A 117,433-nucleotide genomic window follows, 5' to 3' on the forward strand; every position below is an offset into this window, starting at 1 on the left:
TGGAGGTGTAGTGTAGAGCTGTGTACAGTACAGGAATAGTAGAAACAGGACAGGATGGAGGTGTAGTGTAGAGCTGTGTACAGTACAGGAATAGTAGATACGGGACAGGATGGAGGTGTAGTGTAGAGCTGTGTGTACAGTACAGGAATAGTAGATACAGGACAGGATGCAGATGTAGTGTAGAGCTGTGTACAGTGCAGGAATAGTAGATACGGGACAGGATGGAGGTGTAGTGTAGAGCTGTGTACAGTACAGGAATAGTAGATACGGGACAGGATGGAGGTGTAGTGTAGAGCTGTGTACAGTACAGGAATAGTAGATACGGGACAGGATGGATGTGCAGTGTAGAGCTGAGTGTACAGTGCAGGAATAGTAGATACGGGACAGGATGGAGGTGTAATGTAGAGCTGTGTACAGTGCAGGAATAGTAGATACAGGACAGGATGGAGGTGTAGTGTAAAGCTGTGTACAGTACAGGAATAGTAGATACAGGACAGGATGGAGGTGTAGTGTAGAGCTGTGTGTAAAGTACAGGAATAGTAGATACAGGACAGGATGGAGGTGTAGTGTAGAGCTGTGTGTACAGTGCAGGAATAGTAGATACGGGACAGGATGGAGGTGTAGTGTAGAGCTGTGTGTACAGTACAGGAATAGTAGATACGGGACAGGATGGAGGTGTAGCGTAGAGCTGTGTGTACAGTACAGGAATAGTAGATACGGGACAGGATGGAGGTGTAGCGTAGAGCTGTGTGTACAGTACAGGAATAGTAGATACGGGACAGGATGGAGGTGTAGTGTAGAGCTGTGTGTACAGTACAGGAATAGTAGATAGAGGACAGGATGGAGGTGTGGCGTAGAGCTGTGTGTACAGTACAGGAATAGTAGATACGGGACAGGATGGAGGTGTAGTGTAGAGCTGTGTGTACATTACAGGAATAGTAGATACAGGACAGGATGGAGGTGTAGTGTAGAGCTGTGTGTACAGTACAGGAATAGTAGATAGAGGACAGGATGGAGGTGTAGCGTAGAGCTGTGTGTACAGTACAGGAATAGTAGATACGGGACAGGATGGAGGTGTAGTGTAGAGCTGTGTGTACAGTACAGGAATAGTAGATACGGGACAGGATGGAGGTGTAGTGTAGAGCTGTGTGTACAGTACAGGAATAGTAGATAGAGGACAGGATGGAGGTGTAGCGTAGAGCTGTGTGTACAGTACAGGAATAGTAGATACGGGACAGGATGGAGGTGTAGTGTAGAGCTGTGTGTACAGTACAGGAATAGTAGATACAGGACAGGATGGAGGTGTAGTGTAGAGCTGTGTGTACAGTACAGGAATAGTAGATACAGGACAGGATGGAGGTATAGTGTAGAGCTGTGTGTACAGTACAGGAATACTAGATACAGGACAGGATGGAGGTGTAGTGTAGAGCTGTGTGTACAGTACAGGAATAGTGGATACGGGACAGGATGGAGGTGTAGTGTAGAGCTGTTTCCAGGAATAGTAGATAGAGGACAGGATGGAGGTGTGGCGTAGAGCTGTGTGTACAGTACAGGAATAGTAGATACGGGACAGGATGGAGGTGTAGTGTAGAGCTGTGTGTACAGTACAGAAATAGTAGATACAGGACAGGATGGAGGTGTAGTGTAGAGCTGTGGGTACAGTACAGGAATAGTAGATAGAGGACAGGATGGAGGTGTAGCGTAGAGCTGTGTGTACAGTACAGGAATAGTAGATGCGGGACAGGATGGAGGTGTAGTGTAGAGCTGTGTGTACAGTACAGGAATAGTAGATACGGGACAGGATGGAGGTGTAGTGTAGAGCTGTGTGTACAGTACAGGAATAGTAGATAGAGGACAGGATGGAGGTGTAGCGTAGAGCTGTGTGTACAGTACAGGAATAGTAGATACGGGACAGGATGGAGGTGTAGTGTAGAGCTGTGTGTACAGTACAGGAATAGTAGATACAGGACAGGATGGAGGTGTAGTGTAGAGCTGTGTGTACAGTACAGGAATAGTAGATACAGGACAGGATGGAGGTGTAGTGTAGAGCTGTGTGTACAGTAAGGGAATACTAGATACAGGACAGGATGGAGGTGTAGTGTAGAGCTGTGTGTACAGTACAGGAATAGTGGATACGGGACAGGATGGAGGTGTAGTGTAGAGCTGTTTCCAGGAATAGTAGATACAGGACAGGATGGAGGTGTAGTGTAGAGCTGTGTGTACAGTGCAGGAATAGTAGATACGGGACAGGATGGAGGTGTAGTGTAGAGCTGTGTGTACAGTACAGGAATAGTAGATACGGGACAGGATGGAGGTGTAGCGTAGAGCTGTGTGTACAGTACAGGAATAGTAGATACGGGACAGGATGGAGGTGTAGCGTAGAGCTGTGTGTACAGTACAGGAATAGTAGATACGCGACAGGATGGAGGTGTAGCGTAGAGCTGTTTGTACTGTACAGGAATACTAGATACGGGACAGGATGGAGGTGTAGTGTAGTGTAGAGCTGTGTGTACAGTACAGGAATAGTAGATACAGGACAGGATGAAGGTGTAGCGTAGAGCTGTGTATACAGTACAGGAATAGTAGATACGGGACAGGGTGGAGGTGTAGTGTAGAGCTGTGTGTACAGTACAGGAAAAGTAGATACGAGACAGGATGGAGGTGTAGTGTAGAGCTGTGTGTACAGTACAGGAATAGTAGATACAGGACAGGATGGAGGTGTAGTGTAGAGCTGTGTACAGTACAGGAATAGTAGATACAGGACAGGATGGAGGTGTAGTGTAGAGCTGTGTGTACAGTACAGGAATAGTGGATACGGGACAGGATGGAGGTGTAGTTTAGAGCTGTGTGTACAGTACAGGAATACTAGATACAGGACAGGATGGAGGTGTAGTGTAGCGCTGTGTGTACAGTACAGGAATAGTAGATACGGGACAGGATGGAGGTGTAGTTTAGAGCTGTGTGTACAGTACAGGAATAGTAGATACGGGACAGGATAGAGGTGTAGTGTAGAGCTGTGTGTACAGTACAGGAATAGTAGATACGGGACAGGATGGAGGTGTAGTGTAGAGCTGTATACAGTACAGGAATAGTAGATACGGGACAGGATGGAGGTGTAGTGTAGAGCTGTGTGTACAGTACAGGAATAGTAGATACGGGACAGGATGGAGGTGTAGTGTAGAGCTGTGTGTACAGTACAGGAATACTAGATACAGGACAGGATGGAGGTGTAGTGTAGAGCTGTGTGTACAGTACAGGAATAGTGGATACGGGACAGGATGGAGGTGTAGTGTAGAGCTGTTTACAGTAATAGATACAGGACAGGATGGAGGTGTAGTGTAGAGCTGTGTGTACAGTGCAGGAATAGTAGACACGCGACAGGATGGAGGTGTAGTGTAGAGCTGTGTACAGTACAGGAATAGTAGATACGGGACAGGATGGAGGTGTAGTGTAGAGCTGTTTACAGGAATAGATACAGGACAGGATGGAGGTGTAGTCTAGAGCTGTGTGTACAGTACAGGAATAGTAGATACCGGACAGGATGGAGGTGTAGTGTAGAGCTGTGTGTACAGTGCAGGAATAGTAGATACGGGACAGGATGGAGGTGTAGTGTAGAGCTGTGTGTACAGTCCAGGAATAGTGGATACGGGACAGGATGGAGGTGTAGTGTAGAGCTGTGTGTACAGTACATGAATAGTAGATACAGGACAGGATGGAGTTGTAGTTTAGAGCTGTGTGTACAGTACAGGAATAGTGGATACGGGACAGGATGGAGGTGTAGTGTAGAGCTGTGTACAGTACAGGAATAGTAGATACGGGACAGGATGGAGGTGTAATGTAGAGCTGTGTGTACAGTACAGGAATAGTAGATACGGGACAGGATGGAGGTGTAGTGTAGAGCTGTGTGTACAGTACAGGAATAGTAGATACGGGACAGGATGGAGGTGTAGTGTAGAGCTGTGTGTACAGTACAGGAATAGTAGATATGGGACAGGATGGAGGTGTAGTGTAGAGCTGTGTACAGTACAGGAATAGTAGATACAGGACAGGATGGAGGTGTAGTGTAGAGCTGTGTACAGTACAGGAATAGTAGATACAGGACAGGATGGAGTTGTAGTGTAGAGCTGTGTGTACAGTACAGGAATAGTAGATACGGGACAGGATGGAGGTGTAGTGTAAAGCTGTATGCACAGTACAGGAATAGTAGATACAGGACAGGATGGAGGTGTAGTGTAGAGCTGTGTACAGTGCAGGAATAGTAGATACGGGACAGGATGGAGGTGTAGTGTAGAGCTGTGTACAGTACAGGAATAGTAGATACGGAACAGGATTGAGGTGTAGTGTAGAGCTGTGTGTACAGTGCAGGAATAGTAGATACGGGACAGGATGGAGGTGTAATGTAGAGCTGTGTACAGTGCAGGAATAGTAGATACAGGACAGGATGGAGGTGTAGTGTAAAGCTGTGTACAGTACAGGAATAGTAGATAGAGGACAGGATGGAGGTGTAGTGTAGAGCTGTGTGTAAAGTACAGGAATAGTAGATACAGGACAGGATGGAGGTGTAGTGTAGAGCTGTGTGTACAGTGCAGGAATAGTAGATACGGGACAGGATGGAGGTGTAGTGTAGAGCTGTGTGTACAGTACAGGAATAGTAGATACGGGACAGGATGGAGGTGTAGCGTAGAGCTGTGTGTACAGTACAGGAATATTAGATACGGGACAGGATGGAGGTGTAGCGTAGAGCTGTGTGTACAGTACAGGAATAGTAGATACGGGACAGGATGGAGGTGTAGTGTAGAGCTGTGTGTACAGTACAGGAATAGTAGATACAGGACAGGATGTAGGTGTAGTGTAGAGCTGTGTGTACAGTACAGGAATAGTAGATAGAGGACAGGATGGAGGTGTAGCGTAGAGCTGTGTGTAAAGTACAGGAATAGTAGATAGAGGACAGGATGGAGGTGTGGCGTAGAGCTGTGTGTACAGTACAGGAATAGTAGATACGGGACAGGATGGAGGTGTAGTGTAGAGCTGTGTGTACAGTACAGGAATAGTAGATACAGGACAGGATGTAGGTGTAGTGTAGAGCTGTGTGTACAGTACAGGAATAGTAGATAGAGGACAGGATGTAGGTGTAGTGTAGAGCTGTGTGTACAGTACAGGAATAGTAGATAGAGGACAGGATGGAGGTGTAGCGTAGAGCTGTGTGTACAGTACAGGAATAGTAGATACGGGACAGGATGGAGGTGTAGTGTAGAGCTGTGTGTACAGTACAGGAATAGTAGATATGGGACAGGATGGAGGTGTAGTGTAGAGCTGTGTACAGTACAGGAATAGTAGATACAGGACAGGATGGAGGTGTAGTGTAGAGCTGTGTGTGCAGTGCAGGAATAGTAGATACAGGACAGGATGGAGGTGTAGTGTAGAGCTGTGTACAGTACAGGAATAGTAGATACAGGACAGGATGGAGTTGTAGTGTAGAGCTGTGTGTACAGCACAGGAATAGTAGATACGGGACAGGATGGAGGTGTAGTGTAGAGCTGTATGCACAGTACAGGAATAGTAGATACAGGACAGGATGGAGGTGTAGTGTAGAGCTGTGTACAGTGCAGGAATAGTAGATACGGGACAGGATGGAGGTGTAGTGTAGAGCTGTGTACAGTACAGGAATAGTAGATACAGGACAGGATGGAGGTGTAGTGTAGAGCTGTGTACAGTACAGGAATAGTAGATACGGGACAGGATGGAGGTGTAGTGTAGAGCTGTGTGTACAGTACAGGAATAGTAGATACAGGACAGGATGGAGGTGTAGTGTAGAGCTGTGTACAGTACAGGAATAGTAGATACAGGACAGGATGGAGTTGTAGTGTAGAGCTGTGTGTACAGTACAGGAATAGTAGATACGGGACAGGATGGAGGTGTAGTGTAGAGCTGTATGCACAGTACAGGAATAGTAGATACAGGACAGGATGGAGGTGTAGTGTAGAGCTGTGTACAGTGCAGGAATAGTAGATACGGGACAGGATGGAGGTGTAGTGTAGAGCTGTGTACAGTACAGGAATAGTAGAAACAGGACAGGATGGAGGTGTAGTGTAGAGCTGTGTACAGTACAGGAATAGTAGATACGGGACAGGATGGAGGTGTAGTGTAGAGCTGTGTGTACAGTACAGGAATAGTAGATACAGGACAGGATGGAGGTGTAGTGTAGAGCTGTGTACAGTGCAGGAATACTAGATACGGGACAGGATGGAGGTGTAGTGTAGAGCTGTGTACAGTACAGGAATAGTAGATACAGGACAGGATGGAGGTGTAGTGTAGAGCTGTGTACAGTACAGGAATAGTAGATACGGGACAGGATGGAGGTGTAGTGTAGAGCTGTGTACAGTACAGGAATAGTAGATACGGGACAGGATGGAGGTGTAATGTAGAGCTGTGTGTACAGTACAGGAATAGTAGATACGGGACAGGATGGAGGTGTAGTGTAGAGCTGTGTGTACAGTACAGGAATAGTAGATACGGGACAGGATGGAGGTGTAGTGTAGAGCTGTGTGTACAGTACAGGAATAGTAGATACGGGACAGGATGGAGGTGTAGTGTAGAGCTGTGTGTACAGTACAGGAATAGTAGATACGGGACAGGATGGAGGTGTATTGTAGAGCTGTGTGTACAGTACATGAATAGTAGATACGGGACAGGATGGAGGTGTGGTGTAGAGCTGTGTGTACAGTACAGGAATAGTAGATACGGGACAGGATGGAGGTGTAGTGTAGAGCTGTGTGTACAGTACAGGAATAGTAGATACGGGACAGGATGGAGGTGTAGTGTAGAGCTGTGTGTACAGTACAGGAATAGTGGATACGGGACAGAATGGAGGTGTAGTGTAGAGCTGTGTGTACAGTACAGGAATAGTAGATACGGGACAGAATGGAGGTGTAGTGTAGAGCTGTGTGTACAGTACAGGAATAGTAGATACAGGACAGGATGAAGGTGTAGCGTAGAGCTGTGTATACAGTACAGGAATAGTAGATACGGGACAGGATGGAGGTGTAGTGTAGAGCTGTGTATACAGTACAGGAATAGTAGATACGGGACAGGATGGAGGTGTAGTGTAGAGCTGTGTGTATAGTACAGGAATAGTAGATACAGGACAGGATGGAGGTGTAGTGTAGAGCTGTGTGTACAGTACAGGAATAGTAGATACGGGACAGGATGGAGGTGTAGTGTAGAGCTGTGTGTACAGTACAAGAATAGTAGATACGGGACAGGATGGAGGTGTAGTGTGGAGCTGCGTGTACAGTACAGGAATAGTAGATACGGGACAGGATGGAGGTGTAGTGTAGAGCTGTGTACAGTACAGGAATAGTAGATACGGGACAGGATGGAGGTGTAGTGTAGAGCTGTGTGTACAGTGCAGGAATAGTAGATACGGGACAGGATGGAGGTGTAGTGTGGAGCTGTGTACAGTACAGGAATAGTAGATACGGGACAGGATGGATGTGTAGTGTACAGCTGTGTGTGCAGTGCAGGAATAGTAGATACGGGACAGGATGGAGGTGTAATGTAGAGCTGTGTACAGTGCAGGAATAGTAGATACAGGACAGGATGGAGGTGTAGTGTAAAGCTGTGTACAGTACAGGAATAGTAGATACAGGACAGGATGGAGGTGTAGTGTAGAGCTGTGTGTAAAGTACAGGAATAGTAGATACAGGACAGGATGGAGGTGTAGTGTAGAGCTGTGTGTACAGTGCAGGAATAGTAGATACGGGACAGGATGGAGGAGTAGTGTAGAGCTGTGTGTACAGTACAGGAATAGTAGATACGGGACAGGATGGAGGTGTAGCGTAGAGCTGTGTGTACAGTACAGGAATAGTAGATACGGGACAGGATGGAGGTGTAGCGTAGAGCTGTGTGTACAGTACAGGAATAGTAGATACGGTACAGGATGGAGGTGTAGTGTAGAGCTGTGTGTACAGTACAGGAATAGTAGATAGAGGACAGGATGGAGGTGTGGCGTAGAGCTGTGTGTACAGTACAGGAATAGTAGATACGGGACAGGATGGAGGTGTAGTGTAGAGCTGTGTGTACAGTACAGGAATAGTAGATACAGGACAGGATGTAGGTGTAGTGTAGAGCTGTGTGTACAGTACAGGAATAGTAGATACGGGACAGGATGGAGGTGTAGTGTAGAGCTGTGTGTACAGTACAGGAATAGTAGATAGAGGACAGGATGGAGGTGTAGCGTAGAGCTGTGTGTACAGTACAGGAATAGTAGATACGGGACAGGATGGAGGTGTAGTGTAGAGCTGTGTGTACAGTACAGGAATAGTAGATAGAGGACAGGATGGAGGTGTGGCGTAGAGCTGTGTGTACAGTACAGGAATAGTAGATACGGGACAGGATGGAGGTGTAGTGTAGAGCTGTGTGTACAGTACAGAAATAGTAGATACAGGACAGGATGGAGGTGTAGTGTAGAGCTGTGGGTACAGTACAGGAATAGTAGATAGAGGACAGGATGGAGGTGTAGCGTAGAGCTGTGTGTACAGTACAGGAATAGTAGATGCGGGACAGGATGGAGGTGTAGTGTAGAGCTGTGTGTACAGTACAGGAATAGTAGATACGGGACAGGATGGAGGTGTAGTGTAGAGCTGTGTGTACAGTACAGGAATAGTAGATAGAGGACAGGATGGAGGTGTAGCGTAGAGCTGTGTGTACAGTACAGGAATAGTAGATACTGGACAGGATGGAGGTGTAGTGTAGAGCTGTGTGTACAGTACAGGAATAGTAGATACAGGACAGGATGGAGGTGTAGTGTAGAGCTGTGTGTACAGTACAGGAATAGTAGATACAGGACAGGATGGAGGTGTAGTGTAGAGCTGTGTGTACAGTAAGGGAATACTAGATACAGGACAGGATGGAGGTGTAGTGTAGAGCTGTGTGTACAGTACAGGAATAGTGGATACGGGACAGGATGGAGGTGTAGTGTAGAGCTGTTTCCAGGAATAGTAGATACAGGACAGGATGGAGGTGTAGTGTAGAGCTGTGTGTACAGTGCAGGAATAGTAGATACGGGACAGGATGGAGGTGTAGTGTAGAGCTGTGTGTACAGTACAGGAATAGTAGATACGGGACAGGATGGAGGTGTAGCGTAGAGCTGTGTGTACAGTACAGGAATAGTAGATACGGGACAGGATGGAGGTGTAGCGTAGAGCTGTGTGTACAGTACAGGAATAGTAGATACGCGACAGGATGGAGGTGTAGCGTAGAGCTGTTTGTACTGTACAGGAATACTAGATACGGGACAGGATGGAGGTGTAGTGTAGTGTAGAGCTGTGTGTACAGTACAGGAATAGTAGATACAGGACAGGATGAAGGTGTAGCGTAGAGCTGTGTATACAGTACAGGAATAGTAGATACGGGACAGGGTGGAGGTGTAGTGTAGAGCTGTGTGTACAGTACAGGAAAAGTAGATACGAGACAGGATGGAGGTGTAGTGTAGAGCTGTGTGTACAGTACAGGAATAGTAGATACAGGACAGGATGGAGGTGTAGTGTAGAGCTGTGTACAGTACAGGAATAGTAGATACAGGACAGGATGGAGGTGTAGTGTAGCGCTGTGTGTACAGTACAGGAATAGTAGATACGGGACAGGATGGAGGTGTAGTTTAGAGCTGTGTGTACAGTACAGGAATAGTAGATACGGGACAGGATAGAGGTGTAGTGTAGAGCTGTGTGTACAGTACAGGAATAGTAGATACGGGACAGGATGGAGGTGTAGTGTAGAGCTGTGTACAGTACAGGAATAGTAGATACGGGACAGGATGGAGGTGTAGTGTAGAGCTGTGTGTACAGTACAGGAATAGTAGATACGGGACAGGATGGAGGTGTAGTGTAGAGCTGTGTGTACAGTACAGGAATACTAGATACAGGACAGGATGGAGGTGTAGTGTAGAGCTGTGTGTACAGTACAGGAATAGTGGATACGGGACAGGATGGAGGTGTAGTGTAGAGCTGTTTACAGTAATAGATACAGGACAGGATGGAGGTGTAGTGTAGAGCTGTGTGTACAGTGCAGGAATAGTAGACACGCGACAGGATGGAGGTGTAGTGTAGAGCTGTGTACAGTACAGGAATAGTAGATACGGGACAGGATGGAGGTGTAGTGTAGAGCTGTTTACAGGAATAGATACAGGACAGGATGGAGGTGTAGTCTAGAGCTGTGTGTACAGTACAGGAATAGTAGATACCGGACAGGATGGAGGTGTAGTGTAGAGCTGTGTGTACAGTGCAGGAATAGTAGATACGGGACAGGATGGAGGTGTAGTGTAGAGCTGTGTGTACAGTCCAGGAATAGTGGATACGGGACAGGATGGAGGTGTAGTGTAGAGCTGTGTGTACAGTACATGAATAGTAGATACAGGACAGGATGGAGTTGTAGTTTAGAGCTGTGTGTACAGTACAGGAATAGTGGATACGGGACAGGATGGAGGTGTAGTGTAGAGCTGTGTACAGTACAGGAATAGTAGATACGGGACAGGATGGAGGTGTAATGTAGAGCTGTGTGTACAGTACAGGAATAGTAGATACGGGACAGGATGGAGGTGTAGTGTAGAGCTGTGTGTACAGTACAGGAATAGTAGATACGGGACAGGATGGAGGTGTAGTGTAGAGCTGTGTGTACAGTACAGGAATAGTAGATACGGGACAGGATGGAGGTGTAGTGTAGAGCTGTGTGTACAGTACAGGAATAGTAGATACAGGACAGGATGGAGGTGTAGTGTAGAGCTGTGTGAACAGTACAGGAATAGTAGATACGGGACAGGATGGAGGTGTGGTGTAGAGCTGTGTGTACACTACAGGAATAGTAGATACGGGACAGGATGGAGGTGTAGTGTAGAGCTGTGTGTACAGTACAGGAATAGTAGATATGGGACAGGATGGAGGTGTAGTGTAGAGCTGTGTGTACAGTACAGGAATAGTGGATACGGGACAGGATGGAGGTGTAGTGTAGAGCTGTGTGTACAGTACAGGAATAGTAGATACGGGACAGAATGGAGGTGAGGTGTAGTGTAGAGCTGTGTGTACAGTACAGGAATAGTAGATACAGGACAGGATGAAGGTGTAGCGTAGAGCTGTGTATACAGTACAGGAATAGTAGATACGAGACAGGATGGAGGTGTAGTGTAGAGCTGTGTATACAGTACAGGAATAGTAGATACGGGACAGGATGGAGGTGTAGTGTAGAGCTGTGTGTACAGTACAGGAATAGTAGATACAGGACAGGATGGAGGTGTAGTGTAGAGCTGTGTGTACAGTACAGGAATAGTAGATACGGGACAGGATGGAGGTGTAGTGTAGAGCTGCGTGTACAGTACAGGAATAGTAGATACGGGACAGGATGGAGGTGTAGTGTAGAGCTGTGTACAGTACAGGAATAGTAGATACGGGACAGGATGGATGTGTAGTGTAGAGCTGTGTGTACAGTGCAGGAATAGTAGATACGGGACAGGATGGAGGTGTAGTGTGGAGCTGCGTGTACAGTGCAGGAATAGTAGATACAGGACAGGATGGAGGTGTAGTGTAGAGCTGTGTACAGTACAGGAATAGTAGATACGGGACAGGATGGATGTGTAGTGTAGAGCTGTGTGTACAGTGCAGGAATAGTAGATACGGGACAGGATGGAGGTGTAATGTAGAGCTGTGTACAGTGCAGGAATAGTAGATACAGGACAGGATGGAGGTGTAGTGTAAAGCTGTGTACAGTACAGGAATAGTAGATATAGGACAGGATGGAGGTGTAGTGTAGAGCTGTGTGTAAAGTACAGGAATAGTAGATACAGGACAGGATGGAGGTGTAGTGTAGAGCTGTGTGTACAGTGCAGGAATAGTAGATACGGGACAGGATGGAGGTGTAGTGTAGACCTGTGTGTACAGTACAGGAATAGTAGATATGGGACAGGATGGAGGTGTAGCGTAGAGCTGTGTGTACAGTACAGGAATAGTAGATACGGGACAGGATGGAGGTGTAGCGTAGAGCTGTGTGTACAGTACAGAAATAGTAGAACGGGACAGGATGGAGGTGTAGCGTAGAGCTGTGTGTACAGTACAGGAATAGTAGATAGAGGACAGGATGGAGGTGTGGCGTAGAGCTGTGTGTACAGTACAGGAATAGTAGATACGGGACAGGATGGAGGTGTAGTGTAGAGCTGTGTGTACAGTACAGGAATAGTAGATACAGGACAGGATGTAGGTGTAGTGTAGAGCTGTGTGTACAGTACAGGAATAGTAGATAGAGGACAGGATGGAGGTGTAGCGTAGAGCTGTGTGTACAGTACAGGAATAGTAGATACAGGACAGGATGGAGGTGTAGCGTAGAGCTGTGTGTACAGTACAGGAATAGTAGATACGGGACAGGATGGAGGTGTAGTGTAGAGCTGTGTACAGTACAGGAATAGTAGATACGGGACAGGATGGAGGTGTAGTGTAGAGCTGTGTATACAGTACAGGAATAGTAGATACGGGACAGGATGGAGGTGTAGTGTAGAGCTGTGTACAGTACAGGAATAGTAGATACGGGACAGGATGGAGGTGTAGTGTAGAGCTGTGTGTACAGTGCAGGAATAGTAGATACGGGACAGGATGGAGGTGTAATGTAGAGCTGTGTACAGTGCAGGAATAGTAGATACAGGACAGGATGGAGGTGTAGTGTAAAGCTGTGTACAGTACAGGAATAGTAGATACAGGACAGGATGGAGGTGTAGTGTAGAGCTGTGTGTAAAGTACAGGAATAGTAGATACAGGACAGGATGGAGGTGTAGTGTAGAGCTGTGTGTAGAGTGCAGGAATAGTAGATACGGGACAGGATGGAGGTGTAGTGTAGAGCTGTGTGTACAGTACAGGAATAGTAGATACGGGACAGGATGGAGGTGTAGCGTAGAGCTGTGTGTACAGTACAGGAATATTAGATACGGGACAGGATGGAGGTGTAGCGTAGAGCTGTGTGTACAGTACAGGAATAGTAGATACGGGACAGGATGGAGGTGTAGTGTAGAGCTGTGTGTACAGTACAGGAATAGTAGATACAGGACAGGATGTAGGTGTAGTGTAGAGCTGTGTGTACAGTACAGGAATAGTAGATAGAGGACAGGATGGAGGTGTGGCGTAGAGCTGTGTGTACAGTACAGGAATAGTAGATACGGGACAGGATGGAGGTGTAGTGTAGAGCTGTGTGTACAGTACAGGAATAGTAGATACAGGACAGGATGTAGGTGTAGTGTAGAGCTGTGTGTACAGTACAGGAATAGTAGATAGAGGACAGGATGTAGGTGTAGTGTAGAGCTGTGTGTACAGTACAGGAATAGTAGATAGAGGACAGGATGGAGGTGTAGGGTAGAGCTGTGTGTACAGTACAGGAATAGTAGATACGGGACAGGATGGAGGTGTAGTGTAGAGCTGTGTGTACAGTACAGGAATAGTAGATATGGGACAGGATGGAGGTGTAGTGTAGAGCTGTGTACAGTACAGGAATAGTAGATACAGGACAGGATGGAGGTGTAGTGTAGAGCTGTGTGTGCAGTGCAGGAATAGTAGATACAGGACAGGATGGAGGTGTAGTGTAGAGCTGTGTACAGTACAGGAATAGTAGATACAGGACAGGATGGAGTTGTAGTGTAGAGCTGTGTGTACAGCACAGGAATAGTAGATACGGGACAGGATGGAGGTGTAGTGTAGAGCTGTATGCACAGTACAGGAATAGTAGATACAGGACAGGATGGAGGTGTAGTGTAGAGCTGTGTACAGTGCAGGAATAGTAGATACGGGACAGGATGGAGGTGTAGTGTAGAGCTGTGTACAGTACAGGAATAGTAGATACAGGACAGGATGGAGGTGTAGTGTAGAGCTGTGTACAGTACAGGAATAGTAGATACGGGACAGGATGGAGGTGTAGTGTAGAGCTGTGTGTACAGTACAGGAATAGTAGATACGGGACAGGATGGAGGTGTAGTGTAGAGCTGTATGCACAGTACAGGAATAGTAGATACAGGACAGGATGGAGGTGTAGTGTAGAGCTGTGTACAGTACAGGAATAGTAGATACAGGACAGGATGGAGTTGTAGTGTAGAGCTGTGTGTACAGTACAGGAATAGTAGATACGGGACAGGATGGAGGTGTAGTGTAGAGCTGTATGCACAGTACAGGAATAGTAGATACAGGACAGGATGGAGGTGTAGTGTAGAGCTGTGTACAGTGCAGGAATAGTAGATACGGGACAGGATGGAGGTGTAGTGTAGAGCTGTGTACAGTACAGGAATAGTAGAAACAGGACAGGATGGAGGTGTAGTGTAGAGCTGTGTACAGTACAGGAATAGTAGATACGGGACAGGATGGAGGTGTAGTGTAGAGCTGTGTGTACAGTACAGGAATAGTAGATACAGGACAGGATGGAGGTGTAGTGTAGAGCTGTGTACAGTGCAGGAATAGTAGATACGGGACAGGATGGAGGTGTAGTGTAGAGCTGTGTACAGTACAGGAATAGTAGATACAGGACAGGATGGAGGTGTAGTGTAGAGCTGTGTACAGTACAGGAATAGTAGATACGGGACAGGATGGAGGTGTAGTGTAGAGCTGTGTACAGTACAGGAATAGTAGATACGGGACAGGATGGAGGTGTAATGTAGAGCTGTGTGTACAGTACAGGAATAGTAGATACGGGACAGGATGGAGGTGTAGTGTAGAGCTGTGTGTACAGTACAGGAATAGTAGATACGGGACAGGATGGAGGTGTAGTGTAGAGCTGTGTGTACAGTACAGGAATAGTAGATACGGGACAGGATGGAGGTGTAGTGTAGAGCTGTGTGTACAGTACAGGAATAGTAGATACGGGACAGGATGGAGGTGTAGTGTAGAGCTGTGTGTACAGTACATGAATAGTAGATACGGGACAGGATGGAGGTGTGGTGTAGAGCTGTGTGTACAGTACAGGAATAGTAGATACGGGACAGGATGGAGGTGTAGTGTAGAGCTGTGTGTACAGTACAGAAATAGTAGATACGGGACAGGATGGAGGTGTAGTGTAGAGCTGTGTGTACAGTACAGGAATAGTGGATACGGGACAGGATGGAGGTGTAGTGTAGAGCTGTGTGTACAGTACAGGAATAGTAGATACGGGACAGAATGGAGGTGTAGTGTAGAGCTGTGTGTACAGTACCGGAATAGTAGATACAGGACAGGATGAAGGTGTAGCGTAGAGCTGTGTATACAGTACAGGAATAGTAGATACGGGACAGGATGGAGGTGTAGTGTAGAGCTGTGTATACAGTACAGGAATAGTAGATACGGGACAGGATGGAGGTGTAGTGTAGAGCTGTGTGTATAGTACAGGAATAGTAGATACAGGACAGGATGGAGGTGTAGTGTAGAGCTGTGTGTACAGTACAGGAATAGTAGATACGGGACAGGATGGAGGTGTAGTGTAGAGCTGTGTGTACAGTACAAGAATAGTAGATACGGGACAGGATGGAGGTGTAGTGTGGAGCTGCGTGTACAGTATAGGAATAGTAGATACGGGACAGGATGGAGGTGTAGTGTAGAGCTGTGTACAGTACAGGAATAGTAGATACGGGACAGGATGGAGGTGTAGTGTAGAGCTGTGTGTACAGTGCAGGAATAGTAGATACGGGACAGGATGGAGGTGTAGTGTGGAGCTGTGTACAGTACAGGAATAGTAGATACGGGACAGGATGGATGTGTAGTGTAGAGCTTTGTGTGCAGTGCAGGAATAGTAGATACGGGACAGGATGGAGGTGTAATGTAGAGCTGTGTACAGTGCAGGAATAGTAGATACAGGACAGGATGGAGGTGTAGTGTAAAGCTGTGTACAGTACAGGAATAGTAGATACAGGACAGGATGGAGGTGTAGTGTAGAGCTGTGTGTAAAGTACAGGAATAGTAGATACAGGACAGGATGGAGGTGTAGTGTAGAGCTGTGTGTACAGTGCAGGAATAGTAGATACGGGACAGGATGGAGGTGTAGTGTAGAGCTGTGTGTACAGTACAGGAATAGTAGATACGGGACAGGATGGAGGTGTGGCGTAGAGCTGTGTGTACAGTACAGGAATAGTAGATACGGGACAGGATGGAGGTGTAGCGTAGAGCTGTGTGTACAGTACAGGAATAGTAGATACGGTACAGGATGGAGGTGTAGTGTAGAGCTGTGTGTAAAGTACAGGAATAGTAGATAGAGGACAGGATGGAGGTGTGGCGTAGAGCTGTGTGTACAGTACAGGAATAGTAGATACGGGACAGGATGGAGGTGTAGTGTAGAGCTGTGTGTACAGTACAGGAATAGTAGATACAGGACAGGATGTAGGTGTAGTGTAGAGCTGTGTGTACAGTACAGGAATAGTAGATAGAGGACAGGATGGAGGTGTAGCGTAGAGCTGTGTGTACAGTACAGGAATAGTAGATACGGGACAGGATGGAGGTGTAGTGTAGAGCTGTGTGTACAGTACAGGAATAGTAGATACGGGACAGGATGGAGGTGTAGTGTAGAGCTGTGTGTACAGTACAGGAATAGTAGATAGAGGACAGGATGGAGGTGTAGCGTAGAGCTGTGTGTACAGTACAGGAATAGTAGATACGGGACAGGATGGAGGTGTAGTGTAGAGCTGTGTGTACAGTACAGGAATAGTAGATAGAGGACAGGATGGAGGTGTGGCGTAGAGCTGTGTGTACAGTACAGGAATAGTAGATACGGGACAGGATGGAGGTGTAGTGTAGAGCTGTGTGTACAGTACAGGAATAGTAGATACAGGACAGGATGGAGGTGTAGTGTAGAGCTGTGGGTACAGTACAGGAATAGTAGATAGAGGACAGGATGGAGGTGTAGCGTAGAGCTGTGTGTACAGTACAGGAATAGTAGATACGGGACAGGATGGAGGTGTAGTGTAGAGCTGGGTGTACAGTACAGGAATAGTAGATACGGGACAGGATGGAGGTGTAGTGTAGAGCTGTGTGTACAGTACAGGAATAGTAGATAGAGGACAGGATGGAGGTGTAGCGTAGAGCTGTGTGTACAGTACAGGAATAGTAGATACGGGACAGGATGGAGGTGTAGTGTAGAGCTGTGTGTACAGTACAGGAATAGTAGATACAGGACAGGATGGAGGTGTAGTGTAGAGCTGTGTGTACAGTACAGGAATAGTAGATACAGGACAGGATGGAGGTGTAGTGTAGAGCTGTGTGTACAGTAAGGGAATACTAGATACAGGACAGGATGGAGGTGTAGTGTAGAGCTGTGTGTACAGTACAGGAATAGTGGATACGGGACAGGATGGAGGTGTAGTGTAGAGCTGTTTCCAGGAATAGTAGATACAGGACAGGATGGAGGTGTAGTGTAGAGCTGTGTGTACAGTGCAGGAATAGTAGATACGGGACAGGATGGAGGTGTAGTGTAGAGCTGTGTGTACAGTACAGGAATAGTTGATACGGGACAGGATGGAGGTGTAGCGTAGAGCTGTGTGTACAGTACAGGAATAGTAGATACGGGACAGGATGGAGGTGTAGCGTAGAGCTGTGTGTACAGTACAGGAATAGTAGATACGCGACAGGATGGAGGTGTAGCGTAGAGCTGTGTGTACTGTACAGGAATACTAGATACGGGACAGGATGGAGGTGTAGTGTAGTGTAGTGTAGAGCTGTGTGTACAGTACAGGAATAGTAGATACCGGACAGGATGGAGGTGTAGTGTAGAGCTGTGTGTACAGTGCAGGAATAGTAGATACGGGACAGGATGGAGGTGTAGTGTAGAGCTGTGTGTACAGTCCAGGAATAGTGGATACGGGACAGGATGGAGGTGTAGTGTAGAGCTGTGTGTACAGTACATGAATAGTAGATACAGGACAGGATGGAGTTGTAGTTTAGAGCTGTGTGTACAGTACAGGAATAGTGGATACGGGACAGGATGGAGGTGTAGTGTAGAGCTGTGTACAGTACAGGAATAGTAGATACGGGACAGGATGGAGGTGTAATGTAGAGCTGTGTGTACAGTACAGGAATAGTAGATACGGGACAGGATGGAGGTGTAGTGTAGAGCTGTGTGTACAGTACAGGAATAGTAGATACGGGACAGGATGGAGGTGTAGTGTAGAGCTGTGTGTACAGTACAGGAATAGTAGATACGGGACAGGATGGAGGTGTAGTGTAGAGCTGTGTGTACAGTACAGGAATAGTAGATACAGGACAGGATGGAGGTGTAGTGTAGAGCTGTGTGAACAGTACAGGAATAGTAGATATGGGACAGGATGGAGGTGTGGTGTAGAGCTGTGTGTACACTACAGGAATAGTAGATACGGGACAGGATGGAGGTGTAGTGTAGAGCTGTGTGTACAGTACAGGAATAGTAGATATGGGACAGGATGGAGGTGTAGTGTAGAGCTGTGTGTACAGTACAGGAATAGTGGATACGGGACAGGATGGAGGTGTAGTGTAGAGCTGTGTGTACAGTACAGGAATAGTAGATACGGGACAGAATGGAGGTGAGGTGTAGTGTAGAGCTGTGTGTACAGTACAGGAATAGTAGATACAGGACAGGATGAAGGTGTAGCGTAGAGCTGTGTATACAGTACAGGAATAGTAGATACGAGACAGGATGGAGGTGTAGTGTAGAGCTGTGTATACAGTACAGGAATAGTAGATACGGGACAGGATGGAGGTGTAGTGTAGAGCTGTGTGTACAGTACAGGAATAGTAGATACAGGACAGGATGGAGGTGTAGTGTAGAGCTGTGTGTACAGTACAGGAATAGTAGATACGGGACAGGATGGAGGTGTAGTGTAGAGCTGCGTGTACAGTACAGGAATAGTAGATACGGGACAGGATGGAGGTGTAGTGTAGAGCTGTGTACAGTACAGGAATAGTAGATACGGGACAGGATGGATGTGTAGTGTAGAGCTGTGTGTACAGTGCAGGAATAGTAGATACGGGATAGGATGGAGGTGTAGTGTGGAGCTGCGTGTACAGTGCAGGAATAGTAGATACAGGACAGGATGGAGGTGTAGTGTAGAGCTGTGTACAGTACAGGAATAGTAGATACGGGACAGGATGGATGTGTAGTGTAGAGCTGTGTGTACAGTGCAGGAATAGTAGATACGGGACAGGATGGAGGTGTAATGTAGAGCTGTGTACAGTGCAGGAATAGTAGATACAGGACAGGATGGAGGTGTAGTGTAAAGCTGTGTACAGTACAGGAATAGTAGATATAGGACAGGATGGAGGTGTAGTGTAGAGCTGTGTGTAAAGTACAGGAATAGTAGATACAGGACAGGATGGAGGTGTAGTGTAGAGCTGTGTGTACAGTGCAGGAATAGTAGATACGGGACAGGATGGAGGTGTAGTGTAGACCTGTGTGTACAGTACAGGAATAGTAGATATGGGACAGGATGGAGGTGTAGCGTAGAGCTGTGTGTACAGTACAGGAATAGTAGATACGGGACAGGATGGAGGTGTAGCGTAGAGCTGTGTGTACAGTACAGAAATAGTAGAACGGGACAGGATGGAGGTGTAGCGTAGAGCTGTGTGTACAGTACAGGAATAGTAGATAGAGGACAGGATGGAGGTGTGGCGTAGAGCTGTGTGTACAGTACAGGAATAGTAGATACGGGACAGGATGGAGGTGTAGTGTAGAGCTGTGTGTACAGTACAGGAATAGTAGATACAGGACAGGATGTAGGTGTAGTGTAGAGCTGTGTGTACAGTACAGGAATAGTAGATAGAGGACAGGATGGAGGTGTAGCGTAGAGCTGTGTGTACAGTACAGGAATAGTAGATACAGGACAGGATGGAGGTGTAGTGTAGAGCTGTGTGTACAGTACAGGAATAGTAGATACGGGACAGGATGGAGGTGTAGTGTAGAGCTGTGTACAGTACAGGAATAGTAGATACGGGACAGGATGGAGGTGTAGTGTAGAGCTGTGTATACAGTACAGGAATAGTAGATACGGGACAGGATGGAGGTGTAGTGTAGAGCTGTGTACAGTACAGGAATAGTAGATACGGGACAGGATGGAGGTGTAGTGTAGAGCTGTGTGTACAGTGCAGGAATAGTAGATACGGGACAGGATGGAGGTGTAATGTAGAGCTGTGTACAGTGCAGGAATAGTAGATACAGGACAGGATGGAGGTGTAGTGTAAAGCTGTGTACAGTACAGGAATAGTAGATACAGGACAGGATGGAGGTGTAGTGTAGAGCTGTGTGTAAAGTACAGGAATAGTAGATACAGGACAGGATGGAGGTGTAGTGTAGAGCTGTGTGTAGAGTGCAGGAATAGTAGATACGGGACAGGATGGAGGTGTAGTGTAGAGCTGTGTGTACAGTACAGGAATAGTAGATACGGGACAGGATGGAGGTGTAGCGTAGAGCTGTGTGTACAGTACAGGAATATTAGATACGGGACAGGATGGAGGTGTAGCGTAGAGCTGTGTGTACAGTACAGGAATAGTAGATACGGGACAGGATGGAGGTGTAGTGTAGAGCTGTGTGTACAGTACAGGAATAGTAGATACAGGACAGGATGTAGGTGTAGTGTAGAGCTGTGTGTACAGTACAGGAATAGTAGATAGAGGACAGGATGGAGGTGTGGCGTAGAGCTGTGTGTACAGTACAGGAATAGTAGATACGGGACAGGATGGAGGTGTAGTGTAGAGCTGTGTGTACAGTACAGGAATAGTAGATACAGGACAGGATGTAGGTGTAGTGTAGAGCTGTGTGTACAGTACAGGAATAGTAGATAGAGGACAGGATGTAGGTGTAGTGTAGAGCTGTGTGTACAGTACAGGAATAGTAGATAGAGGACAGGATGGAGGTGTAGGGTAGAGCTGTGTGTACAGTACAGGAATAGTAGATACGGGACAGGATGGAGGTGTAGTGTAGAGCTGTGTGTACAGTACAGGAATAGTAGATATGGGACAGGATGGAGGTGTAGTGTAGAGCTGTGTACAGTACAGGAATAGTAGATACAGGACAGAGCTGTGTGTGCAGTGCAGGAATAGTAGATACAGGACAGGATGGAGGTGTAGTGTAGAGCTGTGTACAGTACAGGAATAGTAGATACAGGACAGGATGGAGTTGTAGTGTAGAGCTGTGTGTACAGCACAGGAATAGTAGATACGGGACAGGATGGAGGTGTAGTGTAGAGCTGTATGCACAGTACAGGAATAGTAGATACAGGACAGGATGGAGGTGTAGTGTAGAGCTGTGTACAGTGCAGGAATAGTAGATACGGGACAGGATGGAGGTGTAGTGTAGAGCTGTGTACAGTACAGGAATAGTAGATACAGGACAGGATGGAGGTGTAGTGTAGAGCTGTGTACAGTACAGGAATAGTAGATACGGGACAGGATGGAGGTGTAGTGTAGAGCTGTGTGTACAGTACAGGAATAGTAGATACGGGACAGGATGGAGGTGTAGTGTAGAGCTGTATGCACAGTACAGGAATAGTAGATACAGGACAGGATGGAGGTGTAGTGTAGAGCTGTGTACAGTACAGGAATAGTAGATACAGGACAGGATGGAGTTGTAGTGTAGAGCTGTGTGTACAGTACAGGAATAGTAGATACGGGACAGGATGGAGGTGTAGTGTAGAGCTGTATGCACAGTACAGGAATAGTAGATACAGGACAGGATGGAGGTGTAGTGTAGAGCTGTGTACAGTGCAGGAATAGTAGATACGGGACAGGATGGAGGTGTAGTGTAGAGCTGTGTACAGTACAGGAATAGTAGAAACAGGACAGGATGGAGGTGTAGTGTAGAGCTGTGTACAGTACAGGAATAGTAGATACGGGACAGGATGGAGGTGTAGTGTAGAGCTGTGTGTACAGTACAGGAATAGTAGATACAGGACAGGATGGAGGTGTAGTGTAGAGCTGTGTACAGTGCAGGAATAGTAGATACGGGACAGGATGGAGGTGTAGTGTAGAGCTGTGTACAGTACAGGAATAGTAGATACAGGACAGGATGGAGGTGTAGTGTAGAGCTGTGTACAGTACAGGAATAGTAGATACGGGACAGGATGGAGGTGTAGTGTAGAGCTGTGTACAGTACAGGAATAGTAGATACGGGACAGGATGGAGGTGTAATGTAGAGCTGTGTGTACAGTACAGGAATAGTAGATACGGGACAGGATGGAGGTGTAGTGTAGAGCTGTGTGTACAGTACAGGAATAGTAGATACGGGACAGGATGGAGGTGTAGTGTAGAGCTGTGTGTACAGTACAGGAATAGTAGATACGGGACAGGATGGAGGTGTAGTGTAGAGCTGTGTGTACAGTACAGGAATAGTAGATACGGGACAGGATGGAGGTGTAGTGTAGAGCTGTGTGTACAGTACATGAATAGTAGATACGGGACAGGATGGAGGTGTGGTGTAGAGCTGTGTGTACAGTACAGGAATAGTAGATACGGGACAGGATGGAGGTGTAGTGTAGAGCTGTGTGTACAGTACAGAAATAGTAGATACGGGACAGGATGGAGGTGTAGTGTAGAGCTGTGTGTACAGTACAGGAATAGTGGATACGGGACAGGATGGAGGTGTAGTGTAGAGCTGTGTGTACAGTACAGGAATAGTAGATACGGGACAGAATGGAGGTGTAGTGTAGAGCTGTGTGTACAGTACCGGAATAGTAGATACAGGACAGGATGAAGGTGTAGCGTAGAGCTGTGTATACAGTACAGGAATAGTAGATACGGGACAGGATGGAGGTGTAGTGTAGAGCTGTGTATACAGTACAGGAATAGTAGATACGGGACAGGATGGAGGTGTAGTGTAGAGCTGTGTGTATAGTACAGGAATAGTAGATACAGGACAGGATGGAGGTGTAGTGTAGAGCTGTGTGTACAGTACAGGAATAGTAGATACGGGACAGGATGGAGGTGTAGTGTAGAGCTGTGTGTACAGTACAAGAATAGTAGATACGGGACAGGATGGAGGTGTAGTGTGGAGCTGCGTGTACAGTATAGGAATAGTAGATACGGGACAGGATGGAGGTGTAGTGTAGAGCTGTGTACAGTACAGGAATAGTAGATACGGGACAGGATGGAGGTGTAGTGTAGAGCTGTGTGCACAGTGCAGGAATAGTAGATACGGGACAGGATGGAGGTGTAGTGTGGAGCTGTGTACAGTACAGGAATAGTAGATACGGGACAGGATGGATGTGTAGTGTAGAGCTGTGTGTGCAGTGCAGGAATAGTAGATACGGGACAGGATGGAGGTGTAATGTAGAGCTGTGTACAGTGCAGGAATAGTAGATACAGGACAGGATGGAGGTGTAGTGTAAAGCTGTGTACAGTACAGGAATAGTAGATACAGGACAGGATGGAGGTGTAGTGTAGAGCTGTGTGTAAAGTACAGGAATAGTAGATACAGGACAGGATGGAGGTGTAGTGTAGAGCTGTGTGTACAGTGCAGGAATAGTAGATACGGGACAGGATGGAGGTGTAGTGTAGAGCTGTGTGTACAGTACAGGAATAGTAGATACGGGACAGGATGGAGGTGTGGCGTAGAGCTGTGTGTACAGTACAGGAATAGTAGATACGGGACAGGATGGAGGTGTAGCGTAGAGCTGTGTGTACAGTACAGGAATAGTAGATACGGTACAGGATGGAGGTGTAGTGTAGAGCTGTGTGTAAAGTACAGGAATAGTAGATAGAGGACAGGATGGAGGTGTGGCGTAGAGCTGTGTGTACAGTACAGGAATAGTAGATACGGGACAGGATGGAGGTGTAGTGTAGAGCTGTGTGTACAGTACAGGAATAGTAGATACAGGACAGGATGTAGGTGTAGTGTAGAGCTGTGTGTACAGTACAGGAATAGTAGATAGAGGACAGGATGGAGGTGTAGCGTAGAGCTGTGTGTACAGTACAGGAATAGTAGATACGGGACAGGATGGAGGTGTAGTGTAGAGCTGTGTGTACAGTACAGGAATAGTAGATACGGGACAGGATGGAGGTGTAGTGTAGAGCTGTGTGTACAGTACAGGAATAGTAGATAGAGGACAGGATGGAGGTGTAGCGTAGAGCTGTGTGTACAGTACAGGAATAGTAGATACGGGACAGGATGGAGGTGTAGTGTAGAGCTGTGTGTACAGTACAGGAATAGTAGATAGAGGACAGGATGGAGGTGTGGCGTAGAGCTGTGTGTACAGTACAGGAATAGTAGATACGGGACAGGATGGAGGTGTAGTGTAGAGCTGTGTGTACAGTACAGGAATAGTAGATACAGGACAGGATGGAGGTGTAGTGTAGAGCTGTGGGTACAGTACAGGAATAGTAGATAGAGGACAGGATGGAGGTGTAGCGTAGAGCTGTGTGTACAGTACAGGAATAGTAGATACGGGACAGGATGGAGGTGTAGTGTAGAGCTGGGTGTACAGTACAGGAATAGTAGATACGGGACAGGATGGAGGTGTAGTGTAGAGCTGTGTGTACAGTACAGGAATAGTAGATAGAGGACAGGATGGAGGTGTAGCGTAGAGCTGTGTGTACAGTACAGGAATAGTAGATACGGGACAGGATGGAGGTGTAGTGTAGAGCTGTGTGTACAGTACAGGAATAGTAGATACAGGACAGGATGGAGGTGTAGTGTAGAGCTGTGTGTACAGTACAGGAATAGTAGATACAGGACAGGATGGAGGTGTAGTGTAGAGCTGTGTGTACAGTAAGGGAATACTAGATACAGGACAGGATGGAGGTGTAGTGTAGAGCTGTGTGTACAGTACAGGAATAGTGGATACGGGACAGGATGGAGGTGTAGTGTAGAGCTGTTTCCAGGAATAGTAGATACAGGACAGGATGGAGGTGTAGTGTAGAGCTGTGTGTACAGTGCAGGAATAGTAGATACGGGACAGGATGGAGGTGTAGTGTAGAGCTGTGTGTACAGTACAGGAATAGTTGATACGGGACAGGATGGAGGTGTAGCGTAGAGCTGTGTGTACAGTACAGGAATAGTAGATACGGGACAGGATGGAGGTGTAGCGTAGAGCTGTGTGTACAGTACAGGAATAGTAGATACGCGACAGGATGGAGGTGTAGCGTAGAGCTGTGTGTACTGTACAGGAATACTAGATACGGGACAGGATGGAGGTGTAGTGTAGTGTAGTGTAGAGCTGTGTGTACAGTACAGGAATAGTAGATACAGGACAGGATGAAGGTGTAGCGTAGAGCTGTGTATACAGTACAGGAATAGTAGATACGGGACAGGATGGAGGTGTAGTGTAGAGCTGTGTGTACAGTACAGGAAAAGTAGATACGAGACAGGATGGAGGTGTAGTGTAGAGCTGTGTGTACAGTACAGGAATAGTAGATTCAGGACAGGATGGAGGTGTAGTGTAGAGCTGTGTACAGTACAGGAATAGTAGATACAGGACAGGATGGAGGTGTAGTGTAGAGCTGTGTGTACAGTACAGGAATAGTGGATACGGGACAGGATGGAGGTGTAGTTTAGAGCTGTGTGTACAGTACAGGAATACTAGATACAGGACAGGATGGAGGTGTAGTGTAGCGCTGTGTGTACAGTACAGGAATAGTAGATACGGGACAGGATGGAGGTGTAGTTTAGAGCTGTGTGTACAGTACAGGAATAGTAGATACGGGACAGGATAGAGGTGTAGTGTAGAGCTGTGTGTACAGTACAGGAATAGTAGATACGGGACAGGATGGAGGTGTAGTGTAGAGCTGTGTACAGTACAGGAATAGTAGATACGGGACAGGATGGAGGTGTAGTGTAGAGCTGTGTGTACAGTACAGGAATAGTAGATACGGGACAGGATGGAGGTGTAGTGTAGAGCTGTGTGTACAGTACAGGAATACTAGATACAGGACAGGATGGAGGTGTAGTGTAGAGCTGTGTGTACAGTACAGGAATAGTGGATACGGGACAGGATGGAGGTGTAGTGTAGAGCTGTTTACAGGAATAGATACAGGACAGGATGGAGGTGTAGTGTAGAGCTGTGTGTACAGTGCAGGAATAGTAGACACGGGACAGGATGGAGGTGTAGTGTAGAGCTGTGTACAGTACAGGAATAGTAGATACGGGACAGGATGGAGGTGTAATGTAGAGCTGTTTACAGGAATAGATACAGGACAGGATGGAGGTGTAGTCTAGAGCTGTGTGTACAGTACAGGAATAGTAGATACCGGACAGGATGGAGGTGTAGTGTAGAGCTGTGTGTACAGTGCAGGAATAGTAGATACGGGACAGGATGGAGGTGTAGTGTAGAGCTGTGTGTACAGTACAGGAATAGTGGATACGGGACAGGATGGAGGCGTAGTGTAGAGCTGTGTGTACAGTACATGAATAGTAGATACAGGACAGGATGGAGTTGTAGTTTAGAGCTGTGTGTACAGTACAGGAATAGTGGATACGGGACAGGATGGAGGTGTAGTGTAGAGCTGTGTACAGTACAGGAATAGTAGATACGGGACAGGATGGAGGTGTAATGTAGAGCTGTGTGTACAGTACAGGAATAGTAGATACGGGACAGGAAGGAGGTGTAGTGTAGAGCTGTGTGTACAGTACAGGAATAGTAGATACGGGACAGGATGGAGGTGTAGTGTAGAGCTGTGTGTACAGTACAGGAATAGTAGATACGGGACAGGATGGAGGTGTAGTGTAGAGCTGTGTGTACAGTACAGGAATAGTAGATACAGGACAGGATGGAGGTGTAGTGTAGAGCTGTGTGAACAGTACAGGAATAGTAGATACGGGACAGGATGGAGGTGTGGTGTAGAGCTGTGTGTACACTACAGGAATAGTAGATACGGGATAGGATGGAGGTGTAGTGTAGAGCTGTGTGTACAGTACAGGAATAGTAGATATGGGACAGGATGGAGGTGTAGTGTAGAGCTGTGTGTACAGTACAGGAATAGTGGATACGGGACAGGATGGAGGTGTAGTGTAGAGCTGTGTGTACAGTACAGGAATAGTAGATACGGGACAGAATGGAGGTGAGGTGTAGTGTAGAGCTGTGTGTACAGTACAGGAATAGTAGATACAGGACAGGATGAAGGTGTAGCGTAGAGCTGTGTATACAGTACAGGAATAGTAGATACGAGACAGGATGGAGGTGTAGTGTAGAGCTGTGTATACAGTACAGGAATAGTAGATACGGGACAGGATGGAGGTGTAGTGTAGAGCTGTGTGTACAGTACAGGAATAGTAGATACAGGACAGGATGGAGGTGTAGTGTAGAGCTGTGTGTACAGTACAGGAATAGTAGATACGGGACAGGATGGAGGTGTAGTGTAGAGCTGTGTGTACAGTACTGGAATAGTAGATACGGGAAAGGATGGAGGTGTAGTGTGGAGCTGCGTGTACAGTACAGGAATAGTAGATACGGGACAGGATGGAGGTGTAGTGTAGAGCTGTGTACAGTACAGGAATAGTAGATACGGGACAGGATGGATGTGTAGTGTAGAGCTGTGTGTACAGTGCAGGAATAGTAGATACGGGACAGGATGGAGGTGTAGTGTGGAGCTGTGTGTACAGTACAGGAATAGTAGATACGGGACAGGATGGAGGTGTAGTGTAGAGCTGTGTGTACAGTACAGGAATAGTAGATACAGGACAGGATGGAGGTGTAGTGTAGAGCTGTGTGTACAGTACAGGAATAGTAGATACGGGACAGGATGGAGGTGTAGTGTAGAGCTGTGTGTACAGTACAGGAATAGTAGATACAGGACAGGATGGAGGTGTAGTGTAGAGCTGTGTGTACAGTACAGGAATAGTAGATACAGGACAGGATGGAGGTGTAGTGTAGAGCTGTGTACAGTACAGGAATAGTAGATACAGGACAGGATGGAGGTGTAGTGTAGAGCTGTGTACAGTACAGGAATAGTAGATACAGGACAGGATGGAGGTGTAGTGTAGAGCTGTGTGTACAGTACAGGAATAGTAGATACAGGACAGGATGGAGGTGTAGTGTAGAGCTGTGTGTACAGTACAGGAATAGTAGATACGGGACAGGATGGAGGTGTAGTGTAGAGCTGTGTGTACAGTACAGGAATAGTAGATACAGGACAGGATGGAGGTGTAGTGTAGAGCTGTGTGTACAGTACAGGAATAGTAGATACAGGACAGGATGGAGGTGTAGTGTAGAGCTGTGTGTACAGTACAGGAATAGTAGATACGGGACAGGATGGAGGTGTAGTGTAGAGCTGTGTGTACAGTACAGGAATAGTAGATACAGGACAGGATGGAGGTGTAGTGTAGAGCTGTGTGTACAGTACAGGAATAGTAGATACAGGACAGGATGGAGGTGTAGTGTAGAGCTGTGTGTACAGTACAGGAATAGTAGATACAGGACAGGATGGAGGTGTAGTGTAGAGCTGTGTGTACAGTACAGGAATAGTAGATACAGGACAGGATGGAGGTGTAGTGTAGAGCTGTGTACAGTACAGGAATAGTAGATACAGGACAGGATGGAGGTGCAGTGTAGAGCTGTGTGTACAGTACAGGAATAGTAGATACAGGACAGGATGGAGGTGTAGTGTAGAGCTGTGTGTACAGTACAGGAATAGTAGATACGGGACAGGATGGAGGTGTAGTGTAGAGCTGTGTGTACAGTACAGGAATAGTAGATACAGGACAGGATGGAGGTGTAGTGTAGAGCTGTGTGTACAGTACAGGAATAGTAGATACGGGACAGGATGGAGGTGTAGTGTAGAGCTGTGTGTACAGTACAGGAATAGTAGATACAGGACAGGATGGAGGTGTAGTGTAGAGCTGTGTGTACAGTACAGGAATAGTAGATACAGGACAGGATGGAGTTGTAGTGTAGAGCTGTGTGTACAGTACAGGAATAGTAGATACAGGACAGGATGGAGGTGTAGTGTAGAGCTGTGTACAGTACAGGAATAGTAGATACAGGACAGACTGTAGAGTCGGCACCAGGATGAGCAGTGTCCAGTCAGTGTAAGTTTTAGAGTTAGTTTCTGGTTCCTTCATCAGAGCTTGTAGCAGACAGGGCTGTAGAGAGAAGGGAGGGGATATATAGGAGGAGACGGTGATCGCGTTAGACAATGATGTATTCGGACCTTGTGTTGAAGAAATGATGCACGGGCAAGGCGCCAGCAGGCAGATGTCGTTGAGATCGTGGGACAATTAAGATCGCTGCTGGGAGACATCCGATAACACTAAGTGGACTTCTGCTCATGGGGTTTCACGCTGGAGGGGGGAGATGGCCGCTCTCGCCAGTTCTCTGATCCGTCAAAAGCGAGAAATTAAAGACTCTGGTGGAACCCGCCCTGCACCTCCTCAAAGAAAAGTCTGTCCACCGGGAACCAAGTCATTGTGCCAGAAGCAGCTGCTATTTCTTGTTTCCAAGGTCCGTCTGTGTGGGAATCAACGGAGATCGCTGGACAAAGACCCTGGTAAGATTGCAAAACAAGGACAGTCCGGTCAATACACACTCTATCCTGTATCTACTATTCCTGTACTGTACACACAGCGCTACACTACACCTCCATCCTGTCCTGTATCTACTATTCCTGTACTGTACACACAGCTCTACACTACACCTCCATCCTGTCCTGTATCTACTATTCCTGCAACGGAACACACTGCTCTACACTACACCTCCATCCTGTCCTGTATCTACTATTCCTGTACTGTACACACAGCTCTACACTACACCTCCATCCTGTCCTGTATCTACTATTCCTGTACAGTACACAGCTCTACACTACACCTCCATCCTGTCCTGTATCTACTATTCCTGCAACGGAACACACTGCTCTACACTACACCTCCATCCTGTCCTGTATCTACTATTCCTGTACTGTACACAGCTCTACACTACACCTCCATCCTGTCCTGTATCTACTATTCCTGCAACGGAACACACTGCTCTACACTACACCTCCATCCTGTCCTGTATCTACTATTCCTGTACTGTACACAGCTCTACACTACACCTCCATCCTGTCCTGTATCTACTATTCCTGTACTGTACACACAGCTCTACACTACACCTCCATCCTGTCCTGTATCTACTATTCCTGTACTGTACACAGCTCTACACTACACCTCCATCCTGTCCTGTATCTACTATTCCTGTACAGTACACAGCTCTACACTACACCTCCATCCTGTCCTGTATCTACTATTCCTGTACTGTACACACAGCTCTACACTACACCTCCATTCTGTCCTGTATCTACTATTCCTGTACTGTACACACAGCTCTACACTACACCTCCATCCTGTCCTGTATCTACTATTCCTGTACTGTACACACAGCTCTACTCTACACCTCCATCCTTTCCTGTATCTACTATTCCTGTACTGTACACACAGCTCTACACTACACCTCCATCCTGTCCTGTATCTACTATTCCTGTACTGTACACACAGCTCTACACTACACCTCCATCCTGTCCTGTATCTACTATTCCTGTACTGTACACACAGCTCTACACTACACCTTCATCCTGTCCCGTATCTACTATTCCTGTACTGTACACACAGCTCTACACTTCACCTCCATCCTGTCCCGTATCTACTATTCCTGTACTGTACACACAGCTCTACACTACACCTCCATCCTGTCCCGTATCTACTATTCCTGTACTGTACACACAGCTCTACACTACACCTCCATCCTGTCCTGTATCTACTATTCCTGTACTGTACACACAGCTCTACACTACACCTTCATCCTGTCCTGTATCTACTATTCCTGTACTGTACACACAGCTCTACACTACACCTCCATCCTGTCCTGTATCTACTATTCCTGTACTGTACACACAGCTCTACACTACACCTTCATCCTGTCCCGTATCTACTATTCCTGTACTGTACACACAGCTCTACACTACCTCTCCATCCTGTCCTGTATCTACTATTCCTGTACTGTACACACAGCTCTACACTACACCTTCATCCTGTCCCGTATCTACTCTTCCTGTACTGTACACACAGCTCTACACTACACCTCCATCCTGTCCTGTATCTACTATTCCTGTTTTGTACACAGCTCTACACTACACCTCCATCCTGTCCTCTATCTACTATTCCTGTACTGTACACAGCTCTACACTACACCTCCATCCTGTCCTGTATCTACTATTCCTGTACTGTACACACAGCTCTACACTACACCTCCATCCTGTCCCGTATCTACTATTCCTGTACTGTACACACAGCTCTACACTACACCTCCATCCTGTCCTGTATCTACTATTCCTGTACTGTACACACAGCTCTACACTACACCTTCATCCTGTCCCGTATCTACTATTCCTGTACTGTACACACAGCTCTACACTACCTCTCCATCCTGTCCTGTATCTACTTTTCCTGTACTGTACACACAGCTCTACACTACACCTTCATCCTGTCCCGTATCTACTCTTCCTGTACTGTACACACAGCTCTACACTACACCTCCATCCTGTCCTGTATCTACTATTCCTGTTTTGTACACAGCTCTACACTACACCTCCATCCTGTCCTCTATCTACTATTCCTGTACTGTACACAGCTCTACACTACACCTCCATCCTGTCCTGTATCTACTATTCCTGTACTGTACACACAGCTCTACACTACACCTCCATCCTGTCCCCTATCTACTATTCCTGTACTGTGTATACAGCTCTGTGATGTACAATGTCTACAAGATATCATGTTTTCGGTTAGAACGTTCTAGAAAAAATCCGGCATTCTATGACATTGTAAACTGCCAGCCTGGCAGTGGGGCTGCAGCCCCCTCTCTTCCCCTTCTGAGTTACATGGTACACTGTAGTAGTTTCCCTTCCCCCCAAGTGTTATAAACCAGGACACTTCCTCTTACACCATTTGGCTTCTCTCAGCCTCAACTGAAAGGAAAAAAAGTGCGGGGAAAAAAGGGTCTTTGTCTGAAATCAAGGTTAGCCTGCCCTGTGAAAACCCTATAACATAGAGATATAATAACCATATCTCTGTGATCCGAGCGGTCCCAGCTCCGCTACAGTGTCACTTCCGAAGTCCTAACATGTCCAGAACCTGAGATATGGTTTGCTCCCAAATGGACGGTCATATCGCATAGATGTTTGATGTTTTCTTGATGGGCTCGTTACGCTGGGAAACATGATACCACTGATGAGTCCATACCAGCTTCCCCCATAAAGTTATAGCTAATCTAAGTTTTGTAGCCAAATTTTAACTTGGATGAGAGAGGTGGGATTAACCCAGAATGTACCTCTCCGTGATGTCACATCGCAGAGTCTATAAGGCATTCCCTTGGCAAAACCAGGAGAAGAGCTCCAATCCTCGTGCTGACAAGAACTCCAGATGAGTGGAGATGTGTGGCTCCACCCCCCTCAGCCGCATTGGTTTGCCTAAAGAGTCATGATCAACCGTGAGTGTACCTCTGTTTTTAATCCCTTTATTTTATGTTTGTACTGAACATATTTTATGTCTCAATTTTATAGCAACTTTCATCTGTAATCACTGTCCTCTTTCGGAAAATAAATTATTTATTATTTAGCCTGTCTCCATGCTCTAAGAATCGAACTATATGCCTTTGTTAGATAATCGCTTCTAATCTGTCGGGTTGGCTTCAAACCCCTCCCTTGAGTCTATAACTTAAGCGGAGAAACCAGGAGCTGGTGGCAGCGCATTGTGTACGGTGATTGCGGCTTGCTGGCAGTACAGAAGGGTCTTATATTGCTGAATGAGGGGCTGCGGCCACAGCATTGATAATTCCCTTACTGCAGAAGCCTAATTGCCGGTTCACAATAGGCAGCCCATCCGGCAACTAATTATCCTAGGTGCAGTAACCTGACTGACCTGAGGGTAAGAGGGGCGCCGGAGAGCTGCGAGTTCCAAAGTGGAACTGAGAAAGTGGGATATACATAAATCCCCACAGTACTTGGAAGATTGATAGGAGCGGTGGGGCACCCAAAATAACCCCCCCTGCGGCAAATTGTAGAGCGAGATTAGCTTGCTGGATAATTTTTGGTCACACGGTGCCAGTGGTGGGATAACTAAGATAAGCCCCACTGCGCCTGTGATAGCCGTGTGCCGGCATTGTGTCACGTCCCTCCGTCCTCTGATACACCGGTGTCAGTGGTGGGATTGTGACATAGTGGTGACACAGGGTCCGCTGTCCGTCGCGTTTTGGTGGCAGCGGGACCCCAGTCGCCCGTATTTGGACGAACGGCGGTGGGCTGTTCGTCACATATTGGTGGCAGCGGTGGGATAATCCTAGAGCATTAGTGATTTGGTTTGAGCAATCATTCCTCTCACTAAAAACCTGCACGGTTCCTGCGGGAATCCTGCATCATAGGTTTTGGAGAACAGACTCAGTGGTTATTAGTCCTGAGACATTAGTGTGTACTTTCAAATATTCCCTCCCGTTTTTCTTTTTTTCTTTTCTATCTTTTATTTGGCAACCATGGCGGCGAGGAGAGCGGAGTGGTATCAGCAGCAGAAAAAGTAAACTCTTGCTGGGATATGCACGTACCGAGGCTTTGACGCCACAAACAAAACCAAAGACCAACTGATCGCGGCTCTAGTGCAACTGGACAACGACCAGAATCCAGCGGGCGCAGACGTTGGCCCAAGTGGCAATGGGGCTGCAGCAGAGGCTCCACTCCTGAGCGCTGGCCCCACATTCAATCAGAGCACGCTGGACCCCTACCTGCAAGCGGCCTTGGACGCACTCCCTGCCGAAGACCGTGACGGACGTCTGCAGCTGATCCAGCAAGCTCGAGAGAGCAGAGCAGCGAGCCGAGCAGGAGGCTGAGAGAGCAGAGTGCCAAGCAGAAGCTCAGAGAGCCCATGAGCTGGAGATGCTCCGACAAGGGGGGCATGCCCCCACAGCTCGAAGCGGTGAGTCCAGCAGCGTCCAGACTCCTAAACCCCGGCCAGAGCATTTTCCCGTGATGGAAAAGGACGGGGACTTGGACACGTTTCTGCGAGCCTTTGAGAAAGCCTGCAGACAGTACCGACTGCCCGAAGATCAATGGGCCAGGTACTTGACCCCAGGGCTAAGAGGCAAAGCTCTGGAGGAGTTTGCTTCTCTTCTGCAAGTGCATGATGATGACTATCGCGCCATAAAGGAGGCGCTGATCGCCAAATATCGGCTGACACCTGAGGTATACCGAAAGAAGTTCCGACACCTCCAACGTGGCCCACATGATAGCTACAGTAATGTGGTGCAAGGACTCAGGACCCACTTTGACCAGTGGATCCATGGACTGTCCGTTGAATCCTTTCAGCAGCTACTGGACCTGATGATCAAAGACCAGTTCCTGCATCTCTGCCCAGCTGAGGTCCGACAGTTCATCCTGGACCGCGAACCAACGAACGCGGACAAAGTGGCGCAGTTCGCCGACAACTACGAGGCCAACCGGAAGCCCGAGACGCGGAGGCCAGTCGCCACCAGCTGGAAAGGGGGTAAGCCTGCAACCAACCCCAGTGCCCCAGCTAGCCGTCCCTCCGGAGGCCCAGTCCCTGTTGCCAACAGCAGGCCGGCTACTAACAGGCGCCTGTGTCACCACTGCCAGCGGCCTGGTCACTTCTCGTACACCTATCCGGAAAAGCCGAAGAGTCCCCCAGCCAAGGCCCCCGGGCCCAACGCCTCTGTTCTTTTGGTGGGAGGTGTGGTTGGGAGGGCTGACGACAACGTTCAACCTGTTCAGGTGGGGGCCCGTCTTGCTACAGGCCTCAAGGACACCGGGGCTGAACGAACACTCATCCGTCCTGGACTGGCGGCCCCTGAAGAGTTTGTTGAGGGGAAAACCCTGACTGTCACTGGGATTGGAGGCACCCGTTGTCCCTTGCCAGTGGCCCGGGTTTATCTTGATTGGGGTGCTGGGAGCGGGTTGAGGGAGGTGGGAGTGTCTGAAAATTTGCCCACTGATGTTTTATTGGGGACTGACTTGGGGCGGATGGTTGCATACTACGTCCCTGACACCCTTCCCCAAACTGATAATAAGGGTAACGTTAACCCTGATGTTGATGATGATGATGGGAAACTGAATGTGTTACCTGCTAATGCCTTGATGAGTAACGATGCAACTAACAACCATTCTTTCCCCAGGTATGATGCTGATGCTGATGTGAATGTACCAAAGCAATCTGATAACCATTCTTTTCCTAGGAATGATGATGTTGATGTATCTGTGCCGATTGAACCCGTTAACCCTTTCTTTGAAACGGTAGATGTGTCCACAGGTACCGAAGTGCTCAGCCCCATCACTCTGCGGAGTGAGATGGCTGAGGAACCCCTGGCAGGAGGAAGCAACGGTGCTCAAGGAAATGGGGAGGTGCATGGGGACCATGAGGAAGGTAATGCCATGCAACTGACCAGTTCCACCGAGGAAGGTAACTGGCCCATAAGTAGCACTGCTCCTGAAGTGTTGGGGGTGGATGGGGAGGTAGAGCCCAGGGCAGCACCGGTTGGTGGGTCTGTAGAAATCCCCAGGGAGGCAGCATACATAGCAGCTGTCACACGCAGTCAAAGTGCCCAGATCGCAGGTAACGCACTGTCTTCTGGACCCTCTGCTGCTACAAGAGAGACTGAGCCAGAGGTGAACCCAGAGCCGGTTCCAGAGGGTCCCAGTAAAGAGGGGACCCTGACGTCACTTCTGGCAGGCTCCAGCATGGAGTTCCAGGCTGCTCTGCACTCAGATGCCAGCCTGGAGAAATTGAGAGGTCTCGCCAAGACGCCCACCTCCGAGTCTGATAAGGAGAAGGTGTTCTGGGAACGAGGAAGGTTGTACCGGGAGACAGTACCCAGAAATCCTCAAAAGGAGTGGTTGAGGGAAAGACAGCTGGTCGTCCGCTATCAGTTCAGAACTGAGTTGTTGCGGATTGACCATGAGATTCCACTCGCTGGACACTTGGGGATCAGCAAAACAAAGGCACGGCTGTCTCAACACTTCTATTGGCCCAAGATGGGGACAGATGTAACACACTACTGCCGCTCCTGTGCCACCTGTCAAAAAGTGGGTAAGGCGGGGCCTGCTCTTAAGGCTCCCTTTATTCCTTTGCTGGTGATAGAGGAGCCTTTCCAGAGAATCGCGGTGGACATCGTAGGACCGCTGTCCGTCCCCAGCAGCTCCGGAAAGTGATACATTCTCACTGTGGTAGTCTACGCTACCCGGTACCCCGAGGCAGTAGCTCTGTCTTCAACCAGGGAAGATAAGGTGGCTGACGCACTGGTGACCATCTTTTCAAGAGTAGGATTTCCCAGGGAGATGCTTACCGATCAAGGGCCCCAATTCATGTCTCGCCTAATGGAGGCTCTCTGTGAGAAAATGCAGGTGACGCACCTGGTATCGAGTCCGTATCATCTACAGACTAATGGTTTGTGTGAACGCTTCAACAGTACCCTCAAACAGATGCTCAGCATGCTGGTTGAGACCCACGGGCGCGACTGGGAGCGGTACCTCCCACACCTGTTGTTTGGTTACAGAGAAGTTCCACAGGCCTCGACCGGGTTCTCCCCCTTCGAGCTCCTGTACGGCAGGTGAGTCCGGGGACCCCTTGGGTTGATAAGAGAATCCTGGGAAGATGAACCAAACCCCACAGAAGTGTCCATCGTGGATTATGTCATGCGCTTCCCTGACAGGATGCAGACCTTGACGCAGTTGGTGCATGACAACATGACGCAGGCTCAGGCTGACCAGAAGCACTGGTACGACCAGAACACCCGGGAGCGGACCTACCAGGTGGGTCAAAAGGTGTGGGTGCTGGTCCCCGTGCCAACGGATAAGCTTCAGGCAGCCTGGGAAGGCCCGTACGTCGTCCACCAACAGCTCAACCCGGTCACCTACGTGGTCACGCTTGACCATGCTCGGGGTAGGCGCAAGGCCTTTCACGTCAATATGCTGAAGGCGCACCACGAACATGAAGCTTGCGTCCTACCGGTCTGCAACCTGCCCGAGGATGTGGAGGAAGATCCCCTCCTGGACATGCTGGCCCAAGCCAAGGCTGATGGGTCCATTGAGGACATGGAGATAAGTGGTTTATAACCGTATCCCAGCGGTTGCAGTTGATGGCCACCCTGGAACCCTTCCGGGCCGTGTTCACCAACCAACCGGGGAGGACGGAGTTAGCGGTTCATGAGGTGGACACCGGGAATCACGCCCCATTACGGCGAACACCTTATCAGATCTCTGAAACGGTGCAACAAGTCATGCGCCAAGAGATCGATGAGATGTTAAGGCTGGGGGTGATTCGACGGTCAAAAAGCGCATGGGCTTCACCTGTAGTCCTCGTGCCTAAAAAGGATCGGACCACCCGGTTCTGCATGGACTACAGGGGGCTCAACGCCATCACAACCTCTGATGCTCACCCGATGCCGCGCATCGAGGATCTGCTCGAGCGGTTGGCAAACGCCAACTACATATCCATCATGGATTTGAGTCGGGGATACTGGCAGATTCCCCTGAGCCCTGAGGCGCAGGAGAAATCCGCCTTTATCACCCCCTTTGGACTGTACGAGTCCACAGTCATGCCCTTCGGCATGAAAAATGCCCCTGACACTTTCCAACGGATGGACAACCACCTGTTCCGGGACTGGAGGAGTACGCGGTGGCGTACTTGGACGACATCTCCATCTTCAGTTCCACCTGGGAGGAACACCTTCAGGATCTCCAGGAGGTGCTCAAGCGTTTTCACCAGGCAGGCCTGACTATCAAGCCGGGAAAGTGCCAGATGGGCATGAGCAAGGTCCACTACCTGGGGCACCGGATAGGCGGGGTTCCATGAGTCCGGAGCCAAAAAAGGTGGACGCAATCGTGTCCTGGCCCACCCCCAGGACCAAGAAACAGGTGAAGTCCTTCTTGGGCACTGCAGGGTACTATAGGCGGTTTGTTCAAGACTATAGTGCCCTTGCAAAACCCTTGACTGACCTCACCAAGCAGAAGCTACCACAAACAGTCAACTGGACAGATGACAGTGAGGCGGCCTTCCAAGCTTTGAAAGCAGCCCTGTGCAACTCTCCAGTGTTGAGAGCAGACGACAGCAGTCGCCCGTTTCTGGTACAGACCGAAGTCAGCGAGTTTGGCCTCGGTGCTGTGCTCAGGTCAACTCGGGGAACCAGGAGCACCCCGTGTTGTACCTGAGCCGGAAACTTTTGCCGAGGGAAGTGGCATACTCGACCATCGAGAAGGAGTGTCTGGCCATGGTGTGGGCACTGCAACGTTTGCAGCCCTACCTGTACGGGCGCGGTTTCTTGGTGGTAACTGACCACAACCCTCTGAGCTGGTTGCACACAGTGTCCGGAACCAATGGAAGGTTGCTCCGCTGGAGCCTTGCCCTTCAACAGTACGACTTTACTGTACAACACAAAAAGGGCAGTGAACATGAAAATGCTGATGGGTTGTCCCGGCGGGGGCGAACCCGCTGAGGTGCGCATGGCCGATTACCGACAGATAATGCCTCCGTAGCACCCTCTAAAGGGGAGAGGTGTAATGTACTGTAGATATGTTTCTGTAACATTGTAGAAAATCCCTCTGTCATGTAGCTGCAACCCCCCCACAACACACACACCAGCGTCTTCCTGCATGCAGCTCTGTGAAGCCTGAAGCCTCAGTGTAGAATTCTTCTCCTCCCCCCTCCCTGCACAGCTAAAGGAAGTCCTTTGTCCTCTGGGACATGTGTCTGAAATAAAACTGTGAGAGATATTAAAATAGGCTAGCATGGGCTCCGATCGCGACAGAAAAACGAAACGAACATTTCTGTGATCTGCGTGGACCCGGCTTCCCTACAGTGGCTTTTGCAAAATCCTAATCTCTCCAGAAACTGAGATATGGATTGCTCCCAAATGGAGGGTCTTAATTATGGCATGCTTGGTGTTTTCGGATTCTATTCGGTAAATCACAAACAATGATGCCCTATGTGTGTTGGTACGGGCTTTTCTCGTTTAGATATAGTTATTCTAAGATTTGTAGCCAAATCATAACTTGGAGAGAGGGAGGTTGGACCTCTCCAGACCGCCCATATCGTGAGGCTATAGGTATTCCCTACCAAATTCCAGTCAGTTCAGGTGGAGTCCTCCTGCCAGAGAGACGTGCCGATGAGTGGGGAAATTTGGTTAAGCGCCCCTCCCCCAGCCACATGGTCTGCCTAATACCAACTACGCACATGTGAGTGTAACTTTCTGCTCTTTCATCCACTTTGTTTTATATTTGTATTTGTACATATGTAATGTCTCAACTTTATAGCAACTTTTATCTATGTAATCACTGCCCGCATTCTTTTGGGAATAAATGATAAAATCTATTAGTTCGTTTCTTAGAGGATGGAGACAGAGCTATGTGCCTTTTTTAGATAATCGCTACTAATTTGGGGTTTGTCACGGACCCTCTTAATTAACTCTTTGATTAAGTAAAGCGTGGCTGGTGGCAGCGTGGTGTGTGTGACTGGCGAGGCTAGCTGGCAGTACAGACGGGTCTTGCATGCTGAATGAGGGGCTGCGGCCACAGCATTGATAATTCCCTTACTGCAGAAGCCTAATTGCCGGTTCACAACAGGCAGCCCGTCCGGCAACTAATTATCCTAGGTGCAGTTCCCTGACTGACCTGAGGGTAAGGGGGGCGCCGGAGAGCTGCGAGTTCCAAAGTGGATCTGAGAAAGTGGGATATACATAAATCCTCACAGTACTTGGAAGATTGATAGGAGCGGTGGGGCACCCAAAATAACCCCCCTGCGGCAAATTGTAGAGCGAGATTAGCTTGCTGGATAATTTTTGGTCACACGGTGCCAGTGGTGGGATAACTAAGATAAGCCCCACTGCGCCTGTGATAGCCGTGTGCCGGCATTGTGTCACGTCCCTCCGTCCTCTGATACACCGGTGTCAGTGGTGGGATTGTGACATAGTGGTGACACAGGGTCCACTGTCTGTCGCGTTTTGGTGACAGCGGGACCCCCGTTAGTAGTCCTCCGTAAGTGGCGAACGGCGGTGGGCTGTTCGTCACAAGCTCTACACTACACCTCCATCCTGTCCCGTATCTACTATTCCTGTACTGTACACACAGCTCTACACTACACCTCCATCCTGTCCTGTATCTACTATTCCTGTACTGTACTCACAGCTCTACACTACACCTCCATCCTGTCCTGTATCTACTATTCCTGTACTGTACTCACAGCTCTACACTACACCTCCATCCTGTCCTGTATCTACTATTCCTGTACTGTACACACAGCTCTACACTACACCTCCATCCTGTCCTGTATCTCCTATTCCTGTACTGTACACACAGCTCTACACTACACCTCCATCCTGTCCCGTATCTACTATTCCTGTACTGTATACACAGCTCTACACTACACCTCCATCCTGTCCCGTATCTACTATTCCTGTACTGTACACACAGCTCTACACTACACCTCCATCCTGTCCCGTATCTACTATTCCTGTACTGTACACACAGCTCTACACTACACCTCCATCCTGTCCCGTATCTACTATTCCTGTACTGTACACAGCTCTACACTACACCTCCATCCTGTCCTGTATCTCCTATTTTCCTGTACTGTACACACAGCTCTACACTACACCTCCATCCTGTCCTGTATCTACTATTCCTGTACTGTACACACAGCTCTACACTACACCTCCATCCTGTCCCGTATCTACTATTCCTGTACTGTACACAGCTCTACACTACACCTCCATCCTGTCCCGTATCTACTATTCCTGTACTGTACACAGCTCTACACTACACCTCCATCCTGTCCTGTATCTCCTATTTGCCTGTACTGTACACACAGCTCTACACTACACCTCCATCCTGTCCCGTATCTACTATTCCTGTACTGTATACACAGCTCTTCACTACACCTCCATCCTGCCCCGTATCTACTACTCCTGTACTGTACACAGAGCTCTACACTACACCTCCATCCTGTCCTGTATCTACTATTCCTGTACTGTACACACAGCTCTATACTACACCTCCATCCTGTCCTGTATCTACTATTCCTGTACAGTACACAGCTCTACACTACACTTCCATGCTGTCCCGTATCTACTATTCCTGTACTGTATACACAGCTCTTCGCTACACCTCCATCCTGCCCCGTATCTACTATTCCTGTACTGTACACAGAGCTCTACACTACACCTCCATCCTGTCCCGTATCTACTATTCCTGTACTGTACACACAGCTCTACACTACACCTCCATCCTGTCCTGTATCTACTATTCCTGCACTGTACACAGCTCTACACTACACCTCCATCCTGTCCTGTATCTACTATTCCTGTACAGTACACACAGCTCTATACTACACCTCCATCCTGTCCTGTATCTACTATTCCTGTACAGTACACAGCTCTACACTACACCTCCATGCTGTCCTGTATCTACTATTCCTGTACTGTGCACACAGCTCTACACTACACCTCCATCCTGTCCTGTATCTACTATTCCTGTACAGTACACAGCTCTTCACTACACCTCCATCCTGCCCCGTATCTACTATTCCTGTACTGTACACAGAGCTCTACACTACACCTCCATCCTGTCCTGTATCTACTATTCCTGTACTGTACACATAGCTCTATACTACACCTCCATCCTGTCCTGTATCTACTATTCCTGTACAGTACACAGCTCTACACTACACTTCCATGCTGTCCCGTATCTACTATTCCTGTACTGTATACACAGCTCTTCGCTACACCTCCATCCTGCCCCGTATCTACTATTCCTGTACTGTATACACAGCTCTTCGCTACACCTCCATCCTGCCCCGTATCTACTATTCCTGTACTGTACACAGAGCTCTACACTACACCTCCATCCTGTCCCGTATCTACTATTCCTGTACTGTACACACAGCTCTACACTTCACCTCCATCCTGTCCTGTATCTACTATTCCTGCACTGTACACAGCTCTACACTACACCTCCATCCTGTCCTGTATCTACTATTCCTGTACTGTACACACAGCTCTATACTACACCTCCATCCTGTCCTGTATCTACTATTCCTGTACAGTACACAGCTCTACACTACACCTCCATCCTGTCCCGTATCTACTATTCCTGTACTGTACACACAGCTCTACACTACACCTCCATCCTGTCCTGTATCTACTATTCCTGCACTGTACACAGCTCTACACTATACCTCCATCCTGTCCTGTATCTACTATTCCTGTACTGTACACACAGCTCTATACTACACCTCCATCCTGTCCTGTATCTACTATTCCTGTACAGTACACAGCTCTACACTACACCTCCATCCTGTCCCGTATCTACTATTCCTGTACTGTACACACAGCTCTACACTACACCTCCATCCTGTCCTTTATCTACTATTCCTGTACTGTACACACAGCTCTACACTACACCTCCATCCTGTCCCGTATCTACTATTCCTGTACTGTACACACAGCTCTTCGCTACACCTCCATCCTGCCCCGTATCTACTATTCCTGTACTGTATACACAGCTCTTCGCTACACCTCCATCCTGCCCCGTATCTACTATTCCTGTGCTGTACACAGAGCTCTACACTACACCTCCATCCTGTCCCGTATCTACTATTCCTGTACTGTACACACAGCTCTACACTACACCTCCATCCTGCCCCGTATCTACTATTCCTGTACTGTACACAGAGCTCTACACTACACCTCCATCCTGTCCCGTATCTACTATTCCTGTACTGTACACACAGCTCTACACTACACATCCATCCTGTCCTGTATCTACTATTCCTGCACTGTACACAGCTCTACACTACACCTCCATCCTGTCCTGTATCTACTATTCCTGTACTGTACACACAGCTCTATACTACACCTCCATCCTGTCCTGTATCTACTATTCCTGTACAGTACACAGCTCTACACTACACCTCCATCCTGTCCCGTATCTACTATTCCTGTACTGTACACACAGCTCTACACTACACCTCCATCCTGTCCTGTATCTGCTATTCCTGCACTGTACACAGCTCTACACTACACCTCCATCCTGTCCTGTATCTACTATTCCTGTACTGTACACACAGCTCTATACTACACCTCCATCCTGTCCTGTATCTACTATTCCTGTACAGTACACAGCTCTACACTACACCTCCATCCTGTCCCGTATCTACTATTCCTGTACTGTACACACAGCTCTACACTACACCTCCATCCTGTCCTTTATCTACTATTCCTGTACTGTACACACAGCTCTACACTACACCTCCATCCTGTCCCGTATCTACTATTCCTGTACTGTACACACAGCTCTTCGCTACACCTCCATCCTGCCCCGTATCTACTATTCCTGTACTGTATACACAGCTCTTCGCTACACCTCCATCCTGCCCCGTATCTACTATTCCTGTACTGTACACAGAGCTCTACACTACACCTCCATCCTGTCCCGTATCTACTATTCCTGTACTGTACACACAGCTCTACACTACACCTCCATCCTGCCCCGTATCTACTATTCCTGTACTGTACACAGAGCTCTACACTACACCTCCATCCTGTCCCGTATCTACTATTCCTGTACTGTACACACAGCTCTACACTACACCTCCATCCTGTCCTGTATCTACTATTCCTGCACTGTACACAGCTCTACACTACACCTCCATCCTGTCCTGTATCTACTATTCCTGTACTGTACACACAGCTCTATACTACACCTCCATCCTGTCCTGTATCTACTATTCCTGTACAGTACACAACTCTACACTACACCTCCATCCTGTCCCGTATCTACTATTCCTGTACTGTACACACAGCTCTACACTACACCTCCATCCTGTCCTGTATCTACTATTCCTGCACTGTACACAGCTCTACACTACACCTCCATCCTGTCCTGTATCTACTATTCCTGTACTGTACACACAGCTCTATACTACACCTCCATCCTGTCCTGTATCTACTATTCCTGTACAGTACACAGCTCTACACTACACCTCCATCCTGTCCCGTATCTACTATTCCTGTACTGTACACACAGCTCTACACTACACCTCCATCCTGTCCTTTATCTACTATTCCTGTACTGTACACACAGCTCTACACTACACCTCCATCCTGTCCTGTATCTACTATTCCTGTACAGTACACAGCTCTTCACTACACCTCCATCCTGCCCCATATCTACTATTCCTGTACTGTACACAGAGCTCTACACTACACCTCCATCCTGTCCTGTATCTACTATTCCTGTACTGTACACACAGCTCTATACTACACCTCCATCCTGTCCTGTATCTACTATTCCTGTACAGTACACAGCTCTACACTACACTTCCATGCTGTCCCGTATCTACTATTCCTGTACTGTATACACAGCTCTTCGCTACACCTCCATCCTGCCCCGTATCTACTATTCCTGTACTGTATACACAGCTCTTCGCTACACCTCCATCCTGCCCCGTATCTACTATTCCTGTACTGTACACAGAGCTCTACACTACACCTCCATCCTGTCCCGTATCTACTATTCCTGTACTGTACACACAGCTCTACACTACACCTCCATCCTGTCCTGTATCTACTATTCCTGCACTGTACATAGCTCTACACTACACCTCCATCCTGTCCTGTATCTACTATTCCTGTACTGTACACACAGCTCTATACTACACCTCCATCCTGTCCTGTATCTACTATTCCTGTACAGTACACAGCTCTACACTACACCTCCATCCTGTCCCGTATCTACTATTCCTGTACTGTACACACAGCTCTACACTACACCCCCATCCTGTCCTGTATCTACTATTCCTGCACTGTACACAGCTCTACACTACACCTCCATCCTGTCCTGTATCTACTATTCCTGTACTGTACACACAGCTCTATACTACACCTCCATCCTGTCCTGTATCTACTATTCCTGTACAGTACACAGCTCTACACTACACCTCCATCCTGTCCCGTATCTACTATTCCTGTACTGTACACACAGCTCTACACTACACCTCCATCCTGTCCTGTATCTACTATTCCTGCACTGTACACAGCTCTACACTACACCTCCATCCTGTCCTGTATCTACTATTCCTGTACTGTACACACAGCTCTATACTACACCTCCATCCTGTCCTGTATCTACTATTCCTGTACAGTACACAGCTCTACACTACACCTCCATCCTGTCCTGTATCTACTATTCCTGTACTGTACACACAGCTCTACACTACACCTCCATCCTGTCCTTTATCTACTATTCCTGTACTGTACACACAGCTCTACACTACACCTCCATCCTGTCCCGTATCTACTATTCCTGTACTGTACACACAGCTCTACACTACACCTCCATCCTGTCCCGTATCTACTATTCCTGTACTGTACACACAGCTCTACACTACACCTCCATCCTGTCCTGTATCTACTATTCCTGTACTGTACACACAGCTCTACACTACACCTCCATCCTGTCCAGTATCTACTATTCCTGTACTGTACACACAGCTCTACACTACACCTCCATCCTGTCCTGTATCTACTATTCCTGTAGTGTACACACAGCTCTACACTACACCTCCATCCTGTCCCGTATCTACTATTCCTGTAGTGTACACACAGCTCTACACTACACCTCCATCCTGTCCTGTATCTACTATTCCTGTACTGTACACACAGCTCTACACTACACCTCCATCCTGTCCTGTATCTACTATTCCTGTACTGTACACACAGCTCTACACTACACCTCCATCCTGTCCTGTATCTACTATTCCTGTACTGTACACAGCTCTACACTACACCTCCATCCTGTCCTGTATCTACTATTCCTGTACTGTACACACAGCTCTACACTACACCTCCATCCTGTCCTGTATCTACTATTCCTGCACTGTACACACAGCTCTACACTACACCTCCATCCTGTCCTGTATCTACTATTCCTGCACTGTACACACAGCTCTACACTACACCTCCATCCTGTCCTGTATCTACTATTCCTGTACTGTACACACAGCTCTACACTACACCTCCATCCTGTTCTGTATCTACTATTCCTGTACTGTACACACAGCTCTACACTACACCTCCATCCTGTCCTGTATCTACTATTCCTGTACTGTACACAGCTCTACACTACACCTCCATCCTGTCCTGTATCTACTATTCCTGTACTGTACACACAGCTCTACACTACACCTCCATCCTGTCCCGTATCTACTATTCCTGTACTGTACACAGCTCTACACTACACCTCCATCCTGTCCTGTATCTACTATTCCTGTACTGTACACACAGCTCTACACTACACCTCCATCTTCTCCCATATCTACTATTCCTGTACTGTACACAGCTCTACACTACACCTCCATCCTGTCCTGTATCTACTATTCCTGTACTGTACACACAGCTCTACACTACACCTCCATCCTGTCCTGTATCTACTATTCCTGCACTGTACACACAGCTCTACACTACACCTCCATCTTCTCCCATATCTACTATTCCTGTACTGTATATACTTGTAGACCGCTCGTCTATTCTTTTCTCTTTTTTTTTCTGTTTCTCTCTTTCCTGGATAATGAATTCTGTTTCCCGGTGGAATCAAGAAAGGAGGTCAGGGGCAATGAGAGGAGAGAAGTGCAGAAGTGCTAACATGAAGGAGGGGAAGGTGGAGTGATGTATTCTTAGTGTTTCTTAGTAATCTATAACTTTTTTTGCAGAGCCGCAGCTGAAGGGTATAGTGACTCGCCTTTTCAGTAGAATGGGCTTCTACCTCCAGTTTCTTCCTGATGGAACAGTTTCGGGAACCAAGGAAGAACTTTGCCCATATAGTGAGTAAAGTTACTACAGATGGACAGACTAGGTATTAGAGGTGGAGATTGGTGGTTTACAGGATAGTACTAGATGTTTGGCAGTATAGAATCAGGTAAGGTACTACAAGACGTAGAACACAGGAAGGGTTGAGCACAGGGAGCACAATATCATATATGGTACTTCAGGATGGATGACAGAGAGCAAGGAAGCTGAAATGGTACTCCAGGTTTGAGGACAAGAAGATCAGAACCATACATGGTACCACAGAACAGAGAGGAATGAAAGGTGATCAAGTATCAACTAGGTAGATCAGGGAGAACCAAAACCTACTTGGTACCACATGGTGGAGAGCAGGAAGCACAGAAATATAAATGGTACTCCACTATGGAGGACAGACAGCATGGAACCATACATCCATACATGGTACCATAGAACAGGAAGAATGGAAACTTGATGGTATCATATAGAAGTGAAAAAAGGTGCCCAAGAATCTACTAGGTAGGTCAGGGAGAACAAGAATCCTAGCGTGAACTACAGGGTGGAGAATAGGGAGCCCAGACATACAGTAATTAATGCTGTTAGACAGTACATGAATGGAGTTGGTTCACCATGGGGAAGGCACAGGAATAGGCAAAAGTTGAGCAAAGGAGGAGAGGAACAGATTTTAGAACTTAATGTGGAAATTAGAAAAACAAGACTAGTAACTTACGACGTGTTAAGGAATAGAATCAGTACTACAGGATGGAAAACAGCAGGGGGCACATTAGGTATTAGTGGTTAGACAAGAGGGAAGCACAGGAACAGATTAGGTACTATATGATGGAGAGCACGGGATCAAAATATGCACTATCGCTTTGAGAACACAAGAACAAGTGAAGTATTACTGGGTGGAAAACAAGCACAAGAAGACTTGGGTACTGTAGCATGGAGAACAGAGGAGCAAGGAACTCACTGCATCCTAGAGGTGAAAAACTAAAGCTTTTCTTTTCAATCTAAACATGTTACAGTGTCCCATATCGGAATCTACTTGCTCAAAGCTGTAACCTTAAACTTTAAATTATATCAAGTTCTAGGTCCTAAATCTGAACCTAATCATTTGCATCTACAATTATCTGAACTCTAAAAGGTTAACAGACCATAACCTGCCATGCTTCATCTCTACACCTTACAATGCCCTATACAAATTACCTAAGGAAATTCATTAGAGTTAAAACTTCATACTACAATGTAGGGAGAAATGGTCCCACAGTCGGAAAGATGGTGGGGGATGTCTACTGTCATCGGAGTTTAAATGACTGAAGGTCCTAAAGAAGCCAATATTGAGAAGATTGAAGACTTCAGAGGACATCGTTGTTGTGTATCAGACACTTGGAAGAGTTCCCTTTGGAGGTCTTTGGTCTACAGCTGAATCTTACAGTAATATGAGGCTCTCCATGATTTTTGGTGTCTCAGAAACTCTCATGGCCACAGTCTCTAGAGTCTTATTACATTTACCTTTACATTAACTTTGTCTGTTTTTCCCTTTTTAAGCTCTTTTCAATGTTATTCCTGTGGGTCTCCGAGTTGTTGCCATACAGAGCTCAGCCTGTGGTCAGTATGTGGCCATGAATTCAGAAGGGCGGCTCTACAACTCGGTGAGTATTTTTTTAATTCCCTCACTGAGTGGTTGGTCATTCATTACCATGAGGTAAAACCACATGGTGGATCTATGTGTAGATCACTTCCTCTATAGTATTATATGACGAGTGTTCTTTAGGGCCTTAGGAAACACTAACTTTGTAGGAATACTTTACATCTAGTAGTAAAAGCAGTAGTAGCAGCCTTGGTGTTAGCTACGTGGTGTAAACCAATGATGAATTCTTAAATTTACCTGTTGAAGTCTTGACTTGGGCTCCACATCTTGATAAATGTTTTTTTGAATATCTTGTCTTGGGTTCTGCCTTTAGATGAAAGCTTCTGTTGTAGTTGAGTCTTGGACTTTGAATCTTGAGGAACGTGTCTGTTGAGCGTCTTGCCTTGGGCTCTGTATCTTCCTATAATCTCCAGGTGTATGTCTTATCTTGAGCTCTGATTCTAGGAGAAAGTCCCTGTTGAAATTGAATCTTAGGCTGTGCGTCTGGTGAATGTTTCTGTCCGATATTTTGACTTGGGCTCTGATGTTTGGTGAAATCTCCAGTTGATTGTCTCTTGCTCTGTGACTTGGTATAATTTCTAGATGTTTTGAGTGGGATGTGCATCTTGGTGAGAGTTTCTATTGAATGCTATCTTGGGCAGTGCCTCTTGGTGAAGGTTTCAGATGATCTATTATGGGTATTTTTTGGACTCTTTGTAGATCTATATGAAGTCTGTAGGAGACAGGTTATAGTCACTTGAGGATATGATCCTTCCCTATGTTGGGAGGAGACCATAAGAATTTGAGAGGTCATGGGTGATGTTTTCTATAGGTTATGCCATACTTCTTTTTTTTTTTACTTTGATCTTGATGTTGATGACTTTAGGTTCTCCATGTCTTCTGTCACAGCTGTGAATTACATTGGTGGCTGTCGTTACCACTGTATAATAAGGCACAGTACATACACACCACAGAAGCATGTAGTGCTGGATGGCCGCTGGTGCCGCATTGCTCATGATAGTGATGGAGTGCCAATTGTCAGTCCTATGTAACACCACATATGATAAAGGGCGGGCCACGAAGAGTAGGCACTTGTTTCTTTAGTTACATTTTTAAAGGATAATGGAGAGTCATACTTACACGTTACAAGGAAATCTGGAGATGAGTTCATGCCCACGTGCTCGGTAGTGTAGACTATTGGATGCACAATCCATGTAACCATATCTGCGCTCTAAATGCGGATTTGTGGATCATAACTTAATTTATTATGTATGAGGACGGATTATTCTGTGGGGTAATAACCGATTATATGGAACAGCACATTATCGGACATTATGTATTTCCATAGGTCCAATTGGCCATCTGCTATTACACACCCATAATAGCCTCTTCAGTTTTTCCCCCTGTCACGATCCCACCGCTGACACTGGTATGTCACGGACGGGGGAATGCGACGCACTGCCGGCACACGGCTATCACAAGCACAGTGGGGATTATCTTAGTTATCCCACCACTGGCATCATGTGACAAAAATACAGCAAGCTAATCTTGCCCTAACAATTTATCGCAGGGGGGTTATTTTGGACGCCCCACCACTGCTAACAACCTTCCAAGAACTGCGGGGATTTATGTATATCCCACTTTCTCAGTTCCACTTTGGAACTCGCAGCTCTCCGGCGCCCCCCTTACCCTCAGGTCAGTCAGGGAACTACACCTAGGATAATTATTCACCAGACGGGCTGCTAGTTGTGCACAGGCGATTAGACCGGTGCAGTAAGGGAATTATCAATGCTTTGGCCTCAGCCACCCAATCAGCATATAAAACCCTTCCGTACTGCCAGCTAGCCCAACCAACCAAGATACACCACGTTGCCACCAGCTCCAGGTTTCTCTGCTTAAGTTATAGACTTAATAGAGGGGTTCAAAGCCAACCCAATTCAGTAGCATAATTATCTAAAGGCACGTGTTCGTTTCTTAGAGCATGAAGGCAGACTGGTAAATTTTATAATTTATTCCCAAAAGGTGGGCAGTGATTACATAGATAAAAAGTTGTTACAAAGTTGAGACATTAGATATGTCCATTGCAAATATAAAATAACAGAGATGAAAAGCAGAAATTAAAACTTACAGTTGCTCAATTGTCCTTAGGCAAACCACGTGGCAGGGGGGAGGGGCAGCCAGCCAGACATCTCCCGACATTTGGTGGGTCCTTTCAGCATGAAAACTCCAGCTTAACTGCCTGGTTTGTACACTGACATCCCTTATGACCTCTGCTGTGTGACATCACAGAAGGGGCCGGCTGGAGGGGGTCTGCCCCCCTACTCTTGAAGTTATGATTTAGCTACAAAAATTATCATGACTATATCTAGCCGAGGAAAGCTCGTATAAACACGCATATGGTATCATTTGTTGTAGTTCGTTGAAAACAATAAAACAAAACCAAACATGCAGTAGATAGGACACACCATTTGGGAGTAATCCATATCTCAGTTCCTGGGAGTGTTAGAACCGTGAAAATTAGGGATCAGAATACTGGGTTCGTGCCCTAAGCACAGATGTGGTTTTTATATCTCTGTCACATATGGTTCTTGCGATATGACTTCTTTTAATATTTCCCATAGCTGGATTGGACTCATGGCTTCAAACAAAAGAAATCCTTTCACTTAGCTAATCAACATTCCTTAGCTTCACAGGAAATGGCCGGTGTCCTATTACCAGCAGGTAGAGGAGACACACACAGCTGCTAAGGAGGGGGAAAAACAAAAGGAGGGGGCTGCAGCTGTGACAGCCTGATTTCTCATCCAGTGTAGCAATGGAAGATTCTGGAATGTTCCGCAAAATCATATCTACTTAGCATTACACCCCCTATTAACCCTTGCACTGCTGAAAAGTTGTTCTGCTGAGGAGTGTCTCAACTTGTGTCTCAGGTTCACTCTCATTTCCTCATAATCCTCTCCGGTGGGCTTGTGGATGAGGGGCGCTGGTGGTCTGTGTTGGTCTCTGGGATTGTAAAGGCCACGTTACACACAACGATATTGTGAACGCTATAATTGCAACGTCACCAGTTTGGTGACGTCGCAGCGATGTTGAAACAACATCGTTGCGTGTGACATGTAGCAACGATCAACAATCAGTTGGCTGATCGTTAATCGTTTACTAATGGTCTGGGCCATAAATCTATCATTGGTCTCCTGCTGGGCAGCACACATAGCTGCCTCTGACAGCAAGAGACCAACGATCAGCGACACTGGGAGCTGGTATCCAGGGTAAGCAGCGGGTAACTAAGAGCCGCGCGGCTCTTAGTTACCCGCTGTTTACCCTGGATACCAGCTTGCTCGCTGGCCCTGATCACTGGTGAGTCTGTCTGTGACAGCTGATCGCTGGTGAGCTATGTCCCAGCGTTCCCATCCATGTCGGATCGTTGGTGAGATTGCTGGAACATTGAAGCGTGTAACGGGGCCCTTAGACTGAACTGCCCAACCATACAGATAAGACCCCACAATTAACCCTTTCCCAACTTCTTACCTAACTATTTAACGTTGTATGTAAAAAGGCCACAGCAGTCTCAATTATTAAAATAACAAGAAGAAATAACATCAAAGTCTCAATAATAAATAGTATCATCACTTTAAAAGGAGGGGGGAGCATGCAATGAATGTTCCAGTTTTCCATATTGCAACAATAGGTCCTAAACCCCACCCTCAGCCGCACCACACCGGCTTGAGGGCACCCTGCTGCACGTTGCCCACACCAGATGTCCTGTTGAGACCTAAGCCCATTAAAGGGAATCTGTCATTTCATTTTTGCCCTATGAGATGCGGCCACCGCCATCAGGGGCTTATCTGCAGCATTCTGTAATGCATTCTGTAATGCTGTAGATAAGCCCCCGATGTAACCTGAAAGAGAAGAAAAACACGTTAGATTATACTCACCCAGGGGTCCGGTGCGATGGGTGTCGCCGTCCGGTCCAGTGCCTCCCATCTTCTAGCGATGACATCCTCCTCCTTACTTCTGCTGCGGCTCCTGCGCAGGCGTACTATATCTGCCCTATTGAGGGCAGAGTAACGTACTGCAGTGCGCAGGCTCCAGAGCGCTCTGACCTTTCCGACACCCATCGGACCGGACTGCGCCCCCCGGTGAGTATAATCTAACGTGTTTTTCTTATCTTTCAGCCCCTGGCTGCATCTCATATCGGAAAAATGAGGTGACAGATTCCCCTTAAGGACCCTCTTGTAATTTTAGTAAGGACATTGCACCACATGGGGGTTACCTGTCTGGCAAGACCTAATTGACGTCCTGCCGGCTTCACGACGGCCCGAACGTCACCCCGATAAACATTAAAATGTCCTAACACCCAAATCAAAGGGGAAATCCTGAAATACAGAAACAAAAAATAGCTGAGGAGGGTGTGTAGCTACATGAATCAATGAAAGCTGTGAAGAGTATACGTTCAAAGGACAGACATCATCCAAGTGAGGCCTAACAGGACCGATATCTAACAGACTCCAAACGGCCAATCCTGTGCATGGCATACACACCCAAACCCATCTAACTGGACACTGTTCCAATCCTTGCACTCCACAAAGCTATACAACGCAACCCTATCCAAAGAGATCCGTCTTTGAACGCATTAAATGACACCGTACCACATCTGACTCGCAGACTACATCCTTGAATAATAAACCAACATGGCACTTCACATTCTTACTTTACAAATCCGTCCACCCGAAAAGCTCAGAAAAACAAACAACACTCACATTCGGATTTACACACTCGTTTAAGGCAACTTAATAACTTATTCGAAATCGGGAAAGATATTGTGTGACTCCAGTGCTTCACCACTTGACTCTTCTGAAACACTCTGAGCAATTGACGAACCAAAAATTCTTTCGTAACATCTTCCAGCCCACTAACGTAATGAAAAGCACCAATCCTGCAGGAAACAACGGTGAACGACAAACCCTCTTCACATGCTTTCCCGATCATATAAAGTGACATGTAAACTCTGTCAGCCCCCAAAAGTTGCTCCCCTACCGCTTTCATAAGCTTCTGCCACTGATGCCAATCTGCAGAATACTTTGTCCAAGTGCCCGGCGAGACTGATTTCCTAACCAGTTTCATAGCTGAACCAAAACCAAATCCCACAACTGATCCGATGGGGGCCAAACAGTTTGTTGCTTCTGCACATCCGGTGCCAGCTCCCGAAATTGTTGCCACCGGAAGCTAGACAAAGCATCAGCTATTGCATTCTATATACCAGGTACATGGGCAGCACAAAACCAGACATTAACCCCTTTACCCCCAAGGATGGTTTGCATGTTCATGACCGGGCCAATTTTTACAATTCTGACCACTGTCCCTTTATGAGGTTATAGCTCTGGAGCTTCCATGGATCCCGGTGATTCTGACATTGTTTTCTTGTGACATATTGTACTTCATGTTAGTGGGTAAATTTCATTCATATAACTTGCGTTTATTTGTGAAAAAAATGGACATTTGGCGAAAATTTTGAAAATTTTGCAATTTTCCAAATTTGAATTTTTATGCCCTTAAATCACACAGATATGGCACACAAAAAACTTGATAAGTAACATTTCCCACATGTTTACTTTACATCAGCACAATTTTGGAACCAAAATTTTTTTTAGTTAGGAAGTTATAAGGGTTAAAAGTGGACCAGCGATTTCTCATTTTTGCAACACAATTTTATTTTTACGGACCACATCACATTTCTAGTCACTTTGAGGGGTCTATATGATAGAAAATACCCAAAAGTGACACCATTCTAAAAACTGCACCCCTCAAGGTGCTCAAAACCACATTCAAGAAGTTTATTAACCTTTCAGGTGCTTCACAGGAATTTTTTGAATGTTTAAAAAATAATGAACACAACTTTTTTAAAAAAAAAATTACTTCAGGTCCAATTTTATTTATTTTACCAATGGTAACAGGAGAAACTGGACGATAAAAGTTATTGTGCAATTTGTCCTGAGTACGCTGATACCTGATATGTGGGGGGAGAACCACTGTTTCGGCGCATTGCAGAGCTCAGAAGGGAAGGAGCGCCGTTTGACTTTTTCAACGCAAAATTGGCTGGAATTGAGATCGGACGCCATGTCACGTTTGGAGAGCCCCTGATGTACCTAAACAGTGGACACCACCCACAAGTGACCCCATTTTGGAAACTAGACCCCCCAAGGAACTTATCTAGATATGTGGTGAGAACTTTGAACCCCCAAGGGCTTCACAGAAGTTTATAACGTACAGCCGTACAATTAAAAAATCATATTTTTTCAACAAAAATGATCTTTTCACCCCCAATTTTTATTTTCCCAAGGGAAACAGGACCCCAAAATTAATTTTGCAATTTATCCTGAGTACGCTGATACCCCATATGTGGGGGTACACCACTGTTTGGGCGCATGGCAGAGCTCGGAAGGGAAGCAGCGCCATTTGATGCAAAATTGGCTGCAATTGAGATCGGATGCCATGTCACGTTTGGAGAGCCCCTGATGTGCCTAAACAGTGGAAATCCCCCGCAAGTGACCCCATTTTGGAAACTAGACCCACCAAGGAACTTATCTAGATATGTGGTGAGAACTTTGGACCCCCAAGAGCTTCACAGAAGTTTAGAACGTACAGCCGAACAATTAAAAAAATCATATTTTTTCCACAAATATGATCATTTAGTCCCAGATTTTTTTTTTTATTTTCCAAAGGGTAATAGGAGAAATTGGATCCCAAGAGTTGATGTACAATTTGTCCTAAGTACGCTGATATCCCACATGTGGGAGAAAACTACTGTATAGGCACACGTCGGGGTCGGAAAGAAAGTAGTGACGTTTTGGAATGCAAACTTTGATGGAATGGTCTGCGAGGGTCATGTCACGTTTGGAGAGTCCCTGATGTGCCTAAACTGTGGAAACTCCCCCACAAGTGACCCCATTTTGGAAACTAGACCCCCAAAGGAACTTAGCTATATGTGTGATGAGCACTTTGAACCCCCCAAGTGCTTCACAGAAGTTTATAACGTAGAGCCATAAAAATAAAAAAAATCTTATTTTTTTCCACAAAAATTATATTTTTGCCCCCAATTGTTTTATTTTCCTAAGGGTAACAGGAGAAATTGGACCCCAAAAGTTGTTGTGCAATTTGTTCTGAGTACGCTGATACCCCATATGTGGGGGTAAACCACTGTTTGGGCGCATGGCAGAGCTTGGAAGGGAAGGAGCACTGTTTGACTTTTTCAACGCAGAATTGGCTGAAATTGAGATCAGATGCCATGTTGCGTTTGGAGAGCCCCTGATGTGCCCAAACAGTGAAAACTCCCCCAATTCTAACTCCAACCCTAACCCCAACACACCCCTAACCCTAGCCCTAACCCTAGCCCTAATGGGAAAATGGAAATAAATACATTTTCTTTTAGTTTTATTATTTTTCCCTAACTAAGGGGGTGATATCGGGGGGTTTGATTTACTATTTATGGCGGTTTTTATGTTAGGCCGCTCTCACACACTAAAAGACGCTTTTTATTGTAAAAATAGTTTTTGCATCACCACATTTTGAGAGCTATAATTTTTCCATATTTTGAGCCCCCGAGTCATGTGGGGTCTTATTTTTTGCGGGACGAGTTGACGTTTTTATAGGTACCATTTTCGGGCACGTGACTTTTTTTATCACTTTTTATTCCGATTTTTGGGAAGCAGAATGAACAAAAACCAGCATTTCATGAATTTCTTTGGGGGGGGGGGCCTTTACACCGTTACTTGGGTGGTAAAATTGATAAGGCGGTTTTATTCTTTGGGTCAGTATGATTACAGCGATACCTCATTTATATCATTTTTTGTGTTTTGGCGCTTTTATACAATAAAAACAATTCTATATAAAAAATAATTATTTTGCATCGCTTTATTTTGTGAGCTATAATTTTTTTATTTTTTCGCTGATGATGCAGTATTGCAGCTCGTTTTTTGCGGGACAAGATGACGTTTTCAGCGGTACCATGGTTATTTATATCCGTCTTTTTGATCGCGCGTTATTGCACTTTTTGTTCGTCGGTGTGATGATAAAGCATTGTTTTTTGCTTTGTTTTTTCTTTATTTTTTAAGGGGTTAACTAAATGGGACAGTTTTATAGGCCGGGTCGTTACGGACGTGGCGATACTAAATATGAGTACTTTTATTTTTTTTTTAATTTACAAAAAAAAAAGAATTTATTAGGGAATATTTTTTTTTATTTATTTATTTGGGAATTTTTTAATAATTATTTCTACACTTTTTTTTACCTTATTATACTGTCCCAGTGTTGGACAATATAATAAAGTGTCAGATCGCTGATCTGACACTTTGTAGTGCACTGTGTGAGATCAGCGATCTGACAGGCACTGCTGGAGGCGTTCTCTGTGCCTGCTCTCAGCTGGCACTGAGAAAGCCGTCACCCCGCAGGACCCCGAAGGACCCCGTGGCTTCTTGGATCTGGGGGCCTGCAGGGAGGAGATGTGATCGCGCTGTTCCGAGGGTCTCAGGGAAGCATGCAGGGAGCCCCCTCCCTGCGCGATTCTTCCCTGTGTCTCCGGTACACTGCGATCATGTTTGACCGCAGTGTCCCAGGGGTTAATGTGACGGGGGCGGTCCGTGACCGCCCCTGGCATATAGTGCCAGGTGTCAGCTGTGATAATCAGCTGACACTTGGATGCGATCAGCAGCGCTCCTCCGCGAGCGCTGCTGATCGCGGTGACGTACTATCCCGTCCCCGGTCATACGGGCCCGTCTACCGTGGACGGGACAGTACGTCACATGTCAGAAAGGGGTTAAATTCTAAGCACTTCAAAACCAGGTGATGCAATAAAGCCACCAGTGGAGGCGATTCTGCTGACATGTTATTTATACTGTGAGCCACGCTGAAATTGTCGCACACAAAACGCACTTTTTTGTTTTTAAATTCAAAGCCCCAAACTGCCAAAGCAACCGCAGTAGGAAATATTTCCAGCAAGGCCATGATCTTTATCACACACAAAGCTCTTCATGGATCCGGCCATTCACCAACCCATCAACGACCACCAAAGTAGGCCCCAAAACCAACCGCCCTGATGCATCAGTATAACGTACCACAATGGATAATACTGGCTACAACCACATTGATCATCCATTACACAACTGCAAGAAGTCAGCCCAAAGCCTTCAGATCCGCTTTATTCTCCTCATTCAACCGAACAAGATGCTGAGGGTGCTTGACACCTGCTGTAGATGGTGCCATCCACTCTACCCACAGGCAAAATTCTGCAACCTAATAGAGATCGCAACTGCCGCAGTCAAAACCCAACAACTGACCTTCAAATCCAACAAGTTGTCTGCTGGCAAACGGCATTCCTTATTGACAGTCAATGTCCAAAAACGTTGACAGTCTCTCTGTCTTTTCATGAGTCAATGGAACACCGAAATGTTGGGCCACCTGTTCTGTTTATCTGAGCAGCAACAAACAAATCAGGGACCCTGCTAGTCCGATACAAAAGAAATCATCCAAGTAATGCAAAACTGAATCCAAACCGGACTCCTCTCTCACTATCCACTCAATGAAACAGCTAAATTTCCAAAATAAGAGCATGAAATCGAACAACCCATAGGCAAATAACAATCCACATAAAAACTATCATCCCAAAAACAGCCTAACAAAAGAAAACTCTCTGGATGCACCGAAAGCAGAAAGAACGCGGACTCAACATACGATTTGGCTATCAACGACCCCCGTGAAGCCTACACACGCACTCAACTTACTTATCAAACTGTAAATAGGAGACCGACATCAGTTCTGGGCTTATTCCGCCATTAACAAACAAACTGTTCGGATATGACAAATGGTGGATTAGCCTAAACTTATTAGGCTCCTTTTAAGAAACCACTGCCAAGGGGGAAACCTGCAAATCGGGCCACGACGGGGAATCAAAAGGTCCGGCCATCATGCATGCGAACCGACCATAAATTGCTCAGCCGCATATTACACAGTTCAACCAAAGATGGGATCTTAAAACCAAAACTGAAACCCTTGCCAACGAGCAAGCAGCCTCCCTATCAGGATACCTACTTTAAAAAGGTAGCATACGATCTACTCTCCCAACGTTGTCTTCCCTATTTCATGAAGACTTGCTGGCTTTGCTGTTTCCCTTCTTAAAGCATTTGGTATGGCTGCGGTATCCCCCACATCCAGAACATTCATGCTTATTATTGCATGATGATCAAAAACTAAAACCTTTTTTATTGAATTGCAAACACACACCTTTTCTTGTACCAGAAGAGGATGCGGCATTACTGGCGGCACCTCCAGAACTCCCAGGAAAGGACTGCGATGACGATTTTGGGGCTGCCATTAGGCGCAACCATAAGCTAATAGTGTTATGTTCTGAGCACAAATTTGGTCAAACCACTTTCCTCTGCCTAAATTATTCATCATGACGCAGCATGCAGTACCACCATAAGTACAGTAAGCCTCCTTGATCGAGTCCAAATAGGAAACACAGAGCCGAACTGTCAGGAAAATATGAATATGTTTACATTCTATGTACACTTCCCCCATCACATTTGTGCAGTGTCACACTGAGCTCTCATAGCTGCAGCATCCAACCCCCTTCCTCTGTTCCCTCTGCCTGTGTGTAATTCGATCCCACTTTTTCCCCCTCCCTCAGGAGTGTGGCTTCTGGCCAGCTCAAACAGGAAGTAAAGGTTGTAGCACATGTTCTTTTGTCTTACCAAACTAGAATATAATAATGCAGATTAGGCATAGAGGCAGGAAACTTATATTTTTGACATCTGCATAATTTGAGCTACCCACAGCAGTGTTTCCAGGCTTACGTGCCCATCAAGAATTGAAAAAAAGGGTTCCGGCCGTCCACGAGCCCACAGGTAGTTCTTGTTTGGTATCGATAGATAAATTTGCAAGAGATAACATGATACTTCTGTCAACACACTGTGAGCCTCACAGCCAGAGTTATTGCACTCATAAGTTTTCCAGTAACTTTCAAAAGGGTAGTACATTCCCTAGCTCCACTCACCCAGTGAGGTCAGCCAGAAGAAAGTATAAGGCTAGGATGCCAAATTAGGAATTTGTCATTTCCCCGGGGTGCCAGCTAGGAAGCTGTGCTGATAGACAATTTTCCCTTGGGGAAGGCGCCTGTCACGATCCCGCTGTCTGACACCAATATGTCATGGACAGGGGGATGCGATGCACTGCTGACACACGGCTATCACAGGCGCAGGGGGGCTTATCTTAGTTATCCCACCGCTGGCACCATGTGACAAAAAAAACAGCAAGCTAGTCTTGCCATAACAATTTATCGCAGGGGGGGTTACTTTGGATGTCCCCACCACTGCTAACAATCTTCCACGAACTGCGGGGATTTATGGATATCCCACTTTTCAGTTCCACTTTGGAACTCGCAGCTCTCTGGCGCCCCCCTTACCCTCAGGTCAGTCAGGGAACTACACCTAGGATAATTAGTCGCCGGACGGGCTGCTTGTTGTGCACGGGTGATAAGACCACTGCAGTGAGGGAATTATTAATGCTTTGGCCGCAGCCACCCAATCAGCATATAAAACTCTTCCGTCACTGCCAGCTAACCCAACCAACCAAGACACACCATGCCGCCACCAGCTACAGATTTCTCTGCTTAAGTTATAGACTTAATAGAGGGGATCGAAGCCAACCCAATTCAGTAGCGTAATAATCTTAAAGGCACGTGTACGTTCGTTCTTAGAGCATGAAGACAGACTAATAAATTTTATAATTTATTCCCGAAAAAGGTGGGCAGTGATTACACAGATAAAAGATATTACAAAGTTGAGACATTAGATATGTACAATGCAAATATAAAATAAATGGGATTAACAGCAGAAATCAAAACTTACAGTTGCTTAGCTGGTCTGTAGGCTACCATGTGGGGAGGAGACGGGGCCATACGTCGCCCTGCATCTGGGGGGGTCCTTTAGGCATGAAAACCTCCAGCTCATCTGACTAATTTCAGGGGGGGAGTACCTTATAGGTTTGGATTTGTGACATCATAAAAGGGGCCGTCTGGGATCGGTCCTCCCCCCTTCTCTAAGTTACAATTCTGACTACAAAACTTATAATAACTATATACAGAGGGTACCTCGCATTAACACGCACATAGTATCATTCTTTGTAGTTTGTTGAATACAATAATTCAAAACCAAACAAGCAGTAGTTATGACACACCGTTTAGAAGGAATCCATTTCTCAGTTTCTGGGGGTGCTAGAACCGTGAAAATTATGGGCCAGAATGCTGGTTTCGTGCCCTACGCAGAGATGTGATTTTTATAGCTCTGTTGCATATTGTTTTCGCAATCCAGTCTCTTTAATATCACCCATACTGTTATTCAGTTGCATGGTGCTTAAACAAAAGAGATCCTTTTTGGCTAGGGGGGAAGGGAGAAGAATCCTCACTGGAGTCTCAGATTTCACAGAGCTGCAGGAAGAGAGACACTGGTGTGTGTGTGGAAGGGCCGTGGGGGAAAGAGGAGGGGGTCACCTCTGCAGCGTGTGGCAATCAGAAATCTAATTTGCAGTGTAACAATGGGAGATTCTGGAATGTTCCAGCAACGTCATATCTTACTTATTATTACAGCGCCCCTCCTCCACATGGCGTGCCATGGACTCATAAATGTATGTTCTTATTTTAATCCATTTAATTTTGTAATTGTCTGTATATACTGTATCTTGTTTTGTTTGAAACATCTTTTTATATTTTTGTAAGCACTGCCTATCCTTTCTGGAGTAAATCTATAAATGTACTAGTTTAGTTTCACCGTACTCTACAGCCTACTGCCACGTCCTCCATGCTAATTATGCTCCTTGGGTTGGCTCCTGACCTGATATTGATTTTTATGTAGAAAGAGGAGCTGGTGGCAGCACAGTTTTCTGGGGATTTGAGAGAATCTGGCAGTGACGGAACGGAGGCTTTATGTGTGTATTACCTGCTGGGGACATACATACTGCCCTCACTGCAGAGTATCCAATAGCCAGTACACAGCAAGGCAGCCATTCTGGTGACTACTTATCCTGAACTGACCTCAGGATAAGGGGGGGCGCCAGAGAGCTGCAAGTTTCTAAACCGGAACTGCAGGTGGAAACAACTGTTGTGAGTGGTTAAAGGACCCAAGACCACTAACAAGTAGTAAATTTGTGACAATTGATGGGATATAATAAATCTCTGACAACTGGGGGCAACCTCACACCCCAGTTCATGATACAAACAATCATCATGCGCCTCCTCGCCTATCACACTAGCCAATATAGTAAACGCTTGCAACCACTTATTAAAAGATTGAGGAATGATGCGATAATGTCTCCGTTCCTCCTCCTTTCTTTCTGTCATCCGGCTTAGAGTAAATTTACTAAATGCTAATGGGGGAAAAACTCAACAGATTTGTCCTTCCAGATTTTCTCTCATTTCCTGATCCAAACAAGCCCCATCGGACCGTGAAAGCAAACACTGACTTCTCCCCTAGCTCTGTCGTCCAAGCGAACCAAATCTACAACATTGATACGCTACGTGTGTAAACCTTGTGTCTTACCAGGCTGACTAGCATCCCACCTGAGTAATGGAACCTAACCCTCGTGGGGGCCACACAGTCCGGGCTGCTACTTGACAGGGGCCGCAGCCTGTCACAATTTGTTAATGCTACGTGTCTGACCCTCGTCATATTCAACACCCAGGAGAGGATTATGAGGAAACGTGAGTGAAACTGATCCCAGGAGACACTCCGCAGAAGAACATGTCCCCTGTACTGACATCATGTCACCTGAAGCGATGCTGTACATGTAATGGCACCAACTCATATTACTATCACACATCACTGCCGACCTCCACTATCACACACACCGTGTATCACACATCACTGCCGACCTCCACTATCACACACACCGTGTATCACACATCACTGCCGCCCTCCACTATCACACACACCGTGTATCACACATCACTGCCGCCCTCCACTATCACACACACCGTGTATCACACATCACTGCCGCCCTCCACTATCACATACACCGTGTATCACACATCACTGCCGACCTCCACTATCACACACACCGTGTATCACACATCACTGCCGACCTCCACTATCACACACACCGTGTATCACACATCACTGCCTCCCTCCACTATCACACACACCGTGTATCACACATCACTGCCTCCCTCCACTATCACACACCGTGTATCACACATCACTGCCTCCCTCCACTATCACACACACCGTGTATCACACATCACTGCCGCCCTCCACTATCACATACACCGTGTATCACACATCACTGCCGCCCTCCACTATCACACACCGTGTATCACACATCACTGCCAACCTCCACTATCACACACACCGTGTATCACACATCACTGCCGCCCTCCACTATCACACACACCGTGTATCACACATCACTGCCGCCCTCCACTATCACACACCGTGTATCACACATCACTGCCGCCCTCCACTATCACACACACCGAGTATCACACATCACTGCCGCCCTCCACTATCACACACACCGTGTATCACACATCACTGCCGCCCTCCACTATCACATACACCGTGTATCACACATCACTGCCGACCTCCACTATCACACACACCGTGTATCACACATCACTGCCGACCTCCACTATCACACACACCGTGTATCACACATCACTGCCTCCCTCCACTATCACACACACCGTGTATCACACATCACTGCCTCCCTCCACTATCACACACCGTGTATCACACATCACTGCCTCCCTCCACTATCACACACACCGTGTATCACACATCACTGCCGCCCTCCACTATCACATACACCGTGTATCACACATCACTGCCGCCCTCCACTATCACACACCGTGTATCACACATCACTGCCAACCTCCACTATCACACACACCGTGTATCACACATCACTGCCTCCCTCCACTATCACACACACCGTGTATCACACATCACTGCCGACCTCCACTATCACATACACCGTGTATCACACATCACTGCCGACCTCCACTATCACACACACCGTGTATCACACATCACTGCCGCCCTCCACTATCACATACACCGTGTATCACACATCACTGCCGCCCTCCACTATCACATAAACCGTGTATCACACATCACTGCCGACCTCCCACTATCACATACACCGAGTATCACACATCACTGCCGCCCTCCACTATCACATACACCGAGTATCACACATCACTGCCGCCCTCCACTATCACATAAACCGTGTATCACACATCACTGCCGCCCTCCACTATCACATACACCGTGTATCACACATCACTGCCGCCCTCCGCTATCACACACACCGTGTATCACACATCACTGCCGCCCTCCACTATCACACACACCGTGTATCACACATCACTGCCGCCCTCCGCTATCACATACACCGTGTATCACACATCACTGCCGCCCTCCACTATCACATACACCGAGTATCACACATCACTGCCGCCCTCCACTATCACATAAACCGTGTATCACACATCACTGCCGACCTCCACTATCACATACACCGTGTATCACACATCACTGCCGCCCTCCACTATCACATACACCGAGTATCACACATCACTGCCGCCCTCCACTATCACATACACCGAGTATCACACATCACTGCCGCCCTCCACTATCACATAAACCGTGTATCACACATCACTGCCGCCCTCCACTATCACATACACCGAGTATCACACATCACTGCCGCCCTCCACTATCACATAAACCGTGTATCACACATCACTGCCGACCTCCACTATCACATACACCGTGTATCACACATCACTGCCGCCCTCCACTATCACATACACCGAGTATCACACATCACTGCCGCCCTCCACTATCACATACACCGAGTATCACACATCACTGCCGCCCTCCACTATCACATACACCGTCTATCACACATCACTGCCGCCCTCCACTATCACATACACCGTGTATCACACATCACTGCCGACCTCCACTATCACATACACCGTGTATCACACATCACTGCCGCCCTCCACTATCACACACACCGTGTATCACACATCACTGCCGCCCTCCACTATCACACACTGTGTATCACACATCACTGCCGACCTCCACTGTCACACACACCGTGTATCACACATCACTGCCGCCCTCCACTATCACATACACCGTGTATCACACATCACTGCCGACCTCCGCTATCACATACACAGTGTATCACACATCACTGCCGACCTCCACTATCACACACACCGTGTATCACACATCACTGCCTCCCTCCACTATCACACACTGTGTATCACACATCACTGCCGACCTCCACTGTCACACACACCGTGTATCACACATCACTGCCGCCCTCCGCTATCACATACACCGTGTATCACACATCACTGCAGACCTCCACTATCACATACACCGTGTATCACACATCACTGCCGACCTCCACTATCACACACACTGTGTATCACACATCACTGCCGACCTCCACTATCACATACACCGTGTATCACACATCACTGCCGCCCTCCGCTATCACATACACCGTGTATCACACATCACTGCCGCCCTCCACTATCACACACACCGTGTATCACACATCACTGCCGCCCTCCACTATCACACACACCGTGTATCACACATCACTGCCGCCCTCCACTATCACATACACCGTGTATCACACATCACTGCCGACCTCCACTATCACACACACCGTGTATCACACATCACTGCCTCCCTCCACTATCACACACACCGTGTATCACACATCACTGCCGCCCTCCACTATCACACACACCGTGTATCACACATCACTGCCGCCCTCCACTATCACATACACCGTGTATCACACATCACTGCCGACCTCCACTATCACACACACCGTGTATCACACATCACTGCCGCCCTCCACTATCACACACACCGTGTATCACACATCACTGCCTCCCTCCACTATCACACACACCGTGTATCACATATCACTGCCGCCCTCCACTATCACACACACCGTGTATCACACATCACTGCCGCCCTCCACTATCACACACCGTGTATCACACATCACTGCCGCCCTCCACTATCACACACACCGTGTATCACACATCACTGCCGCCCTCCGCTATCACATACACCGTGTATCACACATCACTGCAGACCTCCACTATCACACACACCGTGTATCACACATCACTGCCGCCCTCCACTATCACACATCACTGCCGACCTCCACTATCACATACACCGTGTATCACACATCACTGCCGCCCTCCACTATCACACACACTGTGTATCACACATCACTGCCGCCCTCCACTATCACACATCACTGCCGACCTCCACTATCACATACACAGTGTATCACACATCACTGCCGCCCTCCACTATCACACACACTGTGTATCACACATCACTGCCGCCCTCCACTATCACACACACCGTGTATCACACATCACTGCCGCCCTCCACTATCACACACACCGTGTATCACACATCACTGCTGCCCTCCACTATCACACACACCGTGTATCACACATCACTGCCGCCCTCCACTATCACACACACCGTGTATCACACATCACTGCCGCCCTCCACTATCACATACACCGTGTATCACACATCACTGCCGCCCTCCACTATCACATACACCGTGTATCACACATCACTGCCGCCCTCCACTATCACACACACTGTGTATCACACATCACTGCCGACCTCCACTATCACACACACTGTGTATCACACATCACTGCCGACCTCCACTATCACATACACCGTGTATCACACATCACTGCCGCCCTCCACTATCACACACACCGTGTATCACACATCACTGCCGCCCTCCGCTATCACACACACCGTGTATCACACATCACTGCCTCCCTCCACTATCACACACTGTGTATCACACATCACTGCCGACCTCCACTATCACATACACCCTGTATCACACATCACTGCCGACCTCCACTATCACATACACCGTGTATCACACATCACTGCCGACCTCCACTATCACACACACTGTGTATCACACATCACTGCCGACCTCCACTATCACATACACCGTGTATCACACATCACTGCCGCCCTCCGCTATCACATACACCGTGTATCACACATCACTGCCGACCTCCACTATCACATACACCGTGTATCACACATCACTGCCGCCCTCCGCTATCACATACACCGTGTATTACACATCACTGCCGACCTCCACAATCACATACACCGTGTATCACACATCACTGCCGACCTCCACTATCACACACACTGTGTATCACACATCACTGCCGACCTCCACTATCACATACACCGTGTATCACACATCACTGCCGCCCTCCGCTATCACATACACCGTGTATCACACATCACTGCCGACCTCCACTATCACACACACCATGTATCACACATCACTGCCTCCCTCCACTATCACACACTGTGTATCACACATCACTGCCGACCTCCACTATCACATACACCGTGTATCACACATCACTGCCGACCTCCACTATCACATACACCGTGTATCACACATCACTGCCGCCCTCCGCTATCACACACACCGTGTATCACACATCACTGCCTCCCTCCACTATCACACACTGTGTATCACACATCACTGCCGACCTCCACTGTCACACACACCGTGTATCACACATCACTGCCGCCCTCCGCTATCACATACACCCTGTATCACACATCACTGCCGACCTCCACTATCACATACACCGTGTATCACACATCACTGCCGACCTCCACTATCACACACACTGTGTATCACACATCACTGCCGACCTCCACTATCACATACACCGTGTATCACACATCACTGCCGCCCTCCGCTATCACATACACCGTGTATCACACATCACTGCCGACCTCCACTATCACATACACCGTGTATCACACATCACTGCCGCCCTCCGCTATCACATACACCGTGTATCACACATCACTGCCGCCCTCCGCTATCACATACACCGTGTATCACACATCACTGCCGACCTCCACAATCACATACACCGTGTATCACACATCACTGCCGACCTCCACTATCACACACACTGTGTATCACACATCACTGCCGACCTCCACTATCACATACACCGTGTATCACACATCACTGCCGCCCTCCGCTATCACATACACCGTGTATCACACATCACTGCCGACCTCCACTATCACACACACCATGTATCACACATCACTGCCTCCCTCCACTATCACACACTGTGTATCACACATCACTGCCGACCTCCACTATCACATACACCGTGTATCACACATCACTGCCGACCTCCCACTATCACATACACCGTGTATCACACATCACTGCCGCCCTCCGCTATCACATACACCGTGTATCACACATCACTGCCGCCCTCCGCTATCACATAAACCGTGTATCACACATCACTGCCGCCCTCCGCTATCACATACACCGTGTATCACACACCACTGCCGCCCTCCACTATCACATACACCGTGTATCACACACTTCACTGGTGCCCTCTGTCACGATCCCACCGCTAACACCGGTATGTCACGGACGGAGGGACGCGACGTACTGCCAACACACAGCTATCACAGGCACAGGGGGGCTTATCTTAGTTAACCCACCGCTGGCACCATGTGATAAAAAAAGCAAGCTAGTCTTGCCCTAACAATTTATCGCAGGGGTGTTATTTTGGGGGTCACACCACAGCCCACAATACTTCACGAAACTTTTCAGTTCCACTTTGGAACTCACAGCTCTCCGGCGCCCCCCCTACCCTCAGGTCAGTCAGGGAACTACACCTGGGATAATTGGTCGCCGGCCGGCTGCTTCACTTAGGACTAGCCACCCAGCATGCTGCAGTGAGGGAATTATAAAATGCTCTGGCCGCAGCCACCCAATTAGCTTATAAAATCTTTTCCGTCACTCTCAGCAGTGCCCAGAACCCAGACCACACTTCGCCGCCACCAGCTCCAGATGTCTCTGATTAAGATTTAAACTTAATAGAGGGGTTTGAAGCCAACCCAATTCAGTAGTGTAATTATTTTAAAGGCACGTAAATTTGTCTTAGAGCATGAAGACAGAGTAATAAAGTTATAATTTATTCCCAAAGGCGGGCAGTGATTACAGAGATAAAAGATTTAGGAAAATTGAGACATTAGATATGTACAATGCAAATATAAAATAAACAGGATTAAAATAGAGATTAACACTTACATTTGCTTAGATGGTCTTTTTAGCTAACCATGTGGGGAGAAAGCGGAGCTAAATGTCTCCACTCATCTGAGAACCTCTTGGCCTGAGATCTCTGGCAGGAATGACCTCCCGACTGAGTGAGTGTACTCTATAGTTCTGAGTCATGACATCATAAAAGGGGAAGTCAGGTGATGGTCCTCCCCATGCTCTTGGAGTTACAATTCTGACTACAAAACTTATAATAACTATATCTCGCAGAGGGTACCTCGTATAAATACGCACATAGTCTCATCTTTTCTAGCCTGTCGAAGACAATAATTCAAGACCAAACACGGACTAATTATTTTACATTGTTCAGGGGAAATCCATTTCTCAGGTTCTGTTGGTGCTTGAACCGTGAAAAAATGGGCTAGGAAGCTGGGTTGGTGCCCTTCGCAGATATGTAATTTTCATATTTCTATCACGTATTGTTTTCGCGATCCAGCCTCTTTAATATTTCCCATACTTGTATGCAGCCGCATGGTGTTTCAAACAAAAGAAATCTTTTCATGGCTAAGGAGAGAAGGGGGGAGAATCCTCACTGGGATCTCAGATTATACAGAGCAGTACAGTGTGTGAGTCGAGGAGGGGGGGAGGAACAAGGGGGAGAGTGGCTGCAGGGACAGAATGCAAATCTGCAGCTGTGACAGGCTAAAGTCTCATCTGTAGGTTAGAGAATGGAAGATTCTGAAATGTTCCAGAGAAGTCATACATATTTTACATTACCATTACACCTCCCCCTTTTAGAGTGCGCTACAGAGGCATAACCTGTCAGTAATCTGCCTTGCGCACCTCAGAGGGTTCGCCCCGGCGGGACAACCCAACAGCATTTCCATGCTCGCTGCCCTTTTTGTGTTGTACGGTAAAGTCGTACTGCTGGAGGGCAAGGCTCCAGCGGAGCAACCTTCCGTTGGTTACGGACACTGTATGCAGCCAGCTCAGAGGGTTGTGGTTGGTAACCACCGTGAAGGTGCGCCCGTACAGGTAGGACTGCAAACGTTGCAGTGCCCAGACCATGGCCAGGCACTCCTTCTCGACGGTGGAGTATGCCACTTCCCTCGGCAAAAGTTTCCAGCTCAGGTACAACACGGGGTGCTTCTGGTTTCCCGAGTTGACCTGGCTGAGCACAGCATCGAGGCCAAACTTGCTGGCGTCGGTCTGTACCAGGAATGGGCAACTGCTGTCGACTGCTTTCAACACTGGAGAGTTGCACAGGGCTGTTTTCAAAGCTTGGAAGGCCGCCTCGCAGGCAGCCGTCTAGTTAACTGTTTGGGGTAGCCTCTGCTTGGTGAGGTCCGTCAAGGGTTTTGCAAGGGCGCTATAGTCCTGTACGAACCGCCTATAGTACCTTGCGGTGCCCAAGAAGGACTTCACCTGTTTCTTGGTCCTGGGGGTGGGCCATGATACGATTGCGTCCACTTTCTCTGTTTCTGGACTCATGGAACCCCCGCCTACCCGGTGCCCCAGGTAGTGGACCGCGCTCATGTCCATTTGGCACTTTCCGAGCTTGATGGTCAGGCCTGCCTGGTGAATATGCTTGAGTACCTCCTGGATATGCTGAAGGTGTTCTTCCCAGGTGGAACTGAAGGTGGCAATGTCATCCAGGTTCGCCACCGCGTACTCCTCCAGTCCCCGGAGCAGGTGGTTGACCATCCGCCGGAAAGTGGCAGGGGCATTTTTCATGCCAAAGGGCATGACTGTGGACTCGTACAGTCCAAAGGGGGTGATAAAGGTGGATTTCTTCTGTGCCTCAGGGCTCAGGGGAATCTGCCAGTATCCCTGACTCAAATCCATAATGGATATGTATTTTGCGCTTGCCAACTGCTTAAGCAGATCCTCGATGCGCGGCATTGGGTGAGCATCAGCGGTTGTGATGGCGTTGAGCCCCCTGTAGTCCACGCAGAACCAAGTGGTCCGTTCCTTTTTAGGCACGAGGACTACAGGCGAGGCCCACGCGCTTTTTGACCGTTGAATTACCCCCAGCTGTAACATCTCATTGATCTCTTGGAGCATGACCTGTTGCACCTCAGAGATCCGATAAGGTGTTCGCCTTAGTGGGGCGTGATTCCCGGTGTCCATCTCATGAACCGCTAACTCAGTCCGTCCCGATCGGTTGGAGAACACGGCCCGGAAGAGTCCCAGGGTGGTCAACAACTGCGACCGCTGGGATTTGGATAGTGAGCCACTTACCTCCATGTCCTCAATGGACCCATGGACCTTGGCTTGGGCCAACATGTCCAGGAGGGGATCTTCCTCCCCATCCTCGGGCAGGTTGCAGACCGGTAGGACACAAGCTTCACGTTCGTGGTGCGCCTTCAGTGTATTGACGTGAAAGGCCTTGCGCCTACCCCGAGCATGGTCAAGCGTGACCACGTAGGTGACCGGGTTGAGCTGTTGGTGGACGACGTATGGGCCTTCCCAGGCTGCCTGAAGCTTATCCGTTGGTACGGGGACCAGCACCCACACCTTTTGACCCACCTACCAGGTAGGTCCGCTCCCGGGCGTTCTGGTCGTATCATTGCTTCTGGTCAGCCTGAGCCTGCGTCATGTTGTCATGCACCAACTGCGTCAAGGTCTGCATCTTGTCACGGAAGCGCATGACATAATCCACGATGGACACTTCAGAGGGGTTTGGCTCATCTTCCCAGGATTCTTTTATCAACCCAAGGGGTCCCCGGACTCGCCTGCCATACAGGAGCTCGAAGGGGGAGAACCCATTCGAGGCATGCGGAACTTCTCTGTAAGCGAATAGCAGGTGTGGGAGGTACCGCTCCCAGTCGCACCCTTGGGTCTCAACCAGCATGCAGAGCATTTGTTTGAGGGTACTATTGAAGCATTCACACAAACCATTGGTCTGTGGGTGATACTCACTCGATACCAGGTGCCTCATTTGCATGTTTTCACAGAAAGCCTCCATTAGGCGAGACATGAATTGGGTCCCTTGATCGGTAAGCATCTCTGGGTACCGGGTAGCGTAGTCTACCACGGTGAGGATGTATTGCTTTTCAGAGCTGCTGGGGATGGCCAGCGGGCCCAAAATGTCCACCGCGATTCTCTGGAAAGGCTTCTCTATCGCTGGCAAAGGGATAAGGGGAGCCTTAAGAGCAGGCCCCGCCTTACCCACTCTTTGACAGGTGGCACAGGAGCGGCAGTAGGTCGTGACATCTGTCCCCATCTTGGGCCAATAGACGTGTTGAGACAGCCGTGCCTTAGTTTTGCCGACCCCCAAGTGTCCAACGAGTGGAATCTCATGGGCAATCCGCAACAACTCAGTTCTGAACTGATATGGGACGACCAGCTGTCTTTCCATCAACCACTCCTTTTGGGATTCTCCGGGTACTGTCTCCCGGTACAACCTTCCTCGTTCCCAGAACACCCTCTCCTTATCAGTCCTGGAGGTGGGCGTCTCGGCGAGGTGTCTCAATTTCCCCAGGCTCGTATCTGAGTGCAGAGCAGCCTAGAACTCCTGGCTGGAGGCAGCCAGAAGTGACGTCAGGGTTCCTTCCTCACTGGGACTCTCTGGAACCTGCTCTGGGTTCACCTCTGGTTCAGTCTCTCCTGTAGCAGAAGAGGGTCCTGTGATGTACAATGTCTGCAAGATATGTTTTCTGTTGCAATGTGCTAACAAACCCTCCATTTTCTTTGAGAAGCTGCCTGCCAGTGTCTCAGTTACATTGCACACTACAGCAGCTTCCCTTCCCCCGAGTGCCATAAACCAATTTCCTGTCACCCCATTTGGCTTCTCTCAGCCTCAGCTGAAAGAGAAGAAAAAAAAGTGCAGGAAAAACTTCTTTGTTTGAAACGAATAAAACTATGAGAGACTATACCATAAGAACCAAACACCCTAGAGATATGAAAATCACATTTTTGTAATCCGGGCGGTCACAGCGTCGCTGCCGTGGTTCTTGCGAAGCCTAATCCTTTCAGAACCTGAGATATGTGTTCCAGCTAAACGGTGTATCAGAACTACTGCATATTTGGTCTTGAATTATTGTACTCAACAAATCACAACCAATGATGCCCTATATGTGTCTGTGCGGGCTGCCCCCACGGAGTTATGATTAGTATAAGTTTTCTAGTGTAATTCTAAATCCAAAAGGGAGAGGTGGGATTAACCCAGCATGCATCTCTCCGTGATGTCACATAGCAAGTCTATAAAGCATTTCCTGGACAAAACCAGCGCAGAACAGCTGCAGGGTCCGGGCTGACAAGAACTCAGATGAGCGGAGAAGTGCAGCTCCGCCTCCACCCCCCTTAAAACCACATGGGATGCCTAACAACAATATGGAACTGTGAGTGTAATCTCTTTGTTTTCTCCACTTTTATTTTATACCTGTAATGTACATATTTTATGTCTCAATTTTATAGCAACTTTTATCTGTAATCACTGTCCTCTTTAGGAAAATAAATGAAATAATTATTTAGATCTGTCTCCATGCTCTAAGAATCGAACTATACGCCTTTGATAGATAATCGCTACTAATTCAAGGGGTTTGCCACGGACCCTCTTAATTTAACACTGTGAATTAAGTAACCGTGACTGGTGGCAGCGCGTTGTGTACGGCTATTGCGTCTTGCTGGCAGTCTAGAAGGGTCTTATATTGCTGAATGAGGGGCCGCGGCCACGGCATTGATAATTCCCTTACTGCAGAAGCCTAATTGCCGGTTCACAACAGGCAGCCCGTCCGGCGACTAATTATCCTAGGTACAGTTCCCTGACTGACCTGAGGGTAAGGGGGGCGCCGGAGAGCTGCGAGTTCCAAAGTGGAACTGAGAAAGTGGGATATACATAAATCCCCGCAGTACTTGGAAGATTGATAGCAGTGGTGGGGCATCCAAATTAAACTCCCCCCTGCGGCAAATTGTAGAGCGAGATTAGCTTGCTGGATATTTTTGGTCACATGGTGCCAGTGGTGGGATAACTAAGATAAGCCCCAACGGTGCCTGTGATAGCCGTGTGCCGGCAGTGTGTCTCGTCCCTCCGTCCGCTGATACACCCGTGTCAGTGGTGGGACTGTGACATAGTGGTGACACAGGGTCCGCTGTCCGTCGCGTTTTGGTGGCAGCGGGACCCCCGTTAGTCGCCCCGTAAGTGGACGAACGGCGGTGGGCCGTTCGTCACAGGTCCAGAAGGCAGGGCGCTACCTGCGATCCAGGCACTCTGACTGCATGTGACAGTGGCTATGTATGCTGTCTCCCCGAGGATTTCTACAGACCCACCAGCCGGCGCTGCTATGGGCTCTACCTCCCCATCCACCCCCAACACTTCAGGAGCAGTGCTACTTATGGGCCAGTTACCTTTCTCGGTGGCACTGGTCAGTTGCATGGCATCACCTTCCTCACGGTTCCCATGCACCTCCCCGTTTCCTTGAGCACCGTTGCCTGCTCCTGCTAGGGGTTCCTCAGCCGTCTCACTCCGCAGAGCGACGGGGCTGAGCACTTCGGTACCTGTGGACACATCTACCGTTTCAAAGAAATGGTTAACAGGTTCAGTCGGCACAGATACATCATAACCACCCAGCTCTCCTGCTCTCCTGCTGTCTGTTTATGAAGTGCACATAGTACATCACCCAGCTTTGCACATAGACTTGCCTCTGCACCTAGCATTCACATGGTATGTTCATCCACCCAGCTCTCCTGCTGTCTATGAAGTGCACATAGTACATCACCCAGCTTTGCACATAGACTTGCCTCTGCACCTAGCATTCACATGGTATGTTCATCCACCCAGCTCTCCTGCTCTCCTGCTGTCTGTCTATGAAGTGCACATAGTACATCACCCAGCTTTGCACATAGACTTGCCTCTGCACCTAGCATTCACATGGTATGCCTTTCAGCTAACCCCAGAGTTATTTATGACCTTGTTTACTCTGGCTTGATCATATGCATCTGGTCCACTCTTAATTGTCTGACCAAGATGAGCAGAGACCACTCCTCTCTGCTTCACACCTGAATGCACTTAGTTGTACATATATTGCATAGCTCAAGTCTGCATAGACTTCAGTCTGCAGTGTGATTCCTATAAGTGTGTCCTAGTAGTGAGAAGATTAATTTTAGAATTAAAACCAGAATGGAACCAGAAGGGAACTGAAGGTAACTGTACACAGTCACTGTAAACAATGTTTCTGTTTGTTTTCACTTTCACCCCTATAATCCTTCACTTTCTGCTAATTCCCCTAATCCCTACTCCTAGTAAGGAACTGTTCATCTCTTCTTCAATCCTCCCCATCCACCTCACCTCCTCCTCAAAACTGTTCCTTAACATACAATCCTCTGTCTCCAAACACAGACAGCCCCCTCATGCCCTCTCCTGCTCCCACCTGCTAACACTTTCTCTGCTCCTTCTCACTGCCGGTGATATCTCTCCAAATCCTGGTCCTCCTCACCACATTCCCACAGTCATTTCTACTCCCATCCACGCTCTATCACAACCTTCCGTAACCACTGCAACCTTATACCCATTCACCCAGCCCCCGCTTCCCCAGTCCCACTAACAGGAGCTCTGTGGAACGTTTGCTTGCAACAAGCTTTCCTACATCCATGATCTTTTTGTTACTACCAAACTGCTTCCTCGCCATCACCGAAACCTGGCTCACCCCTTCTGACACAGCCTCTCCTGCTGCACTTTCATATGATGGCTTCCACCTTTCTCACACCCCCGCCCCAGCAGCAAACATGGCGGAGGAGTTGGTTTTCTCCTGTCAGGTACCTGCTCCTTCACCCCAATCCCACTGCCACCTTATGTTACCCTCCCTTCCTTTGAGGTGCACTCTGTGCGCATCTACTCCCCCTCAAACCTCCAACTGGCTGTCATCTACCGCCCCCCAGGGCCAGCCACCACCTTCTTTGACCACTTCACCACCTGGCTACTTCATTTCCTTTCCGCGGACATCCATACTATCATCATGGGTGACTTCAACATCCCCATTGACACTTCCTTCTCAGCTTCCACTAAACTTCTATCTCTCACTTCCTCCTTCGGCCTCACTCAATGGTCTTCTACAGCCACCCACAAAGATGGCCACACACTGGACCTCATCTTCACCCGCCTCTGCGCCCTATCTAACCTTTCTAACTCACCTCTTCCTCTCTCTGACCACAACCTTCTCACATTCTCTTCCCTCTCCACTCCATGTCTACAATCCCCACCCCACAAACTTTCACACCCTCGCAGAAATCTTAAACACCTTGACCTACATTCATTCTCTGAATCCCTCCTCCCTCTCACAGATATAAGTTCCTTACACAATGCGGATGATGCTGCTGCTCTATATAACACCACAATAGCTGTAGCTTTGGAATCTGCTGCCCCACTTACACATACCAAAGCTCGCAAAAATCAACAGACAGCCCTGGCACACCAGCCTGACCAAAGAACTGAGGCGAGCTTCCAGGGCTGCTGAGCGCAGATGGAAAAGATCCCACTCCAACGAGCACTTCATCGCATTCAAACAGTCCCTCACTACTTTCAAGACCACACTCGCCACAGCTAAACAAACCTACTTCTCATCTCTCATATCCTCCCTGTCTCACAACCCTAAACAGTTATTCAACACCTTCAATTCTCTCCTCCGTCCCCCAGCACCTCCTCCCTCCCCACTAATCTCAGCTGAAGACTTTGCCTCATTTTTAAAGCAGAAGATTGATAACATAAGAGACAGTTTTGGTCAACAACCCCCAAAGCCCTTCCTCCAGACTTCCCAGCCCTCCACCTCCAAAACCAACTTCTCCACCATTACAGAAGATCGACTCTTCACTCTACTCTCAAGATCACATCTCACTACCTGTGCACTTGACCCAATCCCATCCCACTTCATCCCAAACCTCACCACAGTCTTCATCCCAACCCTAACCCATCTCTTCAACCTATCACTAACAACTGGTGTTTTCCCCTCAAGCTTTAAACATGCCTCCATCACACCTATCCTCAAAAAGCCCTCTCTTGACGCATCCTCTGTATCTAGCTATCGCCCTATATCACTTCTCCCCTATGCCTCCAAGCTACTGGAACAACACGTCTACCTTGAACTGTCCTCCCATCTCTCTTCTTGCTCCCTCTTCGACCGCTTACAATCTAGCTTCCGGTCACACCACTCCACTGAAACTGCCCTTACTAAGGTCACCAATGACCTCTTAACCGCCAAGAGCAAGCGACACTACTCCGTCCTCCTCCTCCTGGACCTGTCGGCTGCCTTTGACACAGTGGACCATTCTCTATATTACAGACCCTCTCATCCCTTGGCATCACAGACTTGGCCCTATCCTGGATCTCATCATACCTAACAGACCGGACATTCAGCATCTCCCACTCACACACCACCTCCTCACCTCGCCCCCTATCTGTCGGAGTCCCACAAGGTTCAGTCCTAGGACCCCTGCTCTTCTCCATTTACACTTTTGGCCTGGGACAGCTCATAGAATCTCATGGCTTTCAGTATCATCTCTATGCTGATGACAGATCTACATCTCTGGACCAGATATCGCCTCCCTACTAACCAGAATCCCTCAATGTCTGTCCACTATTTCATCCTTCTTCTCCGCTAGATTTCTGAAACTTAACATGGACAAAACAGAATTCATCATCTTTCCCCCATCTCATGTGACCCCCCCCAACGAACCTATCCATTACAGTAAATGGCTGCCCACTCTCCCCAGTCCCACAAGCTCGCTGCCTCAGGGTAATCCTTGACGCTGATCTCTCCTTCAACACACACATCCAAGCCCTTTCCACTTCCTGCCGACTTCAACTCAAAAATATTTCACAAATCCGTTCATTCCTCAACCAAAAATCTGCAAAAACCCTAGTCCATGCCCTCATCATCTCTCGCCTTGACTACTGCAACCTCCTGCTCTGTGGCCTCCCCTCGAACACTCTCGCACCCCTCCAATCTATTCTAAACTCTGCTGCCTGACTAATCCACCTGTCCCCCTGCTATTCCCCAGCTTCTCCCCTCTGTCAATCCCTTCACTGGCTCCCCATTGCCCAGAGACTCCAGTACAAAACCCTAACCATGACATACAAAGCCATCCACAACCTGTCTCCTCCATACATCTGTGACCTCGTCTCCCGGTACTTTCCTGCACGCAACCTCCGATCCTCACAAGATCTCCTTCTCTACTCCCCTCTTATCTCCTATTCTCACAATCGCATACAAGATTTCTCTCGCGCATCACCCCTACTCTGGAACTCTCTACCACAACATATCAGACTCTCTCCTACCATCGAAACCTTCAAAAGGAGCCTGAAGACCCACCTCTTCCGACAAGCCTATAACTTGCAGTAACCACCAATCGACCAAACCGCTGCATGACCAGCTCTACCCTCGCCTACTGTATTCTCACCCATCCCTTGTAGATTGTGAGCCTTCGTGGGCAGGGTCCTCTCTCCTCCTCTACCAGTTATGACTTGTATTGTTAAACATTATTGTACTTGTTTTTATTATGTATACCCCTCCTTACATGTAAAGCGCCATGGAATAAATGGCGCTATAACAGTAAATAATAATAATAACCATTCTTTTCCTAGGAATGATGATGATCAGATTTCTTTGGTACATATACATCACCAACAGCATCATTTCTGGGGAGAGAATGGTTATTAGTCGCATCATTACTCATCAAGGCATTAGGAGGTAACACATTTAGTTTCCCATCATCATCAGGGTTAACGTTACCCTTATTATCAGATTGGGGAGGGGTGTCAGGGACGTAGTAGGCAACCATCCTCCCCAAATCAGTCCCCAATAGAACATCAGTGGGCAGGTTTTCGGACACTCCCACTTCCCTCACCCCGCTCCCAGCACCCCAATCAAGGAATACCCGGGCCACTGGCAAGCGACAGCGGGTGCCCCCGATCCCGGTGACAGTCAGGGTTTTCCCCTCAACAAACTCTTCAGGGGTCGCCAGTCCAGGACGGATGAGGGTTCGTTCAGCCCCGGTGTCCTTGAGGCCTGTAGCAAAATGGACCCCCACCCGGACGTACTGTATGTTGCCATCACTCCTCCCAACCACACCTCCCACCATAAGAACAGAGGCGTTGGGCCCAGAGGCCTTGGCTGGGGGGGTCTTCTGCTTTTCCGGACAGGTGACACTGATATGACCAGTCAGACTGCAGTTGTAACACTTGCGACTGTCAGTAGTAGGCCTGGTGTTGGCAACAGGGACAGGGCCTCCGGAGGGAAGGCTGGCAGGGGTACTGGGGTTGTCTGCTCCAGCTGGCGGTGACTGGCCTCTGTGTCTCTGGCTTCCGGTTGGCCTCATAGTTGTCGGCGATCTGCGTGGCTTTGTCCGCATTAGTTGGTTCACGGTCCAGGATGAACTGTCAGACCTCAGCTGGGCAGAGATGCAGGAACTGGTCTTTGATCATCAGGTCCTTCAGCAGGTCAAAGGATTCAACTGACAGTCCATGGATCCACTGGTCAAAGTGGGTCCTGAGTCCTTGCACCACATCGCTATAGCTATCGTGTGGGCCACATTGGAGGTTCCGGAACTTTTTTCGGTATACCTCAGGTGTCAGCTGGTATTTGGCGATCAGGGCCTGCTTGATGGCATCATAGTCGTCATCGTCTTCTAGCCACAGAGAAGCAAACACCTCCAGGGCTTTGCCTTTTAGCCCTGGTGTCAGATACCTGGCCCATTGGTCCTTATGCAGCCGGTATTGTCTGCAGGCTTTCTTAAAGGCCCGCAGAAACGTGTCCAAATCCCTGTCCTTTTCCATCACGGGAAAATACTCTGGGCGCTGTGGGGCTCACTGCTCCGGGCTGTGGGGAGTACTCCCCCTTGTCGGAGCACCTCAAGTTCGTAGTCTCTCTGAGCTTGTGCCTCCGACTGCTGGGCCTCTCGCTGGGCTTGGCGCTCGGCTCTCTCAGCATCCCGCTCGGCTCTCTGGGCCTGGGCCTCTTGCTCGGCTCGCTGCTCCGCTCTCTCTTGAGCTTGCTGGATCAGCTTCAGACGTCCATCACGGTCATCAGCAGAGAGTTCGTTCAAGGCCGCTTGCAGGTAGGGGTCCAACCTGCCCTGGTTGCTTGTGGGGCCAGCATACGGTGGTTGAAGCTCGGCTGCAGCACCATCTCGGCTTGGGCCGGCTTCTGCACTCGCTGGGCTCTGGGCGTTGTCCAGCTGCACCAGAGCCGTGATCAGTTGGTCTTTGTTTTTGTTCGTGGAATCAAGGCCCCGGTATGTGCATATTCCAGCAAGAGTTTCCTTTTTCTGCTGGGCGTACCAGCATTCTCCTTTTGCAGCCATGGTTACCAAATAAAAGATAGGATAGAAAAACGAAGAGGGGGGAGGGGATACTTGCTCGTACACACAATTGTCTCAGGACTAATAACCGCTGAGTCTGTTCTCCAAAACCTATGATGCAGGATCCCCGCAGGAACCGTGCAGGTTTTTAGTGAGAGGAATGATTGCTCAAACCAGATCACTAATGCTCTATGATTATCCCACCACTGCCACCAATATGTCACGATCCCGCCGCTGACACCAGTATGTCAGCGGACAGAGGAACTCGACACACTGCCGACACATGGCTATCACAGGCACAGGAGGATATCTTAATTATCTCACCACTGGCACCATGTGATAAAAACAGCAAGCTAGTCTTGCTCTAACAATTTATCACAGGGGGGTTATTTTGGATGTCCCACCACTGCTAACAATCTTCCACGAACTGCGGGGATTTATGTATATCCCAATTTTCAGTTCCACTTTGGAACTCGCAGCTCTCTGGCGCCCCCCTTACCCTCAGGTCAGTCAGGGAGCTACACCTAGGATAATGGGTCGCCGGCCAGCTGCTTCAATGAGGTCTGGCCACCCGGCACACTGCAGTGAGGGAATTACAAATGCTCTGGCCGCAGCCACCCAATTAGCTTACAAAATCCCTTCCGTCACTCTCAGCAGTGCCCAGGGCCCAGATCACACTTTGCCGCCACCAGCTTCAGATTTTTCTGCTTAATCTATAAACTTAATAGAAGGGTTCGAAGCCAACCCAATTCAGTAGCGTAACTATCTTAAAGGCGCGTAAGTTCGTTTTTTAGAGCATGGAGACAGAGGTAATAAGTTTATAGTTTATTCCCAAAAGGTGGTGTGATGTAAAGTGTGACTGGATACCCCGCCTCCAGCAGGGCGAATTTCTAAGACACTCATGACCTTGGATACACCGCCTCCAGCAGGGCGAATTTAAACAATGTCACGTGCAGCAGGATACACCGCCTCCAGCAGGACGAATTTCAATAATTACACTTGTAGCTGGATACACCGCCTCCAGCAGGGCGAATTTACAGAGTAAAGGGGAACACCGGGGAAAACAGCTACAATGGTGGGCCCTGCTCTAGGGAATGGGGACGTGGAGACCTCCTGCACTCCCTTGAGCCAGTGTCCCTGCACTCCTCACGTTCCCTATACAGGCTTCTCACCTGTCGCCGAGCAGGATACCTTTAAATCCTAGCTCACCCTGCACCTATCCCTTACTAGTGAGCTGGATGGTGCAGACACTAATCCCACCGCTGCACTAATACACACACAAGGAAAAATACACAAACAGGGAAACACCACTTAGCTTTCTTCTGCTGCTATTGCTCCCAGCAACAGAGTCCAGCACCTGAGTACAGCTTTCCACCTGAATAGCTGATACTTCTCCAAGGCTTTGTCAGAGCTGCAAGGAACTCCACTCTAGCTCCTTCCACACCAGGACTCTGAGTAAGCTGCAAGGAACTCTTCTCAAGCTCCTTTCTTCACCAAGGATGGTTGGAAATGACCAATATCACCAACAGTGAGTGAACACACCTGACACTCCTTTATAGGAAAGCCAGAGCAAAAACACCTGCTAGTGATTCCCGTGTAATAACGCTAGCCACCACCGGGGGCAAACTAGAACTAAAGACACCACTGTGTAATGACCCTAATGGCCACCGGGGGCAAAACTAACTTTAAGCAAGCAGCTTAAAGGAAAAAAAAAGGTTACATATGCTTTTATCTGTCACAATCCAGCATGGATCGTGACAGTACCCTCCCTCAATGAGGGGCCTCCGGACCCTCAAGACCGCTCCTCATCAGGGAATCACCTACAGAGGGGACGCCCAGATCCAGAGTTCACCCTAAACAGTACCTGAACTTCAGGTTTATGACAAACAAGTACCGCTGGTATTGGCAATGTATGTTCTGGAGGCACCACACATCTCCAAAGCGCCGACCTGGGGAACGAGTTGGTATGTGCATGTTTGGGGGTAACTTGAGCTGACAAGACTCCGCAACACACTTCCACTGGATGTTTTTTGGTGGCCACACATACATGCTCGTTCACACACAAGTCCGGACCTGAACGTTTATTGCCACACATTCGTTTGTCATAATTCGGTGAACTCTTACTGGAACTGACAACAGAGGCATCCCCCTGTGTCACCACACTCACACCCCCGCAATTCACCAAGGGGTACACCACCCTCCAACCCCTTCCACTACGAGGTCTGCGCCTCCCAGGGTTGGCTAATGGCGAGGGTTGAGACTTGCCCCTACTCTCCTGCAGCACATCTACTGCTCCCACGGGAGAGGAAGGGGCCAGGTGCAGAGAGACGGCAGAGACAGTAGCCCCTAGGCAGCGGCCCTCACACGACTGCCCCCAGCTGACTACTTCCCTAGCCCGCCAATCTATTACCGGGATGTGTTTTTTCAGCCAAGGGAGGCCTAAAACGATAGGTACTGGCATTCCCTCCAAGACGTAGCATGACAAGGACTCCTCATGATGTCCTATACGTAGATGGATATTTTCTTAGACTTGGGTCAAGCTCCCCTGTCTCAGTGGAACAGAGTTTATGGCCTGGACGCTTATAGGTTGGGCTAGTGTCCTACACCTCAGGCCATGAGTCTGGACAAAGCGAGCATCCACGAGACTGACTCCTGCTCCGCTGTCCACAAGCATCGGTATCACCTCCGGTACCCCGCCAGCCAACACCTCTGCTGACATAGTACCTTGGAAGGGCAAAATGGAGGAAATATACACTCCCTGGTCGCCTCCCTCCAAGCGACCAGGGGAATGCGGCTTCTGAGATGGCACAGATAATTTGGGGCGTGTTGGGCAAGCCTTCTGGACATGACCAGTCTGCTCACAGCAAAAACATGCCGACACCACTCCCCGAACCATAGACAGCTCCGTACACAAACTAGCTCCTCCTACTTGCATGGGTTCGTCTGGAGACTTGGCACGTACTGGGCAGGCTCCCATGAAATGGCCCGGCTTCCCACAGGAAAAGCATACCCTCCCACCACGGCGAGCCGCAGACACCCCCTTTTTTGTACCAACAACACCGGTCTGTCTGGGTTCCTCCGTCCGCACTGGTGGGTCCTCCTCCCTAGCGAGGAAAACAGGGGCCACATTTTGTGTATGTCTCTTCCTAAGGCGTCTATCCACCCGGATGGCAAGGGACATGGCGGCCTCCAGCGACCTGGGGACGGCGTACTGCACCAGAGTATCCTGCAACTTTGGAGACAGACCCTGCACAAATTGACTCCTAAGTGCAGGGTCATTCCACTGAGTGTCAGTGGCCCACCTCCTAAAGTCTGAGCAGTAGAGTTGAGCGAAACGGGTCGAAAAAATTCAAAAGTCGCCGACTTTCGCCAAAGTCGGGTTTCATGAAACGAAACCCGACCTTAGCGTGAAGTCCGCCACTAGGTCGGCGACCATTGTGCCAAAGTCGCGTTTCAAAAGATGCTTTTGTGCCCTTTTTCAGCCAATCAGGAAGAACGGACACTGTGGGCATCGTGATGACATAGGCAGCGGTTACCACCATGTTTGTGAAGGGCATGCAAGTGATTGGCTTGCTTTGTGTGGCGTCACAGGGGGTATAAAAGGGCGTGCACGACGACCGCCATCTTACTTATGCTGATCTCAGAATACGGAGAGCTGCTGCTGATTCTGTAGGGAGAGAGTTAGGCAGGGAAGAAGACACCAAAAACTACTTCTGCTGCTAGCGATTTTGCCTGTACAACACACCAGTTACTATGCAGTGCAAGGGGAGGCTATATTTTGGTGCATCAGCTCTGTTGGTTATTAGGCTGCCTTTTAAGGCTCCCTGATAGCTGCATTGCTGTTTTCACACTGTTGAGCAAGCTGCTTTTTTCAAAGCAATCCAAATTTTATTGTTTTGTCCTTGTGAGTTACTGAGCGTTCATTTTTTCACACACCGTACAGCGGTGTACGCTCCTCACACAGTACCGTGTACCGGCTGTTATCACGGCCAAATTGAAGCTGTGTGTGACTCTGTAAGGAAAAACCGAGGAGTTTGTCCGTTCTTACAGACCTACACTCTAGGGAGATTCCAATTCTGCCCAATTCTATATACACCTTGCAGTTAGTCATACACTAGGCAATTTCTGCCTGTCACTTTGCGGTGTAATCTCTACTGGACCTGAGACAATAGTTCAGCATCCTCCAATCTACAGTGAAATTCAAATTCTCACCAATACTATATACATCTTCTGCCTTCTCATTCACCAGCCAATTTCTGCCTGTCACATTGCGGTGTAATCTCTACTGGGCCTGAGACAATAGTTCAGCGTCCTCCAATCTACAGTGAGATTCAAATTCTCACCAATACTCTATAGACCCTTTACCTTGTTTTACAGTACCATATAGCTGTTGTTATTTTGGGTACCTTTTTCAAAAAATGAAAAAGTATGGTGGAAGAGGCCGTGGAAGTGGGTGGGGGTTGCCAGCTGGTCCTGATGGTGGTGTTGGTGGTGGTGCGTCTGCTGGTTGTGGCAAAAGCACAATAGCACCTAAGGTAGGAGGTAGTGAGCCGGCGTCATTGTCTGGCTCCACAAGGCCTCGTAGGCTCCCTTTTCTGGGAGTAGGTAAACTGCTTTTAAAGCCGGAGCTTCGGAAACAAGTTTTGGCTTACATTGCTGACACAGCCTCCAGCTCTATCGCCTCCTCTTCTGAAGTTTCAAAAACTAAAAGCACTGCGTCGTCAGTGGAGGCTCCTGGTCAGGAACAACACCTTTCCTTGTGTCCTTCACCCCTACCAAAAGTGAAGGATGCGGCAGGCCACACTACAGATTACTCCATGGAGCTCTTTTCTCATACCATGCCTGGGTTATCAAGTTAAATCGTGAATTCCCCAGTCCAAGATGAATCTGACATGGAGTGCACTGATGCACAGCCACTGCTAGATTTATCTGCTGGTACATTCACTCAGAGCACTACATTGTCCTTGCCGTGTACGGAGGCAGAATCTGACCCTGATGAAACTCAGGTGCCCCTTCCCGCATACTAAACCACCATACACGGTGACACAGAGGAAGGTGCACATGACATTCAAGAGGAGGTGATGGATGACCCAGTTGTTGACCCAGATTGGCATCCATTGGGGGAAGAGGGTGCCGCTGCCAATAGCTCAGAAGAGGAGGAGCATCCGCAGCGGGCATCGACATCGCAACATTTGTTATCTGGCAGACCCGGAGCAGTACAAAAACGGGTTACAAAAACCAAAAGAGTTGCAGGACAGCTTGGCCAGACGGTCAAAATAGCACAGCGTGCAAGGCCTCAAAATGTCTTCCCTAGTAGGAAGAGTGCAGTGTGGCACTTTTTTGAACAAAATCCTAATGATCAGGCAAAGGTTATCTGTAAGAAGTGCGCAAAGACCTTTAGCCGAGGGAAAAATCTGAGAAATTTGATTACCAGTTGCATGCTTAGACATTTAACCACCATGCACTTGAAAATGTTGGCGTGGCAAGGTCAGGTACAGGGTTTGTGCGTGACTGGAGGGATGTGGATTTGCCAGAAAGTGCTCCTCCACCCAGCACTCGCAGTGCATCATTGACACCGGGAACATTGGCCCACATGTCAGATTATGCCTTGCAGATCCTAAAAAGGGACCCCCGCATTGCCAAAATGATGAACGATGAAGACTACTGGTTGTCCAACATCCTGGATCCACGCTATGAAGGCAAATTCCAAAACATAATGCCACAGGAGAACCTTGACCTAATATTGGCTAACAAACAAGCAACTCTGGTAAACCGGTTGTTGAGGCATTCTCAGCACACAGCAGCGGTGATGGAGCTCGCTTGCCCAGCTGCAAGTGTGCTATCAGAAAGAGTTTTCAGTGCAGCTGGATCAATCCTGACAGAAAAAAGGACCCGTCTGTCGACCCAAAATGTGAATGATCTAACCTTCATTAAAATGAACCATGCATGGGTTTCCAAGGATTTTGTCCCACCTTACCCTGATGACACATAGGTTGTCAGAAAAATGGCTTGCTTTGGTCCTCCTCTTCCTCGGACTTGACCAATTTCGCCTTTAGCAGCAGCTGAATGTCCCAGATCAACATATGCCATTTTGTAAACCTCCCTAACTGGGCTGCCCCCCCCTCCATGGCCGGGGTCACCACCTAGCGCACACAACCGTGTGAGTGCTGTTACCCTGGACAGGTGGGTAGGCCGACTCTTGGGCGTGGGCACTGGTACAGGGTCCCTCATAGTGCAATCAAGTGTCTCTGACGGTGGGGGTGCACACCCGCCGTCAGACACACCGCCGTACTATGAGGGGCCCAGGGCCAGTACCGACACCCATGAGTGTGCCCCCCCTTGCTTGGGGAGGGCCACAGCATTTGCAATGTTTACCTCTCCCTGCTCCTCCACTGTGTAGTCTGGGATGTCAAATCCTTCACTGGGAGTGCCACTACAAATTTGTTGAACTGATAGATGATGGTTAAGACGTAGCTATGCCCTGTCCCACTGGCCGGGCTCTAGCTTCAGATGATCAATGGCTTCCATTTCTTATGGACATCGACTCACAATGAGATGCAGTGGTGGTTTCTCATCAGCTTTCACAGTTTTCCTACTCACAGACGTGTGACATTCCAGAGCACATTTTTAAATGTGCCCTCTCATGGCAATCCCATAGAATCGCCTACGACCTGTGGCTTCGGTCTTTTGCACTCCAAAGTTACGTGACAGATCATGATAGGCAGTGAGCACCATGTTTACATCTCTCCCTGTGATCAAAATTTGATGGAGATGAGTAACGCTGATGGGATCAACGGTACTGCGATACAGCAACACTTTCTTCACAAAGAAATGTTTTCGCTGTCTCCACACACTAATTAATTGAGCATCTGCATCGCCTCTGTGAATTTTGACGGAATTTTTCCCGTGATTATTAATTCCTAGATTTCTGCAGTCACTAGACTTTATGTCAGTAATTGTATGCATCTCATTTCCTATTGTGGAGAGTCTGGACTATCTTACTGAGACAGAAATATATATGAAGATTTAAAAATACCACCAAAAGTGTATACTGGTGTACGCTTCAAAAACATTTCCTTTTTTCTACTTTTTAGATTGCTGTCTAATCCATAATGAGAACACGGAGATTTTAAATGTTTAAACTATGCTATATATACCTGCTATCCAGTGATAATGTACCATTTCTCACCTTTGTCCAATCACGTCTAATCCATATTGGGCCTGAAAACGTCTGAGCCTGCCTCCTGATCTATTGACATAGGTTTTTAATGTGTAAACTATGCTATACATACCTGTTATCCTGTGATACGGTACCCTTTCTCACCTTTGTTCAATCATGTCTAATCCATACTGGGCCTGAGACCGTCTGAGCCTGCCTCCTGATATATAGACATTGGTTTTTAATGTGTAAACTATGCTACATATATACGTGTTATCCGGTGAAACTGTACCCTTTATCAACTTTCTACAATATTGTCGAATCCATACTGGACCTGAGAACGTCTGAGCCTGCCTCCTGATCTATAGACATAGGTTTTTAATGTGTAAACTATGCTATACATACATGTTATCCGGTGATACGGTACCCTTTCTCACCTTTGTCCAATCACATCTAATCCATACTGGGCCTGAGACCATCTGAGCCTGCCTCCTGATATATAGACATTGGTTTTTAATGTGTAAACTATGCTACATATATACGTGTTATCCGGTGAATCTGTACCCTTTATCAACTTTCTACAATGTTGTCGAATCCATACTGGGCCCGAGAACGGCTGGCGAGCTGTTAAGCAAGCTACAGCACCTGTGGCTTGGACACGTAATTTTTTCATTTTGTCAGGAATGACAGTTAGGCCTAATTCCGGAATTGCGGTTGACCTGCACTTACTGGGAAATCATCGTCCACGGGGAATAATTGGAATCCCAGATCCCCATTACTAACGGTGTTCAGCGGGTTATCAGCACCTGTAAGCGACAAAAGCTGGTCCTTTCAGTGTACCGTGCATGCAGCCCTGGACATGTAAGGGCATGACAGACCTGTTATTGATCGATCTCGCGTGCCAGAGCCTCGCATGTCCCTCTAGTAAGCTTGACGCATACCGCGGGGGCATGCCGGAGTCTTGGTCGTTAGCGGAATAAAGCTGGGAAATCGCTAGCACAACTACAAATGGACCTACCACACCACACACAGAATCGACAAAGCTTGCAATCAGTCCATCTTTTCTGTAGCTTGTATGGTTGTGGTTTCCCGGGTGGAGTCCAATTAAGCCACAGGCTCCACTCCTGGTGGTGCCCTTTTGGACATTCCTTTAAGGTTCAGCTTTGCAATCATACAGCCCCCCCGGAAACCAAACACTTGGCCTTCATGGACGCAGTTTGGAGGTTTGTGGGAATAACGCCGCCCCATCGGCAGTTGGCATAATTTATTGGTGGGAAGTCAGACGGTATATGATCGTGTTCGATTTCAGAATTTTTTTTTTTGGTTGGTATTTTACATTTTTATTCCAGCCTTTCTTGACTTCATAAGGGCATGACAAGCCTAGATCTGTGTCTCCTCCACCTCCTCCTTTTTCTCCTCCACCTCTTTTCTAAATGTAGTTGCCCTTTTCCATATGTTATTTTTGTCTTCTGAGCATTTTGTCGGCTTTGGGACACCTTTTAAGGTGTTTTGTAATTGTTTTCTATGTGTTTGTATGTGTTTGTGTTTGCCTGCCATTGTTTTCAATGGGGTTCGACGGTGTTCTTCGAACGTTCGACGAACATTCGACGAACTTGCCTCCTGTGCGACGAACCAAAACACTAGCGGGGTGGCTCAACACTACTCCAGATATATAGACATACATTGTTAATGTTTAAAGTATGCTATATATACCTGCTATCTGGTGATACTGTACCCTTTCTGCCAGGAAGTCCTCCAACCAACACTCTAAGTGTATCATTGACACCTGGAACATTGTCCCACATGTGTGATTATTTTTTGCGGATCTTCTTGTTATATTCTGGTGTGATCCATCCTGAGCGTGTGTCTATGGGTTACTCCTGCAATTTAGATGTACATTTAAAAATTACCCCAACACTGTATACAGCTCTACGCTTGGGATACATTACCCATTTACTGCTTGTTATTTTCTGGTCTAATCCAAACTGACCAAGTGAGAGTTATTTTCTGACTGTGGAAATAAATACTGAGATTGACAACAATGACCCCTACACTGTGTACAGCTGTACTCGTGAGATCCATTACCTTTTTACGGCTTTTTAGATTGTGTTGTAATCCAATACTGAGCCTGAGAGTGTTTGTGTGTGCCTCCTCAAATATCTACGGAGATTTAGAATGTTTAAACTATACTATATATACCTGCTATCTGATGATACTGTACACTTTGTTTAATTTTTATATTCTTGTCTAATCCATACTGAGCCTGTGAGCGTCTCTGTGTGACTGATGGAATATATAGGGAGATTGACAATTATCCTTTGACTGAATAGAGCTTTACGCTTCTGATACAGTGCCATATATCTGATGTTATTTTGGGACTATTTTCTGCAAAATTTTGAAGTTTGGTGGAAGAGGCCGCGGACGTGGGCGTGGGGGGGCCAACTCGTGCTGATGGTGGTGGTGCATCTGCTGGTAGTGGCAAAAGCACAATAGCAGCTAAGGCAGGAGGTGTTGAGCCTGCGTCATGGTCTGGCTCCAGAACGCCTGGAAGGCTACCTTTTCTGGGAGTAGGTTAACCGCTTTTAAAGGCGGAGCATGAGGAACTGGTTTTGGCTTACATTGCCGAAACAGACTCCAGCAAATATGCCCTCCTCTTCTGAAGTTTCAAAAAATGCAAGCACTGAGTCATCAAGTGCTGGCTCCTGGTCAGGAAGAACCCCTTTCCTTGTGTCCTTCACCCCCACCAAAAGTGAATGATGCAGCAGGCCACACTTCACTTTAGTCCATGTAGCTCTTTCTATCATACCATGCCTGGGTTATCAAGTCAAATCGTGAATTCCCAAGTCCAAGATGAATCAGACATGGAGTGTGGGTGGCCATCCAGGGCAGTGGGGTTAATCGGTACCGGGCCGGTGTCTCACAGGGATGTGTCACGGTGGTGAAGGATGGAGAAGGAGTTGGTCAGCCTGGAAGCCAATTTGGAATTCTCTCTCTGCAGATAGGTAGTGTGGCCTCTGTTCTAGCGCATATCTGAGGTACTTGCAGTGCTGAGTTCAATGAAGTTCCCCCTGTTGATTCTCTTTTGGAACTTTCTCGTATGGCAGGCAGCCGTAGCCTTTTCCTTCTGGCTCCCACACGTCGATGCTGGGGCCTCCGAACCTTAGTTGGGTACAGAGCATTTACAGCTGCTACTTCCTCCGGTTTCTGCTGCAGGATCGTCAGTGTCCCTACAAACTCGGAGACCGGAATCCGGACCATGCGCTCCAGCTAGGAGTGAGCCTTAACTCTCCAGCTCCCCTTCTCACGTCCACACACTTCCCCATCCCTGCACAGAGTGCCCTAACTTACCTCCTCCCGACCACAGAGAGCAGCTCCTCAGCAGTCAGGTTCAGAGGTCTCCCTGCTGGCCTGGAGTGGGAAATGTGTTGTGTGTTGGTTGAACTGCTAGAGAGATCCTTCATTGCTCCCAAGCATGACATCACACTCCCTAGGAGGAAGGTAATGCCACTGTGGCGACTGTACTCCTGGGGACGCCACAAGTGCACTGATGCCCAGCCACTGCTAGATGATTCTGATGGTACATTGACCCAGACCACTACATTCCCCTTACATTCTACACAGCCAGAATCTGACCCTGAGGAAACTCAGGTTCCCCTTCCCGCATACTATACCACCTTACACGGTGACAAAGAGGAAGGTGCAGATGAAAGTGCAGGTTCCTTGAGCAGGTGGGGGGGCATACTCATGGGTGACGGCACTGGCACAGGGCCCCTCATAGTATGCAAAAGTGTCTGCCGGTGGGAGGGCCCACCCACCGTCAGACACACTTCCGTACTATGAGGGGCCCTGTGCCAGTGCCGTCGCCAACAAGTGGGCCCCCCCGCTTGCTCCGGATCACAGCACTTACAAAGTTGAAATACTTACCTCTCCCTGCTCCACCGCCATGACATCTTCCGCGTGTCCTGACAGTGATATTCTGATCAGAGAGCGCAGTGACATCACGTCTGTACGCCCTTTTCCTAAACAGCCAAGTGCAGTGAGATGGAAGATGGGGACGACGAGGAGTCCAGACTAGTAAAGGGATTCCATAGCGAGGAGACATATTTAATTATTTTCAATGTTGGGACAGCAATTTTTCGGGAGCATTATACTCTGGTGAATGATATATGGGGCCCACCATACACTGGAGCATTCCAAAGGTGGACATCAGACACTGGAGCAGCATGTACAGGGCCCATTATACACTGGAGCATTAGAAATGGGGCCCATTATATATGGAGCATTATTTGGGCCCATAAGACAGTGGAGCTTCATCCATGGGGACCAACATATACTGTAGCATTATGTGGAGCTCATCATATACTGTTTCAAACATTATATGGGACCAATGATTCTGTATGGAGAAATATATGGGCCTCATTACTCTGTATAGCGCACTATGCGGTGGCCATAATACTGTATGGAGTAATATACTGTCCGTTTTTGGAGCTATTGGAGAATTTAAAATGGATATCAGTCATGAGATGTAAAAAGTGAAGTATTTTTCATTGTACTATACCGCTATTTCTCTACCGTATTGGAGCATCATGAGTTGTGGTATGTGTTAAAGGGGCGCTCTTTGGCCCAGGGCACATGAAAACCTGGAGCCAGCCCTACCCCTCCACAACTTTAGCCAAATAGCCCCCAGTTTTCAGTGCGTAACTATTATTATGAAGTAAATTAAGGTTGCCAAGCTTCAGTAATAAAAATTGATGCTTTTGCCATTCAAATGGGCACTGTAGGTGTGTTTAATGTCCTCCACTCCCTGCCGACTTTGCTTCCCCATTGACTTGCATTGGGTTTCGTGTTTCAGTTGGCCTTCGACTTTTCACGATAATCGGCCGATTTCGTTCGATGAAACCCGACTCGACCCGAAAAAAGGCAAAGTCGCTCATCTCTACTGAGCAGTACTCCTCAGCAACCCAGGCTCCCTGTTTACACCTACGGAGTCGGGATTCCGCCAGGGCGACGCCATCAGGATCCCCATACACTAGCACCAAAGCCACAAAAAACTCATCCACAGACTCGACTCTAATGATGGTGAATCGTCCGGTAGGGAGAAGGCCCAGGATTGGGGATCCCCCTTAAGAAGGGACATAATGATTCCCACCCGTTGCTCTTCACTCCCTGATGAACGAGGACGCAGCCTGAAATATAATTTGCAGGCTTGGTGAAATACCAAGAATTGATCTCTCCCTCCAGAAAACCTGTCAGGGAGGGATATCTTGGGTTCTGCCTGAGCCTGTGCCTGAGCCAAACCCCCAAAGCCCACCAACTGCTGCAGCTGCTGCACCAACTCACTGCGCAGCCCTCTAATCTCATCAGTAAGGGTCTGCAGCATTTGGGCAAAGGTCTGCATTGGGTCCATGACTCAGCAGAAAAAATGTAGGGTTGGTGATAATGTGATGTCACGTGTGACTGGATACCCCGCCTCCAGCAGGGCAAATTTCTAAGACACTCGTGACCCTGGACACCCCGCCTCCAGCAGGGCAAATTTCTAAGACACTCGTGACCCTGGATACACCGCCTCCAGCAGGGCGAATTTAAACAATGTCACTTGCAGCAGGATACACCGCCTCCAGCAGGGCGAATTTCAATAATTACACGTGTAGCTGGATACACCGCCTCCAGCAGGGCGAATTTACAGAGTAAAGGGGGACACCGGGGAAAATAGTTACAACGGTGGGCCCTTGTTATGAATGGGTCACCGTGGAGGAAAAACCTAAACAAGCTAAGCCCCAGAAAAGCCAGAGAGATTGGTAACTATGCAGATTGCAGATCCCTGATTCTAACCACACAACTAGCAGCAGCCGTGGAGCGTACCTACGATGAACCTAGACGCCTCATCACGGCTGGAAGACTAAATAAGCCTAAAGAAAAGGGGAAAACTAACTGCCCCAGAGCAGACCCCAAAGGAATAGACAGCCCCCACACATGTATTGACGGTGAAACAAGATGAAAACACAAACATAGGCAGGAAAATAGGCTGAGCAAATGATGGGGCCCAAACTAACTAGAAAGGATAGGAAAGGAAAGACACTGTCTGCAATCTGCCAAAAGCCCTACAAAAATAATGTCCAACACTTCTGATAACAAAATTAACCCTGAAGTCACTAGACTTCTCCCACTATATCAGCACTCTGAAATATTCTGAGGCAGAGCAAAAAGAGGCCAATCTAATAAGGGACAAAAAGCCAATTGGCAAATACAGATAAGTCAGAGTGGAAATTCAGCACAGCCCCAGCAGCGGCTGGCTGACCACACAAAAAACTGAAAAGACCAACAAAATCAAGTGTGAAAATTAGCAGAAAAACTTAGCTTGAGCTGACTGGAACAGAGCTGAGAACCAAGACTTGACAAGCCAGAAGGAATCACCAGCATCAGAATATTGCGTCGGCTGTCTTAAATCCAATCTGAGACTCCTGAGGTCCAATCGTCATCCTCCTTATCAGGTGGCAAATCTCTACTGATTAAATCAGCCTCGCTACCTCCTGTTACCACCAGAGGGAGCCTGGAAGGAGAACTCACAACTGGTAGACCAGAAAATGAACTCACAACCGTACCCCCCTTGAAGAGGGGTCACCGAACCCTCATCCACACCACCAGGCTGATCAGGATGGGCCCGGTGAGAAGCACGAACCAATCTAATGGCATGAATATCAGAGGCAGAGACCCAAGAATTATCCTCCTGGCCATAACCCTTCCATTTGACCAAATACTGGAGTATCCGTCTAACCAAACGAGAATCCAATATTTTCTCTACCTCATATTCCACATTGCCTTCAACCAACACAGGGTCAGGAGGTGCTGCCATAGGAACCACTAGTTCAACAAACCTCTTCAACAGAGATTTGTGAAATACATTACGGATCTTAAACGTAACTGGAAGAGCCAATCGAAAAGAAACAGGATTAAGAATCTCCAAAATCTTATAAGGTCCAATAAATCTTGGCTTAAATTTTGGAGATGCAACCTTCATAGGAATATTCTTAGACGACAACCAAACCATATCACCCACTTTAAACCGGGGACCAATGGTCCTATGCCGGTTGGTAAATCGCTGGGCCTTTTCCTGAGAGAGTGACAACTTATCCACCACTAGGTTCCATATCTGCTGCATTCTCTCAACCACAGTGTCCACACCTGGGCAGGATGAAGATTCCACTTGCCCTGAAGAGAATCGAGGATGAAACACAAAATTACAGAAAAAGGGTGACATCAAAGAGGCAGAACTAGCTCTATTATTCAACGCACATTCGGCCAAGGGCAAAAATGAGACCCAATCATCCTGATCAGCAGATATAAAACATCTTAAATAAGACTCCAAGGTCAGGTTTGTTCTCTCAGTCTGTCCATTGGTCTGGGGATGAAATGCAGAGGAGAAGGATAACTGAATTCCCAGACTGGAACAAAAGGCTTTCCAAAATCTGGAAACAAACTGGACTCCTCTGTCGGACACAATGTTCTCAGGAATCCCATGTAACCGAACCACCTGTTGCAAAAACAAGGGCACCAACTCAGCGGAAGATGGCAACTTTGGGAGTGGTACCAGATGGACCATCTTAGAGAACCTATCACAAATCACCCAAATAACAGTCATCCTTTGAGAGACAGGCATATCAGAGATGAAATCCATTGAGATATGGGTCCATGGCCTCTTGGTATGGCTGGTGATTCTGTTATGAATGGGTCACCATGGAGGAAAAACCTAAACAAGCTAAGCCCCAGAAAAGCCAGAGTGGTTGGTAACTATGCAGATTGCAGATCCCTGATCTTACCACAACAACTAGCAGTAGCCATGGAGCGTACCTACGATGAACCTAGACGCCTCATCACGGCCGGAGGACTAAATAAGCCTAAAGCAAGAAAAGGGGACAACTAACTGCCCCAGAGCAGACCACACAAGAATAGACAGCCCCCACACATGTATTAACGGTGAAACAAGAACAAGATGAAAACACAAACATAGGCAGGAAAATAGGCTGAGCAAACGATGGGGCCCAAACTAACTAGAAAGGATAGGAAAGGAAAGACACTGTCTGCAATCTGCCAAAAACCCTACAAAAATAATGTCCAACACTTCTGATAACAAAATGAACCCTAAAGTCACTAGACTTCTCCCACTATATCAGCACTCTGAAATATTCTGAGGCAGAGCAAAAAGAGGCCAATCTAATAAGGGACAAAAAGCCAATTGGCAAATACAGATAAGTCAGAGTGGAAATTCAGCACAGCCCCAGCCGGGGCTGGCTGACCACACAAAAAACTGAAAAGACCAACAAAATCAAGTGTCTTAAATCCAATCTGAGATTCCTGAGCTCCAATCGCCATCCTCCTTATCAGGTGGCAAATCTCTAATGATTAAATCAGCCTCACTACCTCCTGTTACCACCATAGGGAGCCTGGAAGGAGAACTCACAACTGGTAGACCAGAAAATGAACTCACAACAGGCCCTGCTCTAGGGAACGGGGACGTGGAGACCTGCTGCACTGCCTTGAGCCAGTATCCCTGCACTCCTCACGTTCCCTATACAGGCTCGTCACCTGTCGCCAAGCAGGATACCTTTAAACCCTAGCTCACCCTGCACCTATTCCTTACTAGTGAGCTGGATGGTGCAGAGACTAATCCCACCGCTGCACTAATACACACACAAGGAAAAATACACAAACAGGGAAACACCACTTAGCTTTGCTCTGTTACTATCGCTCCCAGCAACAGAGTCCAGCACCAGAGTACAGCTTTCCACCTGAATAGCTGCTACTTCTCCAAGGCTTTGTCAGAGCTGCAAGGAACTCCACTCTGTAGCTTCTTCTACACCAGGACTCTGAGTATGCTGCAAGGAGCTCTTCTCAAGCTCCTTTCTTTACCAAGGATGTTTGGAAATGACCAATATCACCAACAGTGAGTGAACACACCTGACACTCCTTTATAGGAAAGCCAGAGCAAAAACACCTGCTAGTGATTCCCGTGTAATAACGCTAGCCATTGTATTGTAAGGGTTCCAATGGATTGTAATGAATAAAAAAATGCTCATACAAGAATTGAATTTACTAAATTGATTTACTTAATAAGTGATAAGATCAAATAATAAACAGTATAAACAATAAATATACACGTGAATTAAACATACATTACATTATTCAGGTAGAATTCAGGTCCATCTCTTTCTCATCTCCGTGTCCTCATCTGGTCCGATCATCTCCCCTCTGCCCTCTGTCTCTCTCTCTCCCCCTCTGCAAATCAGTCCCCTTTTTTATATCCCCCAAAAGCATTCAAATGTGTCTTAGTTAAAAGCTTTGATCTATCCTTGAATGCTAATGAGACGACCCCATGAGGCCAAATAGATGAGATTTCACCAGGTGACAATCCATGGGGAAAGTTAACACACCCAATCTAATTAGGGTAGTTGCCTTGAATATCAATGGTCCTTTGTTGATGGATAAACAAATGACCAGTAATTTACATTCCTTTATCTTAAGTAAGTTTCAGTGACCTTTTGCCTACCTCCCTGGAAGTAAGGATACAGTATATATTATATTAAACTGATTGAAACCATATAAAAATAACTCATAGTATACACGGGGCAAACTAGAACTAAAGACACCACTGTGTAATGACCCTAATGGCCACCGGAGCAAAACTAACTAAGCAAACAGCTTAAAGGAAAAAAAAGGTTACATATGCTTGTATCTGTCACAATCCAGCATGGATCGTGACAGACGGGCAGTGATTACAGAGAAAAAAGGAATTTACAAAGTTGAGACATTAGGTATGTACAATGCAAATATAAAATAAACGGGATTAAAAAACAGAGATTAACACTTACATTTGCCTAGATGGTCTTTAGGCTAACCATGTGGGGAGGCGGGGCCAGACGTCTCCCTGCATCTGGGAACCTCTTGGCATGAGATCTCTAGCTGGAATGATCAATTTTTGGGAGGGAATACCTTATCTCTTTGGGTTTGTGACATCACTAAAGGGGCGGTCTGGTGATGTTCCTCCCCCTGCTCTAAGTACAGATGTGGGTCCGGAAAACTTAGAACCATCATATTTGGACTTGAGAACCTAGCAGAGTATTGGCAGAACCATCATTCATCATGTATTAAGATAAGATAAGATAATCCTTTAATCGTCCCACCATGGGGAAATTCAGAGCATTACAGCAGCAAGGCAGGAACAAGCACAGATACAGATGCATAAAGGCATTACATTGGCAGTAGGTAGGTACATATACGAAAAAAAAAAAAAAGATGTAACCGGACTATAACAACTTTGGATCTATCAGTTCACTGATTGGGTCGTATTGAAATTAGCTTTGTAATGACACCAAACACTAGCTGCTTATTTCACTCTGTATAGGAGAACTCCATTTCTCTGGTTCTGTCAACGCTAGAACCGTGAAAATTATGGGCCAGTACGCTGGTTCGGCGCCCTACGCAGATATGTAATTTTCACACCTTTGCCGCGCATTGTTTTTGCGATCCAGCCTCTTTAATATTTCCCATACTTGTATCCAGCCGCATGGTGCTTCAAACAAAAGAAATCCTTTCCTGGCTAAGGGGGGAAGAGGGGGAGATTCCTCAATGGGATCTCAGATTACATAGCTGTGGATGGGGAAGGGGGGGTCGCAGCTATGTGACAGGCAGAGTCTCATCTGTAGTTTAGAGAATGGAAGATTCTGGAATGTTCCAGAGAAGTCATATCTTACTTAACATTACACCTGCCCCCTGTGCCGTGTCCTCTGTACCTGTCCCCTGTGCCGCATCCTCTGTACCTGCCCCCTGTGCTGTGTCCTCTGTACCTGTCCCCTGTGCCGTGTACTCTGTACCTGTCCCCTGTGCCGTGTCCTCTTTACCTGTCCCCTGTGCCTTGTCCTCTGTACCTGCACCCTGTGCTCTGTCCTCTGTACCTGCACCCTGTGCCCTGTCCACTGTACCTGCCCCCTGTAGCTGCCCCTTGTCCTCTGCACCTGCCCCCTGTGCAGTGTCCTCTGTACCTGCCTTCTGTGCCCTGTCCTATCTAGCTGCCCTTTGTCATCGGTAACCTGTACCGTGTCCCCTGTGACGTGTCCTCTGTACCTGTCCCCTGTGTCGTGTCCTCTGTACCTGCCCCCTGTGCCGTATCCTCTGCACCTGCCTCCTGTGTTGTGTCCTGTGTAGTGTTCCCTTGTCCTCTGCACCTGCCACCTGTGTTGTGTCCTCTGTATCGTCCCCTTGTCCTCTGTACCTGCCACCTGTGCTGTGTCCTCGGTAACATCTCCTTGTCCTCTGTACCTGCGACCTGTGTTGTGTCCTCTGTATTTTCCCCTTGTCCCCTGTACCTGCCACCTGTGCCGTGTCCTCTATAGCGTCCCCTTGTCCCCTGTACCTGCCACCTGTGTTGTGTCCTCTGTATTGTCCCCTTGTCCTCTGTACCTGACACCTGTGTTGTGTCCTCTGTAGCGTCCCCTTGTCCTCTGTGCCTGACACCTGTATTGTGTCCTCTGTAGCGTCCCCTTGTCCTCTGTATCTGCCACCTGTGCCATGTGCTCTGTACCTGCCACCTGTGCTGTGTACTCTGTAGCGTCCCCTTGCCCTCTGTATCTGACACCTGTTTTGTGTCCTCTGTAGCATCCCCTTGTCCTCTGTATCTGACACCTGTTTTGTGTCCTCTGTAGCATCCTCTTGTCCTCTGTATCTGCCACTTGTGTTGTGTCCTCTATAGCGTCCTCTGTACCTGACACCTGTGTTGCGACGTCTGTATTTGCCCCTTGTCCTCTGTATCTGCGACCTGTGTTGTGTCCTCTGTAGTGTCCCCTTGTCCTCTGTATCTGCCACCTGTGCCGTGTCCTCTGTAGCATCCCCTTGTCCTCTGTACCTGCCTCCTTTCCTCTGTACCTTCCCCTACCCACATTTTGTCACACTCTGCCGGACCCTTATTCATCCTGTGCCCCTTCATTCATTTTCAGGTTCACTTTACGGCCGAGTGTCGCTTTAAGGAGAGCGTTTTTGACAATTATTTTGTCACCTATTCCTCGACGCTGTACCGGCAGCGTGGATCTGGACGGGGTTGGTACCTGGGCCTCAACAAGGATGGGCGGGCCATGGAAGGAAACCGGGTGAAGAAACACAGACCAGCTGGTCACTTCCTCCCAAAGCTGACAGACGGTAAGGAGACGAGGGGACGTCTATGTGAGACCAATGACTAATGGGGGGGTCACAGGAATGTGAGGGTATTGCTAAGACCAATGGGGGGTCCTGGGGCTGGAGGATATAGCTATGACCAGTGGGGGTCCTGGGGTGGGGGGATATAGCTATGACCAGTGGGGGTCCTGGGATGGGGGGATATAGCTATGAGTAGTGGGGATCCCTGGGGTTTGGGATATAAAGTGAAGAGCATAAGGGTAACAATGTTCAGACTTTGACTTCCAGGCTCCATATTTCATTATCCGTTTCTGCTTTTATCATCAGACTTCCATCATTTTATAGACCACCATCTTGGCTAGCTCATCCATAAGTTTGACTTTCAGCTGTTTAGCATATGATTAGTTAGGCAGTTTCTCGTCAGGTCGCTGCGTTGTGGCTGTTTTGCTCCTGGTGGTGGAATAATCTTTTCTTCCTGAATGTTACATATCTCAGCCTGTTCTCACATTCCCTCATAGCTCCGTGTGTTATTAGGATGATTCCCCAGTAAAAGGTCATTGGTCGAATCGAGGAGCCACCAAAAAGAAGATTTCCCAAGAAAAGAGAAACCGCATTCTCCAGCATATCGATAGTCGTGTCTCAGCCAAGAAAATATCCAAACTGCAATATGTGAGCACCATGACAGCTGGAAGAATATGAAATGAAGTCTGTCCATCCATTCAGAAGCAAAGAGGTGGACGTCCAGGCAAAGTATCAGAGTCAGCAAGTTGGCTCATCACAAGGACTATCAGTTCTGGAGACAAACACGGCCGTGGAGGAGGCTCGTCTGCTTCATAATAGTGAGATCAGACGTCTATGCAAGCACCATGTGACACATAAGTCTGGAATGGTGGCCCAAAAAAAGGTGAAGAAGCCTCAACTTCAATATTGTCATAAGAAGCGTTGGCTTGAGTTTGCAAAAAATGTAGGACTAGTGGACAGTAGAAGATTGGAAAAGGGTGATCTGTAGTGATGAAATAAGTCAAAAGACGGCTCTAATGGGTGTAAATGGGTCTGGAAGAAACAAGGGGAAAAGGGCCAACAGATCAAGAAATTGAAGGAACGGTCAAGTTTGGTGGAGGAAGCCTGATGATATGAGGCGTTGGAAACTTGACCAGGATCGATGGAGGTCTCAATGCTGAGCTATATGTGAGTTAACTACAAGATGAGTTACTTGGTACACTTGAGTACTATGGCTATGAAAAGGATGACATAGTGTTTCAGCAGGAGAACAACCGGAAGCATATGTCGATATTGGTGAACAAAAGGTTCAATGGCATTGAAGTAGGGGTGCTGGATTAAACCCACAGTCCACAGACCTCAATGCCAATGATCACTTGAAGGTAGAGTTGAAGAAAAAGTTGTATATACTGTATACCAAAGTGAGCTGATCAGTGTGCACCAACTGTGGGAACGTGTTAAAGAGACCTGGGATCAGATTTCGGTTTGAGTCTGATCGAGAGCAGCCCAGAAGGATTCAGGCCGTGGTGAAAGCCAAAATTGGATTTAGAAAATACTAACAAAATAATTAAAATGGCAAAACAGTAAAAATGCAGTGACATGACAAGAACCTAAATAATCATATGCTAAATATATACAGAATCAAGAAAAAAATTTTGGGAGAAAACAGTCCAAGAAAAATATAATCAAAATGTATCAATTTATTAAATACAAATATTACAATAGTAATTACAAGTACCAAAAAAATCAAGAGACAAAAAAGACACAAAAGATCTGGAAGAGACAATATGCTGTGTCCACATCATGGCAAGCAATCCTTACATAAGGGTGCATAGTGCAAAATATCAAGGGGTAAAACCCGGACTTGGGAAAATCACATTGCTAAATGGCAAGTGAAGAAGTGTCACTACACATCATATGCACCGGTGCAGTAATCCCCTAACTGTAGTGCTTACCCAAAAGATTACACAACAACCACAAGACGGATTTCATCACCAGGTATCATTTTAATTAGTAGGCGCCGACCTGACATTGTCTGCAGTTACTGAGTACAATCCTGCTGACAGCTTCCCTTTAAGGCAATTAAATATATAATTTAACCTTGGGCTGCTCTTTCATCTGGATCCATGAAGTCACACGTCCATGTTCTTGGCTTTAACTTTCCATGCTACCGGGGCTGGTTTCTGGCCTAATATAATCCCGTTAATGAACCGGTCTTAAATTTAACAAGAAATTTGGTGGCAGTCCTATTGGGCTGATAAGGTTCTGTTTCACTGGTGCTAGTGAAAGGGGCCTCTTAGGCTGTCAGAGTTGTGAGCGAGTGTGGTGCTACGTCAGCGACTGTGTAGGCCACATCCTCTCACTCCCTGTGCCTCCCTGGGTCTGTGTAGACAAGGGAGTGTGTGTAAAACTCTGCCAAGCTGACAGTACCTGTCTCCGGGGGGTGCAAGTGAGGAGACCATACCACGTGATTCCTCCGACGTAATAGTGATGTCAGGTGGGGTGGCGAGGTGTGGGTTCGTCACATGTGGTGGCAGCGAGATAATAGTATGTGTGAATATTGGACCCATACTCTCAGACACTAAAGATTACCTGCAGTAGCTTTTTGCTGCTGGGCTCTTAAGACCGTCCGAGTGCAAATACTGTAAGGTGTGTGGGTGCATCAGGTTGCATCTTTGTCTCAGTGGCAAAAGATTGCAAGGATGGCCAGTGACACCAGGGGCAGAGCTAGGGAGATGACCAATGGGGAGAAGGTGGAAGGTGATGTTTCTCAAGCAGAGGGACAGTCCAGCCAAGGCTCCCCAAGGAGCCTGTTGCTGGTGGTCAGTCCTGCAGTGGACCGCTGACCACCTACCTGTCCCCTTGGCCAGGCAGGCTCATATGTCTTCCTGCAAGCTGCCCTGGCGAGTATCCAGGCTGGGGACAAGGCCTCCTATGAGACAATCATGGCAGCAGCAGAATGTCTCAGGCAGCAGAAGCTGCAAAACGTCAGTGTGAGCACCAGCGATAAAAGCTTCAGCTTAAACTCAAGATCCAGTCGCAGAACCCAGCCAGTCGCGAGTCTACTGAGATCTGGGTGCTGAAGCTACTGGTGAAGGACTTGCCACTGCTTGACAAAGGAGGGAACTTGGATACTTTCTTGTTGGCATATGAAAAAATTTGCCATCAATACCCTCTGCCTGAGGACCAGTGAGTCCCTTTCTTAACCCCCTGCCCAGGAAGTCTTTGGTACCTGCCCAGTGAGACCACCCTGAGCTAGGTGAAAATCAAGCAGTCTGCGGTCCGGCAGTACAACTTGACCCCTGAGACGTCCCGGTAGAAGCTCCGGAGCATACAGCAGGGTCTTGCAGACAGCTGGGCTGATCACATGCGGGCCCTACTGAGAACAGTTGTCCAAAGGACCACAGAATTGGAGCTCACCACTGTCCAGCAGCTGAAGGATCTCATCACAGCTGAACAATTTTTATGTAACTGCCCTGAGGATGTCCAGCAGTTATCTCCATGACCGGAAGCCAAAGGGAAGGGATCCCAGGTAAAGCCACATTGCAGGGTTCCTCCACAAAGGGATGTCAGGGGGCCAAGTTAATCAGTCTGGACCGATGTCTTGGCTGGGAGCAGAATGGGAGCGGACACTACCCGCGGCTGCAGCAGCTGTGGTTGCTGTCACGTACGGTGGTAGCACCAGGGCCCCAGGAGCCCCTCGGGGGTCTGACGGCTTTCCCCTTTCTGACTAAGTGGCTGCCGAGTCAGACAGAAGCCAGGAGACAGGTGCCGGGGAGCTGATAGAAGACATGGAATTCACATCTATTCTGGCCACGTCCAGTCAGGGTGTCACGGGGTTACCGTGACAGTGTGGAGCCAGAAGACTGCAGCGTCTGATTGCTCCTACTCCGGAGAGGAGAAGAAGCACTTCTTCATTTTAAAACTGTTTATTTCTTCTGGCAGAACCTTGGGTTAATCGGCCATGTTGGAAATCCCTGTGATCACTCCTTTCCCCTTTATAATCTGGGCTCTGTTACAAATCCTTTCAGAGCTAGCATTTGCTGCATGGTTAAAGGAGGGAGAGGAGTTCATATGAGAAGGAGAGTTGGAGGAGTTATCAATGACTGTTGCTTGTTTTGTAAGTGTGGTAATTCCTTATCTTTCTCTATTTTGGTTTATTCCCCTACCTCCACGCCCCGATGCATTCATCTGTTATATGTGAGTGAATATTTTGTATGCCTGGAGTTTTCTGTTAACCTTTGTTTATGTTGCCCTGTTTGTTGGGTTGGTGTACTATGATCAAGGACCAGGGAAGGAGCCCTTGGTCCCGGGTCACCCGACAGTTGTGTCATGACATTGGGGTCTCAGGTGGCCTTGGAAACTGACCACAGACCGAAAGCACTCAAGAGCAGGTGGCACAGCCTCCCTCGGACTCAGACTTCAAGCGGGTGGTCTGGGACCAATGATGGCTGTACCGGAGGCTTGGCTTAGGGACCAACAGTTATTGGTACCCTATCCGTTCAAGGCGGAGTTATTGCGGATTGCGCTTCCGATGGTAAGAGACCTAGGGATCGCGAAGACAATGGTCGGGCTACCCCAGCATTTCTACTGGCCAAAGATGGGGACCGATGCAGCTGCCTATTGCTGTTTGTGCGACACCAGTCAGAGGGTGGGGAAGGCGGGGTGGCGCCCCAAAGCAACACTGGTAACTCAGGACATTATTGAAGAGCCTTTCAGATGGGTGGCTGTGGATCTGATTGGACCGATAGCCACTCCAAGAAGCTTTGGAAAACCCTTCGTTCTGAGAGTAGTCACCTATGCTACCTAGTAACCGTAAGCGGCAACCCTGTCTTCCATTCGGGCCAACAAGGTGGCCACCACTTTACTGGAGATTTTCTCCCGAGAGGGTTTTCCTCAGGAAATGCTCACTCATGTTGCAACTGATGGAGTCCCTCTGTAAGAAGATACAGGTGCAACATCCGACGATGACCAAGCCATACCACCCACAGGCTAGAGGCCTGTGCAAACGGTTCAATGGCACCCTGAAGCAGATACTTAAGATGTTGGTCGACTCGCATGGCCATTTCTGTGAACAGAACCTCCCACACCTGCTATTTGCCTACCGGGAGGTTCCACAGGTCTCAACGGGGTTCTCCCCCTTTGAGCTCCTGTACAGGTGAAGTGTGCGTGGGCCCCTGGCTCTAGTGAAAGAGGTCTGGGAAGGAGACTTAGGGTACCGTTACACCTAGCAATGCACCAGCGATCCCGACCAGCGATATGACGCAGTCAGGATCGCTGGTGCATCGCTAGGTGGTCGCTAGTGAGCTGCCACACAGGCAGATCTCACCAGCGACATCGCTGGGGATGGGGGTTGCTACTTACCTGTCAGACGCGGCGATCCTGCGTCCTCCCACCCGGCTCCACGCGTCGCTTGTCCTCACAGCAGGAAGCGCCGCAGGAAGTGGCCGACGAGGAATGATCCAGGAGCTTCTCGCGCGATCAGCGATAATCAGCGGGGGAGCCGGTCGGAGGTAAGTATCAGACACAGCGATATCGCTAGCAATATCGCTGCTACGTCACAAAATCGGTGACTTTACAGCGATATTGCTAGCGATATCGCAGTGTGTAACGGGGGCTTTAGACACCCCTGGAGTGTCGGTCATCGAGTATTTTGTGCTTCTGTGACAAGATGCAGGCCTTGGCGCAGCGGGTGTATGGTAATATGACACAAGCCCAGGCCAACCAGAAGCGATGGTACAAACAGAATGCTTGTGAGAGGACATAACAGGTGGTTCGAAAGGTGTGGGTACTGGCCCCGTACACCAAGTCTAGCTTCAGGCAGTCTGGGAAGGCCCATACCTCGTACACTGTAATATACCTGGTTACCCTGGACCACGTGCAGGGAAGGCACAAGGCCTTCCATGTGAACATCATGAAGGCACATCATGAGTGGGAGGCCTTCTCTCCCGGTATGCAACCTGCCAGGAGGAGAGGCGGAGATCCTCCCGGATACGCTCGCCAGGGCTAGAGTGGGTGTACCCATCAATGACGTGGAGGTTTGCCACCAGCTCTTGTCGGACCAACAACGGTCCCAGTTGTGGGCAAATCTTCATTCCTTCCGGGATTTGTTCCGCAACAAGCCAGAAAGAACAGAGTCGACCATCCATCACGTGGATCACCCCCCAACCTGGCGTTCAGTGTACATGTGCCAGGAGATTGACGAGATGCTGAAGCTGGGAGTCATCTAAACATCCAGCAGTGCTGGGGCCTTGCCCGTAGTCCTCATCCAAAGTAAGGAGCAGACAACCTGGTTTTGCGTGGACTACAGGGGGTCAACGCTGTCATGGTCACTGATGGGTATCCCGTGCTGAGCATCGATGACTTGCTCGATCAGTTGGTAGAGGCCAAGTACCTGACCATCATGAATCTGAGCTGGGGATATTGGCACATTCCTCTGACCCACGAGGCGCAGGAGCGCTCTGCCTTTATTACCCCATTTGGACTGTACGAGTCCACAATGATGCCATTCAGCATGAAGAATGCCCCTGACAATTTTCAGCAGATGGTCAACACACTGCTCAGGGGACTTGAAGGTTATGTGGCTGCTTACTTGGCTTGACATTGCCATACCATGTTCAGTCCCACCTGGGAAGATCACCTAGAGCATGTGGCACAGGTGCTTGGGCAGATCCGCTGGGCAGACTTGACCAATAAGCCGGAAAAGTGCCATCTGGGCAAGAGTGAGGTCCACTATCTGGGACAATGGGTAGGTGGTGGAGCTCTGAAGCTGGAGCCCGAGAAAGTGAATGACATCACATCCTGGCCCAACCCCTAGGACCAAGAAACAGGTGATGTCCTTCCTGGGTACCGCCGGGTACTATACGAGGTTAATTCCCCACTATAGATGCCTGGCGAATCCCCTGACGGATGTCACCAAGAAGAAGATGCCCTCCACAGTTGATTGGACAAATGACCCTGAGACAGCCTTTAGTGCACTGAAGACTGTCTTTCCCAGCATCCCAGCACTACAAGCAGCCAACTTTACATGGCCATTTGTAGTACAGACTGACGTCAGTGACTTTGACCATGGCGCTGTATTCAGCCAGGTTAACTCTATGGGCCAAGAACACTCCGTTTTGTTCCTGAGCCAGAAGCTGCTGACGAGGGAGGTGGCCTACTCCGTGTTGGAAAGGGAATCCGTGGCAATTGTGTGGGCTCTGCAGAGACTGCAGCCATACTTGTATGGTCACCAATTCACCATGGAAATGTACCACAACCCCCTAAGCTGGTTACACACTATATCCACAATGAAGGGGAGGTTGTTATGCTGGAGCCTTGCACTCCAGCAGCACCACTTTGCCTTTTGCCTCAAGCAAGGTCTTGACCACGGTAATCCTGACAAGGGGAGGTAGAGGACGGGCACGTGGGGGAACACCGGAAAGTGCTGCCTCCTAGCGTCCTCTAAAGGGGGATGTGTGAAGAATTGGGGGATTTAATGGCAGCTTGGATTTAACGTACATCCTAGCCACTCACCGGTTACATTTTGAAGATCTCTGGAATGGGCCAAACGCCTTCCAGGGTCTCGATCTATTCTAGCACCCCATGGTGGGGAGATGCGCAGAACAGCAAATAGAAGCCAGGTAGCAAAGCGGTGTTTTTGGTCTTCAGGTATAACGGGGGCCCCAGCCAGATCCCATGGTGCCAGAACCGACGACAACTGACCTTATGTTATGAAGTTATGATCTTTCATAGGTTTTGGGAGTTTTAACTTCAAGCACCCAGAGGAGGGAGATAAGGTCCCTCCTGGGAGCGAAAAGGGTGTGACCAACCAAGGGGATAAATGCTTGTGCAAAGCCATGTGCTCGCTCTCTTTGTCATGCTTGCTGTTCACTTCTATAGGGGGGCTGTGTCGTGTAATGTGCTGAAAGAAACAGCCCCAAGTGGCTCAGCACACACGGTCGAACATCAAACCGGTATTTGACATGACTTATTTGCTTTTAAGTCTTGTACTATCATCTGTATTTGCATATCTGACTATGGTATATGAATAATCATTGTGTATGCAGTGTATTGTCTAGTGTGCCCATAAGGCAATTAAATACATAATTTAACTTTGTGCAGCTCTTTTAGCTCGATCTGTGAATCCACATCAGTGTTCTCGGCTTTAACTTTCTATGCTACCGGGTCTGATTTCTGGCCCAATATAATCCCGTTAACGGACTAGGCTTATATCTCACAAGGAATTGGTGGTAGTGCTACTGAGCTGATAAGGCTCTGTTTCACTGGAGCTAGTGAAAGGGGCCTCTGTCTGTCAGGGTTGTGAGAGAGTGTGGTGCTATGTCAGCAACTGCATGGGCCACATCCTCTCACACCCCGTGCCTCTCTGGGCCCTTGTGGGCAGGGGATTTTCTGTGTAAAACTGTGTCAAGCTGACCTTGCGTGTCCTCAGTGGATGTGGAATGTCACGTTGATTCAAGTGAAGAGACCGTACCACGAGATCTCTCTGACATAATAGTGACGGTCAGGCGAGGTGGTGAGGTGCGGGTTCGTCACAACTAATCATATGCTAAATAGTTATAAGTCATATTTATATATTAGATAACAAGGTGATTATCTACAAAATGATGGTAGTCTCACGTTCAAAGCAGTTGTTGGGGTGTGGGGTTTTAGAGCCAAGACCGGTGGGGAATCCCAGGGGCGGGGGTATAGAGCTATGACCGGTGGGGGATCCTGGGGTAAGGGTATAAAGCTATGACCGGTGGGGAATCCCAGGGGCGGGGGTATAGAGCTATGACCGGTGGGGGATCCTGGGGTAAGGGTATAAAGCTATGACCGGTGGGGAATCCCAGGGGCGGGGGTATAGAGCTATCACCGGTGGGGAATCCCAGGGGCGGGGGTATAGAGCTATCACCGGTGGGGGATCCCGGGGTGAGGGTATCGAGCTATGACCCCTGGTGGGATCTCAGGGGTGAGGGTATAGAGCTATGACCGGTGGGGAATCCCAGGGGCGGGGGTATAGAGTTATCACCTGTGGGGGATCCTGGGGTGAGGGTATAGAGCTATGACCGGAGGGGGGTCTCAGGGGTGAGGGTATAGAGCTATGACTGGTGGGGGATCTCAGGGGAGAGGGTATAGAGCTATGACCGGTGGGGGATCTCAGGGGAGAGGGTATAGAGCTATGACCGGTGGGGGATCTCAGGGGTGCGGGTTTAGAGCTATGACCGGTAAGGGTCCCAGTCGTGGAGGATATCTATCATTGGGGGATATACATGTGCAGGAACTATGACTGATGACCCCACTCTTGTGTCCTGCAGTTGCTCTCTATAAGGAACCTTCTCTCCATGATGTCATAAAAGTCTCTCCCACAAGAAGACTGACCCCAAAACCGAGTGCTCGGCTCCGAGGGGCCCGATGAGGGAAACTGGAGGATGAAGGAAGATGACGGGCGATGCAATAAACCCTGACCACCTTGAAGAGGTGGGGAATACGTGGACTGTGAGGAGCAGCGTCTCCACTAGAGAACAAGCTTTAATAAGACTTTCTGGACCCACCATGCTGCATCCGAGAAGGCAATAATATGAGACCATTAAGACCACTTTAAGGGAAAGACACGTGGTCTGCATCTCAGGAAGCCTGACAACCATCTTCCAGCATCTGTATATGGTACTGCGAATGTAACCTCTTCTGTGTTCATGTATACGGCTTTATGCACTAACCTGCCCCTAGATATGTGAAGACCCCAAATCACCAGACCCTCATTGCAAAAGACGAGCCATCAGTCTGCTAACCGAATATATGCAAATAAATTATATAATTAACAACTGTGTGTAATGTCACTGGTAATACAGACCCCCCCCATGTAATATCACATGTGCAATACAGACACTCCCCCATGTAATGTAATATCACACGTGTAATACAGACACTCACTCCGAGCAATATCACACGTCTAATAAATACACTCCCCCGTGTAATATCACACATGTAATAGATGCTCCCCTGTGTAATATCACAGGGGTAATACAGACACCCCCCAGTGTAATATCACACATGAAGTACAGACACTCCCCTTGTAATATCACATGTGTAATAGACACACCTCCCATGTAATACAGAGACTCCACCTGTGCAATATCATATGTGTAATACAGACACTCCCCCTGTATAATATCATATATGTAATAGCACTCCCCTGTGTAATATCATGTGTAAGGCTGGTTTCACATTTGCGCTTCAGGGCGCAGCGACGGCCTGCGCACCACCACCTCTAAGCCCCGCCCCCTGCCACGCCTCCGCCGGTAGCTCCGCCTCCGGGCGCATGACGCTGCATGCGTCATGCGCCCCCTATCTTTATCACTGAGGACGCAGGCCGTGCGCAGTATGCGTTTGGCGGCGCCTGTGTCCTTTTGATTGCAACAGGTTGCGTTTGGCACTGGTTGGCGCACCGTCAAAAGGATGCAGGTGCCGCCAAACGCATACTGTGCACGGCCTTTGTACTCAGTGATAAAGATAGGGGACGCATGACGCATGTAGCGTCATGCGCCCGGAGGCGGAGCTACCGGTGGAGGCGCAGCAGGGGGCGGGGCTTAGCGGCGGCCGTGCGCAGGCCGTCGCTGCGCCCTGAAGCGCAAATGTGAAACCGGCCTAATAGATGCTCATGTGTAATATTAAACGTGTAATATAGACACTCCTCCATGTAATATCACACGTGTAATACAGACAATCCCCCCGTGAAATATCACACATGTAATACAGACACCGCCAGTGAAACCTCACACATGTAATACAGACACTCTCCCAGTGTAATATCATACACAGGGCCGTATTTAGTTTATGCTGCCCTAGGCACTTTTAGTGCTGCCTCCCCATTGGTAAGTATGACTAATGTACTTTGGCAAAAATCGCTTATGTGAAAGTAGCCTTTCTCCCTAGTGCAGCCATCTCCCCTGTGCAGCCGTCTCCCCAGTGCAGCCGTCTCTTCAATGCACCCATCTCCCTAGTGCACCGGTTTCCCCAGTGCAGTCATGTCCTCAGTGCAGCAGTCTCCTCAGTGCCGCCACCTCCCTAGTGCACCCGTCTCTTCAGTGCAGCCGTCTCCCCAGTGCACCCGTTTCCCCAGTGCAGCCGTCTCCTCAGTGCAGCCGTCCCCTCAGTGCACCCATCTCCCTAGTGCAGCCGTCTCCTCAGTGCATCCGTCTCCCCAGTGCACCAGTCTCCCTTGTGCACCCATCTCCCTAGTGCACCCATCTCCCCAGTGCACCCGTTTCCCCAGTGCAGCCATCTCCCTAGTGCACCCATCTCCCTAGTACAGCCATCTCCCCAGTGCACCCGTTTCCCCAGTGCAGCCATCCCTCAGGGCAGCCATCTCTCCAGTGCACCCATCTCCCTAGTGCACCCATCTCCCTAGTGCACCCGTTTCCCCAGTGTAGCCATGTCCCTAGTGCAGCATCTCCTCAGTTCACCCATCTCCCTAGTGCAGCCATCTCCCCAGTGCACCCATCTCCCCAGTGCACCCATCTCCCCAGTGCACCCATCTCCCCAGTGCAGCTGTCTCCTCAGTGCACCCATTTCCCCAGTGCAGCCATCTCCCCACTGCAGCCATCTCCACAGTGCAGGCTCTGCTCATACCCCCCCCCCAGAACACATTCCCCCCGGTATGCATGGCTCTGAGCTCATTCTCCCCCCCTGTATGCATGGCTCTGGGCTCATTCTCCCCCCCTGTATGCATGGCTCTGGGCTCAGTCTCTCCCCCGTATGCATGGCTCTGGGCTCAGTCTCCCCCCCGTATGCATGGCTCTGGGCTCAGTCTCCCCCCCATGCATGGCTCTGGGCTCAGTCTCCCCCCCATGCATGGCTCTGGGCTCAGTCTCCCCCCCCCCCGTATGCATGGCTCTGGACTCAGTCTCCCCCCCGTATGCATGGCTCTGGGCTCAGTCTCCCCCCCCCCCCCGTATGCATGGCTCTGGGCTGTCTCCCCCCTATGCATGGCTCTGGGCTCAGTCACCCCCCCATGCATGGCTCTGGGCTCAGTCTCCCCCCCCCCCGTATGCATGGCTCTGGGCTCAGTCTCCCCCCCCCCCGTATGCATGGCTCTGGGCTCAGTCTCCCCCCCCCCGTATGCATGGCTCTGGGCTGTCTCCCCCCTATGCATGGCTCTGGGCTCAGTCACCCCCCCCATGCATGGCTCTGGGCTCAGTCACCCCCCATATGCATGGCTCTGGGCTCAGTCCCCCCCATGCATGGCTCTGGGCTCAGTCCCCCCCCTATGCATGACTCTGGGCTCAGTCTCCCCCTGTATGCATGGCTCTGGGCTCAGTCACCCCCCGTATGCATGGCTCTGGGCTCAGTCACCCCCCCGTATGCATGGCTCTGGGCTCAGTCTCCCCCCCTATGCATGGCTCTGGTCTCAGTCTCCCCCCCATATGCATGGCTCTGGGCTCAGTCTCCCCCCATATGCATGGCTCTGGGCTCAGTCTCCCCTTCCCCCCCCCTCACGGGCTCACCCGAGTCCTCCATGTTGCACGGTCCCTGTGCACGTGTACGTTTACCTCCTGCCGGCGCCGGTATGCTAGTTCTTCCTGTGCGCGCGGTCACGTGGTACCGCTCATTAAGGTCATGAATATGGACGCCACGCCTATTGAAGTGGCGTGGCGTCCATATTCATTACTGTAATGAGTGGTACCACGTGACCGCGCACACAGGAAGAAGCATACCGACGCCAGAGATCATCGGACTCGGCGCTGCAGGCACCGCTGGAGGAGGTGAGTATGATGTCATCGAGGGGAGGAGGGATGAGGGAAGGGGGCGAGGAGGGACGAGGGAGGAGGGATGGACCGACCTGGACTAAAAAAAAATAAAAACCATTGCTCAGGTTCCACCCCACTGCAGAGTACCGCCCTAGGCACGTGCCCACAAGTGCCTAGTGGCAAATACGGCCCTGATTATTCACACGTGTAATACAGACTCCCTCCATGACATATCACGTGTAATACTGACACCCCCCCCCCCCGTGTAATAACACTGGTGTTATACAAACCCCCTGTGTACTATCAAAAGTTTAATTCAGACATCCCCATGTAATATCACAGGTGTAATACAAAGCCCCTGTGTGATATCAAAAGTTTAATTCAGACATCCCCGTGTAAGATGACAGGTGTAATACAGACACCCCCCCATGAAATATCACATGTTATACAGACAATCCCCCATGTAATATCTGACGTGTAATACAGACATCCTCCATGAAATATCACACACGTTATACAGATGTGGCGCCCCTGAGGCTCAGTCGCCACAGAGGTATTGCACCTCCTCCTGAGGTGTGGTACCCCACCATCCAGGTGAGTTGGAGGCTCCTGACCACACCCCAACACCTGCACCCACACAACACAGTAGTTCAGCAAAGCCACCTTGCGGCTCCCTGCTTGGAGTGTAGCAGAGCACCTTTGGTGGCTCCCTGCTTGGAACACAAAATGTGCTGGGAGGTGGGTGGAGTTAGAATACATAAAAGAGCGGGAAGGGTTAGGATAGTCAGTCAGTCAGTCAGTCGGAGTCACTCAGAGAGGAGTGAGGAAAGAAGATCCCTGAGAGAGGGATGGAGGAAGGAGGTGCTGCAGCTGTCTCAGTGACCTGGGTCTGCTGGCACGGGAAAGGAAAGAAGGAGAAAGACATTGAACTGAAACCTGATCTTCCATAAGAGAGAGAGATTAGTACGGAACGTAGGAGTAAAAGGGAACAGAGGATGTGGGTTAGGAGAGAACCCTGCCTAGAAGTTCTAAGCGCAAGGCCGGGGCCCGGTCCCCGAGGTTGTATGGACACTAATGGTTCTGCAGCAGACACCGGTGGAGTAGTGGGCTGTAAATGCACTATTCCCATCTAAGACTTGGGGGCACAACAGCAACACGGATAGTGAGCCGGGACTCAGGAGTAAGGAGTCCCCGAAGCAGGCTACAGCTGTCTGCCGTACAAGTAGAGTTCTTGGGAACATCTGTCAGGAGGCACTCCAGTGTAACTCAGTACTGGGAGTACTTCACACTTAAAGGCGCTATAAGAGGAGACGTTGGTACATGGTACATGTTGACGGAGCGTTGGAAGGGAGAATTCCATCTGACCTGGAGGTTTATTGAGCCTCTGACCCGGAGGACACAGTACGGAGGCAGGCACCTGTGTGTACTACAGACTGAGTAAAGCTTTGGAACTACAAGCCCTGGTGTCCTCCATTGATTCTTGTGCCAACACACTCAGCACTGCTACATCTGTGTACCAGCTACTACACCGCTTGTGCCTCTCCTCTACCCCTACATCTACACTGTCCTGGGGCTACAGCTTCACCTGTGGGGAGCTTCACCATCTTGGCTGCAACACACCACCAGCCCCAGAGGATCTGCATGCAGCGTCGGCTTAACAACTCCCTTGCCGAACACCACAGGTGGCATCACGAACTATTCCATTAACTACATTCCACCATTAAATCTTCCCCTATTAATTGGGGGCCCAGGGCCACGGACCGGGTCACCGCTGCTGTGACACATCCCGGTGACACCGGCCCGGTACCGAGTGTCCCACAGCCCTGGGGGGCGACCCACAGACAATCCCCCGTGTAATATCTCACGTGTAATACAGACTGTAACGAATAGAAGTGGAGGCACAGATGTTGTAGTGCACATTTGATTATTGCTATTTTTGTGGAACCACGGGACCGCGGAGCGGGGGCTCTGAAGGGGGCGTGTAATATCACACTTGTAATACAGACACCCCTATGTAATATCACAAGTGTAATTCAGACACCCCCTGCGTAATATCACAGGTGTAATACAGATACTCCCCCGTGAAATATTACACATGTAATACAGACAGTCCCCCAGTGTAATATCACATGTGTAATATAGACACTACTCGGTGTAATATCACACGTGTAATACAGACTCCCCCCGTGTAATATCGTGTAATACTGACAACCCCTGTGTAATATCACAGGTGTAATACAGGAAAGATGTATATCTTTGTTCCGTGTTAGCCAGTAGATAGAAAAATATTCAGGATTGAGAGTCCTCAGTAGTTGATACCTTTTAATGGCTAACTGAAAAGATGGTAACACATTGCAAGCTTTCGAGACTACTCAGGTCTCTTCATCAGGCTAGACTAATACAAAATCTGAAGTCACATATTTATGCACAATACAGCCTAGAAAAAATGCAATAGATAAGACAAGTGACTAGTGTTGAGCACTCCGATACCGCAAGTATCGGGTATCGGCCGATACTTGCTGTATCGGAATTCCGATACCGACTTCCGATATTTTTTCAATATCGGAATTCGGCATCGGAATCGGAAGTTCAGTTGATTGACGGCCTGACGTCATCATGATGCGCGGTGTGTGCGCATCATGATGCGCCGTCATTTCGGGCCTTCCGGGGGTCTCTGCCGGCATGCCGGGGGGCTGTGCCGGCCTGCCGGGGGGCTGTGTGGACTGCCCGGGGTCTGTACCGGCCTGCCGGGGGGCTGTGCACCCTGTGGGGGTCTGTACCGGCCTGCCGGGGGGCTGTGCCGGCCTGCCGGGGGGCTGTGCTGATGTCCGGGGGTCTGTGCAAGCATCGTCCGATGGGACTACAAGTCCCATCGGGCGATGCCTGCTACCATGACAGTGATTGACACATTAGCCAATGATGGGACAGTAGTAGTCCCATCATCCGGCTAATGTGTTAAATGTTAAAAAAAAAAAATACTACATACATACATACTACATGCATGCTACATACATTCTACATGCTACATACATACTACATATATACTACATACATACTACATACATACTACATACATGCTACATACATACTACATACATACTACATACATGCTACATACATGCTACATACATGCTGCATGCTACATACATACTACATACATACTACATACATACTACATGCATGCTACATGCATGCTACATACATACTACATGCTACATACATACCACATACATACTACATACATACTACATACTACATATATACTACATGCATGCTACATACATACTACATGCTACATACATACCACATACATGCTACATACATACTACATATATACTACATGCATACTACATGCATGCTACATACATACTACATGCTACATACATACCACATACATACTACATACATACTACATACTACATATATACTACATGCATGCTACATACATACTACATGCTACATACATACCACATACATGCTACATACATACTACATATATACTACATATATACTACATGCATGCTACATACATACTACATGCTACATACATACCACATACATACTACATACATACTACATACTACATATATACTACATGCATGCTACATACATACTACATGCTACATACATACTACATATATACTACATACATACTACATGCATACTACATGCATACTACATACATACTGCATGCATGCTACATACATACTACATGCATGCTACATACATACTACATGCTACATACATACTACATATATACTACATGCATGCTACATACATACTACATGCTACATACATACCACATACATACTACATACATACTACATATATACTACATACATACTACATGCATGCTACATACATACTACATGCATGCTACATACATACTACATGCTACATACATACTACATATATATTACATGCATGCTACATACATACTACATGCTACATACATACCACATACATACTACATACATACTACATGCATACTACATATATACTACATGCATGCTACATACATACATACATGCTACATACATACTACATATATACTACATACATACTACATGCATACTACATGCATACTACATACATACTGCATGCATGCTACATACATACTACATGCATGCTACATACATACTACATGCTACATACATACTACATATATACTACATGCATGCTACATACATACTACATGCTACATACATACCACATACATACTACATACATACTACATATATACTACATACATACTACATGCATGCTACATACATACTACATGCATGCTACATACATACTACATGCTACATACATACTACATATATATTACATGCATGCTACATACATACTACATGCTACATACATACCACATACATACTACATACATACTACATGCATACTACATATATACTACATGCATGCTACATACATACATACATGCTACATACATACTACATATATACTACATACATACTACATGCATACTACATGCATACTACATACATACTGCATGCATGCTACATACATACTACATGCATGCTACATACATACTACATGCTACATACATACTACATATATACTACATGCATGCTACATACATACTACATGCTACATACATACCACATACATACTACATACATACTACATATATACTACATACATACTACATGCATGCTACATACATACTACATGCATGCTACATACATACTACATGCTACATACATACTACATATATATTACATGCATGCTACATACATACTACATGCTACATACATACCACATACATACTACATACATACTACATGCATACTACATACATACTACATGCATGCTACATACATACTACATGCTACATACATACTACATATATATTACATGCATGCTACATACATACTACATGCTACATACATACTACATATATACTACATACATACTACATACATACTACATGCTACATACATACCACATACATACTACATACATACTACATACATACTACATGCTACATACATACTACATATATACTACATGCATGCTACATACATACTACATGCATGCTACATACATACTACATGCTACATACATACTACATATATATTACATGCATGCTACATACATACTACATGCTACATACATACTACATATATACTACATACATACTACATACATACTACATGCTACATACATACCACATACATACTACATACATACTACATACATACTACATGCTACATACATACTACATATATATTACATGCATGCTACATACATACTACATGCTACATACATACTACATATATACTACATACATACTACATACATACTACATGCTACATACATACCACATACATACTACATACATACTACATACATACTACATGCTACATACATACTACATATATACTACATGCATGCTACATACATACTACATGCTACATACATACCACATACATACTACATACATACTACATATATACTACATACATACTACATGCATGCTACATACATACTACATGCATGCTACATAC

The 117,433-nt window shown here is 47.9% G+C and overlaps 1 protein-coding gene across 1 annotated transcript; it reads left to right on the forward strand.

Moving 5' to 3' along the window:
* The first annotated feature begins 28,885 nt into the window (after positions 1–28,885).
* On the forward strand, positions 28,886–108,980 carry LOC141078057 (fibroblast growth factor 11-like). The gene is made up of 5 exons (XM_073564864.1): positions 28,886–29,414; positions 46,657–46,767; positions 48,281–48,384; positions 99,003–99,201; positions 108,474–108,980. Exons 1-5 carry the CDS (start codon positions 29,222–29,224, stop codon positions 108,572–108,574), a joined length of 708 nt encoding a protein of 235 aa, XP_073420965.1. The 5' UTR covers positions 28,886–29,221; the 3' UTR covers positions 108,575–108,980.
* Positions 108,981–117,433: the final 8,453 nt, after the last annotated feature.

Source organism: Dendrobates tinctorius, unplaced genomic scaffold, assembly GCF_039654945.1.
Source record: "Dendrobates tinctorius isolate UK_male_01 unplaced genomic scaffold, ASM3965494v1 ptg000495l, whole genome shotgun sequence".
Classification (NCBI taxonomy): domain Eukaryota; kingdom Metazoa; phylum Chordata; class Amphibia; order Anura; family Dendrobatidae; genus Dendrobates; species Dendrobates tinctorius.

Bases quoted from the DNA above. Each gene is read 5' to 3' on its own strand.
- LOC141078057 (XM_073564864.1), top strand. From the start codon at position 29,222: ATGGCCGCTCTCGCCAGTTCTCTGATCCGTCAAAAGCGAGAAATTAAA. The intron at 48,385-99,002 runs GTGAGTATTTTT...ATTCATTTTCAG, and splicing joins AAGGGCGGCTCTACAACTCG to GTTCACTTTACGGCCGAGTG. The intron at 99,202-108,473 runs GTAAGGAGACGA...TGTGTCCTGCAG, and splicing joins CCTCCCAAAGCTGACAGACG to TTGCTCTCTATAAGGAACCT.